Source organism: Gouania willdenowi, chromosome 14 (genome assembly GCF_900634775.1).
Source record: "Gouania willdenowi chromosome 14, fGouWil2.1, whole genome shotgun sequence".
NCBI lineage: Eukaryota > Metazoa > Chordata > Actinopteri > Blenniiformes > Gobiesocidae > Gouania > Gouania willdenowi.
Window position 1 is genome coordinate 21,035,159 of NC_041057.1, and position 131,155 is coordinate 21,166,313.

General features: G+C 37.4%; 7 protein-coding genes across 9 annotated transcripts; 3 read left to right on the top strand and 4 right to left on the bottom strand.

Annotated features, from left to right (window-relative positions):
- Nucleotides 1-1,261: 1,261 nt before the first annotated feature.
- On the top strand, nucleotides 1,262-35,993 carry kdm6bb (lysine (K)-specific demethylase 6B, b). Of its 2 annotated transcripts, none has more exons than XM_028466015.1 (22): nucleotides 1,262-1,616; nucleotides 4,987-5,125; nucleotides 14,437-14,491; nucleotides 16,564-16,687; nucleotides 17,346-17,402; nucleotides 18,542-18,749; nucleotides 18,858-19,094; nucleotides 19,213-19,368; nucleotides 20,722-21,000; nucleotides 21,945-24,418; nucleotides 25,205-25,331; nucleotides 26,905-27,010; nucleotides 27,292-27,497; nucleotides 29,392-29,510; nucleotides 29,604-29,672; nucleotides 29,757-29,905; nucleotides 31,660-31,774; nucleotides 31,857-32,044; nucleotides 32,141-32,282; nucleotides 32,989-33,115; nucleotides 33,210-33,380; nucleotides 34,833-35,993. In XM_028466015.1, the coding sequence occupies exons 4-22, from the start codon at nucleotides 16,569-16,571 to the stop codon at nucleotides 34,854-34,856; spliced, it is 5,073 nt and encodes a 1,690-aa protein (XP_028321816.1). In that variant the 5' UTR covers nucleotides 1,262-1,616; nucleotides 4,987-5,125; nucleotides 14,437-14,491; nucleotides 16,564-16,568; the 3' UTR covers nucleotides 34,857-35,993. The 2 variants fall into 2 exon arrangements, with proteins under 2 accessions (XP_028321816.1, XP_028321815.1); XM_028466014.1 differs by having other exon boundaries at nucleotides 1,263-1,616; nucleotides 18,855-19,094.
- An 8,168-nt stretch (nucleotides 35,994-44,161) lies between these two features.
- On the top strand, nucleotides 44,162-48,407 carry tmem88a (transmembrane protein 88 a). Its single transcript, XM_028466028.1, has 3 exons — nucleotides 44,162-44,547; nucleotides 45,095-45,421; nucleotides 48,082-48,407. Exons 2-3 carry the CDS (start codon nucleotides 45,113-45,115, stop codon nucleotides 48,361-48,363), a joined length of 591 nt encoding a protein of 196 aa, XP_028321829.1. The 5' UTR covers nucleotides 44,162-44,547; nucleotides 45,095-45,112; the 3' UTR covers nucleotides 48,364-48,407.
- A 1,122-nt stretch (nucleotides 48,408-49,529) lies between these two features.
- pcolcea (procollagen C-endopeptidase enhancer a) lies at nucleotides 49,530-59,624 on the bottom strand. The gene is made up of 9 exons (XM_028466020.1): nucleotides 59,429-59,624; nucleotides 55,110-55,218; nucleotides 54,771-55,029; nucleotides 53,255-53,379; nucleotides 51,556-51,692; nucleotides 51,201-51,481; nucleotides 50,169-50,246; nucleotides 49,908-50,078; nucleotides 49,530-49,835 (listed from the first exon to the last, which is right to left on the bottom strand). Exons 1-9 carry the CDS (start codon nucleotides 59,515-59,517, stop codon nucleotides 49,705-49,707), a joined length of 1,380 nt encoding a protein of 459 aa, XP_028321821.1. The 5' UTR covers nucleotides 59,518-59,624; the 3' UTR covers nucleotides 49,530-49,704.
- Nucleotides 59,625-65,439: 5,815 nt separating this feature from the next.
- On the bottom strand, nucleotides 65,440-79,064 carry LOC114475331 (vesicle-associated membrane protein 2). The gene is made up of 5 exons (XM_028466029.1): nucleotides 78,528-79,064; nucleotides 71,971-72,076; nucleotides 70,820-70,978; nucleotides 69,519-69,570; nucleotides 65,440-69,402 (listed from the first exon to the last, which is right to left on the bottom strand). Coding segments are annotated over exons 1-5 (336 nt in total). The 5' UTR covers nucleotides 78,530-79,064; the 3' UTR covers nucleotides 65,440-69,385.
- A 4,691-nt stretch (nucleotides 79,065-83,755) lies between these two features.
- mpp1 (MAGUK p55 scaffold protein 1) lies at nucleotides 83,756-102,774 on the bottom strand. Its single transcript, XM_028466019.1, has 12 exons — nucleotides 102,611-102,774; nucleotides 92,477-92,608; nucleotides 92,310-92,388; nucleotides 92,117-92,202; nucleotides 91,963-92,031; nucleotides 89,846-90,042; nucleotides 89,655-89,758; nucleotides 89,496-89,576; nucleotides 86,687-86,767; nucleotides 86,400-86,602; nucleotides 84,653-84,727; nucleotides 83,756-84,566 (listed from the first exon to the last, which is right to left on the bottom strand). Exons 1-12 carry the CDS (start codon nucleotides 102,731-102,733, stop codon nucleotides 84,390-84,392), a joined length of 1,407 nt encoding a protein of 468 aa, XP_028321820.1. The 5' UTR covers nucleotides 102,734-102,774; the 3' UTR covers nucleotides 83,756-84,389.
- A 78-nt stretch (nucleotides 102,775-102,852) lies between these two features.
- On the top strand, nucleotides 102,853-119,791 carry tmlhe (trimethyllysine hydroxylase, epsilon). Of its 2 annotated transcripts, none has more exons than XM_028466022.1 (7): nucleotides 102,853-102,990; nucleotides 110,613-110,789; nucleotides 115,343-115,622; nucleotides 116,453-116,572; nucleotides 118,379-118,615; nucleotides 118,726-118,864; nucleotides 118,955-119,791. In XM_028466022.1, the coding sequence occupies exons 2-7, from the start codon at nucleotides 110,636-110,638 to the stop codon at nucleotides 119,090-119,092; spliced, it is 1,068 nt and encodes a 355-aa protein (XP_028321823.1). In that variant the 5' UTR covers nucleotides 102,853-102,990; nucleotides 110,613-110,635; the 3' UTR covers nucleotides 119,093-119,791. The 2 variants fall into 2 exon arrangements, with proteins under 2 accessions (XP_028321823.1, XP_028321822.1); XM_028466021.1 differs by lacking the exon at nucleotides 102,853-102,990 and adding an exon at nucleotides 108,843-109,255 and having other exon boundaries at nucleotides 118,955-119,790.
- Nucleotides 119,792-121,666: 1,875 nt separating this feature from the next.
- On the bottom strand, nucleotides 121,667-130,704 carry LOC114476140 (V-set and immunoglobulin domain-containing protein 1-like). The gene is given in 7 exon segments (XM_028467438.1): nucleotides 121,667-121,749; nucleotides 123,062-123,206; nucleotides 123,296-123,412; nucleotides 124,196-124,360; nucleotides 129,306-129,513; nucleotides 130,350-130,519; nucleotides 130,600-130,704. Coding segments are annotated over 7 exon segments (882 nt in total). The 5' UTR covers nucleotides 130,643-130,704; the 3' UTR covers nucleotides 121,667-121,715.
- Nucleotides 130,705-131,155: the final 451 nt, after the last annotated feature.

A 131,155-nucleotide genomic window follows, 5' to 3' on the forward strand; every position in this document is an offset into this window, starting at 1 on the left:
TCTAGAACCCAAATGTTTTAGTCTGATCTGGTCAATTTGACTTTGTTTTCTTTTGGCTTTATTATTTATGATTACTTTTGCATGTACGCGATCTAAATATATGACTAATTGACAATTTCTGTTATTTTTTATTTTTATTTATTTTTTTAGTTTTGAAGAATAGTCACAAACCTGTTATAGTCAATGAAACACATTTGTCGCTCAGTTTTAAAAGATAAAGACAGTTCCACAAAGGGGAATTTTAATAACATAATAAAATCAAATAAAACAGCATAATAAACAAAAACAAGAACATATATACACACATGGGCTTGTACACAGTACAGAGAGAAACATTTAACAGATTGTGCATTGGTGTTTAATTATTTGCAATTATTATGACAAAAATTATGTTGGATATTTTCAATTACTTGCAAGTCAATACTTAAGTAATTTATTTATGTATTTATTTTTCCAGAATCTTTTACATTGTCGGTCACCGTCAGACCACCAGAGGGCAGTGTTTAAGCATATATATATATATATTGGCCTATGGATGAGTTCTAGCTCGGTTCTGCACCAAAGCCCTCTGATTGGTCCAAATAGTCACATGGTTATGAGCTAGCCAATAGAATTGAGACGAATCTTGGGCTTGTTGCTAGGGGTACTTGGAGAGTAAAAGAGTGTGTCGGCACCGCTTATCCATTTACACTGTTGCTTCTCCTTCTTATCGCCTCCTCTTATCAACTGGGCTGTTTACCGAGCACAGGGCCTCGAATCCTGATGCCAGCAGATGTAATTAGCGGAAAAGTGAGTGAGTGCTGGTTGAATATTCAGATCTTTAAACTCTTAAGCCCTCCCTCTTAAACCCGGAGCTGTAGCTCCGCCCTCCGTCGGTGTTGATATGTGATCTCTGGCTGCCCCGCAGTCACCATTTTTTTTTTTTTTTTACTTTCTTTCAGCTGTTTAGTAATCCCAGAAGATTAATGTCAGCACCAACTACCATGACAGGTTACACATACACGTATTTTTCCTATGGTCGCGACATATTAGTTTCAGTCGATGCCAATTTACATCATACAACATAGCCCTTTTTTATTCTTTGGAGAAAATCTGGAGCCTTTGTTTGGCAACATTTGCAACAGCAGGGACCACTTTTACAGTAGTCAATAAAACATTTTTAAAATGAATAAAATTAAAAATAAAATATACAAGTACATAAAGTATGCAATGGTAGATACTAGTAGCAGCTCTCAAAGCTCATTTTAACAACTGTACTGTGGGTTGGCTCTGTGCCAACACACACACACACACACACACACACACACAGTCTGCTGTTTGCCCCTCCCTTTGCGATACATTGATGAGGCGTTGCGCCACCTCCCATTGGCTGTTCTCTGTCGATTGGCAGCTCTGTGGCCCCGCCCCCCGTCTCTCTGCACATGGATGTCTGCTGTGAGGGATCTAGCATCAGAGAGTGGAGTGGAAACAGGAAGAGGTGGAGAGGGGGGGAAGAAGAAGGAGACAACCGGAGAGGATCGGGTGAGACAAGGTGGCGAGGTGTGAAAGGGAGGAAAAGGGGAGCAGAGGGACGTGAGGACCGAAGAGAGTGAAGACAAATCAGAGGAGAGAGAGAGGTAAGAGAAAGAGAGGATTACAGCCTGGGTTGCCTTCCTTCATGAGGCTTGATCGGAAATGTACCGCTTTCTTTCTTTCTTTTAACTCTCAGAATGTCGTGCGCGTGCGTGCGTGTGTGGTGAGGTGTGTGGGGGGGTACTCTTTCCGCTTTGATCACCGTCTATCAGCCCATACTTGTATCTTTCTCTGTGCCACTCTTTGAGAACAATCTGTCTTTGGTGAAACATACTGCAGTGTGTATGTGTGTCACTGCAGACTGCACATTCATGCATGAAGCTGACACACACACACACACATGCACACAAGCACACAGTCGTGCACACTTGCAGTGCTCACGTGCAGACAGACACGCAGCATGGAGCAGAGACCCGAAAATTAAAGATAGGTTTCAGAGGCAGCACAGAGGAAAGTGTTGCCTTGTCTGTGAAGTAGACACTGTGCACTGATTGGCGTTGTGCTAACTGTGTTTAGGCTATAGTTTGGTGGACACATTTTAATTTTTTTACATTTGAATAGATTGATGCACTTTTTTCTTTTTATTAGTCTTGCATTTTTACTCAGGTGTGACATTTTAACAACTGTCAGGGGGGGTCTAAAGGTGATTAAAGTGTGGAAGCCTGTGTTTAGATGCAAGGTTATTATCCACCTGGATGTGTAATTGTGGGTTTACAATACCCTCACATGACCCAGCTGTCTGTCACCCCCCACCCCCCCAACACCCACACACACACACACACACACCTTTACGAACACACCCACCCACCCACCCACAATAAACCCATTGACCTTCCCTTTTTGCCTTTTGTTAACAAAAATGGAAAAGCATTTTGCATCATATGCTCCCTGACGCCCCCCTTTTTTGTGCTTGACCTTGCCTTGGTACATTCCAGCACCCCTCAAAAGGCTGATTTTTGAGCCCACACTGGGTGAAACTTCCTGCTACAGGCTAGAGAGGGAAAAAGGGGATGGAGCGAAGCAAACCAGGGGCTGCCGAGATGTTATTTTTAGAAATGTGATTGATATTGTACACTACACTGTATGCTGTCAAGCTCGCTCTCTCTCTGCAATTGTAACTCTATGTCAGAGACTATTCTCAATATAAGATCACACATGTGTAAGACGTATTCATTGGGGGGAGGGTGGTTTCTGCTGGTCCAGGCAGTGTGTATATATATATATATATATATGTATATGTGTGTGTGCTGTTGCTTCTTGATCACTGCTCCATCTGTGCCCTACACATCTCCGCGCTTCGTGCTAGCTAGTCTGACAACCCGCAGAGAGCAGACCGGTTCGCAGCAGCTCATCCGTCCATTTATGGTATCAAAGCAACGATCTCTACTACACATATATCTATGCACACATTAAAGCAAAAGATACAAATCTGCCACTTGCATTGTTTAAGAAAATCTTGCTGTGGACATTTTGTTACAGTTCCCTTCTGAGGACACACACAGCGGTGTGAGCTGCTGCTTTTCCCCACTCGCTCATAATTTTTCTTGAGCTGACAGGGCTGCAGAGAACACACATGGCTGCACAGCCGAATGTAGACATTTAAATTGAAGCCCCGCCGATTGCACTTTGGACTTCCCGTGCTTGTCAAAAATCACATACAAATGCTAACACTGACTCCCCTCCTTGCTCGAGGCCTTCCTCTCAGCTCTGGACTAAATGATATCATCGGTTGCCAGGGATACGAGAACACAGCGTGCAGAGAAAAGGGAGGGTGAGGCATAGGCAGAGCCATCCATACACATAGCCTGGAAGAGAAAAGATGAGGCTAGGATATTGGGTATCAAGAAAAAAAAAGGAGGCCTTGTGGAGCCAAGTGGTGAAGATGGCAGAGACCATGAGGGAGAAAAGAAAGGCCCACAGCCGGTCAAATAATGCTGCCCCAGGTTTCCTCTCAGCATTTTTACCTCCATCTCTTCTTTTCTTTGTCTATGGAGATTTGCAACAGAAAAGATGCTGAAGAGGTAAAAGGGTAAATTACTGCTATCAATGTGAAACAATCAAATCTCCTCATCTGTGCAACAACCCTATAGGGCAGATGTAGCAAGTGGCCCTCGTTCTAATTTTGTGCGGCCCCGAAGCAAATACTCAAAATGACTTTAAAAATGTACAAAATTACAGAAAAATACACTAGGTGACAGCAATAGAAAAAAAAATTAGGGATGTCCTGATACAACTTTTTCACTTCCGCTACAATACCGATATTGCAACCTTGAGTATTGACCAATATCGATCCAATACGATAACCGTACGAATCATACATACTTTTAATAATTTTTGTAGTCTGAAATGTTAGAAAATGCTTGATTATTTAAAAAAAAAAAAAAACTGACCCATTTATTATAAACCAATGGATCACATATAATTAACCTTTTAGAATAAGAATATTCTATGATTAATTAAAATAAATACAAAAATAAAATGGAAGATATTCAATTCAACTTTAACAGCGACTCCAAGGTCTGTAAATGTGACCGTTCACAGACGACCCACGTCCGCTCTAGCGGTTAGGTTGTGTTATGATTCAATCTTGTTTATGCGGAGTGTAAATCATAACCAGCTACATCAGAATTTTAATCTCTTCTCATTTATATGAAATCTAACAGCGACTCCAAGGTCTTTAAAATTCGACTGTTTATGGACGAGCCCATGTCCGCTCTAGCCGTTAAGTTAATGCTATTATACGGTATATGTTTCAGCATGTAAGTAAGTTTTGAGTTTAGCCTTAAAAGTGGAGAGAGTAGCAGCCTCCTGTACTAAGACTGGAAGCTGATTCCAAAGTCGAGGGGGCTGGTAGCTGAAAGCTCTTCCTCCTGTTCTACTTCTAGACACGTTAGGAACTTCCAGAAGGCTATTGAAAAAATAAATCCAAAAAACCAATATATAGTATATCGGAGATTTTAGATGCAGTCCGATAAAATCCGGCATTTGTTTTCTAGCTGATATCGGACTGATATCCTATATCAATATCAGATTAGGACACCCCTAAAAAAAAAAAAAAGACTCAGAAACTACACAAAACAACAATGAAATGAGAGAAAATTATACAAAATGACAGAGAAATGTACAAAACTTCATAAAACAATAACAAATATTAAACAAAATGACTCCAAAACCTAAAAGCAACAACAATAATACACAAAACAAGACAAACGCACAAAATTACAGATAAACGCACAAAGCCTTTGTTCTTTTGTGTATTAATGCACAGATTGGTAATTTTTCTAAATGTCAGTAATGTGGCCCTCAGATCAGACAGTCTCGTTTTTTTGGCCCCTGTTGTCATAACAGTTGCCCACATCTGCTGCAGGGCATTTCCTCACTTTGTTTGCTTGTGTGTTTATTTTGCACTTTCAGAGGATGAAGTTGTTGATGTGAAGGGGTCTGAGAGTGAACAAGTCTGCTGTCTTTATTATCCTGACGAACAGAATCATCAAATTTGGACCAGAAAATCTTTCCGTTCTCCCTTTTTTTTTTTCCAAGCACTTCTTGCAAGGTAAGATAATTGATGACAAGTGAAAATATGCACGGGTGAGCTTTCATTTTATTCTATATATTATGTACTAAACTAAAGAGATCAATAGATAAACTTTGTTTTTTTACCAGTGCTGGCATTCTGCCGTGTTCAATTAATCAAATTGTGTCGATTAATCATCAATATACAAACAGACAAAACAGTTTTACTCGACTTTTAAGAAAGTACTCAATGCTCCATTTAAACTGTGCTCCTTCCATTGTTCTTTCCCCTCTATAGAATGTCTCGCTGTAAAAAAAAAAAAAAGAGTTTAACCAACATTAAGTTAACTCATTTTGCACATGACATCACTTTACCCCAGAGCCCACCTCCAGATGTTTTGAATTAACGCAGCGCAGATGGGTTCCTTATTGGAAGCACCGATTCATTTCTGTTCAGAGTCTGTTTTAACTTGCTTTTGGCTGACATTTCATCCTAAAATAATGAAGAAAGAAGGTACGAGGGATAGTCCATCCCTCTGTCTGCAAAGAATGTCATAATCAATCCCTTGTAGGTATAAATCACATTTGGCGCACAGTTAACATTTTTTTTTTCCGCATTACCAAAAATGTGGGTTTAGACGTATCCATCGTCACGTGACAGTTTAAATTGGCATTACTTAAATAAAGGCTTAAAAAGCAACTACATTGTGCATGCTAATGCCAAATGAAGGTAGAACAACACTTTTTACCCAAGTTTAACAACAAACAACACAACAAAATAAAAGTTAAATGTGTTAGCTGTGCATTTCTGTTTGGTTTGCTCAATGACACAAATTCAGCTTCCTTTAAACATTTAAAAAATTGCAGTGCATTATTTTGTAAGTAATTATTGGTATCCATTTTCAAATGACTATTCATATTTTATGCAGTTTTTCTGTTCGCTTTTTATTCTAATTCAGATATGAACAAATAAAGAGTGGGCCGTCGAATAGCCGAAGGGTTGGGGGGTCGAATCCTTTTTTTATTCAAGTCCATGTCGTCGTGTCCTTGGGCAAGGCACTTTACCCGCATTGCCTTCTATGAATGGGTATGAATTGTGCATGAATGTTGGTGGTCGGAGGGGCCGTAGGCTCGAAATGGCAGCCATTCTTCTGTACCACCACTGGTATGACTGATGTGAGTGGTTGGTGTAAATGAATACAAATACAAGCCATTATTATTGCTTATTATTATTGTTACATGTACATTTATTGAGGCATCTGTAACCAAAACATGTTCATTTACTAAGTAATTTACTTATATTTATATGCAATTAAATTTACAAACTTACAGTAAGTGCATTTTCATTTTTTTTTTTTCTAAACCAAATTGACATGTATAACTGTGCCTTATAATGGAACATATCTTATTGTCATTATCCTTTTGATTGGTGCGTTGCTTTGAAAGAAATTCTCCTGCTCATGAGGTGCTGCGATGAGAAGCTAAAAGTGCTTTACAGTGAAAACACACCACATTGCTATCATTTTGTTCAGTTTGTGATGACCTCACAATTTTGCTGTCTTTTTCTTTTTGCTAAAGTTTTTTCGCGCACGGCATTCGCCATCCTCCATGCTCTAGGTCAGTGTTTCTCAAATGGGGGTACGTGTAACTCTAGGGGTACGCGATGGCGTTACAGAGGAGCTTAAGAGTTTAAAATATGGGTATTTTAAAATGTGTATGTTTGGTTTAAAGTTATAATCTTAATAATGAGAAAATGATCTTGATTAGAACATGTACTGAAAATACAAAGGCCAGTCCTGGTCCCACAATAATGGAAGATGACAGGAAACTATAAAAATGTATTCATGAGCGACTAAATACTGCTTCTTCCCATGGATTTACAAAGTTACCGGTAAATTCTTTAAAATGTGTGTCATTTATTTTATAATTGTGCTCTATAGTTTGTTTTTTCATAGTATTCTGAGCAAAATGTTGTAGCTGGACAAAGGGAGTACTTGGATTCAGAAATAAGAGAACGAGGGTATTTGAGCCAAAGAAGTTTGAGGACCACTGCTCTCGATAACAATTACAACTCTTCAATAGTGGAAGTAAGGGTAGGCAACGGTGCTCAAAATAAAAACATTCATGACAGAGTGTAAATCAGACCCCATGGCGCTGGTAGGTAAATCACGCTTCGACTCGGATCAATTGCGTAAAATGTTTTGAAATCAGCTTAGTCGGTTCAATTGATGAGTCGTTGCAACTCTAGTTCAGATCATACCATTAAAGTGAATCGTTGCAACTCTAGTTCAGATCATACCATTAAAGTTGGCATATGGGAACTTCAGTGTGTTTGGTGTAGTCATGAATATTTTACCTGTTTAAAAATATCCTGCGACAATTATCCCCCGCCACAAAGTGTGGAAGGGGATATACTGTAGGTTTGAGCTCCGACCGTGCGTCCGAGTTAAAGGGGACAGCAAGGGCTGCAGCTATCGATTCATTTTGGAATTGATTAATCTAGAACTTTATCGATGGATTAATCGACTAATCGGATACATTTTTTTTGTGTTTTTAAGCAACCAAAACAAATAAATCATAATGAAAATGACGTGGCTGTAAAATAATCAAGCATTTGGCTTTTATTTCTCCAAAAAACAACGTTTGGCTCCAAAACTAAGCCCATTTATTGCAATTTAACCATGTAGTGTTAATAAGTGCCAGTGCCAACAATTAAATAACAATACAGTTGTCAATTACTATTAGCCTATTTGCTATGGAAACCTATGATTGTATGTGTTTGACAAACACTGGAATTATGTTTTTAGCACCTGAGAAAATTAATCAATCTTAATAAAGTATTTCTATTCTATATCAAAATATAGTGCTGCTGACATTATTAGAATTGTCAGTGATGATCAGAGACAGTGTTTAAAATCCACAGCACTTCAGAGCACAGATACTGAGGCGTAGCACAATATTTAATGCTACAATTTCTCAAATTGAATGCCCTTTTTCTCAAATGTAAAGCTTTTAATGCCTTAAATTTGGCTACATCAAATTTAATACCTTAGCTTTTTACGGATTTAAAGACCGTCTACCCTGGTTTGTGTGTACACGCGTGCCATGCATGCTTCCAATCACACGTCTCCTCTGCTGGTAAGAGGTTCCGTTGCTACATAGGCCGCTGGGTGTAGCTAGAGTTGCCGCATCTTCCAGACTATAACTGTTTAATTTACCTAAATCTAAGATTGCCTGGCGGTGGTATGCTATTTTAGAGTAATTACGCTGCAGGTTCACTGAGAAATTATTAGAATTGACTGAGTTATCTGCTGTTTTATATCCGTTGCTAACACTAGCCTCTGCAGCCAGAGCCGATAGGCGCGCAGCCAAATACACATGCATATGTCAATATATCGAGGCCGGAAAACTTCCATGTTCATTTTCATTTATTTTGCGGTTAATTTATTTATTGACTGATTATCGGCCCATGTCTAAATTAGCGCGACATTACCTTATTTCAGCGACGCTTGTTGAAATAGCATGTGGATGCTTTCGGTTCAGATGCTGCACCATTAAAGTCGTACTGCTGTGGTATGCCAGGTATTGTTTGCAGTAAACACATGATTGCACCTTGTTTTCTTCATCTTTGAGGATGTAATGATCCCAGACTTTAGACGTTTATTTTCCGCCATGGCGGCAACTAAATGCAGAATGTTTGTCGGACATTGATGGCGCGCTAGTGGTGTGCGGTCCCTGCGCTTATAGTGCGCGTCATAGGAATGTAACGATGCTTCGAGGCACAATTTTCGCCCCAAGGAATTTTTATAATCGAGTAACTCGATAAATCGTTTCAGCCCTAGGGACAGCTTTTCTCAGAAACTGTTTAAGATACGATAACCAAATTTGGTGTGTGGCTTCAGGGTATCAATACTTTGACGGAGTTCGAAAATGAGAAACGTGTAATTATTTTTTCAGGAGTTATTGCCCTTGTTCCATTTTTTTTACTCTGTTCAAGGTATCTTCAAAGGGGACAGCTTTTCTTAGAAACTGTTTAAAGGCTGGGATACACTGCGATTTTTTTTTTTTAAATCGTTGTACTTAGCTCAAACTGTGCGACTCGTGCGGAGCCCGAATGTGCGCAGCTTACGATGCATGTTCTCACACTGTACGGACCGACATTCTGATACGATCTGACGTTCATACACGACACGTCGGGTTCTTGTTTCCGGAAATGCAGCGTACAAATTAGAAGAAGAACTCTGAAGCGTCATTAATAAAACAGACGAAGAAGAAGAACCCGGAAGTGGAGAGACACTCGCAAATCTCCCTAAAAAGAGCTTTAAAAAATGAAAAGAAGGTGATGTGATGGACCATGAGCTGGCTGGACCGACGTGGGCAGTACAGTCTGTCAATTTTACAGCGGTCCTACGGTGTTCGTGCATGCGCAGTGTGAGAGTTTAAGGTAAGCCGGTCCGTGGCACTGCTTCAACCGTGAGATACCCTCACAAGGAGCGACTGGATTTCAAACATGTTTGATTTCCTTACGACCATATGATTGATGATTGGGAGCTGGTCGTGTGGTGTTAATCGCTTTTCGTGACCTCATGAATACTACACAATGCACGACACATGATCGAGCAGAGACTCGCATGATCCCACAAAATAGACGCACGAGTCGTAAATCTGCTTCATGGTATCAATAATTTGATGGAGTTCGAAAATGAGAAGTGCACAAATATTATTTTTTTGAGTTATTGCGCTTGTTCCGTTTTTTTTCACACTGTTTGAGGTATCTTCAAAGGGCACAGCTTTTCTTAGAAACCTTTTGAGATAGTAATTTTATATTCTGATGTGATAATAATGTCTTATGTGTACATCAAAGTTCTTAGATTTAGGACATTTAGGAAAAGGTTGAATTATAATAACAACCAATCTGGCGGGGGATGTTGATGATTGTCTTCTTGTTTGTTTTAAGAACATTTTAGTATTATTTCAATACTGGAAACTTGTTTTATGTACTGCTGCCAGGACACAATTGTAAAAAAGATTATAACTCTCATTATGGTTCTCCTGACTAAATAAAGGCTAATGAAATGAAATGAAATGAAATGACGCAACAAACAGAAGGAAATTTTCAATTTTGTGCCAATCTTTTAAAAAACCTTTATTCATCGACAATCATGATCATTAACACTACAAAACGCCTACACACAGAGAAAGTATAATGAGAAGCCAAAAAAAAAGTAGCAGAAATTAAAAGAGCATGAAATCATTAGACTGCATTTGATATGCGACCGGGGGAAAAAATGTAAATTAGAACTAAAGTGCAAGAATAATAATAAAAATTAGGTGCATTACAATAGGGTCCTATGCACCGTTGTCCTCGGGCCCTAATGATTTACGTTGGCAATAAACAAACTTTCATTGAAGCTCTGAGAAATATGGATACGTTTTTTGACAAGGAACACAAAAGTTTCCGTGCCAGTGCCCACACAGACAACATATACAGGCTGAGTCATCAAAAAAGCCAAATCAAAAAGACAATATGAAAGCTATCTTTGTCCTGGATTCACAGCATCAGTGTTTTTTTTTTTTTTTTAAGCTTTTTTTGGCAAAGATTGCAAACAATGTTTTATTATTTCTGGTATTTTTGACTACTGCACTTTAGCATTTGTTTTTTTTATGCAGGTAATTTGTAAAATTTTATTTGGTGATTCTTGATCTATTTTGATGTTACTAGTTGCCTGTTAGTTCAATAAATTTGAAATTGTGTTACCCCAATAAGTTTGAGAACCACCGGGTTAAGCACTGAAACTATAGTGTCTGACTAAAAAAAAAAAAGAGTCACATAGCGATGTTGCTAAGGTAAAAATGCTGGTTGCATCAACAGAATAATGTTGTGATGTTGCATAGTTTCTGTAGAAGAATGTGTACAGTTATTCTAATGACCATGTGTCCTATTATCATATAGAAGCAGTGAAACAATGCTAGTAATTTTTGTTGCTATGCATTGGAGTTCAGTGTAAACAGCTTGAAGCTACATCTCTAAGAATTGTCTGGCTTCAGTTGCTGTGGAAATAACTTGGTTAGCTCATTCAGCATTCACAGACGGGCTAATACTCCCAGCTGCGAATACTATTCTTTAACAACAACAACGAAAAGAAACCTCTGAAACAAAGCAATGGTACTGGTTTGGATTTCTTTTCAATTGTCCATTCAAGCCCTGAATATGAGCCAACTGAAGACAGCTGTCAGATTCTCCTGCTCCGGATTTAGTGAATAGGCTCTGATACAACTACAAAATACGATGTCAGGCAACATGCCAGAGCCTGCTTACAGAACCCAAGAAACACAGCTCATGAATCATTCAGGGTCAGAAGAGTGAGGAGAGCCTCGCACTTAGCTCTCTTATTCTGTGCACAGAGCACTTCATGTTGGCATACTTAACACCATTACACTGGAATTTCTAATAATGTGTGAAAGTGTGCAAACCTGAACAAAGCTGTGTTCAAAACTTCTCCATCATTGGTTTCCCTAGAAACACATTTTAGGTTCAGTTTTAAGAGTAACTAAACCCCAAACCCACTTTTTTCTGCTGATATGTATTTGGGTTTTAAGTAGTGCTGTTTATTAATCTTTGTCCTACTCTTCGCATTATATTAAAATCTTTTAATTGTGCGTATTTAATCGTAAAATGTCAGATGTACTGGCCTTTAAGGGTTGAACGCAGACTATTACGACTGAGTTTTGCTATTGGCTGAAACAGATTCTTTAGATTACCCAGCGTCATCAACTTTCACTGTTTGCCCCGCCCCTCCTATAAAAGCTGATAGGAGGGAGGAGGGTTTCCTCCAATCACAACCCTCAGTGAGCATTGATTGACAGTTTTATGAGGAAGTCCACTGTGTTTCTTGTGAGCAGATTCTGCGCTAATCAGAGGGTTCATCAAACTGCGTGTGTATTTACAGACACGTCTGTGCTATGTGTGTATTCCCGTCTATCTCTCGGTGTGTGTCCATCTTATCGCTGTGTGCCTGAGATAGGGCTGCTCGATTATAGAAAAAATGATAATCATGATTATTTTAGTCATAATTGAAATCACGATTATTCAAACGATTATTTGTCAACCAAAAAGTGATTTATTTTTTGTACCAAAAAAAAAACATAAAATGTATTCTTTAAACATAAATAGAATTCTTCAAATACTAAAATCAAGTAATTTCACTTTTGCACAAAACAAAACACTTATTGCACGAGTTGTGTCTTTGCTCTAGGTCTTCATCATCAAACCCATGGTGTTCCCATATTAGAGAATTTGACTTGCCAAGCGTTTTTGCTTTCCTCGTGTTGGCCTGCAGGCTAGCTTGTGCTTTGAGAGGGGTGGGGTGGAGGGGAGGAGCTTGCATGTGCGTAGATTAAACAACTCAAAGTTAGTATTAATAATGTGTGCCAAGCTTTATTATTTGTAGATGTCTGAGATAGTGGGTTTGTTTTATTTAATGAAAAAAATAAATTACTATTTTTTTAGATAATCGTTTTTTCTCGATTATGTTATTTTTGTAATCGTTGGGTGTAATAATCAAAATTGTAATCGTATTTTGATTAATTGAGCAGCTCTAGTGTGAGGTGGTGGGAGAGCAGTGGTGTTTGCCCCTGAGAGGTGTCTGTAAGGCTGTCTGTGAGCTTGATGTTGTGATTGTGTGTGTCTGTGGTTGTAGTGACAAATCTCAGCTGTGTGTGTGCTTTGTGGGCTCCCTGAGTGGGCGTGTCTTACTGCTACAACATAATCAAGGCATTTTTTTAATTGCCCTCCGAGTGGCAGGTTAGCAGAAAGCAGGGGTTTAGTTACTTTTTATGTACACTGTCTTAATACATTTATTTTTCTCTTGTCATTTAATTCTTGAATTATAATTCTAATGTTTTACGATAATCTTTTATTTAAAATTCTGTCACACAAGAGTTGTAACTCAGACTATGTTGTAATAGTTCACAGCAGCAACTCAATCGAAAGGAATTAAGTGATTAAACGGTGTCGTAAGGATGCCCAAAAGTTTCTTATAAGGTATCAAGTGTTTTAATACTTTAAAATCTTGAACTGGAACATAGACACATTGTGTGTGCTGAGCAGCTAATGAAGCTCATTGTGACACTTTAACTGTGTGCGCTTGAATCAAGTGGGATATAATGAGGCGTAGAGCAAGTCGACCAGCAGCTGATTAAAAGCACAGAGACTGGAGGAGCAGAACAAACCCCTGTAGAGGATCTGTCCAGTTAAATAAACCCACCAGCTCCGAACATACAGTAAATCAAGGACTCTTGGCTGAAATGGAAACAAAAAACCACCAGGATGACAGAAACTATACAGTGAGCATACATGGTTTTATGTATTTATTTAGATTTTTGGTCATACTGGCATGTTTTGTTTTGCCTAATCAGTACAATGCAGCAGGAGGAGCTTTATTTTGGTAAAAATTGGTATGCACAAAAGGATATTTGATAGGGGTGGGAAAAATATTGACTTTTGATTTAATATATTACAATTTGTTTGTTTTTTTAGTTGGTAACAACATAAACAATTGATATTCCCCTTAATATATATTTTTTTTTTCTTCCTTTTTTTAAATTAGTTTTTTAGTTAAATTTTTATTATGATTGACCTGGGATGTGCATTGATTTTTGGAATTATGTCTGTTTCTGTGATTGTTTCTATAAATGCATGATTTGACTTTTATTTTTTAGAAAAGGAAAATAAGGAATTTCAAATCCTAATAATAGTTACTATTGAATCCCAATACTTAATATATTGGTTCCCAACCTTTTTTGGATCCTGACCCCATTTTGATATCAATAATCTCTGGCCGCCATTTATTTTCTACAATTTGTTTTTGATGAAGTTTGTTATACTTTATTACAAATACAGAGTTGCCAGTATTAATCACAAGTTATGCTAGCTCAGATATTCTTATACTGCATTTTATTATTATTATTATTATTATTATTAACTTATGTCTGACAAAGTGAAAGTATATAATTCAGTTGTTTAAGATTATTTTCATTTGACGAAGAATAATTTCAAAAATGAATTTTAAATCTAATATTTTTACATTTTCTGTTGTTTATCAATTACTAGACGTTTCCGACCCCAAGGTTGAAAATCATTGATCCAATAGATCAGAATCACGATGCAATATACAGTAAATCGAATCAGCACTGGTGATAAAAGTGGGTGAAGACAAAATCATGTCGTTCCAGCTGTAGTATTTAACATTATTCGCTAATGTATAAGATGAGATGTTTTTTAATGTGGTTCATTGGATGTTTGTATTTTGGAGACTTGGTCAAGAATTTTGTGGTGTGATTTGTCCACAGACGTCTTTTTGCTCTCAGGTGTGAAGTGGCCGGCCTCCAAAATCGACCAAATCTGGTAAGTTTATCAGTGTCTGTGACCTGTGTGTGACTGCAACAGAAAAAAACACTTTATTTTTGATTCTATCCTATGATATTACTGTGATTAAGTTACATTCTAATGTATCGACTACTGTTGTGTTTAGCCCCAGACACCTGTAGTGTTTGTACAGCTTTCAGTTTACGCTATGATTCAACTAAACAACTTTTAATCACTACTGTGTAATAATGCCCCTCAGTCATTCTACTGTATAATATCACATTAGGTATCTGTTCTCTAACACGATACATGTTTAAATCTACCGGGTCTGCATATTTGTCACATTTAAAATTCTATTTTTTTTCCGCCGCCATAATTAAACCTGATGACATTCATTAATGAAAGCGGTTAAGTTGAGAAAGATTGATTTAACTAAAAACCTATGGAACAATATGAACCTAATGATTTATGGAACACTACAGTATGATAACATTAGAAATTTAGTTTATCATTTAAACAAAATATTTAGCAGATTGTGGGACCAGAGAGGAAAGTATTCTCTTTAACAATATTAATGTGTATAAATATTTATCTTCAGCTGCCCTCTGATAACTTTAGTTGTTAAATCAAGATCAGAGAACGATTGTAGCCGTGTGCTGCAGAACTGAAGCCCCTTTGAAAAGGTTAGAAACAAAACAACTTTTTCTTTTCGCTAAGACAAAAGCCTGTGACCCACTTTTGGGTCTCGACTCAATTTGAGAACTTCTGTTACATCACGGGGAGTTTTTTGTTCTATGTTTGTTTGTTTGTTCTCTGGACTCTCTCTTACCTAATATTGAACAGTGCATATCATTGTGCTGGTCTTTCAAAGGGTGCCCAGAAATCCATTTAGCAAACTTTCCTCTAAAATGTCCAGTCCCATTCAGATAGAACACATTGGTTGCTTTGATTGTTGTACTGCGCTCACATTCAAAGAGATGTAGAGTGCTAACAGAGTTTCCTCTAACCTATTTATGTCTGTCATCCTCTGAGGCAGGGGTGTCGAGCTCATTATAGTTCAGGGGTCAAATAAGGACCAGTTTGATTCAAGTGGGCTACAGTTTTTTGTCTGGAAAAAAAAAAAAAAAAAGAGTAATTTTTGTTGAAATGTATAATTATTGTGCCCTGGTTTACGCTTCCACATATATAAATATGTAAGGCACCTACAATATCCAAGCATTAAGTGACTTATTTCCTTTATTTCTTTTTTTTTTTCATTATTAATTCAGGGAAATGTTTTGGAATAAATTGAGGAAAATTGCAGGATTTTGGAAAAATTGAGAGTTCTTCAGCAGTTTGTAAATAAAAATCACTTGTTTAATAAATTTTTTTTTAACATTTCAGGCTCACGCCCTTCATCAGACATAGCACAAAATTATCTGGCTTCGTTTGACATGGGTTTCCTTCCTTTTGTTTATTTGTCATGGTCGTGTGTATGTGACTAAATGAACATCAGTATTGTTGCCTTAGGATTTAAAACTAACACGTTGTTTAATTTCTTATAGTTTTTTGTAATCTTGTGGTTCTATACATATTGCACAAATTTAATGATATATATATATATATATATATATATATATATATGTATGTATGTTTTGCAGTGTGTTTATCTTCATCACATGACCACATGCTGGACAATTTTTACCTCACGCTCTCCTATGTGCAATATGTAAATTAAACTTAGGTTATATTTATTTTGAGTGTACTTATGTCCTTTCCTTGCTTTTGCACCTTTACTTATACTGTCTTGGCTGATTTGTTGTTGTTTGTATTTGTTGTTTGTAAAAAAAAAAAAAAAAAAAAGAAAAATATTTCAATCTGACTCTGGGACATGCACAAGAATTTTGTTGTTCCTGTTCTTTTTGGGCATGTGCATATGGCAATAAACTTTATTCTATTGTATTTTATTCTATTCTAATATTGTAGAGTTTCAGTGAAGTTGTGTATTTAAAGGGACTGATATATCTGCAACTGAATTAGTTGGAAATTTAATTTGCATAACACGTAATTTTTTTCTCTGCCAATATTACTGTGATGAGATGACTAATGATGTCAAACTGCCTGTGTTGCAGGCTGCATGTATCACCCAGCAGACCCCTATTCTGTTCGCAACACATGGGACTCCTATCCAACTGGAGGACCTCACAGAGGACAATGGCCCTCTGTAAACAATCGGCACTGGAGCCACACACAAAGGTCAGCATATGAAGTATTTTCAGAATCATTATTGGAGCAGAAAGAATCAATAGTAACATTGGGAACAACCTGAGGCTCAAACATCCACAGTATCTGCAGCTCAGAGCAATTCTTTTGTTCTGAAGGATCCAGATGAGCATCACTTTATTGAATTAACATTCATACAGCAGCTGTGAAAAGAAACCCCTCACCAGTTTGACATCCAGGGTCGAGAACATTGAATATTGGATGTTCAGAAACATCTGGCTGAAGCAACAAGGCCACACTTTCATGAAAAGGCAGAATCAACACCAAATTTTAAAATTGACCTTTGGCAAGATTGTTTCGCTGCTTGGATGGAGTTTATTTATTACTGGAGAAGCATTTAGAGTCAAAAAGAAATAAACTGTGACTTTGTGGAGGCGGAGGAAGATTATAACGGTACATATAGAGAGGAACTGTGTCAGAAAATACATTTGATGATTAATAAATCCAACTCCCAATCCTGAAGTATCTTTTTACTGTGGGGTTTTTCACTCTTAAGTGGAAATCGATTCCCGGTTAAGCTCATAGTTAATAAACTCGGATCAGTTTTATCTTAACTTTATGGAAAGAAACGCACGCACGTTTTTAAAGACGAGGGTTTTTAGCTTGATCCAACTATTCTTTTTCCTTTTAGATACCAAGATGGACGCAATCAGTCTCAGCACTCATCCACAAGTCATCTTTACAATAGGTAAGTCACGTATTAACTATGCTCCAACTGAATGTTATTTGTTATGCTATATGATAGGGCTGCAATAAACAATTATTTTAATAATTGATTAATCTATCTAAGAAAAATTGCACATTTTGCAGTCTTTATGCTTCTTGTAGTTATTCCACAATTAAACGGTGAAGAATCGAACAAAATAAACTCACATGACCTTTTAAAAAGGCATTACTTTAATAAAGACGTAATAAGTGAGTAAATAAACACAATGACAGTGTTTCACTGAACAGGGCATTTATATCCTAATTGAGCTAAAACGAAACTTTTTATATTTTAGTATTTTACTTAAAAAGTAAGAGAAAACAAAATACATTATACAACAAATACAACTTCCTTAAGTAGAAAAGCAAAACAACAGGACAACAGGATTATTGTGGTTATTCATATTTCTGCAATTTTGTTTCCGTTTTTATTGATTTTCATATATCAACATATAAAACGTAAATATTTAGAATTACAAGCAGGTACATGTTATTTTATGTCTTTACTCATGGTTGCTGCTTTAGTTTTTATATGAAATTAAACTGCAAAAACCCCAACTATTTCTGCCTTAATTAAGAATAAAACTGTTTTGCAAAGATGAATAATAAAGCTGAACTGTGGTTACTCCTTGATGAGTCCGCTGTGTTAAATAGATCCTCCAGTGATGCTAAGAAATGCTAAAACTGCTTTACAATAAAAACAGTGAACATCTTGTAATGATCCAACACTTTAGGTTATTGTCGTTTTTTTGTTGTATTTAAAATACATTTAGATTTTTGCCTCTTTTTCCGCCAAACGTTGCAGGTATGTGGCATCACGTGGAAGTGTGTAGGGGAAGTGGGGTTTTATTAAAAGCAGAACGAAAACCAGAGCCAGTATTTTAAAAAATGATGCATCAACTCACATAATTTGGCTTCAGCTAATTTTTTGAATTGGTTTAGGCCTACTGTATGACATTCTTAACAGTTATTTATTATCTATAAAAGCAAACTGTAATGTTCAACAACTATGGCTTAAAATCAAAACGAAAGCTAATAATTGTTATTGTATTACTACTTCATATACAAAGCTGTGTTGTTGAACTTTGTTGCTGTGTCTTGTCTCTGTGTTTGTGGGAACAGGACAGTCAGTCATGTCCCAAACAGGGGAAACTCAAAGGAGCCCCGGCAGCTGCTCCGTGTGTGGGAAGGAAAAGAGCAACCATTTGAGGACCAGGCCTGGCATCGCAACTCTCCACGCTCCTTCCACAACCAAGCTGGCACCAACAGTGGTTACCTAGCAGGATCCAGAGAACGTTACCCACACTGGACCAATGTCAGAAACTCTGTGGTAAGGCCCAATAATGTGCAGCTGCATTTGTTTATAAGTTTTTGTTTTTTTATATTGGGACTTTTCCATATCACCCTTTGGTTATGACTGTCATATATACATCAGCAGGAGGGACCCCGTCTGCACTGCAATAGCAACGAAATACCACCTCAGAGATGGGCCACCTCTGATAACCGCAGGAGCTTCTCAGACAGATTAGTAAACAACAGACCAGCACCATGGAAACGGCCAGCCCTGCATCAGCGGCGAGATCAACTGCACCAGCATAGTCTGTCACCACAGCTCCCAGTATCCCCAAGGGACGAGTGTCCAGCCAAGCGGAGAAGAGACTCGACCTTTGAGCAGGTAGGTCTTAAAGTTCAACTCTGCTCATCTTATTGCACTGTACGTTTTTTGCACAACAGCACCACCTTTTGGCAAAAAACTGAAAGCATTCTGACAAGTGACATTTTGGTCTGTTTAGTCGTCTCATCCTGGAACGAGACATTTAGCTCCAATCACCCGCATTCCGTCACCGCCTCACTCCAACCGCTCTCACCAAGGAGACTGGAAGCCTCACCATGACAGGACAGATCCTCACCACTCCTCTGAACACAGGACCTCAACAACACAGCAACAGGTAACCTCGTGTATTCTGTTCACTTAATAATGAAATCATGATCATTAAATCTGCCAAGGAGGTAATATTTTCGCCGGTGTTTATCTTTTAGTTTGTTTGTTTGTCCGTTAGCAGGATAATGTCAAGAGTACGTCACGGATTTTGACAAAAACTTAAAGACAGACCTTAGGCCATGGAAGATTACATTAAATTTGAGAGGGATCAATATACTGATTCTGGATCAATTTCAAAAGTAAAAAAAAATCCCTCTCTCTTATCATTGACAACATTTCAAAAATGTATATCTTGTTTTGTATTTGACGGATCTGTATGAAATTTGACTCACGTATGCCGAGGTGGTTCCTCAAAAATCCTACTATCCAGATTGGATCCGGATTGTGTATTTCATTGCGTTTTTGGGGGGAAAAGAATGGGGGTGCTCATACATTTGGACCTACTGCAGTGATGGTCAACTTTTATTCACAATGGAGGCCACAAAAATGTGACTGAAATGTGTCCGAGGGCCACATTGTCAACGTTTATTCATGTCAACAGTTAGAATAATGATCGATCTGAGCATTAAGACGGGAAGGAATGAAGGTTTTTGTTATTTGTGTTGTTGCTTTGTATGTTTTTTTTGCCAGTCTGTGTATTTCAGTTGGTGTTGAGTCTGTTGTCATTTTTTGTATTTCAGTTGCTTTTATGTTTTTTTTTTTTTTTTGCTTATTTTGGTAAATTTCTTTTAGTTTTTGTTGTCATCTTGTGGTTTTGGAGTAATTTTGTTTTTTTGTAGTTTTGTGTATTTTTCTGTTATTTTGTGTATTTTCAGTCATTGTCAGTGCTTACTTTGGGGGCATCACAAATTGAGAGTGAGGGCTGCTTGTGGTCTACGGTACTTTATCGTTATTAATGGAGATAGAAATTTCCTAGAAGCCTTTAAATCAGAATCAGATGCACTTTATTGGTCCCAGGGGGAAATTTTATTTTTTACAGAGGCCGGAGAATTATTACAGATGAAAAGAAGAAACAATAAACAAAGAAAAGAATACGTACATACTGTAATTATGTAAAAATACTGTTAATTAAATACAAGTGCACACATTATGGTAAAAACTAATACAAATGTACAAATATAATACAGATACAGTATATGCTGTACAGGAATCAAGAAGCTGTTGGGTTGAAGTGAGGAATTGTGGAATGGTAAAGTGTGAATGATTATTCACAGATATCTGGATGATTGATGCTGATCATGGTACAATATCTGTCAAAGAAGACATTTGGCACGAGTGCTCTTGTTATAATTGTTGTTGATTAGCTCTGGTTGATAATCTGATTAAGTATCTTCTTTCTTCTGGTGACATATTTCTGCAGGAAACCTCTAAAGCGCGGGGAGGAGAACACAGCTTCAGCAGCCAAGCACCTGTAAACCAGAGCTGTGGCAGTAAATCACCACATCATGGAAACAAAGGGAAGGATGAACGCAGGATCCCGTCGTCACCAGCAGACCACACTCGTGTGCCTTACAGCCACCAAAATCATCATTACCAACATCAGCGGCACACTGGCCACTCCCGGGCCACGGACCACAATGCCGCACTCCGCCTGGTGGAAGGACAGGACTCTCGGAGCCATCATTACAAACAAAGCACAGTAAGAGACAAGCTAATGCTGCTACTAGATTATTGCAGTTCAGGGTTCTCGCCAGCGCTGTTGAGCGTAGGGGCCCCCGACGTTGTAATTTGGCTCCCCTACGGAGCGATGACGCCCCCACGCTCTGTTTTCAACAACGTAAGGGGGATTTTCTGTTGTTTTTTTCTTTTTTTAATCAGTACCGCCTAATAATTGTTGCACATGTGGACACAAAAGAGAATTTCAGGCATTGACGTTTTGTTTTAACTCTCTTTTTAATCTGCGAAACCAAGAAACATAAATCAGCTGCACCGTTTTATTTAATCCAGGCGATCTGCTCGAATGCACCCGCCTTTAACTGAGGACCCCGATGCTGCCTGTCTGCATCCTCCGCTTGGTACGCGTAATTACTGTCCAATATAGACAGTTTAGCTTCAACCAGACGTAGCATGTAGCAACACATGAAGCTGCTCGTCATGTTTATAGCTTGCAACGGATCAATCTACATACGCACGCACGGCTGTTAAAAACGTCTGATTGAAACGTGTTCGGCCTCAAAGACACATCGGCTTCATTCTGGTCAGACAGGTTAGGGCCGTGTTATCTCAGGCCGGGTCTTCTTTTTTTGACCCGATTAAGATTCTAGTGTGGGTGTGCATGCGCACGTCCTCCGTGTGTCTTCCAATATTAGTGCAGGTCCCACATAATACCTCATTTAAGTTTGAAAAGCGTGTCCTGGAGCCAGTCTTTTGAATAAATTTGATTTCTTGTCTATACAGTGTCAGTGAGTATTCACTCGTGGAGGACCTATACCAACCATGACTAACTCTACAACTACGTTCATCATCACTTTCAGCAATTCAATAAAAAACGTTTAACTTTAAAGTAAAGCTGGAAGAAAGATTAAAAAAAAATACCTTTACGTCACTAAATTTGTCAAATTCATGATTTTTTTGTTCCTGCAGGAAACTCAGCGCAGAGGAAGTTCAAGAGATTCAGTCCACTTTAAGTCCTCCGCTGCTGATCTTTCACTGCAAAGCAGCCCCAAAAATGGAGGGTCCATCTCCACCTGTCCAGGTCCTCTTTCCAGCCCATCTTCACATTCGGCGTCCGGTGGCAGAAAAGATCCATCAGTATCGCAGCAACCCTACTCCAGTGGACAACAGAACACCCACAAAAGCCCCTGTCACTCATCAAGACAGAGCCTGGCATCTGTCAGGTCTCTCTCACCGCTCCCAGATTCAAAATCCAAGTTCTCAGTTCCTAAGTACAGAGCGATGTCACAGCCTCTCTGCTCACGACTGTCCCCCCACGGCAAATGTAAAGACAAAAAGCCAGAGGAGTCGGAGGAACACAAGCCTGAGCACAAACCTAAAGACAAGCTGGCGAGAAAGGCGAAGGGGGAAGTTAAAAACACAAACAGAACAAACGAGGAACGGAAAAGGCGAAAAAAAAAAGAGGGGAAAGGGTTGGAGGAGAGGAGAAAGAAAAAAGATAAACGAACAAAGAGAGAGAGGAAATTGAGAATTAAATCTGATCGACCAAGAAAAGAAACATCTTCCTCCACATCTGATTCTTCTTTCCCTGGAGAGGCCAACGTCAGTAAAACCGAGACATCTCCTGCAGCTCTGTCACCATCTAAGTACAAGCACACACAGAGCAGTAAACAGACAGAGCTGACGTCACAAAGTTCAAACGCTTCTACACCACCGCCCTCCGAACCAGCAAATACCAAAATGAACAAAAGCAGTAGCAGCCCCCTGAAACACTCCATCCCCAAGTGCACCATCCCACCTCAGCTCGAAGTGAAGCCCTCTGTCATCACATCCCAACAGGAGCGTAAACCAAAAACACAGCCAGAGGATGCACTCCCATCTCTTTTATGTAAAGCCTTAGAGCCTCTGAGCACAGTGTGCTCCGTTAGCTTTGAGCAGCTGCTCTACATCAAAGAAGGAAAACAGGGAGCATCTCTCACTGCTCCTGACCTACAGCCTGTCGCCGTTCTGGGGAATGTCAGAGAAATAGGGGACAACCTTGACAACACGCCCCCAGTGCTCAGTTGGCAGGGCTCTCCAGTGTCCGTTCTGGGGGAGGAAGAGGAGGAGCTGGAAAAGGGAGTGATTCGTCGCCCCGTCCTGCAGCCCAGCCCAACTCAGTGCTTCTCACCTCCACCTGCAGACTGTGAGATCACTGACATTATTAAAGAAGAACCTTGTAAGGAGCCACTGGATGATTATTGCCTAGGCAGTTCTTCTGGAGTCCGTAACCCGCTCTCGTCAACCAAGCAAGAAGAGAAAAGTAACGCTGTGGTAGAAGGCAGCAGAGAGGCCTCCGGATCACTTCTACATGAGCTCCGCCAACACAAAACCGGTTTGGATGACGTCTTCAAGAGTCTTGCCACTTTTCTTGAAGGGCAGAGAGTCACATGTCGTGGCGGGCCATTCGGCAGGCCTCCAGGTAAAGGGGTGAAATACTCGTCATCACTTGCTGTGGAGCCAGAGGGACGCGGTCACGACAATCAAAGCTCTCCTCCTAAAACGCCTCCAACATCTTCCTCCGAACCTGAGAATCAATTGCTTATGTCATCTACCTCAGACACACCTTTAAAGACGCACAGTCCAGCAGATCTGAGCGAGTCTGTCACAAACACATCAGTGCAAGGAAAAAAAGACGCAGTTGAGAATGACGTAAAAACGAAACAAGATGACCAATACATGGAGATCCACCCAGAGGAAACACGGTCCTCACTTTTAGACGAGTCGCTGAGTGCAGAGCTGCGAGTGACCACAACCCATCCAGCATCATTCACCAACCTCATTACCGTCTCCTCTATAGAGAACAAAGGAAATGTTAAAGAGAAGGAAGCCACACGTATGGATAAAAAGAGAAAACGAAAGGTGAAGGAAAGACGAAGAGGAGGCGAGACCAAGGCCAAGATTAAGACGGAGGAAACTAAGCTAATCTGTGCTAAAAATCATGCAAATAAAAGCAAGCCAACAAGGAGAGCTTCATCCTCAGAGGTCCTTGTGTCCAAAAGCTCAGCCCGACCACCCAAAGACAGCGTGAAAGATTCCCCCCTCCCTCAGGAACATCCATCCACCCTCTGTAAAAAGAAAAGAAAAACGGAGTCTCAAACGATTGCAGAAAATGTGGAGTCAGAAAAGAAGCCGAGCCGACCTGCTGGAAATGCACACGGTAACACCTTAAAGTCAACATCAACTGCATCCAGTGCCAAAGCTCCTCCCTGCTTATTAGCCACAATGGACCCTCTGCAAATGAAAGCACTCTCCTTTGGCTTAAAGGAGCTCAAGATCCTCCTGACTAAACTGGAGTGTTCTGGAAGGCAGACATTTAACATATCAGAGCTTCAGGGGCAAAGAATCCCACTTTCAAAACTAAGCATCAACCACTCGGCCTCAGAGCTAATCAGAGCATGCAAGTAAGTACAGGACTGGGGTCGTGTTGGTGTTGAATGGGGAAATGCTATTTTTTATATTTATTTTTGAAGCGATTTATAAAGATGATCTAACCTGTGAGGTAACTGGAAAGAGTATGAGAGCAGTCTTTTCAGATCAAAGGTTTAAACTTTAAGATCAAGTCATTTTTTTACTGTATGTCATAGAATATTCCTTTTAATTTTGAAAACATCCGGATCAATATACTGAATCTGGATCAGTTTAAAAAAATCTCTCATCATTGGCGAAATTTCAAAGACTCACATCTTGGTTTGTAATGATCGATCTTTGTGAAACTTGACTGAGTCACTGTATGTCAGGTTAGTTCCTAAATTTACCTCACCAAGTTTTATCTGGATTGCAATTGTTATTTGGACCTACTGTATTGTTTTTAATTCACACAGGAATTTCTTCCTAGCCTTTAAAGTGTGAATAATCATGGTACCAATAGAGAGGTTAGCGCTCTTGTTTCAGTATCTTATTTAACTATTTTCATCAGCTCATTTTCTTTCTTTCCAATTGATCAAATGTGATTAAATTGGTGTATTTTCAAAAGCCATTCCATATTTTTATTGGGATTATTTGAATGATATTTAACCATAAATCGTCACGATTTTTTAGTGGAACACATACCCAAATACATATTTATTACATGTTTTTTGTTGGGTTCCACTGTCCATATTTTTAATGACTGCTCTATGTCAAAAAACGATTGAAACGCTACTAATGTGAATCAATTTAAATGTTTTTTTTCTCACTCTACTTTCCAGGGGGTTAAATGTGAAAGGAAAATTCAAGGAATCCTACCTGCCTCGTACCTTCTCTGTTAAACCCAATATTAACAGTGAGACACCGATTCCCCGGGAGAAAATTAACCCTCCCACGCCCAGCATCTACGTAAGTTGTTAATGATATTGTTACTTGGATTTCAGCGTCAAGTTGATGTGCCATTATTTAATTGCAAAACAAATACTCAAATGAGCTCCCATCAGCCTTTGCAGTGTTTTTGCTTTAAGGTTTATTAAACCAACCAGTGGCGGATGCTTTAAGACTACAAGGGAACCTCAGCTTCCCCTAAAATCAGTGGTCAAATATGTAGTGTTGTGTGTACATTTCATTGACTAAATATATGACAGAACACATGTATGTTTAGTTCAGAATAAGCTTCTTATAACAGGAAACTGACAGTGACAGCGTGACGTTCTTCATTCATTACCGCAGCGTCACAGTGTTAATAAACAGTGGTGAAGTTCAGCTTCAATTGACTTCAATGGGAGAGGATTTAGTGGTTGATCCACTGCAGTCAAACTAGACGCTCATTGGATAAATGCTCGGTTATGACGCACTTAGTCCCGCCCATCGGACGCCGGGCTTCACAGGAGGTCTATGGAGCAGTGGGCTGGATCTGTCTGTTCCGGACGCTGGAATAATGGATGATGATTGGATGATCTGTCTCAGGCTAATTCAATTTTGATTGACAGCGAAATGAGCCAATCAGAGAGTATGACGTTGTAAGCACACAGGCAGGTTTTTCAAATATTTCAGTCCGTTGCTCTGTGTTGACACGGAGACTTTGCTGATCCTCTCATAGCGAATTCACTTCTGACAAACCTAGTGTCTGTTTTTGGTGTTTGTGGAGACTGTTACTGCTTGTGTTGTGAGACTTTTGACCAAACACTCAAACTCCAGCAAGCAGCAGCTACGCGTGTGCGCGCGCGTGCATGTGTGATAATCTACAAATAGTTGTTGACAACAAAATGTGAATTCTACTAGAATTCACATTTAAATAAACAGATACATTTTCTGAAGTAGGCAGAAAATGAGCTTCCCCTGCATGAAAGACCAGCAGCCGCCACTGAAACCAACAATGGTTTTTCAATGCAGATTCTTTTTGTGAACAAGTTCACAATGGAAAGAAAAGCTCGTTTTATTAATTTAATTAATTTTTTTCATATTTCACAGTGATGTATTAAAAGGTGCATTTAAAAGATAAAGGTGTTGATAAGGCCAACATGAAATGAACAAAATGTATGTATTGTAAAAAAAAAAAAAAGCGTTCCTATTTCTGTTTTATTATTATTTATTAAATTAAAGACTATTTGTTCAAATTCTCAAAAACATTCTGATTCAGTCAAACAAAAATGTAGTCTTTTTAAATTAAACGTGTCCAACTACGCGGCTATGAGTCGTAATTGCTGCAACATTGACCCGTTTGGAATGTAAATGAGCAAAAAATATAATACCTGTCAGCTAATTTATTAATCAGAACATTCAAAGTTAAACAAAAAATAAATAAAAGATACTGGTGCTTGATTCTCGCTGCGAGGCACCAAAACAGCCCAGATGTCTGTTATTCTGGAATGTTCTTATCTAAGTGATGCCACCTGTATGTTTTCCATTAGTGTTAAAGATCATACTTCTGTTTCTGTTTAGTTGCCATGTCTTAAATATTAATTATATATTTCTGTAGTTGGAAAGCAAGAGGGATGCTTTCTCTCCAGTTCTGCTGCAGTTCTGCACCGATCCTAAAAATGCGGTCACGGTCATCAGAGGTCTGGCTGGGTCCCTCCGTCTCAGTGAGTTTCCTCGGCTACGTAAAGATATTGTCATTCAACATTTATTGAAACAAGATGGTTTGTAGTTATTCTGAAAGTAAACATTTGACATGGTTTTTTTTTTTTCTTTAATTTGAAAAAATATTTATAAAATATGAATAATTTGGGTATAATTGAGGCTATTACATTGATAGTAATTCTTTCCTAATGTCATTGCTATTTTTCTGTCATTGTTGCCTTTAGAATAATTCGAGGTTTGTATTGACAGTTGAAAGTAGCTCTTCTTTCTTTTTCTCTGTGAGATCTCGGACTCTTCTCCACTAAATCTCTGGTGGAAGCTAACTCGGAGCACGCGGTTGAAGTGAGGACTCAGGTGCAGCAGCCTGCGGATGAGAACTGGAATCTGAGCGGCTCGGCTCAGACGTGGCCCTGCGAGAGCAGCCGTTCACACACCACCATCGCCAAATACGCCCAGTACCAGGCATCCAGCTTCCAGGAGAGTCTGCAGGTACACATCGCTCCACTCGCTGGCATTTTCTGATGTCTTGGGATATATTTTTTTTGTTATCATAAAGCCTCATGCGCATTGCATTTCTCAGATCCTCGGATCTTGCATTAAGGGCAGGGTTCTCACCAGCACTGTTGAGCGTAGGGACCCCGACGTTGTAATTTTGCTCCCCTATGGAGCGATGGCGCCCCCTACGTTCAGTTTTCAGCAACGTAGGGAAAGCTTTTTTAATCGGTACCGTCGTAATAATTGTTGCACACTTGGACACAAAAGAATCTTCCAGACGTGGTTGTTTCATCTCTTTTTAACCTGAATAACCGAGAAACGTATATATCAGCTGCTGTCTATTTAATACAGACGATCTGCTCAGATGCTCCCGTCTTTACCCGAGGACCCCTGCAGCTACTTAGCTGCCCCAGATGCTGCCTGTGTGCGCCGTCCAATATAAACTGTGCTTCTTTTTTCAGCACGATTAAAGCTCTAAAATGGTAAATGGTAAATGGTACTGCAGGTCTCACATAATACCTCATTTAAATTTATAAAAATTTAAACGTCTTGGAATCAGTTTTTTGAATAAAATGTTATTTCTTGTTTCTACAGTGTCTGTGAGGGTTTATTAGTGGAGGACATATAGTTAATGCTTGGTGTAGTTACTCATACCAAGCATGAGTAACTGTCTAACTACATTCATCATCACCCTTAACCATTCAACAAATAACGTTTAGCTTTCAAGTAAGGCTGGAACAAAGATTAAAAGCTTTACTTAACAAAATTTGTCCCTCAGAGAGTTAAACGTTTTGAAATTTTTCACACCAGGGGCGCTCGCTTGCGCGCCATGTGATCCCCCTATGCTGTGGAAAATTCCTGGTGAGAACCCTGAAGATTATGGGGGATTTTATTGGTCCACCAATATTATTGGGTGATATTTTCCATAAAATATAATATCGGTCGACATCAGTATTGTGTCAGTAATTTTTTATTGAAAAATCAATATGTGTTGTTTTAGTAAACATGTCCAAAATAAACATGGCACTTTTTTGTACAGATGATTTTTGTGGAATGCATCCAGTGGGGCACATTAAAAGTAGGCTTAATGTATTAACTTCATGGAAATAAATATAATGGGACTTGAATTTACCTTAAGGAGGTTTATGTAACTATGTTAATATCGGAATTCTTAAATTAAGGGTTGGACAATATCGGCATATCAGATATCGGCAAAAAACTAATATCAAGTACAAACTTTTCTTTTTTTTTCTTTTTGAAGGCATTGCTTGTCAGGATTCCAACAGATCTTTAAAAAGTCTTAAAAGGCATTAAATTCATGATTCTAAAAACAAGGCCTTAATTTTCATTAAAATGTCTTAAATCAATGTTTCAAAAGTTTTAAATTGTAACACAAGTATGATTTTATGATTGTAATTTTGTTTTTTTTAAATTGTATTAACAACATGGGAAAATGTAAATTTAACAAATATTGCCTGTATTTTCTAAATGGTATTTATTTTTGTTGTTTTTATAGATTTCTGACTATTTTTGTAGGACTGTTTTGGGATTGATTTTGATTATTTTAGTCTGTTTATGGTGTATTTTACTGTCATTTTGTGCATTTACTTTGGTCGCCGCCAGTTGCACATCTGCAATAGACACTTGAAAAAAATTCCCCTAACCCTATGTTATTGATTTTAATTGCATTTTTTAATGGCAATAAGAAGTCTTAAAAAAGTCTTGAATTTAATTTGACTACAGCTGTAGGAACTCTTCTTGTTTTTTGTTGTTGTTTTGCCTTAAAGAAAAAAGCATTAAAGCTAATATTGTACAAGCTATACATGTGTATTTTTTAGTTCTACAGTGATGGATACTTGTTGGTGAAGCTTCTGTAAATGTGTTACAGGAGGAGAAGGAAAGTGACAATGAGGACGAAGACGAGAATTCTGCCGAACAAGCAGCCGCTACAAAAGCCCAGTTTGGCTCCGCCTCCATGCCCGTCCACACCCCCTGCAGCACTGTCAGGTCAGCACAACACTGGCCTGTTGTTTGTGTGAAGAAAATTTGTGCTTCACTTTGTAAACAACCCCTCACCTCAGACTTCTCTCCTCCCACCAGCTCGGAGCAGAAAACAGCTGGAAAGGTCATCAAATTTGGTACCAACATCGACCTCTCTGACCCCAAAAGGTGAGATGTTGTTTTCAAACCTTCCCCCTGAACCGAGGGTCTCTGTGGGTCTCACGTTACCTGCCATGTGTTTGTGTTTACCAGGTGGAAACCCCAGCTACAGGAGCTGCTGAAGCTGCCTGCTTTCATGAGAGTGGAATCCAATAACAACATGCTCACCCTCGTGGGTCACACAATCCTGGGCATGAACACAGTCCAGCTCTACATGAAGGTGCCGGGCAGCCGCACACCAGGTCAGTCAGTGGGCTGGAGACGCTGATCTGTGTTTGTTTTGGAAGGTACGATGAAAGGTTGTTAATAAGCAAAACAGTGGAGTCGGTTACAGAAAAAATATGACAAACTGTTTATTTTATTCGCACATTATGACCAGTGGGCGTGCACTGTAGCTGTTCCCACTCAACGTTCTTGAAGCCAAACTACGGCGCTTAGGGGCGCTGCCATCGTACAAATTTTACGCCATTTGGAGCCAGTCTGTGCAGTAGGGTCGGGTGGGAGGAGCCCTGGTAACACACCCCGCCCATTTAGCGTACTGCCCTGATGACTTACGCAGCCCAGCTACGCCAAGAGCATAAGTATCTTTCCCACTGGATATTCTACCAACGTCTTGTTCAGATCATAGAGGTTAGTACAAAACCACAATATATTTCAACGTAAATATTTAGTTAAATAGCGTCTTGTCTACCTTCACAACGTAACTGCTATTCACAATGAGAGCCATGCAAGATCCGCGGCTGTCAATCATCATCATATATGATGTAAAATCCAGTTTTTCAACCTTATAACACTTATTTAAAACAAACTTCACAGAAAAATTAGCACTTGAACACAATGTAGGGTGATGATAACTAATGATCACAGCAGAGTTTAGGTTTGGGAAAAAAATTATAATGAGTATTTTAACTTTACAGTTTGACCAACATCCCATCTGTTATCATTGAGGAGGTGGGGTTTATGACCTATACTGCAGCCAGTCAGCAGGGGGAGCTCTAAAAATAAAAGCTTCACCCCGCCGGGTAGATTGTTTTTTTTACGGTCTATGGTTATGACACTTGTTTCCTGGGCTCCTGTATTTGTGACTTTGTAATAAAACTTAATTAGATGCATTAATGAGTTTTTTTTTTTTTTCTTTTTTAAAGTTTTTTAATCACAGACAAAGTTTAGCTAATTAGCTTAGCCTTTTATTTCCTTTTATTTCACTCTGTGTATCCGAGTGTTATTGGTTTCTCTAAATAACGTAAATCCAAACCTTTGATTATTTTTTAGGGTATATTCCGACGCTTCTTTTCTCCTACTTCTATTCTAAGCCTTTTATGTCCATGTTATGAATATAGTTTAAAATGTATTCATGAAATCTGTCCACAATTAGTTTACTGAGGTCTATAATTGAATATATTTGTTTTGTTTTTCTCTTTTGTGTCGAATCTCATAAGGCTAACGGCTTTTATTTGATCATATTTTGTATTTCTATGTTTTTACTTAGATTTAAGTAAGTTCCCATTATTTGATCTGGACATCACAATTACATTAGTTGCCCAGATGTATTGTTTTGAGTGTTGTTGTACAACACCTGTCCACAGGAGGCTTTTAAAAAAGATTAAAAGTAACAGAAATAATAAGTAAGTAAGGAGGAAATATGCACTGCACAAAACATTACAAAAAAGAAAAGCAATATTAAAAGTTAAATGCAGTCATCAGTTACAGGGCAGAGGTAACACGGGCAAGCAGGAAACCAGGTAAAACCATTAATGCGAACACTGTTGTTTTGATTTTAGATGTTTTTTGAGGTCATTGTGAAAAGCGTTGTCATTAGTCACTAATTTTAGATGCGTGGGTAGAAAGTTCCACAGTTTTGCTCCTTTAACTTAATTAGTATTTTTTAAGTAGGTGTTCTTTGGTTGTTTTTTAATCACGTTACTGCTTATAACTTAAGGTTGAAGTGTACATATTTACCTTATTTTTTGCATATATGTTGCTTATTTCTTTGTAGGTCATCAAGAAAACAATAACTTCTGTTCAGTCAACATGAACATTGGTCCTGGTGACTGTGAATGGTTTGCTGTCCATGAACACTACTGGGAGGCTATTAATAAATTCTGTGAAAAGTAAGAAGGGAACATCCTTTATTAAACAAGCAGCTAAATGCTGAGTTTTTACTAACACATAATGTTGGGATGTTTCCTTCAGGCATAGAGTGGACTACCTTACTGGGTCCTGGTGGCCTGTCCTAGAAGACCTCTACAACTCCAACATCCCTGTGTACCGCTTCATCCAGAGGCCTGGAGACCTGGTGTGGATCAATGCAGGGACGGTGCACTGGGTCCAGGCAGTGGGCTGGTGCAACAACATAGCGTGGAATGTGGGGCCGCTCAGCTGTAAGTTACAGCGAGGAGCTCCTATGAAGCTTCAGGTTTCTTACTAAACACGCCTTGTTTTGGCTGCTGCTTCCGTTTGTGTGTCTTACATCTCAGCGTACCAATACCAACTCGCCCTCGAGCGTTTCGAGTGGAACGAGGTGAAGAAGGTGAAGTCGATCGTTCCCATGATCCATGTTTCCTGGAATGTGGCCCGAACCATCAAAATCACAGATGAAGACACGTATAAGCTGGTCAAGTGAGTAGGAATGTGACAAAATCAGCGTCACCTGTCCTGGCCGCAGCAGCGTACATGCGTTCAGCGAAGGCGGAGTTACATTGTCAGAGACTTTAAATGCCATCATCTACGTTGCTGGACTTTTAAAAGCTTTTAATCCATGTGGATCCTTTTATTCTATTTTACCTGTTGTTTAATTTAGTGATTTACAACCGTCAGCAAGTCTGTCCCTCCATGTTAAAGTGAATCTCCTGTATTAAAACACATGTATCCAGTGTTGTATGATATATCATGTAGGACATCATAAATAATAGCACTGCTTACTCTCTCCTTCTTTAAGTTACAGTAGGTGCTGAAAATTTCAAACTGCATTTTGGATTTATTTTGGCAGGTCCAAAATACAGCTTTCAAATTTCAAATTAAGAACAATAATAAGGAAAACTGTTACATTCGTACATTTGTTTTCATTCCTTATTTTTCAAGCACTCCCACACACTGTCTGACACTTTTGCAGTCAAATTGTTTTTCATCAACAATTATTTGTTACTCTTCGTTGGGATTTTTTATAATATATTGTATCATGAGTATTTCGTATCGTGAGCTCTATATATCGTATTCCATATCGTATTTTTGTTGTTACACCCCTTCAAGTGAAGTCATCTTGTGTTTTGGGTTTTTCTGAGGCATTTTCTTCCATCACTCAGTGTCTGCTCGTCTTCTCTGTCAGACACTGCCTGATGCAGTCCATCAAGCACATCCAGATCCTCCGAGACCAGCTGGTGGTTGCTGGGAAGAAAATCACTCTACAGGGCCGTGTGAAGGATGAGCCGGCCTACTACTGCAATGAGTGTGATGTGAGTCCACCCCCTCCTCCTGTGCTACAGTGTGAATGATGATCCAGGTGGACCTCAGTGTCAAACCTGTGTGTGTGTGTGTGTGTGTGTGCAGGTGGAGGTGTTCGACCTGCTGTTCGTGACGAGCGAGAACAGCAGTAAGAAGTCGTACCTGGTGCATTGTGAGGACTGTGCTCGAGCCAAGGCTCCATCGCTGGCAGGAGTCGTGGTGCTGGAACAGTATCGAATGGAGGAGCTGATGAAGATCTACGACAGCTTCCTTCTGGTCAGTGTCACTGTGAGGCCATCAGTCTGCTAGTTCATTTTCATCCAATCTATCTCTGATCTGATGTTTGGTTTATTCCTCCAAAACATAAAAGTTATCATCATTATTACTATTTCCTTGTCTTAATCTATTACAATTTCAATCAATACCAAATTAAAAAATCACAAGGTGATAAAAGAAAAATTAGTAAACTAATTTTACTGCATTAGTGCATTATTAGACCTTAGTAGGAAAGCTAAATCATCTACTAGTGGACCATTTGTGCTATTAATAATACTAGTTAAGCTATGAGTTTCACTTGCAACATATTTCATGTCGACTATTACTAAGTGTAACACAACAATGTTGATGGACTTGATTTATATAGCGCTTTATCACCACACTGAAGCAGTCTCAAAGCGCTTTACATAACAGCTCATTCACCCAATCACTCTCACATTCACACACCAGTGAGACAGGACTGCCATGCAAGGCGCTAGTCGACCACTGGGAGCAACTTAGGGTTCAGTGTCTTGCCCAAGGACACTTCAACACATAGTCAGGTACTGGGATCAAACTCCCAACCTCTCGATCAGAAGACGACCCTCTACCACCTGAACCACGGTCGCCCGTTAGTATTAATAGTGACACAACAATGTCTACTAGTAGACACTGTTTACTTGCTGCTAGTGCACCAAAAATTGTTACTAGTGAAGCAAAATGTGTGTTTACTAGTTCTACTGATACACCCAAAATATTACTAGCAGTACTAGTGCTTTTAGTTTACTAGTATTACCAATAAAGCCAAAAGATTCACTAGTAGTACTAGAAAACCGGATGCAAATGAAGAAGTAGGGGGGATTATAACCTAATCCAGCTCCTTGATTGGTCATAATATTCTTTAAAGCCAATGGCAAGCCTGGATTTGCTTTCCTCGCCCCTTTATTAGCGTATGAGACTTACCAGTGATGGTGTAAGTACCAAATGTGTCAAGGCTCTCAGATTAGTCAGGGGTCCAGCGTGTAACACGTCTCTGTCCAGTCGGCCTATTTTACTGCTGATTGTGTACTATTTAAAAGACCCTACTATTTAAAAAGAATTTATGTTTTGAGTGGATTCTGATTTATTTTGGTTTTTATCTTAGTGTCTGTTTAGTTTTCACTGTTGGCCCCGCCCCTCCTATAAAAGCTGGGAGGAGGGTATCCTCCAATCATAGACCTCAGTGAGCATTGATTGACAGCCTGAATGAGGAAGTACTTTCTTCAGTAGTGATGTTAGTGACTCAGTGCTTCTATAAAGTAGATTCTGGTCTAATCAGAGCACAGATCGATGTAGTTGGATCGTAGAAATATAAATTAATTCATCGATCTAATGGATGAATTGTTTCACCCTTAGTCGATACACAGCCCACGTAAGAATATATCGTTTTAAAAAGTTAAAGTGTTTATTTGAACTCTTCCATCTCTTCTTCAGACTCCTCTACCGGTACCGAAGTAACAACTCCTCCCAGAACTCCTGCAGCCAAAACCAAAACTCCAACAACGGCAGCACAAATGTTGCCTTCAAAGGCAATCGGTTCCTGCAAAAACACTTTGTCAAGCCGCCAATCACGTTTGCTCGGTATTGTTTACATCATACAATAAGGTATGGACACTCAGCCAATCCAACAACAGCTCACCGTCTTCCCCACACATGATGCTGATTTGACGTGTGTTTGGAAATAGAATGACTAGACTGGTACTTCAGTTCAGACGAGTACAAAACAAGAGAGATAAAATAAAAACAAACATAATGTGAGCTCTGCTAGCACTGAAAATCAGGTTCTACATGTTCAACGGACACTGCTGTGATTCAAAAGCGTCAAGTAGCCAGTTCTGTGTGTTGATTCAGGTACTTTTATGCAAATTCACGCAACCTTTTTCATTTTTTTTTTTACACCAATCTAGTTATTCTATATGTCCACAAATTAGCTGTGACTTTATCTGATACCAGCAGGGGGTTCACTTCACAGGAGAAGTAGCTGATTTTTCACCTTCAGTGTTGTATTCCGTTCCTGTTTCAGTTTTGGTGTTCAGGTAAAACGCTGATCTTTGTAATCCCTGTTTGTAAACACTTCCAGGTGCTATTTCAACCTTATTTATTCTTGTTGGATACTGATAGAGATTTACCAGCCTAGAAGTACACCACATTGGCCTTGTGAACTGCATTTAAAGTGGAATGAATTAGAACACATTTTAACACACACAGTTTTATGTAGAGAAGGGGAGAAAAAAAATGTAAAAAATTGTATCCGTTTTTTCTCAAATACGGGTTTTACCAGAGGACTGATGGAAGTCCAGCTAAACAGTGGTTGTTGTGGTTTTTACGATACATTGAGAAAACATATGTAGTGTTGTTTTTATGATATGAAATTGGAAAAACAATCCCAGTTTTTTTTACCTCTTTTTGTTGTTCCTGTTTCTCCACAGCGGAGTAAAGAAATAATTGTAAATTGTGACTTTGAGATTTACGCAGTGGTGTGCATGGACGGGGTGCAGGAAGGGGGGGGGGGTGGGGTCGGTTTGCAAGTCCCTGATGACAGGCTTGTGAGATGCATCCAAAGAGATACACAATCATGTTATTATAATGCAAAAAAAACAAAACAAAAAAAAAAAAAAATCCCAGAAATGATGGTTGCAGACTGTAGGGGACTTTGCTGTGTTCATTGAATCCTTGAATCATCCGTCCTGGTCAGGTTCAGCTGTCTGCACTGCCCTAGGCCGTCCAGGCTTCACACTGTGCACATACTGTAGTGTACACACACAACTTGAAATATTAAACACGGTTTATTTAATCAATTTACACTTGAAACACAAGCATTTCAGTCCTTTTCTATGTTATTGTAATGAGCTTTTTCTTTTAACAACGAATGTGATGATACGAATGGAAAAAACGTCTAAGTATAAACAGTTTTTTGTTCAATACATATGTATTATTGAGCATGTATAGCACCCTTAGTAATGTTTATTGTTATAAAATAGATCTCGGGCTCGTGACCCCATTTTGATTTGAAGAATTTCCTGGCGACCCTAAAAGCAGAATTAGTTTTTCATCACGTTTGGTATACTTTATTAAAAGATACAGAGTAGCCAGGTTTAGTGACGAGCTGCATTTATTAATAAAAACTATATTTATATTAAAAAAAGTGAAAGTATAGCATACATTTGTTTAAGATTGTGTTTTAATTTGAAAAAGTGTATGATATATTGAAAAAAATTAGTGCTTAGTTTTTTTTCTTTTTCATTAATTCTTAAACATTTCAGGGGACCCCATTTCAATTCCAGGCGACCCCATATGGGGTCCCGACCCCAAGGTTGAAAAACGCTGCTCCAGCCTTTTCTTAACTGTAACAGTTTTTGATTAATTGTCATAATTAAAGTTCCTGTTCAAACCTATTGGAATGATGTCAGTAATAATACAGTTTATATTGCAACCACAGCGCCCCCTGTTGTTAGTCATGGTTACACTGAGTTTAACTCGGAAGCGTTATAACATGTTTGTCAAACCTGAGGCCCGGGGGCCAAATCTGGCCTTTTAGATCATCCAGTTCGGGTTCGTAAGAGAAATCAAAAATGACAAAAAAAAACATGAATCATTGTGTGAATGAAACTCATCAATATTTGCAGGTGCTCACAGTTTCTCCGGTGCTAATTTGTAACTTTTTTATTTTTACTGTTGAAATAACAAAAAAAATCCCCCAAATTATTACATGGCATTTCCCTTAATTAAATAGAAATTGGAAACAAAATCAAGGAAATATAAAGTGGAGACCTCGTTGGGACTGATATCTATCACTTATTGCTTGGATATTATTGTTTTCTTACTTATTTAGTATTTTATGTATACGTAGGTGTGTAAACTAGGGCACAATAATGTTGAAATTATTTGATTTCCAGCATCAAATCTGTGGCCCAGTTGAGATTAAACTGCTTCGTATTTGGCCCCTGAACTAAAATGAGTTTGACAGCCCTGGGTTATACTGACTCCGAGGGGTTCCACTTATGCATCTGCTCTTGTATTACTTTGAAATAAAAAAAAAAGCAGTTTGTTTAGTTATTATTCATTTTAATTCTACTTTAATCTCATGACAGCCAGTACAGGTGATGTCCATCTAAGCAATATGACAGGATAGAGATTACGATGATCGATTAGATGCAGATACTGCTCATTAATGAAGGCATTGGTTGATCTCTTTTGTTTCCATTATTGTTGACTGTAATGATTCCAGACACTTGGAGTGATTTTATAGGTTTCACATGAAAAAGAACAGACACATGACCTCACTCGTCGATCACTGCTGTGTCGATGCACGGTGCTGTGCTCTCGGTGCTATACGCTGTTTAACGAGGCAGGCTTCATCTCTATTAGAGAACAGGTGCTAATGAATGGATGGACTTGATCACACCTCTGCCCTCTTCAGTCTGTGCACACCCGCTCATGTACTGTACATATTCTATCTGTTTTTTCAGGTTTATTGATAAACTCCAGTAGTTTTGTCCTCGAGTCTGAATGAAATCTAATTTGTAAATGGACAGATGTATTAACTCCACCCCCTTTTCTGTCGTTTTGGTTCTGTTGTTTGGATACACCGTGTTAATTATCCTGTTTCACTGGTTTGAATTACTGCAACGGGAATTTCTTCCCACTTTTTTACCTCCTTTTTTTGTTGTTAGTTTCAGTTTTTTTGGATTACGGGGAAAAAAATATTGTAAATTGTGACACTATTTATACTGTACATGGTTGTTTTCCTATATATTTATTGCATATCAAAGGTAACTCTGCTTGATGAGGGGCTACAAGGTATTTTCAGAGATGTAGTTTGGTCATAGTCGGTAGATAGGGGAAGTGCAATCAGGGGGTGGTTTGAATTTCATGGTGCTAAACCCCCCCCTTGCCTCAGTGCCCCCTTATTAAACAGCATATAAAGATGTATGAGCAGACGTCACTGATTGAAAATCAACCAATCATTTGGTGCTTGAACCATTTCACACACCTACTGGTAACGGAAATGGAATGATGTCTTTGTACTGTGTCTAACAGATGAATACCAGACCTTTTATAACTTTTTTCATTGTATGAAACTCATTATCTGTGTGAGGCGTTAGTGGTTTTATGATGAGCATTAGTTGTAGCTGTACTTCTTGACTTCACGAGACATTTTGGGGATTGTGACTTTAAATGCTGTCGAGGTTTTTTTTTTTTGTGTGTGTGTGTGTGTGTGTGTCCTGTCCTGATTCTTGGTAACATTCGGAGGATGTATTTGATGCTATTTTGTTTTACTCTGAAATCGTTTGCTTTATGCTGCACTCTCGGTTTTAAAAATTACTCACATTGAAGAAGATCCTGAGCCAGACCTGTCTTAAATCCCTTTGTGATTTTTCTGTGACATACTGTATTGTTGTTCAAGACAATAAACATTTTTGATGAACCATTTACTTTTCACCTTGTGTCATTGTTTCTAGCTTTCGTTAGTGCTGACCTAGACCTGCGACCTATTTCTAGAAACAATAGCTGAGTCATAGTTCCCCCCCCCCCCCCCCCCCCCCCCACACACACACACACACACACACACACACACAAAAAAAACAATGCAGATCATACGTCAGTCAGTAATATTAACCTATGACCACACACGCTTTCATGGTTTAAAATACATGGATTTAAGTGTTTTTTGCTTTTAAATCGATTCTGAAGATCAGATTGAATCTGTGCTCGACTTATTTTAAATATTATTATTATAACAGGATTCCTGCAGATCTTTAAGAAGTCTTAAAAGTCATTACTTTCATGAATTGTTATTAAAATGTCTTGAATCAATGTTTTAAAGGTTTTACATTTTAAAGCAGTTTAAAAAGTAGGATTTTATGATTGTAATTAGTGTCATATTTCAAAATAAATGGTAACATTTGCATTTAGAAAATATAATTTACCGCTACATCGCGCCATAACGACAGCGGAACCAACAAACAGTGACGTGGTTGCTTTGTAGCAACTTTCAACAACATGAGGAAATCTACATTTAACCAAAAAATTGCCTGTCCAACAAAGATTTTTGTAAATTGTTTTCATTTTTTGTGCTTTTGTTGTAGTTTTTTAGATTTCTGGCTATTTTTTGTTGTCATCTTGTCTTTTTTTTAGTGATTTTGATTATTTTAGTCTGTTTTTATTCTTTATTTTACTGTCATTTTGTGTATTTTTCAGGGTTGTGGTCAATTATAGTTGTAATCACTAAAATTGATAATGACAATTATGTCATAATTATAAGTGTAATTGTAACGTAAAAATACTGTTGCTGTTGTAATCTTAATTAAATTGTAATTGAGCTTAGATAATTGACTTTGTACTTCTATAAAAAATTGCCAATTGTAATTTAATGCAAAACTGGGGAACAATGTTACAGTTCTATGTACAGTTTTACACATATGTAGGTAACAATTATTAAAATGTGATACATATCAAGCTTTCCCACATTTTATCATTTAAAAAAAATTGAAATTGACACAAAAAAGGCTCAGATTCTCACACTAAAAATGTAAAAACCTATATTTTCATGGATTAGGAAGCCTAACAATGTAACCAATAGATGGGAAAGAAATTAGATGATAAATATTAGTTTTTAGTGTATTTTACACCTGATTTAGGACCTGTTATCATAAGAGATGCTAACAGAAAGCTATCACAAGAGGTAGGTTTACTTTTATTAGATTATGTATTTCAGACTCAGTAATTGTGATTAATTGTAATGGAACTTAAGTCATTGAGAACATAGTTGTAATTGACTTTCTGAGGATGAAAAATAATTGTCATTTTAATTGTTAATGTAATTGGAAAAAATGCTGGTCAACGTAATTGAACAGGGGTAATTGAAAATGTAATTGTAACTGAAAAATGTAATTTACCCCAACCCTGATGTTTACTTTTGGGGCTGCCAGTTGCATGTCTGCATAGAAACTGGAAAAAATTACCATAACAACCCTATGTAATTGATGTGGCGTTTTTTTTTTTGTTTTGTTTTGGGTTTTTTTTTTCCAATTGTTTTTACTGTGAAGTTGTTTTTAAATGTAATTTCTGTAGGAACCCTGGTAATTTAAATGTGATGAGTGCATTAAATTGTTTAAATTCAGCTTTAATGCCCAGTTTTATCGACTCCTTTGTTCATAGCGAACGCTACTAACCACATCTTATCTCAGTGAGCTCCAGTATTCTAGTTGTGAACAGATCATACAACGATGGGACAATGAATTAAAAATGATTCTATATATCGTACAAAATCCTTTTTATTGTGACGAAAATAGAAAACATTAAGCAAACAGATTGAAGCACATAAAACAAAAAGTGTGCTCACCTCTTTGAGGAATCTTTACATTTGGACCCATGTGTTCACAATCTGTTTAAAATGATGTCATTTGGTTTTAGTACTAATAGGTCAAAGGTCGTGGTGACATCACAAATCCTCAGTAACACATTTTGTTTACTTTAGGTAATTCAATTTAGTATTTAAGTTTCCTTCTTTTATGAAAACATTCCTATGTTTAGTGTTTCATGCACGGTGTAAATGACTTTTGACACAGTTTGAACAATTGACATATTCTCCCAGCGTGTACGTCCAAAAAGCCACACACTTGTGCTGTTCTCCCCCTGTACCTAAATCAGTGGCTGCGCCCCTTCATCCCAGTTACGCCCCAGGGCCGCTCTACATTTCTGAGTAGAAGAGCCCTGAAATGTGGGCGTTCCCATTCAAATCTTGCCTTTCGCGTATTCTCCCGTCTGCTCAAAGGCACGTCACAGACTTTTTGACCTAAAGAGTTGACTCATATGAATTATTTTAAATGATTCCTCAGGCCAATATACAGCGCTTGACAGTATCAATGCTCCTAGCGGGGCTTCCCTCTAGAAATACAGACTATGTAAGTTTTGAGGGACGGGCCGTCTTTGACCAGGTCATGTGACCTGGAGTATCCCTGGAGAACGTTTCACTTTACGGCAGTCACGTGACCACAGGCTCGAATGTACCCATTGGGCTACAGATATTGCAGCCCTAATGCTCATTTTTCAACCAATTTTCAAACGGCAAGTGGCAATTTCAACATGTACAAGCATTATATGTCATACCTACGTATAGTAAGGTTTGTAATAAGGAAAAATGTTTGTAAATCTGTCAATATTTAATTGAGTTAAGGGTATTTCGGTTCAAAGCTGATATCCGGAGTTTCTGAGAAATCAATGTTTATGTATGATTCTCTTGAAATGCGCGTGCAGACAAGTAGAGGCGTGGCTTCTGGTAGATTGGGAGAGGCAGTGGAGCGGTTTAGGGCGGGACATCGAGACGTTTCTCAGAAACTCCGGATATCAGCTTTAAGCTGATAACTCACCTTCCAGCAGCTACCGTAGAGGGCGTCAGAACGTCAGTTGTCTGAGGTAAGATGGCCGCCGTTGAGCTACGCTTGTGAATCCCGCTTGCGTCATCTAGTGTTTATATATATCTATGCTTTAGCCAGCGGCATTTCCTGTTTTTGCCTCCAGCCAGTTGGCCATTAGTTAGCTATACCACAAGAAAGACTGACCGATATATATTTACCGATGGGTTACATACTGTACTTTTTAACTCTAAATACAATCAAGAATGTTCTACAATTGAATAAAATAGGAAAATTAGAAAACCCTCAAATATAACATCAATAAAAATCACTAACAAATCTAGTTTAGTTGCTTTCTATTGTCTTTTATGACATCATCGGCCAGACAATAGTCTACACTTAACTGCTCGGTTTTTTTAAACTAACTTTGCACATAGTAAAGGCAGACATTGTCCAAATGTGGCCCACTAGCTTTCTTGATTCCGGTTACAGCCTCAAAATATTTGTCCATTATGCTGTCAATCATAACCTCTGGACTAAAATAGAAAAGTCGAGGGCGACCAACATTAGCTTGTTTTATAAACAGCACATACCAACGTAGGTTCTTACAATGAGGTTATGATCTACTCTCCAGGTTCACAGGACGTGACAAAACACAGAGACATGGGGACATCACATCCTCTAGCAGAGACATGGTGCCGGATTTCCCCGTTCCAAGGACAGGAAGAGTGCTCTTCCTCTACCAGCCCCCTCACACACTGACACATACAAACAACACAAGCTGCCCACAGCCCCCAGATATGTTCGTTCACCATCAGCTCTAATGGCTTCATCTCTTTGATCGTTTCCCATGTCCCTGCTATCAAAACTGTCTGGAGTCGTCTCTAGGGGAAACGTCTATCTGCCTCTTTTGTTGAAGTAAATAAACAAAGATGCAACAGGGTGACATGGAAGAATGAGACTTCATATCAAAACACCACTTTCACTCTTTGAACTGAGCCCCTGTGGTTTCTTATCAGCCCCACGACGGACTCTTTCCCCACCAAATTAGTCAACGTTCTCCCCCCATCCTCATTTCCTTATGTTCTCTGAATGTGGAGATCTGTTTTTCATCATCAGGTCAAAGGTCATGCCTCCTTAAGTTCTGCATCTGAAGTCTTCTCTCAGCTTTGATGAGTTTCTACTTGGGTCATGGGGTGGACTACAGCAGTGGTTCTCAACTGTCTCAGCCCACGACCCCCAAACTAAAGGTGCTAGAGACCGGGGACCCCCACTCTACCTAAAGGTGGTTGAACACAGGCATGAACATTGAAGAACAGTCATGTGGAGACAGGGGAGAGCTTTTTCTGGGCCCATCTATAAAGTCAGCAAAATGTTGGTTCACTGTTCTATGAATCAGTGATAACCACATGTGTTTATTGATCTGAATATTATACACTATTACCCAGGAAGTTTATTATCTGTGCCATAGTAGATAGTAATCTTAAAGATGTAAATCCTTGTTTTAATCAGCAATAAAATGGGTTAAAATGGGCCAAAGGTGGTGAAATGGGGCTTTAGAAATGACAGAAATTGGTTAAAAGTTGTAGAGTGGCCAAAAATGGACAGAAAAAGTGCAAAGGGTTTAATGTGTCAATATTGGAACAATTAGTTTAAACTAGCAAATAATGGGCATGACAAATTGTGAATGTGGTTAAATTTGCAAAAGAAAAAAAAAAGCATAAAATATGGTGAAAAGAGGTCAAAAGTGACAATAATGGCTCGACAACTCGACATACGTGACGTTGGGTGGAAAAGGTTTATAAGTGGTGAAAATGTAGAAAAGGTATTGAAATTTGATGGAGAAGTGTCAGAAATGGGAGTAATGTTGCAAAAATGCATTAAAAGCAGCAAAAATACAGGTATGTCAAGAAAAAGTGATGAAAATAAGTTAAAGTATGGCAAGTTTGGTGTAGTTGCAGAAAACGAGTGAAAATACGTCAAAAATTGGTTCAAATTGTTCAAAAATCTCTTAAAGGCAGCTGGCGACCCCCTCCCAGTGTGTCTCGAACCCAAGGTTGAGAACCCCTGGACTACAGTCCCATGGCAACAACCAAAACATCATCTTGAAAAGCTCAAAATCAGCTTGTTTGGAGTCGCCCCCCGCCCTTCTCACCCCCCCCACACACACTTTGGAACCAAAGCCGACTTCATCCCAGTTGCTTAGAGTTATGAAACCCACCTTATCAGTATTAGACGGAGAAGAAGAGAAAAAGAGAAAGTGTTGGGTGAGGGTGTAAAGCACTGCAGATTGAGCAGCATAGCCCAACTCAACTAATCTGTTTAAATAAACACTCTTCCTCCCTCCCCCGTCTGGTTATCACAGGACCCCCATCACCCCTCCCAAAGCTTTCCAGCTGCCGTTAACACAGCCCAGCCTGCCTTTTCTCTGCATTCACGTTCTGGGTAACACAGGATACAGGCTCGTGATCTCTCAATCATATCTCAAACTGGAGTCGCACTGAGGAAACAGAATGTCAGGGAAGGAAGCGCTGAAGCCAGTGGGAAAGAAGGACTGGCCACCAGTTTACACAGCCTTCTTCTGACCTGCTGTGGGGCAGGTCTCTCCGTTAAAGGGTTTAGTCTGAAAACAGCTGACAAGTGTAAGCGACTTTTGGAGGGAAAAAAAAAAACCTGTAAATAACCTGGTTAGTAGAAAATTAGCAGGAAATAATTTAGGACATTCTTGAAATTCTCCACATCTGGTTCCATCTTTGAGCTGCAAGAGGGCTGATCATCAGAGTTTCTACACGGTGAGTGAGAGAATGATCCAATCTAACCTTACGAAGAGGTCTTATTGTAAAAATTAGCAAAATTATGGAATATCCAAAAGAAGAAAGTAAACCTTAAAAAAAATATCACAAGTCAGTTTTTTCTCAACTTTTGTTCAGCTCAATGAACATTTTCTTTCCACATTTGTTTTTTTTTTTTTTTCAAGGTCACACATTGTTAAGACAGATGACTGGAGGGCTGCATTAAAAAAAAAAAAAAAAAAAGATTTTTCCAGTGGGCACCGGCTCATTGTTCTGCAGCCATGGTTATCCTGAGAGTGGAGGTGGAGTCAGTGGAAGTCATTTCCTTGCACTTAAAGACTGGAGATTATCTTTGCAGGCGTTCCACACCTTTCACCACATTTATTTGTGCGTTTAATACTTCAAAGCAGGAGGACCCACCATTTCTCGACCCAAAGCAATAAAACATGTCTTTAAATACTGCTTTTTTTAATGTTTTCATTCAAAAACAATTTCTTTAATGGTTGATATTGATTCTTTGAGTGACGTTTCACTCGTTTTTCCTCAGAGTCCAACTAAGACAAACATGAGTCTGTCTAGGAACGGGACCCTGGAGAAGATGAGCCCAGAGCAGACCCACTCAGAGGCCCGCTCCCCCTCCAGGGCGGGGTCAGGGGTCGTGGTGCCCCCTCCTTACTCCCCCGGCGGCAGTGAGGCCCCTGATGGCCCGTTGGAGCTGAGGGGCTCCCTGGATTGCTGGGCGTGCTCGGTCCTGGTCACTGCACAGAACCTGCTCATCACACTGATCAATGCTGGACTGGCCAGCATTGTGTTTGGCAGCATCCTCACCCCAGCCCTCGTCATGATCATATTTGGCTTCCTCTGCCACTCCACAGTAAGGACCATGATCTTATGTTTATCTCAAAAAAGTATAACTGCACCATAATATTAAAAACATGCTTGTGTTTTGGGAAACTGTCTGACTTTAGTGAGTTGATCCAAATGTGTGTTATTGCAAATATTCATGCAGGCATTTTGGGCTTGGACGCTTCTGGTTTAAAGCTGCTGGACAGATAAAGACGTAGTATAGGCATAGGCGGAGTTTGAGATTCTTGGCAGGAGGGCAAAAGAAAAATATAGACCATCTCGAGATTGGCGCCAACCACAATGTGTATAACACAAACAATAATGCAAAAAGTGATTAGTAACACAATTGATCATTTTGACTTCAATAATTTGCATTAACGCGTCGTTTAATGTTGTAAATACATGATAAAATTAGGCCGGTGTAAGTACCAAATTTGGGGTCCGACAACTGCTGCTAACCTCACAAGAGCGGGCGAATGGCATTCGCTGCATTATTGACTTTAAATGCATTAAAATAGGAGTGTCTATTTGTACGGTTGCCATACGGACAACCCCCGATGCTATTGGTACAGTTACCGAAGTACACGTACGTAGCGTCTTAGGATTTGGGTCAGGTTATACTGTAACCCTGTATCACAACAATTTTTAAGGTTAGAGTTCGGGTTTAGGGTAAGGTTAAGTTTTTGTCACGTGACCTAAACTGGCCAATGACTGACCTATCATGTGACCTAAACAAGCCAAATAGGGGTGCTACGTACGGATAGGCTATCAGTGTATTGATGCGACAACCGTACGAATAGCCACTGCCTATATACATCAAATATCTAAATATATATAACTACTACTTCATCGGCAGTCACAGGGCCCGGACTGATCTGGCAGCCCGGACACATTTGGTACGAACACCGGTGGCTGCTTTCTGCTTCATTTTTTGTTGCAGTACCATACATGAACTGCTGGGTGCAGCGTCGCTTCATTGTTTACATTGTGAAGAAGAATTGTGCAACAAAAGAGGAACTGTGGTCACATGACTCAAGCACCAAAAAATAACTTGTGTTTTTAAAGGAAGAAAGTGTGTATTTGTGCGGTTGTCGTACGGACAACCCCCGGTGCTATTGGTACGGTTAACGAACTACACGTACGTAGCGTCTTAGGGTTTGGTTATAACCCTATATGGCAACAATTGTTAGGGTTAGGTTTACGGTTAGGTTTAGCCTTAATCATGAGACCTAAACTGGCCAATGAGGGCCGCTGCGTACGGATAGAATGTCAGTATTTTGATTTGGCAACCGTACGTACAGCCACTGCCTTATAAGAACAACAAATGAATTCATAATTTTTTTGTATAGTTACTGTTTTATGGCACTTAAAATATTTGTACGTTATGTACATTATATAAATAATTGTATTTTTTCAAATGAATTTGGAAAAACTTTTGACGACGAGGGGGACAATGCTCCCCCAAGCAAACTCCGCCTACGAGTAGAGGCTCCAAGATCGAAGATCATTTGCTTGAAAAACAGATGTAAAAGGTTGAAATTGCAGCTTGAAAGTTTGTTCTCATCTCTGTCGTAAACACTGTTGACATTTTCGCACATTACGCCGTGGGATGTGAAGTCGCAGAGACGGGGAAAACTGGGAACAAACGAGAACAAAAATGGCATCAAGTGAATCACTGTCGACTTTGTCTGGGGGAAAACACTAGAAATAACAATAAGAATGAATTAAAAACACTTCTATGCATCCGTTTAGGGGACTCCACATCCCACAATGCAATTTAGAGTGTTTACAGTGGAGACCAAAACTAATTTTCAAGCAGCAATTTTAACCATTTTTCTTTCATTTTGGAGGAAATTGTTTGATTCATTGATCTATGAGGCATACAGTGTGATTTTACAACTTTTACACTTCCAATGAGATACCGAGTAATTGGTCAATACCAATATCGATACGATGCGATATCACCACGAATCATACATACTTTTATGACTTATTTTGTAGTGTGGAATGTTAGAAAAGGCTTGATCACGTGATGTCACTCAAACAGAGAACAATAGTCAGCAACAGTAGGTATGAGAAAAACTGACCCATTTATTATTAATCAATTGGTTACATACATTTTAACCTTCAACATAATATCTACAGTGTTCTACAATTGAATAAATATAATATGATATATATCGTAGATTTTTGATGCAGTCCGATAAAATCCGATATTCGTTTTCTGGCTGATATCGGACTTATCAATATCGGATCGGGACACCCCTATTTATTAAACAATGTAATGCACATTAAAGCAGGCTTTAATGTGAGGCTACTACAAAAATAAAAAAGTTTTACAGTGCACTGCACCAAATGCAGGCTGTCACTCTCACTGTTATTATTGAATTCCTCAGTCAGTTAAATCAGCAACAGATTGAAAGAGTGTGTTTTTCTAGCGATCTGATGCGGTTTTTAGAGCTTTTATTTATTATTATTATTTCTTGCAGCTGTGCATTAGCTGTTCTGCTCAATGCCCTTGATGTGACCTTAAACATTGAACCAGACTTTATACACATACCAAAGATTTATTGTATGTGTGACTTTTCCAGAGTGTTGCCCCTACGTACACACAGCACTATGAGTGTAGGGTGTGTGTGTGTGGGTTGGACTTTCTTGGTTGTGTAGTGATTGGTTGTCCGTGTGCAGGTGCAGCCTCACGGGACGTCTGTGTACTGCTCAGACCTGCTGGATGACGGGGGCTGCGTGGCCCTGCTGGTGGTGGGCTTCCTGCTTCTCACCCCTCTGCTGGTTCTGGCTCTCGCTGCCTACTGCCGCCTGGCCCGACACCTCCAGCTGGGCATGTGCTTCATCCCTTACAGCCGGGCCGTCTACAAGAACCTCCCCGCCACGTGGCACCGAGGGTCCGGGGCCGGAGGCTGCTGTGGGCCGCAGGCCGAGAGGGAGAGGAAGGGGAGTGTGTGGGTGTAGCTGGTCTTTGGTCTGTTTTTGTTTTTATTTTATTATTTTTTTATGCATGTTGATTTTTTTTTTATTTTGATTTTTTTTTAATTATAGAAACAATCTCCTTCATTTTTTTCATCCTATTAAATGTATTTTTATACCTTTTACAATAAAGTGTCACCTGACCTGCCCACCTTTGTGCTTCACTCTGATCTATTTAAAAAAAATACAAGTTAATATCAATACTTGTGTACTGATACCACTGTACTCTACATTTCTCTTTCATTGTTTAAATATGACAAAGTATTTCTGATCTTATTGACTTATAAATGTGGAGCAGCTCTAAAGTATGTTTGCAGTGAAACTAGGGATGTTTGATATTAGCTATTTTTTGTCCGACACTTTCCGAGTTCCAACATTAGCCAATACCAATATGTACAAGAAACTCACACCAACACACACCACACAACAGCAAATATTGTTTGATTCTGTAAATGTTGCATTTTATGGCAAATATCGACAGATAATATTGGTGGTCAAAGATATTGCCCGTCTCTAGCTATGTTTCTTTGAAACATATATTTTTTCTATTTTTACATTATTATGTGAAATCTAAAAGTGATATATCTAAAAAAAAAAACAATGCTTTATTTAGAGATTCGTTTTTTAAGGAAGTATGTTCAGTGTGTAAGGTTGCAAAATTCAAGGACTTTTCTTTGGTACGATAACCCTTTCCTATGCTAAAAATATAATTACAAATTTTTTTTGAAAAGAACTTTATTTGAATTGATACTAGAGTAACTTGTGATCTCATAACAATTTTTAGAATAAAAGTCTCAAATTCATTTTGTTAGGGCCATGAAATTCACTTTAGTTTAGTGTTCACATGGTCTAGTTTTATTGCTGATGTGCTCAAGTGGGAAAAATAGAAAAATATTTGTATTATTTTATTATTATCCCTGCTTGTTTTTCAAATTTAAGTACACAAAAACTCTTAAAAATAGATGCACATTATTTTTTTTACTACATAAAACAATATATATGTATGTGTATATATATATAACACTAGATCTTCAGTTTTTTATTAGATTATTTTTTTTAGTTAAACCAATGTTACCTTTTCTTGCCACCAGAGGGCAGTGCAGTGGTGAAACTCACGTGTTGCACGTTTTGTGACCAGAAGTTGAACAAACTTGACGCTTAGACAGTTTTATTAAAGTGATATAAAACGTTTATTTGTATAAATTAAAACGCGTTTGGTAAGATGTGTTTATAGTGTATACAAAGATGTTTTACTGTAGGAATGCATTAAAAAAAATATGGACTCAGTTCACATTCACGATCAAGCCTTTAGGTGCTAATGCTAGGTTAGCACGGCTGGTTGTTAATATTCACTAATAAATTGTGATGTGGGTTTTTATAAAGAGCTGTGAAGGCCCCGGGCTGCAGGGTGCCGCGCCCGTCCTCACCCACCTGACCCATGATGATGTAGTCGACACCTTTGGGGGGAAAAAAACAGGAGAATTAACACCAGGAAGTAAAAAACACGTGGAATAAGTTGCTCATCATACCTCTGCGGAGCAACGGGCATTTCTTGCACTGTGACACCAGCTTCACCGACATGGCCTCGCCCACCTGGGTCATGGTTAGTCGCCCGGCCTTGTAGGCCCTGATGAGGGCCACTGTGACGCTAACGGTTCCTCTGGGCCCAGCAGCCAGAGAGGTCACCTTCCCAGTTATTACTAAAAGAAAAAAGAATAGTTTGGTGAGAAACACACACACACACACACACACCTATATTTTAGAGTGTCAACTGATCACTGGAAACTTACCAAACTCACTGGCACAAAAACTGGTTTTAATGGTTCCATCTCTTTTGCAGGCTTTGGCGCAAAGTGGATTTTGAGATCCTGAAATCACACACAGTGATTAAATATAGATATTTATACGTTAGCCAACATGTCAACCTACGGACCCCAAAAAATTAGAATATGATGGGAAAAGTTGTTTAATTTCCATAATTCCATTCACAGATTATAGATTCAGGGCCCTCGATTTAAACGATTTCAAGTATTAATTGTCTATTTTTACATAATTTGGGCTTCCAGCTCATGAAACGCACGAAAACAAGAATTTAAAAAAAAAGAATTTATCATTTACTTTTCAGTTTTTGCAGAAAAAAGAGAAGATGAAGGACTGGACTGTTGGCCAGCGGAGCTTGGGTTCTATATATATATATATATATATAGATATATATATATTTACAGGATAGGTAAAATTCAGGTAAAATTCAGCTACAGTGTACATGGCATTACATTATGTTTTTTAAGAGTGCAGGAGTAGGGGTTACATATCTTCAGGTTAAATGTCTGATAGGGTACGGGACTGTGGATAGTTGATCTATAGTAATATACTAGTAATATGTATAATAATAATCTGTAAGCACACAAAAAACCTCAAATTTAGGATGATCAGATATTTAGCCGATACGGGCATTTCCGGTGAAAAACAATCTGTAATGTAAGGGGTACATTGGAGATTGGGTAATGTAAATTAAAAAGCAGGAAAAATCAGTTTAAACTGGCAAATAATGGGCACGACAAATTGTGAATGTGGTTAAATTGGCATGAATAAGCATGCAATGATTTTGTTTGGAGGGACTTATACCTACAAGTGAATTAAATCGAATTAGTTGATAATTTACACAATGACTCATGTTTTCTTTGTTGTTGTTTTCTTCAAAGTAAAGCTCCAAAGGGGTGGACTTTAGTTTGACATGTGATCTGAGGGAAAAACATGGCTACAACCATCGTTTACATTTAAACACTAGCCCTTGTATGTATCCTGTAGGTCCCTTCACTCACCGGGCCTTTTGCCATTGGGCCGTGTGACCGGCCTGGTGGTGGGCTTTGGACGAGGGCGGGGCACATGTCTGATGGGGGGAATGGGTGCTGGGGCTTTGGTGGTGGGTGGTTTGGGTGCTGCTGGTCTGACCTCGGGGCGTGACGGGATGACCCTGGAGTCTACTGTTGGTGTTTGAGAGCCGCGGGGGACGCTCGTGTAGTGGGCCAGGAAGCCATCAGAGGGCACACTGAGGTCAGACACAAACTGGACCAGAAGCTCGTTGCTGTTTGTGAGGATAGGTCTGAAAGAGAGGAAAATGGTCACGCATGTTTCTAACTCTCGGTTTAATCGAAGTCGTGTTCAGCTGTTACGCACTGAGGGGTTTGATCACCACAGTATCGTCCAATCAGCCGCGAATCATCTCTCTCGCCTCCATTAAAGAAAACCACATAGTCGAAGCGGCAGTAGGTGTCTGCCTCCAGCACGAACTTATCAAACTTCACCTGGATCACCTGGTACACACACACACACGCACACACACACACACACACACACACAGCTCAAACTAACCAAATTAATTGGTTGATACCAGGGTTGGGGTCAACTACATTTTTCAGTTGCAATTACGTTTTCAATTACAATTCAATCCTGTGTCTTCAGAAATTACAATTACATTCTTAATTACTAAAGTTCAATTACAATGAATCACAATTAGAGATAGACCGATATGTATTTCTTAGGGCCGATGACCAATACGGACTGTGCCAATTTTCTTGAGCCGATACCACTTTTGCTCCCTCAATTTACATCATGAATATTACACAATAATGATAACAAATGGTACGAGTCTAAATTTTTTTTTTAAAAAAAGGAACATTTATTGAAATTAACAAAGGTGAGGTAGAACGACAACAAGAAGAAAAACATTTAACAAATATTTTGTTAAATATTAGTTGAACAAGGTGATGTAGGTAATATAGAACGTCAACAAGTAAAACATATTTAACAAATATTAAAAATAGGTGATGTAGAAGAAGTAAAAATATATCTGCTCTCTGGAAATAATGCGGATCGGCGAACGCAGCAGCACGCATCGGCCGATGCCGATTCACTTAAAAAACGTAAAAATCAGCCGATAATATCTGCCGGCTGGTATATCGGTCTATCACTAATCATAATACTGAGCCTGAAATAATTTACCTAATAATAGTTAACATTGTGTTAGCTTTTTGTTAGCATCTATTATGATAACGGGTCCTAAATCAGCTGTTTTAACCCCAAACCTGGGAATAGCTTTGGCCCCTGGTGCGAATTCAGACTCCCATGTGTTTTGCGACCATGGTCTGAAGACGAGACATTCCTTACAACACTCTGTATTCCTTTGTTGTTTCACGTCTAATGTGCCAGTAATAATTTTAAAGTACAATGCTAAGAAATGGTTGGACCTGTGCCAGGTCACGTTCTGTGATGTGTATTTGTGGGAAAAGTGTTTCCATAGCGACACATTTTAACATCGAAATGTCTGAAATACCTCCTCATGAAAGCGTGAAACCTTTTTAGTGGTATTTGAATGTTTTTTTTTCCCCTTTTTTACCAGTTTTTATTGCGCTATTTAGATTTTGCGCTTTTCCAATGGCACTGGAAACCCAGCTAATGAAATATAGGTTTGAATATTTTTGGTTAGGGTTTCTGTGCCTGGTTTGTGTCAGTGTACCCCTCGATTTAATTTTTTTAATGGTAAAATGCGGCAAAGCTTGATAAGAAACATATTTTAATAATTAACAACATATGTGTAGACCTGTACATATAAAATATACCATTGTTCCCCAGTTTTTCGTCAAATTATAAATGACATTTTTCATCAAATTTTCATGGCAAGTACAATTACAAAGTCAATTATTGAAACTCAATTACAATTTAATTACGATTATGACAGAAACAGATTCTTTAAATTAGAATCAAAATTACAATTATAATTACACCATAATTGTAATTAATTATCAATTATGCGATTACAGTTATAATTGACCCCAACTGTGGTTGATATGACGTGTGCTGCGGTGCAACCTCTGACCTTATGGGGCTCCACGGTGATGAGCCAGGAGCAGGTGATTCCTGGTGGGTACTTGTTGTCAGGCCAGTTGGGTGTCTTGAGCTCTCCCTGGGCCTTAGTGATCTTTCCTCCACAGGACTGCTGGTCTAAAGCAAATCAACAAACCACACACGAGCAATAATGAAGTAACTACTGAGTGTCAATGTGTACCTTCCTCATATTAAACGTACTGTAGGTGTAGATGAGTGTGTGTTTGTGTTGAACTGTCAATGATTTAACTAATGTCAGACCAGGTGCGGTTGATGACGGATGGAAGTGAAGACTCTAATATTAACTCTAACACAGTGTTTCCCAAACTTTATTGCCCCATGTACCCCTTAGCCTTGATTTCTTATCGTAAGTACCCCATTAGCTCATGTTATACATTATTATCCCCCGCCACAAATGTGGAAGGGGGATACAAAATTCAGCTCCGTTCGTCTGTCCGTCCGAGTTAAAGTGGACAGCTTTTCTCAGAAACTGTTTAAGATAAGATAAACGAATTCTGTGTGTGGCTTCAGGATATCAATACCTTGATGGAGTTCGAAAATGAGAAGCGCACAATTATTTTTTCCAGTTATTTGCTTTTGTTCTGTTTTTTTACTCTGTTCGACGTATCTTCAAAGGGGACAGCTTTTCTTAGAAAACATTGAAGATGGTTAGTAATTTCATATTCTGATGTGATAATATTTTGTTATGTATACATCTAAGTTAGATTTCGGACATTCAGGAAAAGGTTTTGAGTCATAATGAGAACCAATCTGCTGGGGGATGTTGATGACTATGTCTATTTTAAAGAGTTGTGCCACAAATTATTATTGATGGATGTCTGTGTGCATGTAAAAACAAATTTTTATAATGTTAAAAAATAAACTGACAAATGTTTCTGTGTTTAAAGTACCCTTAGGGATACACGTACCCCATTTTGAGAACCACTGCTCTCACAAATGTGCCGTGATGCCAATTTTACAGGTATAATAAGTTCCTGGATACAGTAACCAATTAAGCATAAGCATTTATGAATTTCAAAGAAAATTGTCAGGATACTAAAATCTCATTGGCTTAAAACAGCAGAAATGATTGGGTGTTGAGGGAGTCAGTGGAGCAACAGGTGTAAATTTTAATTTGTAAAAATCACTGGTTATATACAGTTAGAATGAATTAGGGTGATGCGCTACAATCCCAAAAAATATGAAAGAAATGGTTCACAAGTTTTTTGTCAAGGTTTTACTTCATGAGATTTGTCAAAAGGTGTAGAAATCTTGTTAGAACTGGTGTTTTTGAGGCTTTTTTCTCTCTCCAGTACCCCCTTTTCTTTAAAACCAATTCTATATTTAGACTTTTCATTAGAAGACCAGTATCTTTTCTCATTTATTGTATTGGTTTATTTCACAGGGACAATGTACATCAATATAATAGAGAAAATCTACCTGATTTAGCCAAAAGGCTATTTTTCATCTATAGTCCATAGTAGATATTAACAGTTGTTAGCACCTACCGTCCACAAAGGCTTTAGTTCCACTAAAATAGGCTACAAATCCTCTACTCTGCGTTTCCCCATCAGTACCCATCTCCAGCATCATTGTATTGGTGGTAGAAACGACGTTCCCAGGGCGGAAGGTTCCACAAAAACGACCCAGTTTTTGCACTAAGTTGGAATGGCCATTGTAAACGTCCAGGTAGTCGTAGCGGCACTGTGAGTCGGCCTCCAGGTCCATGATGCGGAAGGAGAGGGTGATTACATTTCCCTCTGGCACCTGAGAACCACATAGATCATAGATGAGTCAAAAACTGGGAGACTTGGTGCGAAGAGTGAGGAGTCAAAACGAAGACTTACCGTGATACGCCAGGTGCATTTGCTGTTGGGTTTGTAGAAGCTTGGGAATCCCTCACTGCCAACAAAGCCTGAATCTGCAACCAGGTCTCCACCACAGAGGAACACTGGTCTACAACCACAGATAGAAGAGATCAGTTTGTCTTAGACATGGGAAACTGGTGGCCCACATCATTTTGTGCAGCATCCAAATAAGTCCAAAAGCACAGCGGAACAGATATGGTTTTGTTCTTGTGTTTGGTATTCACTCTGAACGTAAAGCTGCAGTGAAATGTATCTCTCTATATCAATAAAAGAACAGTAATCAAACAATCAGAGCCATTTTTCATTGGTCAAAATAAAAGGAAATTTAAATTAAATATTCTACATGGATTAATATCTGTCACTTAATGCTTGGATAGTATTGGTTACTTCCATAACATAGTTCTTCTTTTCTCTGTCTAAAATCTGCGGCCCCCTTGTGTTCCTACTGGTCTGTATTTGGCCCCTAAACTAAAATGAGTTTGACACCCCTGCTGTCAGTTTATTGCTGTGAGTTGTTTTTGTTCGACTGCAAGACACAAAATGCAAAAGCATTTCGAGAAAACCTTTTTCTTGCTTTTTTTCATATCATAGAAGATTTATCATGAACAAGCACTGAATCTCAGACAGAAGAAGAAGTCGTCGTGGGTTTCCGTGAACTCTCAGATGAGCTCGGTCCCTTTAAATGTTGTCGCCCGCAAGGAGTCGTGGGGCAGCATTATCTGGTCTCCTTTGGTAAAGGATGCATTAGTGTTTCCTAGACTAAAGGAGGTTATAAAGGAAGCATTTCGAGAATTGGAACCCTCTTAACCATGGCCAACACTTAAACACTTCTGGGGGTTTAGGAAAAGTGAATAGGAAAGGAGACAGGAGGGACTATTCGGATGCACCCTGAGTGTCTCTCGGCAGTAGTTGGTCAAGTCAGCTGACACAGGTCATCCCCCCCAGTGATTGGATTAGTCATATCACACAGGGAAGGTTCAGCCAGGTGCAATCAGTCAAATTGGAATTAGCTGTGACTCTTTCAGGTATGTAACATCACATTAGCCCACATGAAGTAAAAAACCTGCACTGAGCTAGCACACTGACTACTGCTACTGTCTATTCACTATCCATTGAGTCTACTGCACCAAGTTCCTCCCACATATCCCTGTCATTGTTGGCAACAGCAGAAAGAAAGTGGCGTAAATCCCAAGAACCCACAGACTTTTCCTCCTACCAACAAAAACTTGCTTCCTTCACTTCCCGCCTGCAGTCTGCAGAGAAAGCCTTTTATCAGGACATTGTTTGCCTCCTTTTTCACTGGCCGGTCTCACTTCTGCTATTCCTGTTTAAGATATTATCCTGTCAGTAACAGAATCACTGTAGTGGCTAGATCTGCTGGTCAGTCTTCTGTCCTACTGTTGTTGGACCTGTGCTGATTTGACACCATGAACCATTAAATGTTTCTCTCCATACTCTCTGAACTCGGCATCTCAGGATCTGTCTTGTTGTTATTCAAGTCCTACCTCACAGGTAGATCGTTCCGAGTGTCATGGCGAGGAGAAATGTTTGAATCACATGGCTTATGGACAGGTGTACCTCAGGAGTCAGTGCTTGGTTCTCTACTCTTTACCTTATACACCATGGTTTGTCCTACCACTGCTATGCTGACAATACTCAGCTTTTCTTGTCTTTTCCACCTGATCACACACTGGTCTCAGCTCGGATATCAGCATGTCTGGCTGATACCTTCACATGGATGAAGGAACGGCACCATCAACTAATTCTGTCCAAGACTGGGCTTATTGTCTTTTCAGCTTGTTCCTCAGTTCAACCACAGATCAGTGCCTGGCTTGAATACAATCTACTGTTGCCAACAAACTCTGCCAGAAATCTGGGTGTCATGATTGATGACCAGCTGAAATTTAAGGTTCATGTGGCCTCAATTTTTCTGTCTTGTCGATATGCCCTCTAAAAATCAGAAGGATACAGCCCTACCTGACACAACAGGCCACACAGCTTCTGGTACAGGTTCTTGTGATTTCAAGCATTGACTACTGCAGCTCCCTTCTGGCAGACCTTCCTAACCCTCACATTTAAACCTCTACAGAGAATCCAGAATGCAGCTGTTTTATTTGCCAATAAAAACAGCAAATGTCACCCTGCTGTTAATTTCTTTTCACTGGTTTCAGTGGCAGGCTGCAGCTCATATCAAATTTAAAACTCTTCTTCTGGCTTAGAAAAAAGTGATTGGGCAGTTCCTGCCTACCTGGAATCTCTTATCCAGATTTTCACTCCCTCTGGCCCGCTACGCTCTGCCTCTGAAAGACGCCTGGTGCTCCCAGCCCAGCATGGCTCTAAATCTTGTGCTAGACTCTTCTCCTCTGTTGTTCCCAAATGATGGAATGAATTACCCAACTCTGTTCGATCCGTAAAGTCCCTTTCTACTTTTAAGAGACATCTGAAGACTCAACTGTTCAGGGAACGCTTAGGCACTTGATCTGACCCTTCTGCTCTTTGTCCTTAGGGCTAGAATGAGTCAGATGGTCCAAGATTGTTGTTACTGTTGTTTAATTGTTTTAAAAAAAAAATAGAAATAAGGCACTTGTTCTAGTACTAGATGGCAGCACATTCAGACAATCAAACTTAAAGTAAATTCTTGCTTGTGTTGTACGTCATTTTAGACAAAAGTATCTGCTAAATGTAATTGTAGAGTTATAGAATTGATTGAGTTATGTATCCTCATGGGTCTGATGGAATGCATTTAGTAGTTTATAGCCAACATGCGGTCACACAACCACATTCACACACCCCTTCACTTTTATTACTAATTTTGATCATTTCGGTACTCCAAAGCTGATTTTCATGTTTTGAGAATTTGGTGAAGAATGTATTATAATAATAATTGTAATATTACAATATATTCAGCTGCTATTACATACATATATACCCTATGTGACATGAAAATGTAATACTAGTATGTTTGCCTGAAGCCCCACCTAAACCACTATATGAGTGAAATTGCTGTAGTGTTACTTATGTTGAGAAAATTAGTAACTTGATTTATAGCCAACTTATTCTTAGAAACTGACAGTCATAGTGGTGAGCTACATCTTTAGCCACAGCTGCACTGCACGGTCGTCAATCTGCACCAGCGATGCCTACAACTGCCAGCCAACATTCATTCACATGACAAACTATTAAATGTGGTGGTGTAATGGTTAAGGAAACGGGCTTGTAATGGGGGGGGTGTTGTGTGGGATGTTGAGCAAGTAAAATATAGTGTGCATGCGCCACCGTGCATGCTGTCTGTTACAGTAGCTCCTGCTTTTATTTGTATTTTTCCAACTTTAACTTGTTTTAAATCATTTCTCTTCAGTTACTTTCTCAATTGGACTTAGTTACTCACCTATTGTAATAGTTTTTGTTTGATGATGGACACGCAACTTACCTCCAGCAGACTCTGCCGAATAAGTAATTTCCCTCTGGGATAAACAAAGTATTTCTGATTTTGATTCTGATTAACCTTAACTCCTCATTGTTTTGGATAAAAGCATCTGCTAAACACATTTTTAATTTGTAATTTGTAAATGCATTGTGATATTGTTAATAATTGAACTCTGTGAATAGAAAGCGAAACCTAAAAAAATAATAATAATAACCTTGAAAGAACTGTGGCGTAGCTACAGTATATTTTACAACCTGACAGAATGTATGAAATCTCTTAGTTGTCATGTTGCTTTATATAATGATGATCTATTGCTTTCCAGGCACCGGATTCAATGCCAGACATGATTATCTTTTTTTTCCAGCTGTTGCTAAAGACACAATTCTGACAACATTCACAAACAAAGATAAATATTCTTCTTGGTATGAAGCAATCCCTCGATTTGTTTATGTTATGGTTAGGAATGCTTGTCCGACATCCATATTAAACAAACTTAATCCTGCAACGTTTTTAATTACGCCTAGTAGAAAAAATAGTGTCCCTGTGCAAACCCGAGCAAAGTCAGACAGCTGCAGATCAGAGCCAAAATATGCAGAGTCGAAGGCAAGTTTCACTGTTTTGACCCCACAGGCAGAACCCAAAGCAGGAACATCTGTGGCCACTAAAGTCTTACGGCATGAGCCAGGAACCAAAAGGACAGATTTTGTGCAGTGGAAAGAATTTATCTCCAGAGGCAGTCAACAGTTCCACCTCAAATGAGTTTACCAGCTCTCATCTTCTACATTTACACAGAATCTAAGAGTTCATCCTGCAACCAAAAACTGTAAATTTGATTTGAAAAAGCATGAGCATAAACACAACTTGGACTTACCTGGTGTTATTAGTCCGCTGAGCCTTCGTCCAGCCTGAGGTCAGACACAGGACCAAAGACAGCGCCAAAAAACATTCGATGTACCCCATGACGGACAAAGCAAAGCAGACTTTGAAAGTAGGAAGATGGGAACATGAGGCAAGAGGTGACCATCAGGGAGGCAGTGAGGGAGGGTGCTATCGAGGGATGGGCGGAGAGCACGAATGAGAAGGGATAAAAGGATGGACCAAGATGCTGAGGGCACATCAACAGTAAAGAGGGGTGATGCAAGAGTGGAAGCAGGAAGCACAGGGCTCTAATTAAAGCCAGATGGTGTCTCCTGAAAAACCCCTGATCTAGAAGAACAGAGAACACCTAGGAAAAGAGGGCAGTCTGCTGTGACATCATCAATGCAGGAAAGACTGTCCACAGGCATTGGCTCAAATGCTTCGAAATCCAGGAAAAGTGATCTAAAGTCGATGTGAAAAGCCAAGGGACTTGAGAGTACTTATTTCATCTGGCATACAGATTCAAACTAAGCCCGAGGCCTAACTACAAGGGCCGTAAATACATTCCACAGCTGGCCAGACGGGGACCTCTCATTAAAACTATTCAAATCCTCAACCCCAAATCACCTCTGACTGAAATACACATACAGGACCTGGGGCGCTGTAAAGCTGACCGTTGCATTTCCCAAAGTCCCACAAGATCCTTTGTGCCCTGAAGTTGCCAGGAATAACACTCCAAGAGGGGGAGAGTATCTGTTGGAGCTGAGCCAGATCTCTGGCCTACATTACTGGGGGCCTTTGGAAGGGATGTTGTTAAAAACATGGACAACTTTTATTTAAACGGCAGAGGTTGAACAACTTGATCTGAAGCTGCGGGCCACAAACATTTTAATCAGATAAATCCATAGAATCAAAGATTATTAGCTTAAAAAAGGATGTAAAATCGTCATGGGCCTGTACAACACAGCTGGATCTCCTCTTATCACGTTGACTTCCGGGATCCATTCTGTGTGTGCTGTACTACAACTTTAACTTAGTTTATTTGAGCAATTTATATTCATATTTTTTTACAAAACACAAGATACAAGCAACCAAGAAAGCTTATAGGCGCCTACTCCATATTCAATTATCATTACAAACATACAAATAGGAACATCAACAAGAGAAAGTTATTACTGGGGTAAATCACCATGGTAACTTAGGCTGAACGGCTAACCTGGTTGGGACCGGGAACAAATTAGAACAAAAATGGTGTCAAGGGAACCACTATCCTCCTTGTCTGGCAAAAAACACTGTACGAACAAAGTAAAAATATACTTTGATGCATCAGTCTACAGGACTTCACGTCCCACAATGCATTGTGCAATACTTTAAAAGAATGTCAATGTAAATGTAAAAAAAATGTAAAAAAAATGTCAATAAACAGAGTGTTTACAGTGGTCATCGATTTTGACCTTTGAGTGTGTAAAAAAGTGCTATATAAAATTGATGCATTATTGTTATCTAATAAAAAAAATTATCTGGAGTAGCACAGCTTTAAGTGTTGTTCAGTACGGACCCAGAAGGTGAGGGAACATTTATCCACCTGAAATTTTTTTTTTTGAGTGACAATGTCCCACCACTACTTGTCAAAGTAAAATCTGTTACGGTCAGAGTTAGTAATAGTATATTTTAGCAATTGGCAATTGTCCTTTTGATTACATTTTGGGGGCTGACAGAAACATGTGAGACAGTTGGTAGATGCCACTGAGGTAATGGTTTCTCAAGAATCCAGATTTTACTGCTGGTTTGCTTTGGTGCTCGAAAATATTTGCAAGATTTTGAACTTGTGATATAAAGCGTTGGTGGTCGTTGTATCATGTTTGTGCTGCTAAGCCCATGGTTTGATAAGAATAATCAGGAATGCAGTGACGCTCTGCAGTCCACTGAGAGCTAGCACGCAGCGATGTTGACCTTTGCACCTCAGCAGTAATCTAAGAAGGTTTTTTGGCTATGAAGTCCTGACGAATCCTTCAAACTGGAGCTGCATTCCTTTTGGAAGAGTCAAAGGGAAGAATCAGTGGGGGAGAGGATGACTGGGTCAGGAAGGAGGGGGCGGGGGGTTGGGGGGTGGGGGGGTGTATTCTCAGAAATGGAAAACAAACTTTGACTCTGACTCAGTCTAACGTACCCAGAACTACAACATTCTTCAACTGGGTCGAAAGTCATTTCTTTCAGTAGAAGTAGGATTTACTGAGGAGTTAGAACATTTAAAGTTTAGTTTTATCACAGTTTGAACTGCCTGATAATGGACTCATATTTTTACAACAACAGGACACCCCCCAGGAGACATAAGACATGTTCAACTAGTGTTTAGCTGCAAAACTAAACATTTCTATCATTTATTATCTTCTTCTTATCTATAATAATGATATCGATAATTTGTTTATTCATTTTCGGGGGGGGTCAAACTCATTTTTTACTCACGGCACAAATATGGAGCAGTTTTATCTGAAGTGGTGGTAAAAAGCACGTTTGATATGATTGTTCCCAGGTTTGTACTTGAATGTATTAATGACATGTACAGTATAAGGCACTGAACAATATCCAAGAAAGAAATAACAGATATCAGTCCACACAGGATCCTTTTTTTTTTTTCAATGATTAGTTTTGTAACATAATTTTGGGGAATTTGGTGATATTGTTTGTTAGAAATTACATGATTTTAGGAGAAAATTAAGAGTTATTTCCACACGTGTTTAAAAATGACTAAAGTTGTGTGAGGGATTGAGATATCTACCTGAATTATTTGGTTATTTACCTATTGCGACTAATGATTTCTCTTTTATTTTTACTTTCCCATGTGGGCCAGAATGGAAGCTCTAAATGGCCGGATTTGGCCCGCGGGCCTTGAGTTAGACACGTGTGGTTCCAGCATTCACACACTAATTAAGCAACTCCTATGGACAATTTATGAATCTGATATACATGTTCTCGTGCTGTAAAAGGAAGTAGGAGTACCCAGAATAAACAGAGGCCTGCATTAGGATACCATGCAGACGTCACACAAACAGCAGTGTGGTGCCTATCCCATTGAATCTGAGCCAGAGTAGGTTGTAATAAACATAGGCTTTAGTTGTAGTAATACTAGTGTAATTGTTATAATGGCTACATTTATGTTTGGGTGGATGAAAGACCAGCAGTAGTTGTTAGTGGTGGTGCTGGTATAATCATTGGCCATCTATCAACAGCTCTGGCCCTGTGAGTGCTATGATGACACCAAGTGTTGAAAACCTGACACTACACATTTTTCTCATTTTGTGAACAGTAGATGAATTCATATTTTTATGGAATATGTTTTTAGTCATCAATTTATTCACCCATTCATGTTTTAAAGACAAGGAAGAGCACAACCTGTTGCTATGTATACCAAGATAAAATCTATAATGTAAACCTGAACACAGGTTATTACATTGGGTTTATTTAGAGCAGCAGTTACCAAACTGGGGTACATCGAGCACACTGCAGGGGGTACTCGGACAGATTTAACAAATGATTAAAAACTGTTGGGAAATGTTCCTAGTTCCCGTTAGTTCCTTTTTAGGCTTTTTTTTTTTTTTTTTTTTTTTTTTTTAGCAATTTCACCACAAACAACTAATCGATAAATTACTATATTTTTTTCTATTTTTCCTGTATTTTTTTTTTTTTTTTTAAACAGGAATATTTTATGCTGTAGAGCAGTGATTCTCAACTGGTGGGTCGGGACCCAAAAGTGGGTCACGGACCTGTACTGGATGGGTCGCAGACAGCTGGTCAAAAATAAATAAATAAATAAATAAATACTTAATGTCTCTCATCTTGGACTTGTCTTTTATTTTGAAAGAAACGTTTCTTTTGACAGGCATGCTGTGAAATGCATGTTGCACAGAAACATATATTGATTTGCTTAAAAAAAAAAAAAAAAAAAAAAAAAAAAAAAATAGATGTGTGTGTAACAGAAATTTGGTTGTTGAATAAAAAAAAAAAAAAAAAAAGTGGATCTCAATTTAATGACCGTGGCAATATGTGGTGTAGAGGCCATTTTATCACATTTCTGGTAATAGGAGACAATAATTAGCTACATTTGACAAAGGAGAACCTATTTATTTAACGTGAAGTAATCACATATAAGTTGCATGATATAGCCTTTTTACACTTTGCACTTATTATTTTGAATTTAAGCCTGTCTCAAACAATGTTTGAGACACATTTAGGGGTTTATGAGAGCCCGCTGTTGCACATATAATAAAAAGCATATGAAATTATGGAGACGGTACTTATGATATGAAGAGGGGGTATGCATGATTTCACAAAAATGCAAAGGGGGTACATGGGACAGAAAGATTAGGAACCACTGACTTAGTGTAATTACTGAATGAACTCCCCCTGTTGTTAGCCTTGGATTTTAAGAATATAATTTAAATAATGTACTCTATAGACTAGATTATTTTAAAATTGAAAGGAAAAGAGTGAAATAAATTTGGAAAAGCACTTTGACAATGATAGTTTTTAATTTTAGGTTTGTGACTTACCTGTGTTAGCGTTTCTGATGACATCATCTTTGCTGTCCTCAAGACCAAGCACAAAACCTGATGTTCTTTCCTATTTTCAGGTTATTAAAACTATATTTTTGTTGTTATTTGAGCCTGTCTGTAAAGTGTCTTTGAGTGTCTTGAAAAGCCCATTCAAATAAAATGTATTATTATTATTATTATTAGCATGGAGGACAAGCTGTTAATTTCAGCAAAGTTGAACTTAAAACAGGATTGTTAAGTATAACACTTGGTTTTACTCCTGATAAATCTGCAAAATTCTAATTCTAGTTGTTAAAGAGGAGGCGGGTAATATTATCAAAATCAGAAATAAAATTAAAAGTAATAAATGAGTTTTAAGTAATGCGAAACCTTACCTCACCACATTGTTTGAGACTCTGTAAAATTCCCACAATGCTTTGGTGTTTCAGAATCAATCCCATCACAAGTTTAGTAACTGCACCTTTAGTGCAAACCAGCTCATAGATTTTAATTTAGTGATTTATTCAGTTATTGATTGATTTATTTTTTGCAGTTGATGTTAGAATTGCAGCTCATGTGGTTCTTTTCATCGTAGAGAGCAGACAGGCAGGGTTGGGGTCAATTACAATTGTAATTGCATAATTCGGTCAATATTTACAATTATGACATAATTATTATTGTAACTGTAACTGGAAAAAAATGCATTTCTGTTGTCATTATAATAATCAAGTGCAGATAATTGACTTTGTATTTGTAATTGTCATGGAAATTCGATTAAAACTGTCAATTACAATTTTTATTAAATGCAAAAGTGTGAAACCCTGTTACAGTTCTATGTCTCACATAATTATTAAAATATGTTCCAGATCATTTTACTACTTACAAATAATATAAACCTAGGGGTCTACTGACAGAAAAAAGTGCTCAGACGCCCACATCAACCACATTATTACCAATATTTTCATTAATTAGATGATAGATAATATTTTTTGGTGCATTTTACAGCTGATTTAAAATGCTAACAGAACGCTAAAACAAGAGGGAGGTTCACTTTTATTAGGTTATTTATTAAAAGCTCAGCAATTGTGATTATTTGAATTCGAACTTAAGTCATTTAGAACGTAATTGGAATTTGTAATTGACTTTCAGGGGGAAATTGTAATTTAAATTTAAATTGTAATTGAAAAAAAATGTTGTAATTGAACATAGACAATTGTAATTGTAATTGACCCCATTCCTGCACACAGGTTAGGGTGTTTTTGTGCGTAATTGTGACTCTGAGGCATTTGTGTTGCTGTATCAGCACAATTAGTGTCGCACTCGGAAAGAGGTTGATATTTGTATTGGTAATAAATTGATGCGCATTATTCATACATGCTCAGCTCAGGTCCCAGATTTGAAATCAAAATTGCATCTTCCCATTTGTTGCACACCCACAAAGTACATGAAACACACACACACACACACACAAAAGTACAAGTTGTCATAGATACTGTTTTTCCAATATACATATATTTCATGATGTTCATCAATATAATAAGACATTGATAGATTTACACTACAATTATTTTATGTACTTTAATTTTCCACTCAGTCTCTTCTGCTTCTGATGAGTCAACCTTTAGTTCCCACGCCCAGACCAAAGGACAGCACAATAAATCTATCAACAACCAAAGAGAAAAATATTAAATAAAAATATAATGAGGTTAAAGTGAGCACATTGCTTGTGATCACCCAGTCTCATCCCTCCTGTGAGACAGGACCATCAGAGGTAATGTGACACACATCCCCACCCAATAAAGTATTTCCCCAAAAATAAATAATTCATTTAATAAAAAAAAAAAAAAAAAGACAAAAAAAGGAGAAAAATCTTGCAAACATCAATCAGATGTAAACTGTAGAATCCCTCGAAGCATTCTGAACAATTGAAGGTAAAAATACAAACTTTTTTTTTTTTATTCCCCATCAACATCCGATTTTTCTATACCTTTACCGATCAGTGCTGACACATTAACAAACCAGTGACATCTGAAGTTAGTACGAAACAAATGCAAAATTAAAAATACAATATTTTTTTGGTAGAATATTGTGCATTTCGAGCCATCCAGAGATTGTTGTTCAGACACTCAAAGGTTCCCTCCTGTTGCTGCGTTCAAGCCTTTAGAAGGCGCTGATTCGGCCTTTTTCTACTTTGAATCACGTTCAAAAGTGAGAATTCAAAAGTTTTTGTTTTTTTAAAAAAAAGGGTTGAAGTTTTGACTTTACTAGCTAAAAAAAAAAAAAACCTGAACGCAGCCTTGAAATCTCTGAACAATCTTCGAGGTTGACACAAGTCAAATATTCTCCACTGTATCATGATCCCCAACCTTCCGGAAAACAACGGTTCACCACAGAAAAAGCGCCACGGTGTCAACTTATACGCACACTTCTTTTCACACAGAGTAAAAGCAAAAGGAAAATAAAGAGAGCACTCTTTGTTTCTTTTTCACTGACCAAACTGCTTGAGCACTCACATGACAACAGTTGGATTAATGGATTAAACGCAGAGGTCCTACCCCAATTTATGGTGTTATTTCCCTTCTGTCCACTGTTAATGGTAAAAAAAAAAAGGCCATTTCTAACCCTACAAATAATTCTCTTTTGCCAAAAAAACAAAAAGAACGTAAAACTTTTGAGTAAGATTTTTATCATTTAGTAAAATTGCTAAGACCTTAAACCTGAGGATATAGGACCCCTTACCCCCCAAAACGCCCCCATGTACGACAAACGACATAGATCGTTACTGTGTGTCTGGTGATTAACGCCTATAATAACAGCTAAAGTTTACACCTCTTAAACTCGTCAGCACTACGGAGACAGACAAAAGAAGACTTGTGCTATATTTAGTTACAGGATCGTATGTCTACAAACGGCCACGGATTAGAGGAGCTCTTCAGACACACGACGGGTGGAGACGGTCACACGTGTTGAAAGCATGCTGTCCTTGGGTTTTGGTTTGACTTGCATAATGCTAAAACGGGACGCTCGCAAACCAAATCAGCACCGCAACGATTGACGGCGTGGCCATGGATGGATGCAAGGTCCCACTGGAAGGGTGGACGCTGTTCAAACAGACTTGGGTCGTTTAGAAAATCGCTTATTTTTGATGGCAATTGGCAGCATACGCATAGAAATCTGGTCTTTGGTGAATAAAAATAATTGAAATCACGTGTTTTATTGTATCTATTTTTGCTCTGTTGCATGGGGGGATGAATGGACATGGAACCCATGCCCTCACTCTGACTACTAAGTAGCCTAATCTGTAGGGATAAACTGGGGATATTCCCAACACGGAGCTATTCTCACATACACACACACACACACACACTGGGGGAATCTATAGTGGAGAGTGTTGGACCACTCGGCTGGTGGAGAAGATACACAACAAGACGACAAAAAAGGTTCCACTGTGCAACCTAAAGGGTGTACAGTATGTATCCATTATAAGAGTGGCAGTAAGCACAAGCTGGTTAACTTTTCTAAAGCCTTCGTCAAAGAAGGATTGGATTTTATGATAAATTACGCTAACAGCAACTCTTTCTGCAGCCACACATGAAAAATAAAAAACTCACGTGGTTTTGACTTAAATTGATTTCAAATCCCTTCCAAAAAAAAAAAAAAAGGCCTTTTTGTTCGTTCACACTGGTTGATGGATATTTAGGATTATTTCATCTCACGTTGCCTCGCTCTAAAGAAGCCAACAGGAGGAGATAGAAAAAACAAACAAACAAGGAAACAAAAGACAAAGAAGAGTTCAAGACCAAACCAGTGTGAGCACCACTGAAAGACTGACAACAGAAGCCCCTCCCCCTTGATGCTTGGCAGTGTATAACGCACAGAGCGGAGTTACAAAAAAAATAAATAAATAACACAGCAGACAAGAGGTGAAGAGGAGCTCGCACCTGTCTGTTTCACACAAAAATATACTGTAATCAAAAATAGTCTATCATATCTAAAAAAAAAAACACACACACACAAACAAGGCCTTAACTAGAGAGCAAGAAACATGGAGACACCAGCAAAACGCTCCCAGCAGGAATAGGAATGCTACGACCTGAGCCTCTGTCTGTTTGTGGATCTACAAAGGCTTCAATTGTCTCGATTGGGGATTTTTTTTTTCTTAAATGTGCTCTTTAAGCGGAGACGTTTTCCTGCCTCAGAATCTCCATAAAAAACAAAGGTGTTTGTGCATTTTAACAGATGACTTCCTCTCACTTCCTCCACACAGTGCGGCATGAGTTTAATCAACACAACGGAGACTAAGGCTTTTGATCGACTAAAAAAACAACGTTTCCACTGGCTGCTGTGTTAAAATCCCAACAGTTATCATCCTCTCTATTAAAATGAACCTTTACAACTCTCCTCAATGACTGTTTCAGACCGATCCCATGTCTATATTATTATGATTATTATGTAATATCCTTAAAGATACGTCCACTTACCATGTGCTACAGTAAGAGTTTTGCACTAGACCGCAATGAAGGAATGTTTTCGAAATAAGACACTACGTAAGAATCCAAACAAATTAAAAAAAAAAAAAAACAACTACAGACATTGGTCCACGGTACTATGGCAGCTTATAAATGATCATAAAATAGATCAGGTTTTGAGGAGGAACGGGGGAAGGACAGACAAACAGGGCTGGAGAAGATGAAGAATAAGCTAAGATTAGCTCCACGATGAATAAAAATGGGAGTTAGGAGTTAGAAATCTTAAGCTGAACTTGATTCATGAGGTTTTTCTTGTTTAAGTTGTAGCTCTGAGGACTAGCTCTCATAGATGTTGGTACCAGACCAAAGTAAAAAAAAACCAAATAAATACAAATGAAGGGGAGAATGAGCAGAAAGGAGCGGACAAATGATGACAACATGCCGGGTACACGCGTTGAGAAATAGGCAGTAGTTAACGCTGAAGTCAAATCAATACAAAATAAATTGAAAGTACAAAATGCCCCACACACACCCACATCCACACACAACACGCACACACACACACACCTACAAAACAGCATATATATCAGAATAAAACTCTACAAAGGGTTACTCTATGTATACATCTCCTATCGCCAATTGCTGTTTTCTTTTCTCTTGTTGCATTGTTACGTGTTTGGTTGGCGTTATGGCAGGTCGGAAAGAATACCCAGAAAGGAGGCGGAGCCACACATTCACAGTACACATATAGACATGGGGTTGGGGGTCCAGAGGCAGGGGGAGCCACGGGGAACCTGAAGGGTGTAGGGGTGTTATATCAAGGCTCATCAGAGGGCGGTGACATATCTATACACGTACGGTATTTAGATAGAATAAACTAATCATCTGTGGTTAATTTGGTGATCAATTTCGAGGGTTTTCTTCTGTAGCGAGGAAACTGAGATCACACTGGGGTAGGAGCGACTCTTCTTAGGTGCTGAAGTACACTGTTGGAGGAAAGCAAAACGAGGTGTGAGAGCACGGATCAAATGCGATTGGTGGACGATGAGCCAGCATTGATCAGATATGCAAATTAGCACCAGCAGGTTGAAAAGGTTCTCACCAATAATGACGATGAGGACAATCACACATATCACACCCAGGATAATCATCATCTGTAGTCGACACAAGATCAGGAGAGAGTTGTTAGAAATGCAGAAGTCAAAAGGAAAACATGTTTTTTTCAATTTCCAACAAACTTATAAGTAGTTCCATTTTTTTTCTGTAATAATGTAGTTTAAGCTTCCTAAAGCCCAAGCTAGCCCATTGAATCCTCATGAAATCATCCTCTAAAACAGGTGTGTCAAACTCAAGGTGCGGGGGCCAAATTTGGCCCTTTAGAGCATCAAAATTGGCCCACGGGGAAAAGTAAAAATGATCGGGAAAACATGAATCTTTGTGTAAATTATCAAATAATTCAATTTATTGCTTGTATCACATGATGGCAGTTATTTTTAATCTCAAATTGTTGAACCAACTCTCAATGTTTTCATGATCTTTCAATTTCACTCAAATTAATCAACAAAATGTACCCAGATTAAATTAAAAAAGGGCACAAAATCAAGAACATTTACATACATTCTATATCATTTATATAACCCTTAATAACCCACTGGCTAGAGGCAAGAGCAGGACACGCCGCTGGCTAAAGCATAGATATATATAAACACTAGATGATGCAAGGGGGATTCACCAGCGTAGCTCAACGGCGGCCATCTTACCTCAGACGAATTATATACTGACGCGCTCTATGGTAGATGTTGGAAGGTGAGTGATCAGCTTAAACAAAAATACACTTAACTCGATGAAATACTGACGGATTTACAAATAGTTTGCCTTATTACAAACCATATTATATGTAGGTATGACATAGGATGCTTGCACATGTTGAAATTGCCGCTTGCCATTAGAAAACTGGTTGAAAATTGAGCAAGTTAGGGTTATTTAAATAGTACATACACCATTGATATTGTTGTAATGAGCGGGGCCAGCTGTCTGAGGTAAGATGGCCGCCACGTAGCAACGTTGCTCCCCCATTGTCTAACAGCACGGGTAAGTCATCTAGTGTTTCTATATATCTTTGGTGGTTCCTCCAGGCTAAGCCCCACCCAACAAAATATGTCACAATGTTTACAAACAATCAAAGGGTCTATACGTGGAAGTGCAAACTAAGGTACATTAATATAGAAATTGCTGGTTTTCCCACCTGTAATGCTCCGTGTTTGGTCCCTGAACGAAAATGAGTTTGACACCCCTGCTCTAAAACAGTAGCTTTAACTGATACAGAACTTTCATTTTCCTTCTTTGGCTGCCGTTGGTCGTCACTCAGTTGATATTCATTTCTGCGTATCAGTGTGTTCTCACCTTGGCGTTCTTCCACCAGTATTTATTCTTCAGTTTTGCAGCACTGGTCTCAAACTGGGAGGCTCCAGCCTGCAGGGCATCGGCCCGATCGTCCAGTTCTGACAGCTTCTGATCACGCTCCAGAACCTTATCCACGTTTACACGCATGATATCCACCACCTGAGGAGAGACGGCACACGCAGGAAGGTGGAGTCACACCACGATTACAGAAAACGGGCTGTGATTGGCTAAAAAAAGAGTTTTATTTATTTAATGCAGAGTTTTTTGGAGCCAAAGTACATATTTTAATTGAAAGAAATCTCAACCCAAAATGTTACAAAATGAAACTTTGTAGCCTATATTAACAATTAAAGTCATTCTTATCAAAGTGTCTTAGAAAAGTTTTTTTGATCATTCATATTTTTTCTGTCTATAATAAAAAGTACAATTAGGATCTGCAGTCAAATGTTTTAATAGGAATCAAATGAACAGCAGCAAAAAAAATCTATTATGATTTTTTATATTTATTGTGCCAGCAGAAGATGGATAGATGGATGTTTTGTTTATTTTTAATAATTAACAATATGCAGTCATTCATATCAAAGTGTCTTGAACACAAATATATAATTAAACATAAAATGTGAATAAAACTACAATCAAACTTTATTCTGTTGAACATTCTTTTGTTTTTTTAATAAAGCATTTTCTTACATCATATTTATACAATATATATAAATATAATATTAGTAGTAGTAGCAAATACATTTATAGAAATACATTTTTACAATTCCATTTTCTTCTTTTTTGTTAAATGCTAAGAATGTTTTTAGACCATTTAGGTGAAATGTAATGATTTCCCAAAAACCCCTGCCTTAATCTGTAACATTTGTATTTGTATATGTGCATTGTTATACTTACAGAACCAGAACTGAGAAAAAATAATAATACTTGTAAAGATTATTTGTTTAATTAAAAAAAACGAAAAATATTAATTTCTTTTTATTAAAAAAACCTTGATAATAACATAGGTTCCATTGTGTGTCTGTGTTTCATTCAGCGCTGGATAAATACAAAACTGAACTGAATTGAAATCTGATGCATGTGCTGAACTGCAAACAAACACTACGTGGGTGTGGTGATTAAGGTGTGGTGGAGATGACGCCGTCACTCACCTCATCCACCTGTGCCTGAGTCTGCTGCAGACGGCGGTTGCTGGTGAGGTTGGGAGGGGCCTGACTCCCTCCATCTGGTCCTGCGGGGGCTCCGGCTGGGGCAGACCTGGAGGGAAAACAATGTCAATATTCAGTGAGAAGTATTTAATAATGTTAGAGAAGAAAGGAAAAGCTCTTTATGTATTTAGGAGAAGTGGCTTTAAATGTGCTTGCATATTTATCAGTGTAATGTAATGAGTACATTGGCCAAAATTGGGGAAAAAAAATCATGTGTCAAAGTCAAATCCAGCCCTTAAGAACATCCAATTAGGCCCACAGGATGAAGTGAAAATGTGTAAATTTCCAAATTAAATGAAACTCCACAATGTCATTTTTATTCTGAAATAGTTAAAAAAAAACTTGTAGTTTTTCCAAAATCCTGCAGTTTTCATCAAATTATTCCAGAAAATTTCCCAAAACTTCAATAAAAACAGGCCCAAACATCAAGGAAGTATAATGTCAGTTCCTTACATACTGTACTTAATGAATTATCTATACATTGTTGTGCAAACTAGGCCACATTCATGTTGAAATGGATAGTTTTACTCAAGTAAAATCTGCCATCCACTTGACTTGAGATAAAAAAAAAAAATAGGGATGTCCGATACAACTTATTCACTTCCGATACGATACCAATATTGCAGCCTTGAGTATTGGCCGATACCAATGTCAATCCGATACAATATCAGCACGAATCATAGGGCTGCTCAATAAATCAAAATTCAATTAGGTTTCGATTATTATACCCAATGATTACAAAAATAACATAATCGAGGAAAAATTGTTATAAAAAAAAAAAAAATAATAATAATAATAATATGTACATTTTTTTTTACATACAGGTATATTTTATTCGCTATATAAAACAAACCCACTATTTCGAACATTATTTGGCACACACATGTTATTAATACTAACTTTGAGTTATTTAATCCAGCCCCTCTCAAAGCCAAAGCTAGCCTACAGGCTAACATGAGGAAAGTTGTTGCTAGTGGTCTTGAAACATGGCAGGAAAAAGGCAGCAAAACTGCTTGGTAAACAAGTGGTAAGTCAAATTCTCTTCTATGGGAACACTTTGGGTTTGATGATGAAGACCTAGAGCAAAGACACGTCACGTGCAAGAAGTGTTTTGTTTCGTGCAAAAGTGAACATACTTGATGTTTAAAGAATATACTTATGTTTAAAGAATATATATATATATATATATATATATATATATATATATATATATATACCTTTAGTTGACATATAATCGTTTGAATAATCATGATTTCAGTTATGACTAAAATAATCGTGATTATTATTTTTTCTATAATCGAGCAGCCCTAACAAATCATACATACTTTTATTACTTATTTTGTAGTGTGGAATGTTAGAAAAGACTTGATCAAGTGATGTCACTCAAACAGAGAACAATAGTCAGCAAGAGTAGGTATGAAAAAAACTGACCCATTTATTATTAACCAATTGGTTACATACATTCTAACCTTCAACATAATATCTACAGTATTCTACAATTGAAAAAATATAACATATAATATATCGGAGATTATAGATGCAGTCTAATAAAATCCGATATTCGTTTTCTGGCTGTTATCGGACCAATATCCGATATCAATATCGGATCGGGACACCTGTAATAAAAAATGCTCCATATTTGGCTCCTGAACTAAAATGAGCCTAAACGGTAAAACCCCTGCACACAGCTGCCCTAAATGTTACAAAATCCTAATCACATAATGACAGTAACACACCTGTGGAGTAATGTGGAATACAAAACTAAAGCGAGAGCAGCAGGTGTGTCCAGAGGAGAAACCCAACAGAGAGCTCTTTATAAAAAGAAACTATCAGGTTATCTGTCATTTCTGGCTCTTTTGTAGCCAACAAAGACATTTTATTATATAAACAATGCCTGCAGTAAAAGCCAGGGTTTACCACTATGAACTAAAAGCTTTTAATCATGCTACCTTAACACCAAGGCTACCAGACTAAATGTACACAAAAATATGCTTTTGTATCACTTGTTTAAAGATTTGTCTCCATTTTAAATGGGAATGAAACGCTGTTTATATATCGTTTTAAATAGCTTTGACAACAGTTTTGAAGAACTCGATCGCCTCAGTTTTGTAAACTTTAGTTTTGCCTTGTAGGAGTTTGAATATTATATTATACACAATCTCAAAAGACCTTTTTTTTCTTTCAGCAAGCTAAAACTAATTTTATGTAACACCAACAACAACAAAAACACTATATGTATAATTATTAAATATCTACTAATAAAATAGGACTACAAAAGTTACACATTCAAAAAATGTAAATAATATTCTAAATGATTAAACCAGTGTTATTTTTCTTGAATAAAAATTATTGTCAAAGTTTTAGTCGACTAAATGTTTTTAAAGTGGCAATATGTATTTTCTTCGACAACTGAAAACTAAACCATAATTTTGTCAAATAGGTAGAAAATCCAATCAGAATTCTTGTAATCATGTGTTCTTACGCATTGATCACATCAAATATGTCTGTGTGTATTTACAAATATTAATACCATCCCACATCAGGTTGATCAATGGTGATTAGGGATGTAACGATTAATCGTATGGCAGTTAAAAATCGATTCATAAGTACAACGGTGCATATCAATACTCTGAAAATTGAATCGCAATACTTTTTTAAACAGCAGAGGGCGCTATCTATTTATCCTTCTCTTGTTTGAACTACGTCACTCACACGTGAAGTAAGCGTCGGCGCCAGGCATGGCTGGCCCAGCCAATATGCAGTCTAAGTGGCTGCTTAGGGCCCCCTGGCCACTAGAGGGCCTCCAACCTGGCAACCCCACTTGCATGTTACTGGTACTGCTGTGCATTGCGCGCATCAGAACTGCGGGGCACATTTCCAGTAATCTATCCAGCCATGCATTTGTTTGTGATTACAAACAACCTAGAGAGTGACGTTGAACCTGACTTTGCCACGATTGGTCAGCTCATTGTAAGCAAGTAGCGTGGAGGAAAATGCCTGACACAAACAAGAGCACTCATCATGTCAAAGATAATTTATCCATCCAGAAGTGTAGGCGGGGGGCAGAATTGCCTACTACTCTTAAACATGTTCATAAATGATTCCTTACCCCTTTAGTACCAAAAGAATATCTGTAATATTACGTGAGTATCTGTAAAAGTCATGTTTTTCTATTAGCTCTGTCTGCTAGCGCATAGCATCTCTTCTTCACTGCTAGAATAGCTGCATCCCAACCGACCACTGGATTACCAGCGCCCTCTAAAACAAATATCTGTTGTAAATACAGTACAATGACTTTAATCCAATACATAAACACATTTTCAGTTTCACTTTTAAAAAGAAAAGGAACTATTATGCAGTTTTGCATTGTTTACTGTAGAACCAAAATTGAAATTAATAGGCTTCTTCTTCATTTGTATTATTCTTTTATTTCATTCAGGATTTATTTTTAGTTAAATTTCATTGTTTTGAATAGTTTATCAAGGGATTCTTTTGACAATAAAAATAAAAAAAGGAAAATAGTACAGTATTTTCTATTTTTTTTCCCGAAAAAAATAAAGGATTTTTCAGTCATCAACTGTTTACAGTCTGATTTTGTAAAATAAATCGTGAGAAAATCGTATCATGAACCCAGTGTCGTCAATCGAATCGTATCGGGAGTTGAGTGAATCGTTACATCCCTAATGGTGATTGAATCTTTAAAAAAATGCAAGAACTCTTGTCCTGTATATTTTAGTCGAATTTATCCATAAACAATTCAGCCGACTAAAATCTTAATGTCATTTAGTTGACTAAAACTAGACTAACTGAAACAGTACCGATGACAAAAAGACTATGAATATAACAACATTTTCTGTAAAAATGAACACTGGATTAAAGATATTTAAATCAAATAGAGTTGTTTCCAAACACAGTGGACTTAATACCTTGATGATAGTAAAGATTAGACATAAAAGGCCATTAGCAAAGTACAAGACTATTACATAACTTTCATTTACCAAAAAACGAGTTTTACAGTATCTTCAGACACTTGTAACTAATTTAAACCCTGTATGAAGGTCACTTTAGCAAGCTTACACATCACTAATCCCCTAACAACAACAAATCCCCCTGAAAAGTTGGCCTAATGGTGCAGGTTGTCACAACTGTAACATATCCAGGCTGAGATATTCAAAAACATTATTTAATGTACATCCTTTAAGCATACAGTGTTATATGCTTCTTTATCCTTGCTAACATGTATTTGTCTCTGCGGCTCACACTGTCACCACCTGTACCTGTACCTGGCGTTAGTACAGAGGTGGGGTCTCTCCCAGCCTCTGCTTCTATGCACTGAATCATGTTGTGTTCTTCTCACTAAGAGCGAAGAGGAGTAGTCCGACTCCCAGCTCAATGAATTAAATCAATATTTTGGAAGAAAAAAAAGTACACATGGAGTTGAAATGCTGTTTTACTTGGTAAGAAAATTGTTTGCTAGTGTTTTTTTGTTTGTTTTAATTGACTGCGATTGGTCACAAGCAGAAAACACACAATGTCATAAATTAAAGGCCGTGGCTATGGATGCACGTGATAGGTGCACCACGTGACTTTAAAGTTCCGTCAGTTGTATTTTAGCTCATATTTATTTTTAGATACCCCTTTTATTTTAGCCCTAACCCTAACCCAGGAAATACCCTAAAATGTTGATTTTTGTCGTATATGTATTTTTAAACTAGGAATTTGCCGTGTCAAATATGTTCAAATGAAATAATATATATGACAAAAGTGGGATTCAAACCCATGGCAGAAGAAGGAAGAATCCTTGAGTCAGGCACCTTAGACAACGCAGCCATCCTGATACAGTGAAAACACAAGAACATTACGCTTATGTAGAAAAGGTCCGGCAACGTCATCGGTCATACCCATAGGGCCACGGCTACGTTTAATGCATCTCTAGACACTTCCTAAATGAAAATAGCCAGGTTTTATTATTGTTTTGTTGTTTTAAGCCTTTGAAACTTTGAAATATTTTACATCAAACAGCCTCTCACTTCAGAATGAGAAAAAAGCGTTATTAATCCCCAAGGGCTAATTAGAAGTGCAGTAATATGGGAATAAAGCTAAAAATGTTGAATATATTCCATTTTCTTTGGAGCTATTTAAAATGTCCAAATTCAATAACTATGAGCAAAAGCACTTTATTTCTTCCACTGCATGTGTCAACTGTTCAGCTTTTATGTTCATGTTTCTCCTTTTGAGGAGCATTAATGTGTTTGTAGTCACACAGTGACAGGACTACATGTGGTCATTTCTGATTGGTTGGACTGTGATGCTTTTGAAATTGATTGGCAATTTTTAATTTCTCGGCAAATGTGATTAATATGCGTTTAAATGCATTTTTGTTTGTTTACTGAGCAACAAACAGCTGTGGAAAAGCACCCAGCTCTGTTTTCAGCACTGGAGAGCAACAATTCAGCACTGGACAGCTCCCACAGCACTGAGCCCTCATCCTCGTGACATCCAGGGTGAATAAAAACCCCAGTCCACCACGGGGACTCAGAGACGTGTGCGTGAGACCAAACAAGGGATGGGAACGCGATCCGCACGATCCATTGTCGGTGTGTTGTGTAGTTTATGGAGGACATGTTTTTTTATGATCTGTGCTGGCTTGTCGTGCCATGGCACATGTTGGACAACTCCTTTTACACAATTACAGCCACCCACCAAAGACATAAGAGATTAGAAAACCATTTCAAGTGGTGTTTTTTAGTCGTGTAAAAGCTGTAAAGGTGTGAAATATGGTGACATGTGTGGATGACCGCCCTCACACGACAATCGACGACATACAGTAAGAGGCCAGGCTATCCCCACCCCCCGCTGTGGGCTGCAAATATCACGTAAACTAGGCCTAAGCCTAATTCAATGCTAATTATACCCTCGTCATGTGCTGTATGTTGGGTTTGGTACTCATATAATATGGGTCCTATTGTGATCTAAGGCTGATGGGGATAAATAACCTGACACATATGGACGTTATGCCCTTGCTCTCACCGTCATCAGCAAAGATGGATTTAACCCAACAAATAAAAAAATTAAATAAAATAAAAGAAGAAGAAAAAGAAGCTCACGATCACAATATAAGATGTGTTTAAAAGGCTGTTGATCGATGGCTGCCGCTTTAATGATGGAACAGATCGTGTCCTTTCCACAGTGAACCGGTACAAACTGGTAATAAAAACGCGTCGGTGATGATGGTGAAGTGAAAGAACAGGCGGTAAGGCCTGGAATTTAAATAAATTGCTAATGATAACGGAGGGATTTAAACCCAGTGTGTCCGTATGTGTGTGTGTGTCTTCCACGCAATAAAAGCCATGAAGAAGAAGCGACATTTTCCCGCTATTAACGTGACTGACAACCCGACAAAAAGGCGACCGCACGCAGCCCGTGAGAAGCTAATAATAATAATGTCACATTATTAATTATTAACGATGAGTTTTGTTAAAAAGCAGTCGTGTACTTACATGTTCCTGGTGCTGTTGGCCTGGCAGCTGTGTGTGTGTGTAGAGCCGGAGAGGAAAGCAGATGGACGTGGAGAGCCTGATGGCTGCCTTCTCTCTTCACTTCTTCTCTTCTCTTCTCACGGAGCCGTTTTTCCTTCCTGCCTCCTCGGCTTCTCGGTTCAGACGTTGTGCCTTCGTCGCTAAATAGGCTTTTTCCCCCCCTTCGTCAGTAAACGAGCTGTAGTAGTGTTTAGTGGGGCACCTGCAGGTAGCGCTGGGAGTCTCTGGTGCTGCTAATGAAGGCGTAATAAACAGCAGCTCCTGGATTAGCTGCACAAAGACGACTCAGTGACGTCAATGGCGGCGGGTTTCATGTGAAATGGGGGGCCGGGGACTTCAAACACAACCGTTTAAAGCGAAGGACAGCGCTGGGTTTTTCATCAGTGGGGTTCAACCAGGGCTCTCAGTGTGTTTCATTCACGGACATTACATGACACGACCCGGTAAAGCTTTGAAGCGTCTCTAAAGGAGCTTATCTTGACAGCAAGGTTGTGTGTCAACAAAATGGCGTTCATCTAAAGGGGGCGTGGCCAGCCTGGTTGTTAGGCTGATAGTAACCATGGATAAAGAGTAGGGCTGCACACTCACGATTAATTTAACCTGATCATCGGCAATATTTACCTTTAAAATATGGGCACATTGAGTTAGCCTTTGGTACATTTTAAATTCTAGTTTTTTATTTTATTTTTTTAATTATTTTTTGTATACTTGTTATTTAAAGCTTAATTTTGCACTGTGAACTGTACAAAAGTAGCGTAATAAAAACACAGATTTGTTTTTTTCCTAACTTGATAAATAATTGTGACTGTAATCGGGATTAAATATTGATAAAAAATAATCTCGAATGAAATTTTGACCATAATCGTGCAGCCCTAATAAAGAGAGCGAGAGCTATATGTCTGTGCTGGGATGTTATAGCTGTTATAATTGTTATTTAAAGCTTAAATTTGCACTGTAAAAGTAGTGTAATAAAAAAAACTGATTTTTTTTCCTAACTTAATAAATAATTGTGATTATATTCGGGATTACAATATTGATCAAAAATAATCATGATTAACATTTTGGCCATAATCGTGTAGCCCTAATAAAATGAAAGATATATATCTGTGCTGGGATGTTATAGCTGTCTAAAAGGTGTTCCAAGCATTCATCTCTGCATGTATAATTAACGAAAGTGGAAAGCCTCTTTATCATCTCTCAAATGTGGCCCCTGGGACCATGGAGGCCTAGAGAGGAGTCATATATTATTAATAATCAATTCAGACATAATACAATTAGATCATGTTGAGCATATCTTAAAAAGCTAAGTAAATATCTACGAAATAGTTTAATTCAGAATAAATTATAAAATTATAAATACAAAATACACAGAGATTCACATCTATCTATCTATCTATTTATCTATCTATCTATCTATCTATCTATCTATCTATCTATCTATCTATCTATCTATCTATCTATCTATCTATCTATCTATCTATCTATCTATCTATCGGGGTGGGACAATACACTGAGTCCATGATACAATTTTATTTTAATTTTACCTTTTTTTAAAAAAAGGTAAAAAGACCAAAACAATAGTTGGAAAAAATAACAATGCCTTTATTTGACTTTAATTCATTCAATAATTTCTGCAATTGTTCCTTCATGGACACAGTAGCAACCTTTACTGTCATTGAACAACAAAATGAACAAAAGCACACATCAGAGTGAAGGGTCGACTCACACAACTGCACGTTATCACAGTGTTGGATGAAATGTACACGGGGAGAACATGCAAAGTTCACTCTGAAGATTTCCAGCTAAACACTATATAAAATCTATGAAAACATTATTAATATTATTGGTTCATGCTCAACAAAAGACGGTCACAGTTGAACGCCATTTTTTTGACCATAAGTCGTTGACTATCTAGTTACAGTACTAGTGGAGAGTAACGCTGGGACGATATATCGTGTCCCAAGATATTGCAAAAAAATCAAACATCACAAGATGTATCGTAAATGAAAGTATAGTCAAATAAAAGCATGTTTGTTTTTTTTAACAACTATAATTTTGGTCTTATTTATTCAAAAAAAGTATCATATTGTATTATTATCGCAAGCCCATTATTATTGTCTATCTTATTGCATTCTAAACTCAGTGTATCGTTCCATTTCTAATAGAGATTATAGAGGATCTTATTACTACCATTCTGGCCTAAAGAAGGTTTTGTGTCAGTCAGGTAAGTAGATGTATATTTAATTTGCTTTTTTTATTAATGTATTTGTTCTGAACTACACACACGCTCATCAAACTCCTCATTTTAAATGTCAGTAAAAAGGTCAAATATTTAAGTATAGCTATCAGACAAAAGAAAAGAAAGGATAATGTTACACTCTTTGTTTACAAAAAATGGAACTCACCTCACCACAAACATGCATCAAGACAGTGAAGATTACATCAATTTCCTAGATAATATTTCTCCTTTTCCTCATATTGATTGCTACAAATAATAATTTGACTGAAGCATGTTGTTTGATGCTCAGCCACAGTGGGGCGCTAGAGGGCAACGCCTGGTTCAGGTCGTGACTCAGTGAAGGACGCTACACCCACGCACACGCACACGCACACGCACATGGAGCTTCCTGTACATCTGATCACATTAGAGTAGAAAGATAATCATCATCTTCCAACTTTTCAGGGAGGAAACCAGAAAGAACCCAGTGTTTGAAGACAACTGAAACCTCAAAAATGTACACATAAGTCCTCTGCTTAAGATGTCATCAAAATAAATGTATTTACAGTATTTCTCATTGTTTTTAGCTTGTAATGTCAGGTTGTGGGAATCAGAATCAGAAATACTTTATTTATCCAAGGGGGAAATTACTTGCGTTACAGCCGCTCAAGAAATATTATTTATATTAATTAAATATGAATTAAAAGGAATAATAAAGTGCACACATTACAGTAGTAAAAAATAAAGATTATTATTATTATTATTATTATTATTTACAAATATAATTTGTATTATTATTATGTGATTGACTCCAGCATAATTATAATAATAAATATATTTAAAAAATAAAATAAATAATAATAATAATAATAATAATAATAATAATAATAATAATAATAATAATAATAACAACATACAAATATAATTTGTAATATTATTATTATGTGATTGACTCCAGCAGCCTAACGTCAACTTAAGCAAGAAGGCAACACATGCTAAATTCACTGTAAACCTAAATGTATAATTAAACAATTAAATAGATTAAGTTGTTTATACTCAAAGTTATAGAAAAAGTTCCACGAACTTAATTATGTCAAGTTGGTGTAACATTTTCTTCCTTTTTGAGTAATTTAAACTAATAATGTTTGAGTAAATGGAACTATATTTGTTTATAAGTAAGCATAACTTAAAAACACAATTTAAGTACAACTTAATAGAATGAATTAATTACATGTTAAGAATGATAGTCATGTTATTTCTTTTGTTTCAAATGAGGATTATTAAAAAAAAAAAATAAAAAACTTAATATATATAGCACCTTCATTTGATTTTTATCAAAAAGTACAAGTAGCCAGTCATACAACCTTTTAAGTTCTACATCTTGACTTTTAAGTTAATCAACTTAAAAAAAAATGATGCAATCGATTGCCTCAATTATTTTGAGTTCAGGTTTACAGCGTTAAATTCAGGTTTACAGCGTTAAATTCAGGTTTACAGCGTTGAATTCAGGTTTACAGCGTTGGTCAGAACAGACATGGGCAACATTTATGACAGTAAGAACTTTTTATTCACACACCACTAATCGATTGTTTTCAGCCTCTTACTGGTGTAGATGGCTTTTCATAGAAATAAGTGAGAATTCTTATCCTCAGTTTCCCTTTTAGAAGTGAAAACCTCTAGCGCTCATTTAATACCAAATCTAGGGCAAACTTTTTTTGTTTTTCCCGCCTGCCAAGTCTTCCCTCAGCAAATAGTAGTATACTTGAAGTTAATTTTATTAAGTATGCTTGACTGAGTATAAGTAAACCAAGTATACTATGGACCATGTACTTGTAGCGTACGAGAAAGTACACTAATTTAATACTGCTTTGGACTGAATTGGAACATTTTAAGTCTATAAAAGTATACTTTATAAGGTCATTTTAAGTTTACAAAAGTACACTTTCGAGTACTGTATACAAGTATACTCATCTATATACTACTAGTATACTAGGTATGTACTTCTAGTCCACATTTTAGTTGATTAAAATATACTTAGAGTATAATTTTATGAACTAAGAATAAGTGTAAGGTTTAGTATTAAAGTATAAGTGTAAGTCTAAGTATTAATGTAGACTATTTATACTTTTCAGTATAATCTACAGTAAGTATACTTCACTATACTTTTCTTAAGTATATAAAATATAGCACATAAAAAGTAAATTTCAAGTATGCTGTCTCAGTTTTAGTATAAAGTAAGTACACTTTAAGTTGTAGTACAAGTATAAGCTTTATTATTAAAGTATAAGTGTAAGTTTAAGTATTAATGTACTATGTCTTAGGCTATTCTTTATACTTTTCAGTATAAGCTAAGTATACTTCACTTTACTTTTCTTATGTATATAAAAAGTACACTTCAAGTATACTGCCTCAGTTTTAATATAATGTAGAATTATTTCGAAAATAAAACAATACCAATTAATTAAATTCAAAATAAACAATTCTCAGACTGAAATAATCACATTCAATAGTGTTTGGGCCCCATGCATATGATTGTTGTCAGGTCATTTTATTTTTTGTAGTTTATCAATGTTCGTTAATCATTTTAAAACAAAAAATAAATAATTTATTTAGTAATGGCTGGGTGTAGAAAAGTAACAAATTATTTTACTTCTTTTAAAAAGTACTTAAGTACAAGTAAAATTAGTGATTTAGAAATATATTCAAAAAATTACAAGCGCCCACAAAAGCAACTCATTTACAGTAGCGTGAATAGTTGTAATCTGTTCCTTTACCTCTGAATATTTTTTAATCTAATTGTAAAAAGATCAAGTTTAGCCCTATTTTTTTTTTTACAGCCTATTTCACTAAAACTATGCTTTGTTCCCTTTTTTAATTTGGATCTAGTGGTGAAAGATCTTCCTTACCCTGGCCCACATTCTTTAAATCTCTGAGAAAAAGATTTCCACCGAAAACAGAGAAAAGCATCAGAAACAGAGATAGGAATTTTATTGTTTGGTTTAAAAGTGCCTTTACAGTAACCCATGAGGTATACAGATATGAGACAAAAAGCTGTCGATGACTGACTCAAGGTGTTTTTGTAAAAGACAATAAGGAGTTACACACACTCCGTAAACAAACTGTTTCATAAACTCATTGTTGTGGCACAATCTGCCGAAAATAAACAAGATCATGAAATCTGAATGTTGTGTTACATGATATAATCCTGCCGCTTTAAGGTCAAGATTTTGCTCACAGTCGTGGTCCTGTTTTGCATTTTGTTTTTCTGTCAACATTCCAACAATCTGAAGAAGGTGCATGGCACAAGATCTCAATCCGTAGCCCCTTTAAAGCCTGAAGCAAAAATATCTAAATAAAAAACAAACAAATAAAACATGAGAGGTGAAGCCGTTCATTCCACCTAACTACATATTGCTTTTTTTTCCCCATTTGTGCTTAAAAAAATCTTAGCTGTAATTAACAATAGGTGAAAGGTCAACCCACCCACACGAGCAGACACATGCACACCCTCACACAGACCAGGGGCACTGCTATAACTCAGAGGTTTTGTGTATGGAGTGATATTGCACTGCATCTCAGATGGAGGGTGGGGGGGGCGACGCCTTTCAGTACACCCAGGACACAGGCACCCACTGTGGGGTGGAGGTCGCATGCTCGAGGGCCTCCTCTACACCTTTCACACTTTCATCCACGTCGTTGTTGACCAGAATCACGTCAAAGAAGTGTCTATACGTGTTCCAAATGGCATCCGACTCTTTCTTTATCATTTGCAGGTTTTCCGTCTGGAAAAAAAGAATGCAGATGTTTAGCAGCAGTGTGCAACAGCTGGAAGTTTGTTTCTATGGCGGAAGAGTGAAGTGTGTAGCACCTGAGAGGCTGTGTCGGTTGGAGCGATGAATACAACCAGAGGGGCAAAATCAGCCGTCCGCAGGAGCTTCAAGGTCTGCAGGGAGAAATAATGTCAGACGGTTAAGGGCACTGGTTCCCAACCTTTTATGGATCGTGACCCCATGTTGATATTAAGAAAGCCCACTTTTTTATAGAACTACTTTTTGATCAAGTTTGTTATACTGTATTGGGTCAATGACGCGACACCTAAATAATCTGTCCAACTGCATTTCTTTTAGTTAAAAAGGGTGAAATGCAATGTTAATTACTAAATTACTTCTATAATTTATTCGGTTATTCAAAGTGTCAAAATATCATGTAGTCTGACTGCCTGGCCATTACTGCTGTTTTGAAAAAATATTTAAAATTACTCTAAATCTATTCAAATTAATTTTAAGCCCTATTTTAGTTACATTATAGTCCTGTATAATATTTCAAAGTATTTCTCTGTTCATTTCTATTATAATATTGATGCAAACCTTGCCCGATGATGCCCATTTTATGAAATATTATGCAATGAAATCCTTTTACGTCACTGACCCTATTACAAATACAGAGTCAAGATTAGTGACGAGCTGTGCCAGCTCAGATATTTTTAATAATAATATTATTAATTATTATTCATAATAATAATAATAATAATAATAATAATAACAATAATAACTAGATGTATATTTTACAAAGTGAAAATATGGAATACAGTTGTTTAAGATTGTGTGTTTTAATCTGAAAAGGAATAATAACAAAAATCAATGTAATCATTTTTATTTATTTTTTTTAAATCAAGAACTCTGTGGTGCATGTGTTGTTCATATGCGCGCAGCAGCCTCCATGTGGGCTGCTGTGACACTGTGTTGTTGCTGCTGCTGCTGAGGTGTTTGCACATTCAGAGAGAGAAACGCTGCAGTCATATGCTTTTAACAGAGCATGCTATATTACTGTGATGTTGCTGTCTGGCTAATGTTAGGTTGTTAGCTCCTCTGAGGGAGGGACTTTGGAAAGTTTGGAGGCAGCGCAAGAGAGCAGCGGGGAGGGAGGAGGAGAGAGGGATCTGAGAGTTGCGGACTTCACTTTTGAGGCAAACCATGGAACTTTGGATGCTCTGAATCAAAGTTAATTGGATGATTATTAATTTGTGTGTTCTTTTGTTCACAACTCGTATTCAACTCACAAAAAGTCGACTAAAACTAAATCCAGGAACCGAAATATTCCACATTTTCGTCATGACATAAAAACTGCAAAAAAAATTCTAACTGCAAGTTAGTGTGAAAATGGCGGGACATGACACTGAATGAGCCAATCAGAAATGATCTCTATGTGGGAAGTTAGATAAGAGGCTTGGTAGATTGATTCATAAAGAGCAGAAAGACTATTTTTTTTGGTGAAGTTGGTCAACTTGACCTGAACTTAAAAGAGCTTTCTAATGTTTAAATTGTAACAACAACTTGGTTAAATATATCATAAGACAGAAACTAAAATTACATGTCAATATCAACACTGCACTAACTGTTATTGATGAAAGTTGGCATGCCAAATTTGTTTTTATTTGTTTTAAATGTGTAATTGATGTAGTGTAAGATTTATTTTCTGTTTAAGCCTTGAGTAAAGAATAATGGGCATGAAGTCAGCAGAGGTTGTACATGTTCTCGCTTGAAGTGAAACTCTTCCAAAGGTCCTACCATAGAAAAACAACAACAGACTGGTGCTGTTTTATTTTGACAACCAACCTGTGGCTCGACATCCAACAGAGCAATCTTGCCCTGCTCGTGGATCTTCTGGATCGTCTCAATTTTGGTACCAAACATAAATCCCTGGAAGCTGCCGTACTCCAGCAGCTCATTTCCAGAAATGCCCTTGGTCATGGTTTCATTGGAGATAAAATAATACTCCTGACCGCTGACCTCATCCTTACGCTGGGGTCTGGTGGTATCTGAGCAGATTAGGAGTAAATAAATGGAAATGAACCAAACAAATAAAGCATGAACTGCAAACTTAACCTGTTTGGATTACTTACGTGGTGAGGGGTAGGAAAATTTGTCAGCGTATTTTGTCAGGAGTGCACTTTTGATATTTCTCCTTCCTACACCAGGTGCACCTAAACATAACAGGAGCATAAAGAACTGTATGAAGTGTTCAGGTTATTACTAGAGTTGTTGTGAAAGGTGCATGTTTTCAATCTTTAGTAGAAAAAGCAAGGCAGTAACTTTACCCAGAGGTGTATATGATAGTGTGTTAGCATTAATAATTCCTTTATAATAACACTACGTTAGGTTCCATGGTTAAAAACTGAAAAAACTAGGGATGGAATTCTGTTCAATGATGTTCTAAGTTTCACCAAATACATTTATGTTAAAGTGTTACATTTCGCCTCGGTGTCACCAAGTTTCTAGAGCTCGACCAATATGGGATTTTTGGGGCCGATGACAGTTGATATAATGACCGATATATCGTCCAATAACCAACACATCGCCTGATATTATATTATATATTTTTTTTTTTTATTGGGAATTATATATTCTTATTAGGGCTGGACAATATATCTTGATTCAAAATACAGTATATCTATATATTATTTTAAACTTGTTTTTATTTATACAATCACACAGTAAAAATCACATCATATAAGTATTTAATATTATCATAGAGCACAGTCAAACAGTGTCCTTTACAATTGTTCCATATATATATATCTTTATAGCATATTTTATACTAAAATACTCATTTTAGGAGTCGCTGCTTTCGTTACTTCTCAGAACAGCATGAAAAGCAGTTAGATGAATCGCTGAGTGTGTCCTAACCCAGACCTTCCCCTAAATAAGCCACACGACAGAACTCACTCACACGTGCTGTCTCTTACATAAGAAAAAGCCAAAAGTGACACATATTGTGCAGCTGTTTGTTAATAAATGTGCCTGTGTTGCATTTTTCATCAGCAAATTTAACCCAGAATTGTCTTTCTGGTCTAACTTTATAGAGTAAAAAATATTGAGATTTATATCGTATTTCGCCATTTTCAGAAAAAATATTGAGATGAGTCCATATCGCCCAGCCCTAATTTCTACACTACCTAAAATACGATTCAAGACAAATAAGTAGAACACTATTAAATAAATAAAAAGACTTGAATTAGTTATAAAGGTAGGATGATACATTGAATTCACGATACGATACAAAAATAAACAATAATGGGCTTGCAATAACAATACAATATTTTTTTAAAGCTTTTACCATACAGACACTTAATCCGAGTATGAACTTTTCAACTCCATAAAAATGTAAAAAATAAAAATGAACCACTCGTACCCTTGATGATACATCTTGAATATTGCAATAACTTGTTGTATGATATATCGTCCCATCTTTAATTATAAACACTGTCAACAGAAGAACTGTAAACCCACTGATGAAATAGAAAAGACAAACACTAAACACACTGCTGCACAGACGGGAACAAAGTGAATACATCAGTTACACATTGACCGATGTTGATTAATCGCTGATAGAATAGACAATCAGCTTTTGCAGTCTGGAGCTAAAGTATGTGACTCATTGGTTTGGATGTGAGATTTCTCAGAGGAAGTTTCCCAACTGTAATCGACTGATATTGAACCTCTTAACTAAACAATAAAACAAAAAAAACAGCCACTTTCAGAAGGCATACAGTGAAGTGAATGTTTGTTACTTAAAAAATTAAAAGGTGTTTCAGCAGTTCCCAATTAGAAAAAGTGGTCAAAGCTAAATTGATTCCTCAAAATGTCATTTCACAAACGGCCAACACATTTGGGTCTCAAAAAATCTGAAAGTATTTTTTCAGATTTCAAGAGAACCAAGAACCAATGCATATATGTAACAGTGGAGCGCTAGTGTTGTAGTAGTCGAGACCGGTCTTGGTCTCGAGACCAAATTTTAAAGGTCTCGGTCTCGTCTCGGATTTGGAAGCATTTTGATTCGGTCTTGACTCGGACTGCCCGGACTGGGACCGTTCTAGACCAGCAATAATTCCTGCTATTTTTAAAAAATTTTTATAATGTGATAATAACAAGGAGAAGAACGGGATAAAACAATCAATAAAATATTCATTCTTTAATCCACCCCATATAATGACCGCAACCTTCCTTAATGTGACTGAGTGACGTGTGTGACACACTCACACACACAAGCAGGAGAGAGAGGCGGGATCTAAACATGTCCGCTAACTTGTTGGTTGTGAAATTTGGTTTCACGAACCACAAATGATACATTTGTAATACATTTATCATAATTGTATTTATTTATATATTTTTTTAAATTAGAAAAAAATGTTTATGGTCTTGGTCTTTGTCTTTGTCTTGACTCGGTCTCGGCTTCCGGAAGTGTTGGTCTTGTCTTGGTCTCGGGCAAGTCTTGGTCTCGGATAGTGTGGTCTTGAACACAACACTATGGAGCGCATGTGTACTCCACACTGTTTGATTTGTCCCAAAACGACGAGTATACGAAGTCCGCGCTTGCGTTCTCCAAGTTTGCTCGCACGAGTCCGTACCCAGGAGTTCACAAGTACGAAGTATGCGTACATAGCATTGAAAAACGGCCTGAAACTCTATCCATACCAACATTGCTATATCCGGTTTTAAAGAGAATTAAAAATAATTTTGTGTCTTGGGCTGAGTAAACTAGGTGTAACCACATGTATGCAGATGATCAAATCTGGGTGCCAAATAATGAACTGTGGTTGATCAGAGTATCCATATCCTCAGAGATACACAATAAACAAACGGTTCCAGCTTTTAAATGTTGTATTATACAATTAATGGTGTTATGATGTGATTATTAAGTGAAGATCTTACCAATAAGCACCAGGGTTTTCCTTTTAAAAGCAGGAAGCCGAACAACTTCCTCATAGGAAATCACGTCCAGCTGGTCAAAGACTGCAAGAGGAGGATTTTGGTTTGAAAGTCTCACAGTGATGGAGCAGGTGTTCGACTTATATTGTGTACTACACTCACTCGAGCTGTGTTTGGCCAAGTACTTGTCCTTGCACTTCTTTTTCTTTGCAAACGGGCTGCACGACTGGCTGCCTTGTCTCACCTTGCTTTTACTGGCCACCCGCCTGCAGCAGAGACAATGGTTTAGATCTGTATCTGATCCGTGTGCTGCTCTGTATTAGTGAGAAAAGGCTTTTACTACAATTACTAACCATTCTTGGAGCTCTGGGGAAGGAATCAGCCCCGCGTAGTGAGTGGCGCTGCTCTCCAGTCGGCCCTGCCACCAGTTGGGGTCCTGTTTGTTGATGATGTGGATGATGTCGCCGGTTTCAAACTTCAAACCTGCTTCTTTGCAGGGGATGAGATCGTCTTTGGTGGGGTCGTAATCAAACTGGGCTCTCATGTACATCTGTGGAGGATAAATTGAAAGGTGATGCCTTTTACTACAAATTACATAATTACTAAAGTTATTAAATAAGGTGATGATTTAGAAGTTGGGTGCTACCAGTTGGAATTGGTAAGCGTCTATCAAAAGTTATCCAATAAACAGGTTATGACAATAAAACAGTGAACCAGCGAGTTTATCACAGTGTGTTGTGTAGCGATATATGTAGATTATATATTTAATGCAAATGGGAAGAACGAAATTTCAAACTACTGATTATTATCATTTTATAGCCGATAATCCTTCAAATCATTGATTTATTATAAATAAAATATATTTCCTGAAACTAAATCAGCAGCTTGTAGCTTATCCTTCCATTGGTTTGTGAAACATGAGCAAATGTGAATAAATAAATAAATGTGTACAAAAACTGGATGTGCCAGATCACTATTAAGCACAAAAGATGAGCAAATGTGACATTTTACTAAAGTACAAACTTCAGAGCAGATTGCCATCACTAACCACAGCCAGGTCTCAATGTGGAAAACAGCCTTTATATTATTTTTTTGGCCCTAGTTTACACTTCCACTTATAACTGATATTTACAGTATGTATAGATCAGTTATAGACAATATCCTTGCGATATGACAGATTTCTGCAGGATCTTCACTCCTAAACTTCGTCATTTTGTGATGCAATGAATGGAATTTTGTAGGATTATTTGCGAGAGATTGCAGGTTTGTTCTTGTTCTTTCAACAATTTGTGACTGCAGTCGTATGATAGTCGTTTCAATGAATTTATGAATTTGGAGGAACTGAGATATCTAACTGAATTATTTGGTCATTTAAATAATGATTCATGTTTTCTCTGTCACTTCTACTTTTTCCTGCGGGCCAAACTGGATGCTCTAAAGGACCAGATTTGGCCCGCGGGTCTTGAGTTTGACACAGGTGCACTAAAACATTAAAAAATGTGAGTCAAAGTATTGTTGAGCTTTTTTTTCAGCACTGATCATTTCATTTTACAGCAAACCGCCAGGTAGTCTGTTCATACAAAACTAATGATCAAATGGTTCTAGAAAACACCAACAAGAAATAATCATGTATTGGCACTCATTTGTGTTCATGGCATTCACGACTTTATTTCAAAAAAAATAAAAGAAGAAGCTTTTACTTTTTTTTTATTAAAGAAGATTCCTCAAAAAAATGCTGCAATTCTTATTATGCTATAATTCACTAATGCACCTGACGGAAATAAATTATCATCAGGAGCTGCTGTACGCCTAATAACAAGCTATTAATCGACAAGCATGCGTCACATTCAGCAGTTTCTTGTAAATTATTATATTTTTGTTGTAAAATGATCAACGGACATTGTGAAACTGCAAATAATTCATTCAAATGCATCGCATCACATCCGACCAATCAGATTCAATGTAAAGCACGGCTCCAAAACAGCATTGAATGACGGATATTTTCTCAGTTTTAGAGTTCATGAATGTAGCTATACTTAGAGCCTGATAATTGATTTTATTTTGAATTGAATTCATTGATGTTATTTTGACAAACCTTTTATTTTATACAGATTTCATCTCTTCCTTTTTTAAGTTTATACATGAGATGTTTACTGTATGCAAGGGAACCGTGGCAAGATTTACAAACTTTTACTTTGAGTACTATTTAATATAGCTACGTTTCACTTGTAATTAAGTATTTTATGTATGACTTACTTGAGTACTTTTATTTGAGTATGATATATCAGAACTCTTTACACCTGTGGTCAGCAGGTGAAAAGTAAAACAAAGAATGACTTTATACTTTATTTTAACTAAGCTAATAAAACTAATAAGAGTGCCATTTGCTCATTGTGAAGTCAGGGTGGTATACTAACTAACAAATTGTTACCCTTAAAAAAACAACAGCATAGCAAAGTTGTGGTGATACCTCACAGGCTCGGGATCGATTCTGCATCTTTGGAATGATCTTCATCGTGACTGTTCCATCAGTTTCTCTCTATAAGTAAATACACACAATGTAAAACTGGCCTTTTAAAAAATGCATGAATCAACATCTGAGCCAATACATGCTGTGAACTCACCAGGATCTTCTGCAGCTGATCTACAGTATGGTTGACAACACTTTTCCCATTGATTTCTGCAATTTCGTCTCCTTCTTGTAAGGATCCTGGAGTGGAGAGGATACTGGTGCTTAAAACAGAGCTACTGGAAGTGTTCTGAGTGAAAAACCATAAAGGTAGAGAACATTCTTGCAGTCCGGTTTGCGTCGCTCACCCTGTCTGTGGATCATCCCTCCATGTAATATCCTGGCCACTGTGCATCGCTGTTTGTCGTTGAGTTTCAGAGTGACACCCTGCGGGCAGAGACGGTCAGTGATCGGGTCTCGGCTGCTCAAATGGAAAAGGAAAGAAAGACTGAGCACTGGAAAACATTTAATATACCAATGGCTCCGAGGCGTTCTTTTCAAACGCTACTTCTTTCATTCTGGTCAGTTCTGTGCCGTTCACGTGTCCGACGCTACCATTGGTGTATACCTCAGCTCCTTTATTCTCGTAGCTTTGCATAACAACCTGCTGAAGACGCACAGAAAATAAACACGATTATTTTTCAGCAAAACCTGAGACTTTGTGTTTGATTCTTGAGCACAGATCAGACCATGAACTCATGCCCTCTTTCTACTATCAGAGGCTTGTGTATGCCAACAGCTTCTTCTCTTTTGGAGTTTCAACATATGTTCAGGGTTGAAAATTAACTCGACATTATAACAGCTCATTAACCATCCGGCCTGTTATCTGGTCCACCGGGCTCATGTGGTCATGGATACCAGCGGTGTCATCCTCGTCAGCAGCAGAGGCTCTTCTAATGTGAGATTTCCCTTTGAGATCCCTCCAGTGGACACAGGTCTCTGAGTTCAATCACAGCTAAGAAGAGGGGATGAACTGAGCCCGGGCGTGTCAATAAAAGGAAACCTCAGCACGAGCGGTTATTAAAAAACGCCTCTTAGCAGCACATTGGGAGTTACGTGTAATCCTACGGATGGCGATTGTTTATGTGCTGCTTCCCTAAACCAACAGGAGAAGAACTATTTCCTTTCATCGGTGCAAAGTCGCTGCATAAAAAGTGACACATCAGCGCTGATTCAGCAAAAAGGTGTTATCTATCAACCAGCATCAGCACAAGGGTAAACTAATAAATCTCATTATCACTTCCTTAACAGTGATGCATACACAGCAGGGTTTGGTGCTACCTCGTGTTGGTGTCAAACATAAGAGGATCCAACCCGGGCCGTGGGATGACTTTAATTAAAGTGAAAATGACATTAAAAACATTATTCCTGAAACATCAAAGTCCTTTTATCTCAGGAGCAACAATCGACTCAGTTTGAGATCAAATGGACCAAATCAATTTAATCCAAGCATTTTTATAAAATAAATAATGAAGATTTTACCATATTTGTGTCTACGTTGATATTAATCACTGTAAATGCCGACTTTTAAATTAAAAACAATCTGCTTGAGAGCAAAACAGTGATGCACAAACATCTGAAACATTACTATTAGGGATAGACCAATATGGATTTTTTAGGCCCAATGTCGATACGGACTTCCCATTTCCTTGATCCGATATTTGGAGCCAATACTACTTTTGCTCCCTCAATTTACATCATAAAAATTGCAACAACATGATAACAAATGGCAAGAGTCTCAATTTTTAAAAATGAACATTTATTGAAATTAACAAAGGTGAGATAGAACGTCAACAAGTAAAAAATATTTAACAAATTTTAAGAACAGGTGATGTAGAACAAGAATAAATAAAAAACATTTCTGCTCTCTGTAAATAATGCGGATCGGCGAACACAGCAGCCCGCATTGGCCGATGCCGATACACGTAAATAACGCAAAAATTGATAATATTGGCCGGCTGATGTATCAGTCTATCACTAATCACTATACTGGGTTTCACTCTATATTTCCCGATTAGATGCGATATAATGGGTGAAAAATTGACCTTAAATTTGACATGTGCATTATGAATTTAACATAACTAAATTAACATATAGCTCAGTTCCAAATTTCTATAACTCCAGGTATTACACCTCAAGACATTTATACACAGTCATGCACACATATACAGTGGGGCAAAAAATGTATTTTCATCATAGGTATACATCAACTATGAGAAACAAAATCCAGAAAATCACATTGTTTTTAATGAATTAAGTGGTACATCCCTCGGTAAAATAAGTATTTGGTCACCTACAAACAAGCAAGATTTCTCACAGATCTGTAACTTCTTCTTTAAGAGGCTCCACTGTCCTCCACTCATTACCTGTATTAATGGCACCTGTTTGAACTCGTTATCAGTATAAAAGACACTTGTCCACAACCTCAAACAGTCACACTCGACACTCGATTATGGTCAAGACCAAAGGGCTGTCACAGGACACCAGGCTGGGAAGACTGAATCTGCAATAGGTAAGTTGGTGTGAAGAAATCAACTGTGGAAGCAATTATTAGAAAATGGAAGACATACAAGACCACTGATAATCTCCCTCGATCTGAGGCTCCCCGCAAGATCTCACTCCGTGGGGTCAAAATGATCACAAGAACGATGAGCAAAAATCCCAGAACCACACGGGGGGACCTAGTGAATGACCTGCAGAGAGCTGGGACCAAAGTAACAAAGGCTACCATCAGTAACACTACGCCACCGGGGACTCAAATCCTGCAGTGCCAGACGTGTCCCCCTGCTTAAGCCAGTACATGTCAGGGCCCGTCTGAAGTTTGCTAGAGAGCATTTGAATGATCCAGAAGAGGATTGGGTGAATGTCATATGGTCAGATGAAACCAAAATAGAACTTTTTGGTAAAACTGTAAAGCATGGAAGTGGTAACATCATGCTTTGGGGCTGTTTCTCTGCAAAGGGACCAGGACGACTGGTTTGTGTAAAGGAAAGAATGAATGGGGCTGCGTATCTTATTTTGCACCATATTTGCAAATAAATTCATTAAAAATCCTACAATGTATTTTCTGGATTTTTTTCTTCTCATTTTGTCTCTCATAGTTGAGGTATACCTATGATGAAAATTACAGGCCTCTCATCATTTTAAGTGGGAGTACTTGCACAATTGGTGGCAGACTAAATACTTTTTTGCCCCACTGTAAGTGGTAAAAAAGGGCCCCAATATACAGACTTTTACTGGTTCATATTTGGCTCCTCAACCAGAATGAGTTTAACACACCCACACTATAGTTTGATCATTTCTGTATGGCACAGTCCAGCACTAGAATCCCATTAACATTACAGTTTTTCTATATAAACAGTTGTGTAGGTGTTCCCTTAGCTGAGCAGCTGCTTTCATGTGTTTTCTACCTTAACAAGGGCATCCCCACCAGGGTGCATTCAATGACGCTTGCTCAGCTTTGGACTATAATTTTCTTTCCCCAAGGAGCTGATCCAAAACATTGTGGATCCATGAAATGTTCCCTTTGTTAGGTCAGTGTTTTCTAACCTTAGTGTGAGGCATGATGCACATTATGGAATACCTTTCCTTTAAATCCTGCACCAGTCAATCTAAAAAGTGTTAAATATTTTTGGTAATAGAAGAAAAATTGTTGTTCCAGGTGTTGTATTGCAGGACGGTGTGCCAAAACACATGTTTTGACCAACTGAGTAAAATATTGTACTTTTACAAACACACCTGAACATTTCCCACAGCTAAAGTACACTATTGTACTCAGGCACAGTATATACACAGAGGAGAAGTGTGAAGTTCTATCAAATATAGCAATATACAGAAGATGTGAAGCATATGTATCAGGAAATATAAAGTGTTGCAACTATAATGCTTTTCTTTGGGACACTTTAGGGTGAAAACTATCGGGTGAAATTGTCAACACTGAGAGAGGCTCAGATTTTCCATTTGGAAATTTTTCAAATTCCGTTTCAGAGTTTACTATTTCTACGTCAGTTTACTCTTTTTTTGTTTTGTTTACGTTTCATCAGCTTTCCCTAATCAGATGATAATGCTGGCTTTTAAAATTTCCTGAAATCACGCTAAAAAAAATGCTTAATTTGGCTAATTATGGGAATTATACAATCCTCTGTATTGTCACCAAATGCAAGTAAATATGAGTGACTTTGTCCCAAAACATGAGGCCAAGGGTTTAGTCAGTGTGATATACAATAGCTGTTTCCATTCCACGAGATAAAGTCTGTCATATTTTGAGCAAGAATTGACATTTTCATCTCTTTGTCGACCAATTTATTTGGAAAAATCGCAAGTAATTTGTGATATTAACCCAAAATATGCGTGGGGGTATATTCCATGTCATTTTGCAATTTCTGATTAAGTTATTTAAAAAAAAAACACACACAAAAAAACTAAACAATCATGAAAAAATAAGAAGAATATTTCCATTTTTCTATAATCCACATAGATCGGAACCCCAACAGTGGTTTATTAATATAGTAAATTATCCATACATGGATATTCTAATGCTCTAGTTCTACTGATATTGTGCTCCAGTCATTAAACAACACATGTATCTTCATGCAATCCTGCTATTGTTCTTGATATCAGAGAGTATTGTTTTTAGGGTCAGTTAGGCCTCTTGTTCCTCTGAGAAAAGGAACAATCTGTGTTACAATGGATAAAAGCACAGATATATTCCCTGTAGTACTCACTGCACTGGAATGCCTTTATTAGTCAGTCAGTCATAACTGTTGGACGGAAGTCAACAAGTATTCTTAACACAGTAGGGTTGGAATTACAAAGTCCAAAGTCATTGCAGTAATCAGGTTTAACACGAACAAGGGAAACTCATTAAATGCAGATAGTGATTTGCTTTAACCAATGTCAATTGTTTACATGATTAGATCAAATTAGCCCTGGAAAGCCCTTTTAATGAATTTAATCCCATCAGGAATTCAACACGTATAAATATCTTAGCTACAAAGGGATTAACACATGATTGAAAGCTACGTGTTTTTATGTTTCTGTGCCACAGGAAAGCCTTAAGTCCTGAGACTTCCACTTAAATAAAGTCTCATGATAAACAAAGCCCTTCAGGAAACCAGTAAGCTTTCCAGGGCGTCTCTTCTATGGGGACGTTGGACTTACTCTGGAGTAGATCAAGAAGATCAGACAGAAATGTAACAGGCCGCACTATGTACGCTATCCGATACCGATATCGATCCAATACAAAATTAGCACGAATCATACATACTTTTAATACTTATGTTGTAGTGTGGATTGTTACAAAAGCCGTGATCAAGTGATAAAATGACTCAAACAGAGAATAGTAGGTATGAGGAGAACTGAAATTATTATATTAACAAATGGGTTATAAATATTTTAACCTTAAACATAAGAATATTCTACAATTGAATAAAATAAATAGTTGGAAGACCCTGAAAAATAACCTCAATAAATCCAATAAAAAATACATATATATCTACTTATATTTTGAAGTGCAAAATAAATAAGCACCAGTTTAACTTAAACATAAATATATTCTACAATGATTACTGCATGTTTCATTGTCATTAATGCTTGTGAACATGTACAGAACAAAATTCAGAATCAGAAATACTTTATTGATCCCAGGGGGAAATTACTGGCGTTACAGAGGCTCAAGAAATATTACAAATAAAAAGAATAAACACTAAACAAAGAGACGAAGAAAGAGAAAGAAAAAGATAAAGAATAAAGTCAAATATTTGATAATTACATAAGGATTAAAGACAAGCGCACCCATTACAGTAGAAACAAAAAAAACAAGATAAATAATAACAATAATACAAATATACAAATTAGTGATAGACCAATACATTGGCCGGCCGATTTTTGCATTTATGCCGTGTATCGGCATTAGCTGATGCGGGCTGCTGCATTCGCTGATCCGCATTATTTACAGAGGGAACTAAATATTTTTACTTGTTCATGTTCTACATCATCTGTTTTCAATATTTGTTAAATATTTTTGACTTGCTGTCGTTCTACCTCACTTTTGTTAATTTCAATAAATGTTCCTTTTTTTTTTTTTTTTTTTTTTTAATTGTGACTCTTACCATTTGTTATCATTATTGTGTAATTTTTATGATGTAAACTGAAGAAGCAAAAGTAGTATCTGCTCAAGAAAATCGGTAGTCCGTATTGGTCATCGGCTAAGGCTGATGGGAAAAAAAAGCGGTATCGGCAACAGCCCTAATAAATCCATATCGGTCTATCTCTAATACAAATATAATACAAATACATACAACAATCCATACCTAAGTCCCGTGTTATAAATATATAATCAAAATTTAAAAAAGAAAATGAATAATCACATATTTACATTATTATGTTGAATAGAATCAATTAAAAACAATAGAGAAGACCCTGAAAAAATAACCTCATTAAATCCAATAAGAAATAACTATGTATCTGAGTGCTTATATCAGAGGATTTTAGATATAATCTGATATTGGGACACCCTTAGGAAAAAAAAACACCAAAGGAATTCAATAGCTGACCTACAGTGGAACAGAGTGTGCCTTATCACACAAAAACAAGTCTCTTTAAAGGCACAGATTCTCAGAAAATAAGACTTCACAGGAATAGCCAAAGGATTTGCTGATATCAGTGTCTCTGTTGGTGCGTTGCCTGAACTTGCCCCAAACTTTTTTTTTCCTCTTCCTCCCAGCAGTGACAGAGTGGAGCGTTTCTAAGTAGCTCCAACACTTGAATAAGTAGCATGTGAGTGTGTCCTTAGCCTCTAGCCTCTAGCATGTGCAGTGACATAACGCACAAGGCCACAAACACACGCTGACATCTTTATAGCTAAGATATCATTAGACATCCATGAGATGTTATGTAAACAAGTGTATCAAAAGCCCCATGTGATCCCACCGCATGATACTGATTGTACAAATCAGCAGTAAGTGAATGAAAAAGAACAAGTTGGCAAGACAACAACCCGAGGCCACCGACCTCCAATCTGCTGATGTCAGGAAAGGAGTTTCCTTCCCTTCCCCGTTTTGCCAAGTAAGTCTACGGTTTCAATAGCACATCAGCACAAAAGGTTCTCTCAGGGTGCCAGATCTAAGAAAATAAAGCATGTTTTCCTACTTTTGCCTGTTGAAATCACCACCTGACCGTGAAGTTTGCCAGCCTAATCCATCTTTAAGAAGTTCAGAGAAAAGTCTGTAAAGTGGGAAACAACCAGTCTAGCCTGTAGTAACTGCTGACACAAATCCTTAGCCTGAGGTGCTCAGACAATGATCAAAAACCATCAATTAAAACCAACAACTCTTTCAAAATAAATGTCCTAACTCACACATGTTGCACTGCTGTTACATTAGTTCAGGGGTGTCAAACATATTTTAGTCCAGGGACCAAATACGGACCATTAGGATCTAAAGTGGGCTTTTAAGTGAGATTTTAAAATGAGCAATTTCAACGTTACTGTGCTGTAATTTTAATGGTGTGCATTGCCATGAATCCGAAAATACAATACATGATGCTATACTTACAATACAATATACATCACAATATTAATAATTACACATTTGACGTTTACAAGTACAAAATGGTATGAAATACAAACTTAGAGAACAAGTAAATGAAGACTAACTAACTGTAATTCAAGTACCAATATCAAAAACAAGTGTTGCGTTTAATCAAACTGTCAAATAACATTTTTATTTTAAAAGTTAAACTTTTGATGCTATACGACAGATTTTTTTTCTGTTGAGTTCTAAAATAATTTTTTATATATATATATAAAAAAAAGTAACCACATACATCTATAAAAGTATCCAGTAGGTTTTATGAAAATAAACTGCAATTAACTACCAAGCTAAAATGCATTGAGGAGTGACTCAGGTAATTTATCAAAGTCTGATGTGGTTCACTGATACCTAGTGACCGGGCGTTTATGTGCTATACATATGTTAGCACAATTTTTTTAAAAAAAAAAGAAAATTGCTATAAAACATGATTTAAAAAATCGATTTCGACATTTTTTGGATCGATACAAAAATCGCGCAGTGCAATATTGCGATATATCGCCCACTCAATTTTTTCCTATGCCCTTACCTAGTTTGCACTCCGTGTATAGTTATTAGAAAGTGTCTATTCGTACGGTTGCCGTGCGGACAACCCCCGGTGCTATTGGTACGTTTACCGAAGTACACGTACGTAGGGTTAGGGTTAGGTTATAACCCTATATCGCAACACTTTTTAAAGTTAGGGTTAGGTTATAACCCTATATCGCAACACTTTTTAAAGTTAGGGTTAGGTTATAACCCTATATCGCAACAATTTTTAAAGTTAAGGTTAGGTTATAACCCTATATCGCAACAATTTTTAAAGTTAGGGTTAGGTTAAAACCCTATATCGCAACAATTTTTAAAGTTAGGGTTAGGTTATAACCATATATCGCAACAAATTTTTAAAGTTAGGGTTAGGTTATAACCATATATCGCAACAAATTTTTGAAGTTAGGGTTAGGTTATACCATATATCGCAACAAATTTTTAAAGTTAGGGTTAGGTTATACCATATATCGCAACAAATTTTTAAAGTTAGGGTTAGGTTATAACCATATATCGCAACAATTTTTAAAGTTAGGGTTAGGTTATAACCATATATCGCAACAAATTTTTAAAGTTAGGGTTAGGTTATAACCATATATCGCAACAAATTTTTAAAGTTAGGGTTAGGTTATAACCATATATCGCAACAATTTTTAAAGTTAGGGTTAGGTTATAACCATATATCGCAACAAATTTTTGAAGTTAGGGTTAGGTTATAACCATATATCGCAACAAATTTTTAAAGTTAGGGTTAGGTTATAACCATATATCGCAACAATTTTTAAAGTTAGGGTTAGGTTATAACCATATATCGCAACAAATTTTTAAAGTTAGGGTTAGGTTATAACCATATATCGCAACACTTTTTAAAGTTAGGGTTAGGTTATAACCATATATCGCAACAAATTTTTAAAGTTAGGGTTAGGTTATAACCATATATCGCAACAAATTTTTAAAGTTAGGGTTAGGTTATAACCATATATCGCAGAAATATTTAGGCTTAGGTTATAACCATATATCGCAACATTTATTAGGGTTAGGGTTAAGTTTACAGTTAGGTTTAGTCACGTGACCTAAACTGGCCAATGTGGGGTACTGCGTACGGATAGAATGTCTGTATATTAATACGGCAACAGTACGTATAGAATGTTGGTATATTGATACGGATAGCCATTGCCTAATTGTTATGGACAGTATGTAGGCACAGACATTTAACTTTGTTAATTTTGTGACCAATTTTACTTTAATTTGAGGGAAGTTTTTCAGGAAAGTTGCAGGATTTTTTGCAAAATTCAAAGTTCTTTTAACAACCTGCAATTAAAAATGAGTGCCATCATGTGATATAAGCGCGAGAAAACTTTGAGCCCTGAAAGTATTAGGAATTTTCATTGAATTTGTGTATTTGGATGGACTGAAATAAGTACAACTGAATTAGTTGGTAATTTACACAAGTATTTATGAATTCTCTGTCATTTTTACTTTTGCCTGTGGGCCGAATTAGATGCTCTAAAGGGCCACACTTGGCCCCCGGGCCTGGAGTTTAAAACATGTATCATACTTTAGATGGACTTTGTCTCAAATTGAACAAAAAGTAAAGATCTTCTCTCATGTCACTACGTACAGAGAATAGTAGGTATGAGGTACGCAGCACCCCGCCAATGAGGTGTGCTGTGTACGTATAGAGTGTTGGTATAGTGATATGGCAACCGTATGAATAGCCACTGCCTAATTGTTATGGACAGTATGTAGACTTTTAATTTTGTTAATTTTGAGACCAACTTTACTTGAACTTAAGGATAGTGTTTCAGGAAAGTTGCAGGATTTTTTTTCTTTTTTTTTTTTGCAAAATTCAAACTTCTTTTAACAACTTGCAATTAAAAATGATGTAATATAAGCATGAGAAAACTTTGAGCCCTGAAAGTATTAAGGATTTTTTATTGAATTTGTGTATTTGGAGGGACTGAAATGTTTACAACTGAATTAGTTGGTAATTTATGAATTCTCTGTCATTTTTACTTTCGCTGTGGCCAAATTCGATCCTCTAAAGGGCCACACTTGGCCCCCGGGCCTCGAGTTTAAAACCTGTACCGTACTTTAGTTGGATTTTGTCTCAAACTGAACAAAAAGTAAAGATCTTCTCTCATGTGATCCACTTTGACCTTTCCCTCCAGTCAAAGCACTTCCATGTGTAGTTTTTAGGAGCAATGCAGAAGTGAAATTGCTAATGCAGTCAATGTGGGACACTGACCTATGCAGAGGCAGCAATCTCAGCTCTGCTTGTTGTTCAGAGATCTACTGTGACACTATGTTCTTTCTGGTCAAACATGATGATGAACACATGCAGCTGCAGCAAGGCTGCAGCAGGAAAACAGGACGGGTTATTTATAGAGAGCTGCCGCGAGAATAAACAAGAACATAGTGGAGCAGCTTCCCGGAAGCAGACACGGAAAAACAAGAGGAAAAATGGAAATAAAAGATGAAATCTGATATACCTTGTCCGTCTTGGGCTTGTTTTGCAGAAGCTGCTCCAGGTAGAGATCAGAGAGGGCTGTGCGGATGCTGCTGACGGGCTCCAAAGTGAGCGTCGGTTCGGTTTTATTGGCTTTTAACGTCATCTTTTCTTTCTGAGCTCGATAAGAGGAGGAGGAAGTGGAGGCGGGGGGGGGAAACCAAATTACGAGCCCGCACTGTCCCCCTCAAGGTCCGCCGATAAGGAGTCTTGACGACGCGATAAGTCACGCAGAAAGGTGAAAGTCCAAGGTGTTGATCAGCAGCAGGTGAGATAGGCTCGAGCAGCGCTCGTGTCCGCTGACAAAGCAAGTAAACACGCAGCTGACTGAGCTGCTGCTGTGAGCTCACACGGTGCCTTCAGGTACGCCCACCGAAGCTCGGAAATACTAACATCCCTCCCCACACTGTCAGCGCCTACCACACCTCCAGGGGTTCTCAGCTGGTCTCAGCCTTTGGGTCCCACATTTTGCCACTGTCATTAAATCGCGACCCACTTTCTTTTATTTAATGCTACCAACCAAATTTAGTTTTTTTTCAAAAATTGCTGTTGAAAACACACACACACACACACACACACACACACACACACACACACACACACACACACACACACACACACGCACACACACACACACACACACACACATATATATATATATTTTTATTATTTATTTATTTTTTTCAAAACATAAGTCTATATATTTTCCTGTGCAACATGCATTTCACAGCATGCCTATCAAAAGAAAAGTTTCTTTCAAAATAAAAGGCAAGTCCAACATGAGAGACAGACATTAGGTATTTATTTATTTTTGACCAGCTGTCCGCGACCCACCCAATACAGGTCCGTGACCCACTTTTGGGTCCCGACCCCAGTTGAGAATGGCTGACCAACACTTTTACAAGCAGAGGTGGCAAAAGTACTAGTATTTATTACTCAAGTAAAAGTATAGACTCTTGAGTAAAAAAAAATCATTCTTGTAAAAGTACAAATATTGACGTTGCTTGAGTAAAAGTAAAAATGTACATTCTCAAAAAAAAAAAAAAAAAAATAAGGTAAAAAGTAAAACAAATGCCCCTTCAATAATAAGACCAGGTTTTCAAAGCAGCAACTTCCATATCTTTTCATTTATTAAGAACTTGTAGAATACTGGTACATGAAAACAAGTTAAATATGTTACCTTTGAACACCTGGGGAATTTAGCACGAGTCATAAAAGATCACATTTGTGAATAAAATGTGTCAAGAAAAAATAATAATAATGCAAATGCTCAATTAAACCTAGAACAATGTCAGCACGTTTACTAGCACGAGTTTCTCTTCCAGCTTCGCGGTTGCGTCTTTTTACGTTGTCACGTCATCTTAGAAGGTCTTAAAAGTAAGGCAGTGGCTATCCGTATGGTTGCTGTATCAATATACCGACATTCTATCTGTGCGCAGCGTAGAGAACCTTTGGGTCACGTGCTAGGTCAGTCATTGGTCAGTTTAGGTTGCGCGCGCTAACCCTAAAAATTTTTGCAATATTGGGTTATGATCTAACCCTAACCCCAAAGCTAAAAAATGTTGCGATATTGGGTTATAACCTATAACCCTAAAACTAATTCTTATCCTAACCCTAAAAATGGTTGCGATATTGGGTTAAAACAAAACCCTAAACCTAAACCTAACCCTAAACTTAACCCTAACCCCTAAACTTAATCCTAACCCTAACCTTAAACCTAAAAAATGTTACGATATTGGGTTATAACCTAACCCTAAACCTAATCCTTATCCTCATCCTAAAAATTATTGCGATATTGGGTTATAACCGAATCCTAAACCTAACCCTAAGACGCTACGTACTTGTACTTGGGTAACCGTACCAATAGCACCGGGGGCTTGTCCGTACGGCAACCGTCCAAATAGACACTTTCTAAAAGTAACAAGATCATTTTAAAATTTGTTTAAAAAAGTAACGACTAAGAGTAAAAAGCCTCCAAAAACAAAATAAATACTCAAGTAAAGTACAGATACCAGAAAAAACTACTTAAGTACAGTTACAAAGTATTTTTTCTTTGTTACTTGTCACCTCTGATTACAAGAGTTATTCTGCTATTCTGAATAGCTTGCGTTCTTAAAAAGAGTTATATTATCTAGTTAGTCAAAGTAGGTTTATCTACAACAGGGGTGTCAAACTCATTTTAGTTGGCTCAGTTTGATCTCAAGAGGGCCACAGATTTTAGGCTGGAAAACAAGTAATTTCAACATTATTGTGCCGTAGTTTATACTTGTACGTATACATTAAATATAAAAAATATAAGAAACCTACAATAAACCAAGCTCTATCGTAATATTCATGCAAACTTTGTCTATGCCCATTTAATAGAAAATCATGAGGGGAAAATTATTATACCCATAAGCCATATTCAAGCAGGTTAGTAATGAAATACATTCACTGTAAACATGAACATTTTTGTTGAAGCTGAAACACGTTAAAATAAAAAAAATCTCATTACTACGGAAAATTAAATAAATATATATAATTAAATGACCAAATAATCATATAATCACAAAAACTAAATAAAATAAATAAATAATATCCGTGACCCTGAAAAAAGGAGCAAGCAGGTCAGAAAATGCATGGATGGATAATTATAATTGATAACTGAATGTGGAGCACTGATTTTAAATGTTTTATTTCAAATATTACATTTTTAAATGTTGCAGTTTTGCTACAACCACTTGTTGCAATGCATCTATGCATGATTAAATATCACAGCATCATTGTTATCTCTTTTTTTTTTTAAAAAAAAAATACATAAATGAAAAATAAATAGACAACAGATAAAATAGTAATAAGTAAGAAACAATAAAACAATCATAATGGAGGTGTTTGAGAAGTGGAATCTAAAAATCTCGTTATTCATGCATGTGGTGGTCACGTTATTTTCCTATTTCAGACTTTATTTTGTAAAACATAAATTCCGACGATGTGAACGCATCACCTCCGCAGCAGGTCTGCGCTCTACAGTAATAACGAGGCTCATGTCGGTGACCCTCGGCTGTTACAACACAGCTGCAGTTATTATACACTGCTGACTTTACACTGTACAGCTGCTGCTCTGCAACAGCAACACAGGCGTGTGTAGACCTATAGATACTTGAATAAAAAGATGACCCTGACAAAAGTAAAATGGTTGAAGTTGCTCCCTTACTTGAGTAAAATTAAAAAAAGTACATGTCATTAAATGTACGTAAGTAAAAAAGTAAAACAAATGTCCCTTCAATAATAATACAGGGTTTTTAAACCAGCAAATTCCATATTGATTAGTTTTTTAGAAACTTGTAAAGTAATGGGAAACAAGTTGAATCTGATTACCTGGAAAATTTAGCACTCATATTAAATACAATGTGCAAATAAAAGGGGGAAAAAGTGCAAATCCTCAATAAAACCCAGAAGCAGCTTTGAGTTTAATATTTCTAAGAACTTGTTGAAAACTGCTACATGGGAATTAATGGTATTTGTTACTAGGGGTGTCCCGATCCGATATAGATATCGGATATCGGTCCGATATCAGCCTGAAAACGAATATCGGATATCAGATTTAAATTTCTGTCTTTTTTTTTTCCAATTCCTTTTTTTTCTTCATTCTTTTATTCAATTGTAGAATACTGTAGATATTATGTTGAAGGTTAAAATGTATTTTTATTTATTTATTTTACGTGCGCACAGACTTTCTGCTCATCTATCATTAATAATTTGTGGCACAACTCGTTAAAATACACCAAAAAGGTGAAATTCAGATTTTAAAACAAGCAAAATATCAGAAAATCTCACCCAGGGCACCACATTGGGTAGAGCCGGCTCTGATCATGGATTCATGGATGGATGGATGGAGCTCCAGGTAATTGGGTAGTTTATATTGGATTGCAGTCATTTTGAATGTTGGAAATAATCAGTGTTTGGAATAACGGCGTTTAAAATAACGGCGTTATGTAACAGCGTTTGTTTTTCAGTAACAGGGTAATCTAACTAATCACTTTTTACGCCGCTACAACGCCGTTATCGTTACTGAACGTTAAATGCGGTGCGTTACATGCATTGATTGAATAAATTGTTATCCGAAAGCACCCCCAGCTTCTGACTGTTGTGAGGAGGTGGGTTAAAAACAAGGTGAGCGAATATGATTGGCTAAGGCGACGTGCCAGCACACGCGACACACACACACACACACACACACACACACACACACACACACACACACACACACACACACACACACACACACACACACACACACACACACACACACACACAGAGCAGATTTGATGAAACAGCAGAGATGGCGAGCGTGGAGCAGTCCGATGAAAAGTTGACATTTTTAAGGTGACGATACAAACACTACTTAAAATTAACTGTGGTCAAAGGCAAGAACGTGCATGTGAAGTGTTCATTATATCCTTTATAAGCAACTCAAATTTAATGAAGCACCTCACAACGACACACGCATCTAAAAAATGTGAATTATTTGACATATAGCAACTTTTTTTTTTTAAATAGTAATGCAAATAGTTACTTTCCTTGGTAATGAGTTGCTTTTATTATAGAGTAATTTAGTTACTAACGCAGTTACTTTTTTGAACAAGTAGTGAGTAACTGTAACTAATTACTTTTTAAAAGCAACGTTCCCAACACTGGAAATAATTAAATTGATCAGATCCGGATTGTACATTTCATTGCAATTTTGTGTTTCTTTATAAATGGGGATACACTGTATATTTCTTCTAAGCCTTTAAAGTGTGAATGATCAAGTTACCGATCAGGATCAATGATCCAGATAACTGCCAATATCTGGCCAATGGGGAGATTTGGAGCTTGGGTGAGGTTTGTTCTCATTGCGTATTGTATTATTGTATTATTGAGCACTTCTGCTTCCAGCAGGGTACACCTGGGCCTTCCCTATCTGGAATGTGCATGTTCTCCCTATAGCTGTTCCTGTGTTTGTCTCCTCTGGTGTTCAAATTCCCCGACCATCAAAATATGAAAAAACTTTGTCGTCTTTAATTGTATTTATTTACAAATGCTTGGGTAAACCCTCCCTTTTGTTTTGTTTTGTAATTGTTTATTTCATGAACCATTTTTTCTTTTGAGTTGTTTAATAAACATAGTAAAATTAGGCTTTGTGACTGTACAGGGTTTACATCTTCATAGTAATGCAAAAATGTTGGTAAACCATGTGTTTGAGTAGAATATTTTACTTTGAGGCATGATATTTATCTTCCAAATGAAGATTTGGGCCGTGACCCCATTTTGATATCACAAATTTCTGGCAACCCCAGATACATTTTTTCTTCTTCTACTTTTAGCTTTTGATAATGTTTGTTATACTGTGTTAAAAATACAGAGTAGTTCAGAATAAGTTCACAAATGTGCCCGTTCAGATATTTTTACACCGCATTATATTTGAACTATATTTGAGAATGTGAAAGTATAGAATAATAATAAAAAATGTCTTTCCCAATCACTACACATTTTAGGTGACCCCATTTGAATTCCAGGTGACCCCACACAGGTTCACCACCCCAAGGTTGAAAAATACTGCCTGGCGGGGGTGAGTTCTAAGTGTTAAATGCTAAATCTAAACGGTGAATTTGCCTTTTAGCTAAATATTTAGCTTCACCTATGACATTTAGATTTACCATTTACCATTTAGATTTAGATTAAATATTTAGCATTGACATTATATTTTTACGAGAAAAAGAATATGACAGTTGTAATTATTTCTGTAAATCTGGTCAAAACTAACGTAAAAAATTTCACATACGTTTTGTAAATGCGGTTTGTTGCTAAATTTGGGGAAAGTTGCTGTTTATTTTGGCATGCGCAACTTTACAATCGGCATCCCATAAAATAATACAATACTACTACTACTAACAACAATAATAATAATAATAATAATAATAATAATAATAATAATAATAATAATAATAATAATAATAATAATAATATCATCAGCTGAAAACAGAACAACTCCGATGTGTCGTTCTCCGATTTCAAACTACAACTCCCATGATTCCATTCACACAGGAAGTCCGTGTTGCAGCAGCTGTTCCGGTTGCTCAAACGGTGGAGAAAACAAGATTCTAGAGAAAGATTCACCCACCAATACGACAGCACAGGTGAAGAAGTTAACTTTAAAGTTAGAAAAAGATAGATGGGGTGGCTGTAAAAAAAAATAAATAAATAAATAAAAAAAAAAAAAAGTTCCGGAAAACCTGCTCAGTTCAACGCAGCCTGTTGTGACTTGAAGACGGGAAAATGACACATGTATTTGGCAACGCAGCGTGAAACCAATGAATCAGAAAGGATTAAAGATTAATCTGGAACTGTTTAACTTTTAGTGCAGGGTTTTATGATATTCTGTGTCAGACTTGCAGTTTGAGGCATACTGTATATCTACTTTTGCTGGCTTTTCGTGACACCAGTGTTGAGTTTTAAAATTTTGGGGATAGATTCATGTTATCGTTGAATATGTTTAGATTATTGAGGAATAAACTGCTGACCAGTGCACTCCAGTGTTCATCTTCTCATGGACTCCAAGTGCAGAGCAGAGCTGCTGCAACGCTTCACCTGCTGCACAACTGTCTGGGTGAGTTCACCTAGTCATAATAAATCAAATAAATAATAAATCAATTTAACATTTCATTTTAATTCTGAAAAGTATGAAGTATAAATATTTCACTATTTATTTATTTATTTATTTATTTATTTTACGGTCTGGTGTTGCAGCACTTCATGAATTAATTTTATCTGTCAAACTCGCTCGTCACAGTCTGTGGGGGCGGTTTTCTAACACGTGATTGGTTCACTACACATCAAGTCAAGCTAAATCGTGAATCTATTTTTTTTGTTAAAAAAAATAAATAAAAAAAATATTGAGTAAACTTTTTTCAGCGTGTTCCCTAAGGGCAGTTTTTTTTTCAACTTTGGGGTCGTGACCCCATCTGGGGTCACCTGAAATCTCTAGTAATTGATAATAATGATAAAAATCCTTATTGAAAATGTGTTTTTAAAATGTTTTAATTATTATTCTTTTTCAAATTATAACACCAAACACAATCCTAAATAACTGTATTTTATATTTTCACTCTCTCAAATATAAATGTAGTAAAATAAAATGCAGTATAAAAATATCTGAGCTGGCACATTTTGTCACTTTGTGAACTAATCCTGGCAACAACAAAACATTATCAAAAGCTAATTCTAGAAATTGGGGTCAAAGACTTTATGGTATCAAAATGGGGTCACGACCTAAAAAAGGTTTGGGACCACTGCCTTAGGGTGTCGCGATCTAATATTGATATCAGAAATTGGTTTATTATCAGCAAAAAACAAAACACAAAAAACAAATATTGGATAATTTGGATTATATCTGCCTGCATCTAAAGTCTTGGATATAATATACAGTATATTGTTTTTATCGGATTTATTGAGTTTATTTTTCAGGGTCTTCTAATTCATTATTTTTAATTGAACCTATTTAATTGTAAAATATTCTTTTTTTTTTTCTCTTTCTTTTTTCCTCTTTCTTTTTTTTCTCCTTTTTTTCATGAGAGAAAAAATCAAATGAAATATTTTTATATTTAAGGTTAAATGTATGTAACCCATTGGTTAATAATAAATGAGTCAGTTTTTCTCCTACTCTACGTACAGTTGCTGACTATTGTTCTCTGTTTATTATCACTTGATCAAGTCTTTTCTTACATTTCACACTACAAAACAACTAACACTACTGGTAAAATGTATTATTTTGAATGATGTGTTTTAATCTATCTAAATAAAATTTGCTAGTTAATCTATTATGTATTATATATATATATATATATATATATATATATATATATATATATATATATATATATATATATATATATATATATATATATACAGGATTGAGATGTGTCCTGTCCATTCAAGTTTGTTCTTCCTTTTTATAATCTTCTCAGAACTGACCTATGAAGAATCTCCAATGCGTTTTAACTACATGTGGCTAAGGGATCACTGCCGTTCAGAGTCTTCATACAACCACAAAACGAACCAGAGGAATCTGGACACTGGGAGCATAGACCTCACCATCCGTCCAGTAGATACAAAGCTGGAGGATGATCACCTGCTCCTCACCTGTAAGTCTGGTATACCTGTTGTACCCTCCCATGTACGTACTTATGTGGACATACCTTCAATGATCAGGATGCTGATGTTGGCCTGCTTGAGTACATCTGTCGTGTATTTTTCAATGAACACAAGCAATAAATCAATCTGTTTCATAATAAACAATTTCTGATTTATTTAAACTTTAAATAAATATAATGTTAAAGCACATATTACAAGAGTAAAGCAAACAAATCTGTGGCTTTACCTCTTCAACATATCTATCTAACTTCACGTTTCATGAAACATGTAGACATGTGGACTGCACTTCTTAAACACTCTCTGAACTTAACAGGACAGTTCTAGACCAGACAAGATTTTTTTTAAAAAATTTTTTAAATCGCAGCCTTTGCGATTAGAAAATTGCGTCTTATGGTATCGCAATAATATCGCAAATGCAATTAATCGTTCAGCCCTAGTATTTATGAGCGTTTTGTGTAAATCCTTGAACAGAAAAGTTGTTCCTTAATTCACCACATTTTTCTTTATCAAGCGCAGATTTTCTGTTTCCTCAAAATACTGACTATAAAAGGGGCAGTATTATGAAAAAATCTCTTTATAATGGTTTTTCACAGTGATATACATCCCTTTAGCCTCATTCAGATGGTACAAGTTTAAAAAGTTCTGCAAGTCCCTCCCTTGTTATTCCACATTTTATAAAAAGTCAACTCCAAACGAGCGAGTTGGATTTTTCTCGCGTTGTGACATCACCTAGCGGAAACTCCTCCTCCTGACAATCCTGGCTCCTCCTACCCTATAAGAATGTGAGCTCCTCCCTCTCTAACTACCCCACAGCTAAAACAAACACTGCGGTTTAATATAGAATATACGTTACATTTTATTGTCATATATGTAAAGCTACATACACAAAATGTGTTCTCTACATTTAACCCCTCCCTGAGGAGCAGTGGTCAGCCACGGTGTAGCTCCGTAGGGAGCAGTTACACTTGTAGTAACTATCGCCATGTATCTCCTTTGACATGATCTGACGTCTTTGTGACCCAATGCTAGCAAAAGAAATTGCGATGGTGATCATCATAGATATATATAAACACTATATGACTTACCCGCACTGTTAGACCATGGGGAGTGATGTAGCAACGTGGCGGCCATCTTTCCTCAGACAGCTGGCCCCGCTCATTACATCGATGTCAATGGTGCATGTACTTTTTAAATTACCCTAACTTGCTCAATTTTCAACCAATTTTCAAACTGTTTGATTTGTTATAAACGTCAGAACATAGCTGTCAAGTATCCCGTTTTGACACGGAAACTCCCGTATTTCACTCCGCTTTCACGCCGTCTTCCCGTATTATTATCTCGTCACTTTCCCATATTAACAAAATGGGAGCCTTTTAATTTCAACAAAGATAAGCTTATCCGATTCTGATCAACCAAGTGTAGTATGTAAATGGCTGACAAGGTGGTATTTTGGATTTCTTGTACATCTCTTAAAATACGTTTGTTTCCCCGTCCAAACCGGGAGACTTCACAGCTGAAATGCAACGAGAACTGAAGCTTGGATGGTGCGGTGGGACGGGTCGCGGCGGGCCTCAAAAAATAAAATCCAAAACTTGACAGGCATGGTCAGAGATGTATGTTCCTGCATACTCAATGCATAATTTTAACCATGGTCTGTCATAAATATTAAGTAAATAGCTAAAGCAATGGCTACACACACATTTATATTTATATTAAATCATTATTTATATATAAACCATTTAATTGTTCCATGTGTGTTACATTAATAACTTCTAGTATAATTATAACTAAATACATAACAGTGAAATATAGCCAATGTATTTATTTTAGATATAAACATCAGTATTATGTTATCTTTATATATCCCTGTTCTGTGAACTACAATTTGTTTAGAGATGAAGGTTCAAGGTTATTTTATTTTGTCTTTTGCGGTAAAAACCACATAAACACAATACAGTATAATACGAAATGTGCACCCAAATCACATCTGTCAGCCAGAACTGACCCACCAGCAATAAAATCCAACCCAGCAACTTATTTTGTATTTCCACCACCTTTAAAGCCGAGTTTCCTAAATATATCCATCTATTTCCACGCCTCCATGAATGTCTATGAGGTTTATGAGCCGTAGCTCTGTCCTTAGGACTGACTGATGCCTCTCTGGGAGCTGCAGGGCTCACACAGCTGTACTTTCACAAATGATGGCCTGTCACTGTGTTTTTACGCTCACACAAGAGTGGCACTGTATCTTCCAGGGATTGACGAATGGGCATGTGCTTGCCCCAGGTGATGATGATGATGATGATGATGATGATGATGATGATGCCCATGCTCTTGTAGGCATGCTGACAAGCGTGTCTCTCTGAGATAACAGTGGTGATTCAAGGTCAGATTTGACTGGGAAAGGATTTCCATGAATGCTGATCCATAGGCTTCAATAAAATCAGTGCAGACAAGGACACGCCGTCTCATGCTCAGCCACACATTTTCTGCGTCCAACGTTTCATAAGCTGATTCGTAAACCTTTCTGACCACCGATGTGCATGACATTTAGGAGGTTGCTTTTCTATTTATAGGGAAGACTTATGTAACTCAAATATAACACGTCAGCCACCGGTTTTGACCTCTATGATCTTTGTTTCCTTGTAAAAATAACACAAAACATTGTTTTAAATTGTTTTTCCCCATTGTATGGGCAAATTATTATACCACATTGGTGTGAGTTACTGAAAGAAGTTCAACATTAGGCATTCAAGGTATATTAACCCCAGAAAATAAACAATAAATACATTAACAGGAAAGAAAACAGCCTCAAAAAGTGTAGCTTAAAACATAACCTTTACTGGTGGCACGTTAATGTGTTCCAATTCTTACACCGTTAAGATGATTTGAATATAAATACTATGAATTAATACAAATGATATGAGTCTTCCTCATACTGCCTGCACTGGTTACAATGGCTTCTAGCGACAGAGTTTTTTTTTGCTTGAGTCAAATTAATTACAATCTTATTAAATGTACATAATCTGTGTGCACACACAAACCAAAGATGTATTACACAACAAGGTAAAGTATTTTATAAAGTTATAGCTAACATTCCTGTTTTGTTAATATATTTCTCTATTAAGATAATAAAAGAGAAGCTTCTTTGCAAGTGTGTAGAGGTACAACTAAAAATGAAGAAACACAGGAGAACACAGTTTACATATAATGGCATTAACTTCTGAAACATAGAGGAGAAAGAAAACATATGGAATAATAAAGTTTTTTATTTTTCCAATGTCTTGCATTTGTTGCTACACCTTGACATTACATATAGTGTAATCTTTTTGCGACAACTGTATATGTTTTTTCTTGCAAGACAAAAATTAATCAATGTATTTGTATTATTGTAATTGTCACCAGGGCTTTAAATGATTTTTTTAGATCTCCAGCCAGCATGGCTAGCAGATTCTTAAAGTTACCAGCCAACCAGGTTTTCCACCGGCCAAATTATTTTCCAGCAAAAATAAACAAATGGTTGAATACCAGCAATCCACGACCCGACATCCATTTAGTATTAAAACTCCTCAATTTCTTCTTCTTTTCAGATCCTCTTTCATCTTCATTTTCCTGGCAGTAGCCTTCCTTTTTTACAGTTCAGGTTTTTCAGCATCCGATAAATATCTCCACGTTTGTTTGTTTAATCCTAATTAATTTATATTAAACTTAATTTCAGCTCCTATTGTTTGTTTTGCGCCGTTCCATTTGTCTTCTCTGATATCAAACCATAACAATCACACTAACGTAAGCATGTAGCCAGTTGTTGTATGACATGTCACGACATAGTGTTCATGGGAAATGTAGGATTAGTACAGATATACATTACATTTAAAATCTAAACACACACAAAATCCCACAAATTTCTTGGCGGAGAACAGCCCAATCTGGCAACAATGACTTGTTGCATCGTTTCTGCAGCCTGCCGATTCAAACAGACGCTGTGGTATTTGTATCATTCTTCACCAGCCAAAATGGCTCGTAACGCTACAATGTTACCCGCCAAAGTTAATTTTTGCCTGCAATTGGCGGGTTGGCAGATGTTAATTTAAAGCCCTGGTTGTCACTTCTTCACACTAAGGAGGGGTAAGCTATATACTTTATAAAAAGGGAAAGATATAAAAAGAGAGGGCAGTGTTACACCTGAGTGAGCAGGAAATAAAAGGGGTTAGGGAGGACAGAACAAACAATATTTAGGGGAAACTTCCCATTGCTCAGGTACTATAAAGATAGGAGTGAACAGAGGGAGTAGATGTGTGCTTCCAAGAGTGGCAGAGCTATTTGTCGGCAGCGAACATTAGCATACAATAGTTCTAACTCTTTATGCAGACTGGTCAGGGAGTTATACAGCATTGTAAATGCCAGTATAACACTGTGTAATAATATAGTGTAGATTAATTGGTAAAGATCAAACTCGTATACGTTTATTTGAAGTGCGATTTGACCTTTCAGATCTTTATTGAATAGTCTTACCCAATCCTGCTTTTCCACTTGTACATTCCAGGGCCTGATGGTCACATGTCAAAATACAAGCTAGCCTGGTTAGCCGAAAATAGCTATGAGCGAAAGAAGCAGAAAGTTGTGAACGAACGCATCCTCTGGAACTCGGACATCTACAACAAGGCCAACATTCAGTCAGCCAAATGGGACAAGTTCATGAGCTGCGATGACGAGCTAAAGAGGTTTTTGCAGAACTATCTTCTGTACGGTGTTGCTTTTGTGGAGGACGTCCCTGCTACGGTGGAGGCCACGGAGGCAGTCGCTCTGAGAATCAGCCTAATCAGGTACCACAGCTTATATTTTAATGCTTAGTACAACAAGGATTTTCCAACTTGTGGGTCAGGACTTGGCAGTGATCTAGGAGTTTTATTTTGAAAGGGATTTGTTCTCGCAGTTAGAGGAAATAGTACCTAATTGTTTTAATTTTTTTCAAAGAACAATATTTATTACCTCCCTATTAAACCAATTACCGACAATATTGCAAGAAATAATTTTTCTATATATTTCTAAACTTAAAGAGTAACTAACCCCAAAACCTGATTGATCCTGATACAACTCTCAACATTTTAGTCAAACTATTTCAATTTGGCATATTTAGTTGTAAAATGTCAGAGTGACTGCCCTCTATGGGGTGAAACCTGGCCTTTACAATTGATTTTTGCTATTGGCTGAGAACAAGATCATGTGATGATTTGGGACAGTCTTGCATCACAAACAAGCAATATTAGCCCCGCCCCTTTTATAAAAACTATCACCTGTGGGCTCTACAATCTGGGGTGAGTAGTTTAGATTGAGAGAAGAGTAAATAGTTAACATAGCATAGCAATCGTTCATTGGAGATTTTATAGTATAGACTGGGCGTGTCTTAACTGCTCCAGGAGCCCCGCCCATAACCAAGGCATTTTTTTAAATTTCCCTCCTAGTGGCAGGTCAGGAGAAAGCAGGGGTTTAGTTACTCTTCAAGTTCTGAGTTTATTTTTTACACATCTCAATTATCATCACCAGCAATACTTTTTTTATATAGTTTACCTTTTAATTGTTTCCACTTTATGATAATCAGAGCATCATCGAATAGAATAGGATCTAAATATATCTATTTTTTTTAACTCGCAAGGGAGACCACGTATGGGAGAATGTGGTGCTTCACCTCTGATCATTCCAGAGGAGACACTGCCTACAGTCAGCTTGCCCTGGACCGTCATACGGACACTTCATATTTCCATGAGCCATGTGGGTAGGTGTAAAATGTGTTTAAATGTTGGCAAAATCCACTGTAGTGAGTCTGAGGGGTAATACCCCAGTTAACAGTCCACACAAGGCGTGAATACAATTCTATTCCATCACAGAGCTACTTGAAACAAAGTAAGTTGGAATCTATTGGAAAAACCTTTAAGCCCAGAGCGAGCAAACCTCCACCAAGTGTCAAAAATAATTTTTGCCTGATACTGGCAGTTATCTGGATTTACTTTTTGCAAGTAAAGGCTTTGAAATAAATGTATTTCCCTATTAATAACGATACAGTATGTAATGTATGGGCACTCACATTTTTTCCAAAAAATTGCAATGAAATGAGCAATCCAGACCCGATCTGGATTAAACTCAGTGAGGTCCATGAGGAGCCAACCTGACGTAACAGAGTATAATCTCATAAAGATTGGTCAATTCCGAACCGAGATATGAATTTTTTAAATGTATAGGGATTCTTTGATTTTTGAAACTGATCAAGAATCAGTCATGGAATGACTAAGGTCTATCTTTGGTGAAAATGTTGTCAAAATTTGTTTAGTGCTTTTAATGTAATCCTGCTAACAGACAAACAAATAATTAGATAAACACCTGTGAAAATGTTACCTGAAATGCAGAAAAATTAGTTTGAAGCCTGTGGTTTGAGACATTCAAGTAAATCTAAGTTGTGCCAGATTCCAGACATGACAGTATTTTGAGTAACACTTTACTTGAAGTTTTATACATAAGGCTGACATTAAGCTGTCATTATCATGAATAAGGTGTCATGAAACTGTTATTAAGCTGTCATTAAGTTTTGTTCGCTAAATTATGACACCTTTGGAGCTATGTTGGCATTTTTAGGTTAGGTGGAGGGATTTAGTGGGGTTAGGGTTAAGGTTAGGGTAGTGAACAACACTTAATGACGGCCTTCATGACATCTTATTCATGCTAATGGCAGGTGTCATGTCATAATAATGACAGCGTAATGTCAGCCTTTTGTATAAAACTGGTGCAGTCCGCAACTCTCAGATCCCTCTCTCCCCCTCCCTCCCCGCTGCTCTCTTGCCCTGCCTCCAAACTATTCAAAGTCCCTCCCTCAGAGGAGCAAACAAGCTAACGTTAGCCTGACAGCGACATCACAGTAATATAACATGCTCTGTTAAAAGCATATTACTGCAGGGCTTCTCTCTCTCAATGTGCACACACCTCAGGAGCAGCAGCAACAACACACTGTCACTTACAGCAGCCCAAACAGAGGCTGCTGCGCGCACACAAACAACACATGCACCACAGCGTTCTAGTGTAACAATTACAAATCAAACAAAATGTAAATCAAGCAGCAGTAATTACCTTTCAAGCCGATAAGTCACCAATTCCATCTTCTACTCCTCCAGACCCTGCACTGTAAAAATACAGCTGTCAGACAGCCCATCAAACACAATCCTTACTCTGATTATTTCTTTTTGCTCGGTCGCGGTGCATTCTGGCAATCTACCAAAGGCTGCAGGAGCAGCAGGGAGGACTCAATGAGCCTGTTTTTTTTTTCACTCAAACTACTATTTTGATGTAAAGCTGTCCTTACATAGTGACAGCTTTAGCAAATATGACGAAAAGTTACTTTTATAAGAGTTACGGACTCCACCTTTAAACAGGAGCTTTAATTTTAAAATTTACAAAAATATAAAATGTTTGTCTCGAAAAAAAAATCTCAGAAATTGAAACTTGTCGACTAGGCAGTTTAAATTATACTGTCAGTAAATGCCAAAAGATATGAAGGTTGATTGTTTCTGCATATGTCTGAACGCTGTCACAGAATCCAGGTTTTCCACTGTTTGAAGCACGAGGGAAGCGGTGGAAGGACACTACTAGTGGACGGGTTCTACGCTGCTGAAAAACTGCGCCAGAAGTCACCAGAGTACTTTGAGCTGCTCACCAAAGTGCACATCCACCACCAGTATATAGAGAACACCGACGGGCACAGAAACCACATGACCGCCGTCGGCCCTTTACTGGAGGTCTACCCTTGGAGCACTGAACTTTACATGATGCGGTTGGTTCCAGGATTGAATGTTTTCAGCCATAACCAATGCAAACACAGATTTTCAGTAGATTACCTTAAAGCAAATGAAGTACATGTTGCACCTTTTTGTGTTTTCACAGATACAACAACTATGACCGATCTGTGATTAACACAATCCCTCATGACGTCGTTCAGCGATGGTATGTGGCACATAAAGAGTTAACTGCAGAACTCAGAAAGCCAAAGAATGAGCTTTGGGTTAAATTAAAACCAGGCAAGGTAAAAGCAGTACATTTCTATTGTGTGATTATTACATCCTTACAATCAGACAAGGAAATAAGTAAAAAATGATTTATTTTTCACTCTTAGGTCATTTTCATTGACAACTGGCGTGTCCTACATGGTCGTGAGTCTTTCACTGGTTTGAGGCAGGTCTGTGGATGCTACCTGACCAGGGACGACGTCCTCAGCACTGCGTGCGGATTGGGCGTTCATTTGGGTTCCTGAAAGCAATGCGTCACTCATCTCCATGACTCGTCACTCCATCTGTAGCATAATTCTATAGAAATTTGCAGGGAAATCTTCTGTTATCTCAATGTTTGTGGAAGTTTGAGGCTGTAAATGTTTCTTTCTTTCTTAGTGTAAAGCTAATCTTTCCATAGTTAAAACAAAGCTGTGAGTAAAATGAGTCTGACACAGGTGGCACGTCAACGTTTGTGTTCAAACCTTTTACCAATAATTTACCAAGACAATAAGTCACCAAGCAGATACTCAAATCACTAGCTTAACCTCGTGTTGGGTTATCTCAGAGCCATATAGAGAGAGTTGCGACAACGGAAGTCCAAATTCCTTCACCGTCATGTGATTCATGTAAGACTGAATTTGTTCCCGGAAGTTATTGGCGGGCCATTTGAATCCATTGATTCCTAGTGACATAACTGGTATTTTCGGTAATTTGTAGTCAATAACTGCATTGATTGACAATATTTAAACAGTACACCGTCATATGTATTTGTATATACAATACATGTTTATGTAGTTTCATAAAGTTTTTTTTAGCAAATATAAATTCGTATTAATGATTAGTGTAAACGGCTAACTTACCTGTTAAGGCCAACAATAATTTGGTTAAAAAATGTGTTAATATGTATTATATACAGTATTTCCTTATTTTTATGTGTTTTGGAGTTCTTTTCTGTGTATTTGTTGTTATTTTGTGTGTTTTTGGAGTTATTTTCAGTGTATTTGTTGCTATTTTTGTGAGTTTTTGGTGTCATTTTCTTTGTTTTTGTTGTTATTTTGTGAATTTCTTTGAGTCAAGTTGTCTGTGTGTTTAAGGGAGCTTAATAATCGATGTCATCATTTAGATTGTTCCATATTCCGACACCCTGAACTGAAATGCACCTTTCTTTTGTAACTGTTCACAATTTTGTGTTTTTTTTAAATATCTGTATTCCTCACTATAGAAGCTAGCTTATCTGCTTTTTTGATGTAGTTAAGGCCAACATTAATACTGTATGTTTAAAAAAAAATGTGGTAATATTATGTATTGTATACAGTATGTAATGCTTTGAATTATTTTAAATGTAATTAAAAAAAAAAAAAAGGGGGTCATTGACAAACACCACACGTTAATGGTTTTAGATGCACTGTTAATAATAATGATATCCAATATGATTATTTAAACGTCTTACCGTTCAAAAGTGCATCACAAACTGTCATTGCTTTAAAAAAAAAAAACGAACCATTGGAGTGAATGAAGTTGTCGCAACGCTCTCTATATGGCCCTGGGTTATCTGAACATAAAAAGCAGCAGGACATTTGGTGCAAACGATAAAAAATGAGCTTTAGATGTTCGAAGAGGAGGTTTAAGAATAAATGTGGATTACATAAAGGATTAAGAGGCCCTGGGAACATGTGTTAGTTTTTATTTGTTCATGTGGATCTTGTTGGGTTTTTTCTTTCTTATGATTTTTATATTTTGATAAGCGCATTGAGATGACTTTGTTGTAATTTGCGCTATACAAATAAAGTTGAATTGATTTTCGAATATAAGCTGTTGCTCTAAAATCTCAACCTTTGCTTCGGTATCTGTTTGGATTTACTTTCAACCAAATATTAAAAAATGTCTCTCTCAAACTTATGCGTAATTATTGATAAAACAAATGTTTCTTAGCATGACCCTTAAATGTGCAGTCCGCAATGTTAGAAACCTAGCGATACCTCCTCTAAGCTCCACCCCCAACTGTTTGCTTTGTCCAGAGCCACACCCTTAAAAGGTTGAATGTGAGTGTAGACGAGAGCTGACTCCGCCCTTTTCAGTACATTTTGGAGTCTGCACACGTACTGTAGATGTGGGAAGGACAGAGGGGGGCGTGGACAGGACATGATGGCATCTGATTGGCTCTTTCCATGCAGACCAAATGGCAGAGATTAGTCAGAGTTTTTAAAAGAACAGCTACAGACATGATTATTTTCCTAATTTTATTGAACATAGAATGTATGGACTACTCTGAGAATGTAGAGCCATTTCTCCCAGTATAACAAAAAAGTGTTTTTGAACAGCATTACAGACTGCAACATTAACTAATCACTTGTGTTGTTTATCATAAATCGATTGATCTACAACATCTTAGCGCACCAGTAAAGCTTTTGGTACTGGAGTTTTTTAAACAAATATTTATCATATAATGAACCCACAATAATAATTAAAAAAAAAATGTTTAAAAGTAAATGAACAGTTTTTCCAGTAACAGTGAAATGCTTATAAAATGTAAACAAGGAAAAAGAATAGTATATCAAAACTGTTTAATAAGGTAATTGAATAAAAAGTAAAAAAATAAAATAAAAAAAACAATGTTGCCTCATTGTTTCAGTGATGTAGCATATGAATCATGCTGCCATTACTTATTAATTTGGTGTCTGGCTTGTGCAAAATATCTCTGGGAAATTATCACAATTATCATGTCCTTAAAAATGTAATTTTATTAAAGAAAAGTAAATGTTGTGTGCTGCGTATGTATTCAAATTGAAAATCGATGTGTATCTTTACATCAGTTTCCATCAGGACTGTTTTAATCATCATTTTCCTCAGCCTGGATGTGGCTGACTCCGGTTGCCATGGCAACTCTTATTGACTCCTCTCTGGTTGAGGAGCGCTCCGCCTGGTGGACAGGAGAGGAGATGCATTAGAAAGCTAAATGATCACAGAAAAGTGTACAAATGATTTCATGTCAAATTGTACTTCCTGTTTTGAATTTTATTCATAACTACAGTGTACGTTGTTGTTTTCTATTTACTTCTACTGACTATTTCCAAATCCATTATACCTTATGATGAGTTCATTTAATCTTTTAACTATTCCAGTGGTTCTCAAACTTTCCACAGTCCCGTACCCTTTCACACATTTAACCATGCACCCCCTACTCCTGCACACTAAAAAAAACATAATAATGTAATGTCATATACAATGTAGCTCTACAGTGAATTTTACCTATCATGTTGAGGATTAATATATAATAATAATATTCGCATTTCCTGAATAAAATGCAAGTGAGGATGAAGGTGCTAGCCCATGTTGCACTGCATTAGCTTAGCATTAGCAATAGCAATAGCCTAGCAATAGCAAAAACCTAGCAATAGCATTACCTAGCATCAACATTAACATTAGTCTAGCATTAATATTGACCAAGAATTAGCTTTAACATAGCATTATGTTAGACGTGTGCATGCTGCCTGTTACAGCCGCTCCTGCTCTTTTTATACTTTTTCAACCTTTAACTCGTTTTAAGTTGTTTTTCTTCAGTGACCTCCTTATTTTGACTTTAATTTATATATATATATATATATATATATATATATATAAAGCGATTTCCCCCTGGGATTAATAAAGGAATTCTGATTCTGATTATAATTAGCCAAGCAATAGCATTAGCCTAGCATTGGCATTAGCCTAGCAATAGCGTTAACATTAACATAGCATTAGCATCAACCTAGCAATAGCATTAGCTTAGCTTTAACATTAGCCTAGCATTAGCATTAACCTACCATTAACATTCACTTAGCATTAACATTCACCTAGCAATAGCATAAGCCTAACATTAACATTAGCCTATAGTCTTAGCATTAACAATAACTGCTCTATTTACATTCTAGTTTCCAATGTTGTCATTGTTTTTCATTTTAATTCACATACCCCCCCCTATGACAATTTGCGTACCCCTGGGAGTACCCGTACCCCACTTTGGGAACCTAGGAACTAGTCTATTCGTTTGGGTTTAAAGTTGCATCTACAGAGCTTTAAAAATATTAACAGATTTCTGCTTCAGCAAAAACTACATCATTGCATACAAATCCTCACTTTTTACACTTCTTACCAAACAATTTATGTAGAATTTACAGAAATCCTGCCCTTTTCATATATATTTAGTGTTCTTCGGGTTTCTTAGGACTTGCGAGCAAAAGGAAACATCTTACCGCATCTCGTTGACCTCTGCGACGTTGACAGCTTTGTATTTTTGTTTTTTCACCGTGTGAACAATAAACCACACAACCAGGGCGATCAGCACACAGCCCAGTATCGCCCCGATCACTGCACCAGCAATGACTCCAGCTCCCAGCTCTGTTAAAAAAAAACAAAAAGGCACAAAGTCAAAACTAATTTTCACTCTTTGAATTTACACTGAATGAAGAGTGTAACTTTGAACAGACCAGGATTCAGCTCCACGGTGCACGCTTCAAATCCCAGAACATTTGAAGCGTTACACTGGTACTCCCCAAACTCAAACTGGGAGACGTTGCTGAATTTCAGCACTCCTGTTGGGGTCGCTGGGGACACAGAATTACACACTTGTGCTTATTATAGATCCAAGGTTCCCAAAGTGGGGTACGGTGCCCCCAGGTGTACGTAGATTGTCATAAATTAAAAACAACGCGTTATCACTTGATTTATTTCATTAAATAGCCTACTGATATTAATATCACGCACCGATTGCAAAGTTGCAGATGCTAAACTAAACAGCAACTTGTTGCAGCATTTAGTAACAAACAACATTTTAAAAAGGTATGTGAATTTATTTTTTTTGTTAATTTTAACCAGCGTTACAGCAATATTAGTGAGATTTGTGATATTTTTTTTTTTCTAGTAAAAATACAATGTCAAAGTTAAATCTAAATGCAAATATTCAATCAACAGCTTAAAGTTAAATCTAAATATGAATGAAACCCTATTGTTTTTTTAAAACGTGGTTTGTTGCTAAATGTTGCTGTTCTGTTACCATGGGCAACTATACAATCTACGCCCCATATTAATGACAGTAGGCTAATTAATTCAATAAATCAAGTGATATTTCTGAATAAGATGTTTTATTATTATTTTTATTCTGTTTTTTTATTAGATATTATTCCTCAATAGGATACATCAAATTCAAAGACAAATTTCACTGTAGGGCTACATTGTATTTGATATTATATTATTATGTTTTTAAGTGTGCAGGAGTAGGGGGTACATGTACTTAGGTTAAAGGTCTGAAGGGGTACGGGACTGTGAAAAGTTTGGGAACCACTATTATAGATGTACTCATTTACACACAGAAAAACAAAAGCTGTGGCTGGTTTACTCACGCAGCATTAACGTCTTTGTGGCCTGAGCCGCATCCGCTCTGGTCCAGGTGTACGCTGGTTTTGGGCTCCCATGTTCACTGTGGCAGGTCAGAGTGACAGGGTGACCCGTTTCTACGTTACCGTGAACTGAGCAGAAGGGAACAGATGGCTTCTCTGCAAAATCCGAAAAAAAAAAAAAATCCTATTTTTATTTTATTTTGCCATTTTTAATATTTACTATATTTATTATTTGTGTGTACCTTGTTCTTTGGCAATGTAAACGTGTTTGTCATGCCAATAAAGCTGTTTTGAATTGAATTAATCAGAGAAGTCCAGGAAAAAAAAAAAGTAGTAGAAAGCTAAAACTCTTGGCGAGTTGCAGCTGAATACATTTTAGTTTGCTTAATAACTACAATTACAATGTAAAAAAAAAAGAAATGCTAAAAAAAAGGCAGAGACGTCAGCATCACAACAAACCTCATTGACGCAGATTCACTCAAACGACAATAGCAGGTTGTAGACTGAAGGAAACTCACTCAGAACTTTGTGTTACTTCAACAACTGCTGAAATACAATTTTTACAGTGCGTGATTCAAAATCTAGCAACCTCTACAGTCGTCTGAGGGTGGCCCATGCAGGTTGACCCATGCCACTATGAGAAAAGCAAGCAAATCATCTGCTGGAGAGTTGTGAAAGAAAAGCAAACGCACCATTCCCCATGCATCTGTGATCTATAAGCTGTTGACTGTGTTTTTTAAATCGAGGAAAAAGTCGGCGCTGATAAGAAGTTCATCATCAAGAAGCTACGTAAGCTTGGCCTGTACATTTTCTTTAGATTTGTATATAAAATAGAAGTAATCAGAAGTAACATGAACTGCAGAACATAAGCATTAGAAACTTGTGTGTACATTCATCAAAGTGTCATAAAATTGGATTAGTGGTCAGACCGAGCTTGTCAACTGTGACCGACTCCTCACTGCATATTTCACTCTGACTGATGGTCGGTAGTAGTAGCAGTAGCAGTAGTTAGCAACAATAGCTCTCAGCTGGAACACAGTATAAACCTATAGGTCCAATGGTCATGAGCGGAGATGGTATGTTCTCCCTTATGAAACATGTTTACTTCAGTTATTCTTGTTTCCTGCTACAGGCATATGATTAAAATAAATAAATATTAACAATAAATAAATAATAAATAATAATAAATAAATGGAATTACTGAGATACTGTAGATCTTTGTCTTTGCACCTTTCTATACATCAAAAAATCAGTTTGAGAGCCTTAATAATAATAATAATAATAATAATAATAATAATAATAATAATAATAATAATAATAATAATAATAATAATAATATGGCAGGGAAAGAAGCAATACTATCTGAACTGTGTCCATATCTCTATGGAGGGGTGGACTGGCCATCTGGCATACTGGGCATCGTCCTGGTGGGTCGTCGACCCAAAGTGGTGAAAAAATGTTTTATTAACGGGCAAGTGGAGGCAGACATGTTAACAGATGGCCAAAAAGTGGCTAAAAAAAGAGTGTAAAGTGACTAAAATGAACAAAAACTAGTCGAGAGTGGCCAAAAAATGGGCACAAAAAGAGTAACCAGGTGGTATGTAATGGCAAAAGGTAGCTTTAATGAGCAAAATGTGGCAAACATTAGTGAAAAAGGGCAAAAACGTGGAACAAAAAGAGGCAAAAAGTTGGGAAAAATTTAATGAGTGGAATTTATTGGACAAAAGTTAGCTTACTTGGAGGAAAAATGGCCAAAAAATTAGAGAAAGGACAAAATTTGATATAAGTGTCATAAAGAACTGAGAAAAATTGACAAAAAAATAGGAAAACGGGCATTTAATTTATTGGCAAAAGGGACAAAGTCTGAAAAATGTGTCAGAACTTTTTGAAAAGCGGCAAAAATGGGACAAAGGAAGTTGCATTAAAGGCCAAAGAAAAAAAAGTTAAAATGAGTTAAAAAGTGTCCCCTTTTTAAGGTTTTCTGGGGAATAATAATTAAAATTAAGACATAAAGAGCCACATGTTGAGCATTAATGACTTAATAACGGCTTCTACATGGTGTCGCTGATAATGTAGTGCAGGCTGGTCTGGACAGAAAATGCCAGGGCTGATTTTTTTGTCCCAGTCCACCCCTGGATACAGGTCAGATAGTGGAGCCCAGAGTTCACAGCAAACATGGTGACGTAGCTTTTAGTTGTTATGCTGCAAAAAAGTGGAACAAGCTGCCAGCAGAGCTGAAGTCAGCATGCAATGTGAACATTTCTAAATAAGGCACTCACTGAAAGGCACTGTATTTCTCTACTACGTGTGACTGAAACAGACATATATACTGTATATGTTAAACTGGACCCTTTAAAAGATAGACTGAAAACATACCTTTTTAAATGTGCAGTAGCAGATTCCCTGAATGAAAAGAGCATTACAAATAAAATGTATTATTATTATTATTATTATTATTATTATTATTATTATTATTATTATTATTATTATTTTAGTATATATGTATATATATCATTTTATTGTTGATATAATGTTTATGTTGGTGAATTCAAATGCTGTTTTTTGTAGTTGTGTTTTTTTATTGATCTTTAATGTTTTCTGTTATACTTTTTACTCATTTAAAGCACACTGAATTGCCTTGTGTATGTAATGTGTATGTAATGTGTATGTAATGTGTATGTAATGTGTGCGCTTGCCTTGCATCAATGCATCTACACAATACTGCCATATTTAGACACAATGCTAATATTTGATTAGATTAATCTCTACTCTGATGCTAATCATCTACATCTATTCATTTTCATGGTATTCACTGAAGCCAGTACACAAAAAAAAACAAAAAAAAAACAGGCAGGCCAACATTTCAATAAAGCTGGAGATGTGCAGTGAGCATGCAGAAGAAGCTGCTGTACATTCTGTATGCGGTACAAGGATGCAGTCACTCCTCTAATTTCCATCACTGACAATGAAGAGACTGCTGTGGTAACCATGGCAACTACTGAAGATACTGAGGCCTGCGAGGTTGTCCTGGTAACTTGGTGAATGTGAGGATTGGAACTGAATATAATCCCCTATTCACACTGTTCAGGGCCACTATTTTAATAGACTTGTTATTGCCAAGGCGCCGATAGCAGACGGGAAAAATTCACATCACATCTGTGTGTCAGCAAAAATTCTATATCTGTTGTTAAAGGTAAAAAAAAAAAAAAAAGACAGTAGGTTCATGTACTCACTTTCCACATTGTAATCGTAATGTAAAAGCTGCACAGTAAAGGTTTTATGCGTTCATAGTTTTAAAACACTAACCGGCATGTAACACAGTGCTGTAAAAAGTACAGAACCATGACTAGGAACGTGATCAGACTCCAACACTACACTCTGTATTTACTCTTTGCTATTTTTAGATTTCTATTGAACAAATTACAACCAAATAATATCAATTCTGAATCACACGTTACAGTATAACTTTTTTACAGTACTTTTTTAGGCAAGCAATATAACAAATGGTCAGTGAAACATTATGATTTCAAAATCTATTTTCTATTTTAAAATTATATTTGTCAAATTAACTAGCACTATATTTTCATGATTGACAGGCACGTTTTCATTGTTAATTAACTATTGAATTTAGGATTATTATTGGCTTTTTTTTTCATAAATAATGAAACATTTAATAACTTTTTTTTAAAAATATTGGATTAAAAAATAAATAAAAATAAACTAAGTGCCGTCTAAGTAAAAATATCAGGATTTAAAAAGAACTTCAAAGTTAGAGGAGATAAACTAATAATAATAATGTCCCTAAACGGACTAGGATATATCTATATATCTATCTATATATATATATATATATATATATATATATATATATATATATATATATATTTTTTTTTTTTTTTTTTTTTTTAATTAGTCATTATTAAGTAGTTATTAACACCTTATTTTGCATGGCCTTGTCATACAACCAGTAAGCCATTAACTAAGAGTTTTCCCTTAATAACCTCAGAATTATTACTTATTAGTAGTGAGTAAGGAAGTTGTATATGAATTACGATCTCAACATGCTAGGTTTAGGGTTAAGGTTAGCTAATCCTAATCCTAACACTAACCCTGTTTGGACTGTGAGGCTGCCATTAAGTGTATAGTAAGGCATTAATAAGTACTTAATGATGACTCATCAAGAGCCAATATGTTACTAATGCTAATAAGCAAGTATTTAATGGTTAATAGGTGTTTCCTAAACTAAATTGTTACCTTTTTTTTTTTATTTTTTATTGTGCGCTCTCGTAAAGGTTCCACGCGCTAGTGAAACTAATACGTGAGAGCGTAAAAGTTCTAAAGGAGCACGTAATAGTTTTAAGAGAAAAGCTTATAAACGTCAGTCATCAGGCTGCATGTTCAGCTCGTAAGGAGTTAATGATGTTGGAGGATCTAGTAAAGCTTGATTTCACCCTAAGGGTTAGCGTTAACAATTACCTTCATGTGCTTGCTTACGCAGTACTAGTATCACGTGCTCGCGTGTAACTTTTACGTGAGCACGCAATAAAGAAAAGAACATTACCTGTGTCCCCTTTAGGGGCTCCGTAATAATAACATATTTGATGTGGGGGTTTTTTTCCACATGTGGTTCTGCACAATTTTGTTGTTATATACAAGTTGGAAAAAAGTCATTTTTTTTGTTTTGGTTGACTTTAATTAAATCCACTTCCTTTCACATGTAAGTTCAAAAAGCTGAAAAATGGTCTTTCCAGAGAATGTTGAGTTTAGTGTTTTAGTTGCTTAATTTCAGGGACTATAATCAAGCTTCTGTGTAGAATCCACACTTTCTCCTTGTACTACTGTTGCATAAAAACCCGGCCCACATACAGTTCTCTGGTGTGGCTGCATTACCTGGAATGTGTTCCACACCTTTCTTACACAAGTCAAACTCTGTGTGGCTGTTTACACATCTTTGATCGATAGTCACTTCTTTTCCATTGACCTGCTCCGTTGCTTAGTTTTACCTCCAACGGTTTAAGAATTAACAGTTCAGTTTTGATTGAATAGGGTTTGGAAAGCAAACAAAGCAGTTGAAACGGATTACTTGAGCAGGATTACTCACCAAAAACGTTCACAATGATGTTGGCCTGAGATCGTCCCTCCACATCAGGAAAGTTGTGAATGTCGCAGGAGTAAACTCCAGCATCAGATTGCTGCATGTTGCTTAGTGTAATTGAGGCATTTTTGCTTATTTCAGGAGAAAATGGAGGTTGAAGTCTTCCCTCGTATGAACTCGTGATGGCGACTTTTCCTGACTGATAATAACAAATCTGAAAGGTGTCAGAGAACCGCATACACTGTTATCACTGCTGTTAGTCAGATTAAGAAGATAAAAATGAAGATAAGCAGAGCCCGGAGTGATTAAAGCTAAAATTGATTAAAGATTTGTAATAGTTTTATATTCATTATGGGGATTTTTTAAGAACAAGAGTCTTGATATAAGGTGCAAGGTCAAAGTTAATTGCCAAACTTCATTTATTTAACTTGAATGGGGGAATAAATGGCCGAATGTCTATTTCCCCATTTATACTGAACAACAAAAGAAATGCATGTTTTTCTGTGTGGTTTGGACAAGGGGGATGTTGAAATTTGATATTTAACACATTTTGATGATGCCACGCCACACTCAAAATCTTAGAAAATGTTTGTCCCATTGTTCAAGAGTCCACCATCAGCAAGCTGAGGACAAGGTTCTGTGACTCAGGGACTACTCGTGAATGACCAAGATCCAGAAGTCCACGTGTGACGATGACACATAATCAAGATTGCAATATCTGCTTGGCCCATCACAGTGGTTGAACTCCAGAATGCTCTCTATGCGATTCCACACAAAGAAATCCATAATCTATTGGATTTGATTCGCAGAAGATTAGCCTCATTGGAGGTCATACCAGGTATTAACCGTAACCTGATCCAAAAAGCTAACTTCCTCTTGATTTTTGTAAATAAACCCCATGCTACTATCAATTTCAAAGGACATCATCACACTACCGGAGATGAATCTCCCAAATAAAGCTATGGAAACATTCTTGAGTTTCTTTCATTGTTCAGTATATTTAAATATGTCACTTGCAGCATTTCTCCAAGTCTAGAACTCTTTGCCTACCTGCTCTGGCCCCACCGCAGGTGCAGACGATGAATCAAACTCCCACTGAATGGTGAGGCTAGAGGTTTCTTCCTCAGTAGAAACAAACATACACTGAAGAAGAACATTTCCACCCTTTGTAACATTGACATATTTTTGTGGGGTTGTAACTGTGATCAGCTCAACCAAACCTGTAAAAAAGAGGAAATACAAGAGAAATGATCTCCCTTTGAATATATATTAGCTACAAGCTCAAATGTAGTTAACGTACCTATTAGACTCAGTAATATCACGCAGAACTGCATAGAGTGCATCGTCACAAAATAATGGAGTAGCTCCCATAACACGCTCACAGAAACAGTAGAACCAAACTGTCCACCGCTCTGCCTGCATGCAACTCAAAAGGGAGAATGAATGCATCCGAAAGGCAAGGTTGGGCGCATGTTTGCATAACTGTGTTTGCCAGATGGGGAGTGTTCAGAACAAGGGTGAAGGTGTTCTTCCCATAAATCACACTTTAGCCATTCAAAGATTTAAAGATGTGAAAAGAGCGCTATTAGCTATCACCGCTAAATGAGGTCAAGTTGAACTGGACAGAATTGGTGAGAGACTTGAGAGGCTGTGCTGTTGACAACATGGCAGGCTAAGACCACTGTGTGTTGTGACACTGATGTTTAATTCATTTTCAACACTTTGGCAGTGGTTTCACTAAAGCTCATCCTCCTTGTCTTGTAAGTCATTCTGGGTCAGGGCTTCTAGCAACGAAATTAATGTAATTTATTCTCCACCTGGCCTTTAACACACGCCTCAAGGAAGTGTAAGCCAAA

Bases quoted from the DNA above. Each gene is read 5' to 3' on its own strand.
- kdm6bb (XM_028466014.1), top strand. From the start codon at position 16,569: ATGTATCACCCAGCAGACCCCTATTCTGTTCGCAACACATGGGACTCC. The intron at 29,511-29,603 runs GTCAGCACAACA...TCCTCCCACCAG, and splicing joins ACCCCCTGCAGCACTGTCAG to CTCGGAGCAGAAAACAGCTG. The intron at 32,045-32,140 runs GTAAGTTACAGC...CTTACATCTCAG, and splicing joins GAATGTGGGGCCGCTCAGCT to CGTACCAATACCAACTCGCC.
- tmem88a (XM_028466028.1), top strand. From the start codon at position 45,113: ATGAGTCTGTCTAGGAACGGGACCCTGGAGAAGATGAGCCCAGAGCAG. The intron at 45,422-48,081 runs GTAAGGACCATG...GTCCGTGTGCAG, and splicing joins GCTTCCTCTGCCACTCCACA to GTGCAGCCTCACGGGACGTC.
- pcolcea (XM_028466020.1), bottom strand. From the start codon at position 59,517: ATGGGGTACATCGAATGTTTTTTGGCGCTGTCTTTGGTCCTGTGTCTG. The intron at 53,380-54,770 runs GTAGGTGCTAAC...GATTTGCTTTAG, and splicing joins AACTAAAGCCTTTGTGGACG to ACCAGCAGTCCTGTGGAGGA. The intron at 49,836-49,907 runs GTATGATGAGCA...TTCCCCCCAAAG, and splicing joins ATGCCCGTTGCTCCGCAGAG to GTGTCGACTACATCATCATG.
- LOC114475331 (XM_028466029.1), bottom strand. The intron at 70,979-71,970 runs GTGAGTGACGGC...GTCTCTCCTCAG, and splicing joins CTCAGGCACAGGTGGATGAG to GTGGTGGATATCATGCGTGT. The intron at 69,571-70,819 runs GTGAGAACACAC...TGTCGACTACAG, and splicing joins ACTGGTGGAAGAACGCCAAG to ATGATGATTATCCTGGGTGT.
- mpp1 (XM_028466019.1), bottom strand. From the start codon at position 102,733: ATGACGTTAAAAGCCAATAAAACCGAACCGACGCTCACTTTGGAGCCC. The intron at 90,043-91,962 runs GTATCACCACAA...TATCCTCCACAG, and splicing joins ATCGATCCCGAGCCTGTGAG to ATGTACATGAGAGCCCAGTT. The intron at 89,759-89,845 runs GTTAGTAATTGT...TCTCTGCTGCAG, and splicing joins TCCCCAGAGCTCCAAGAATG to GCGGGTGGCCAGTAAAAGCA.
- tmlhe (XM_028466021.1), top strand. From the start codon at position 109,123: ATGTTATCGTTGAATATGTTTAGATTATTGAGGAATAAACTGCTGACC. The intron at 110,790-115,342 runs GTAAGTCTGGTA...TGTACATTCCAG, and splicing joins TGATCACCTGCTCCTCACCT to GGCCTGATGGTCACATGTCA. The intron at 118,616-118,725 runs GTTGGTTCCAGG...GTGTTTTCACAG, and splicing joins ACTGAACTTTACATGATGCG to ATACAACAACTATGACCGAT.